We start from the raw sequence: 131851 nt of genomic DNA, 5'->3' as shown, positions 1-131851 counted from the left end.
AGCATCCATTTAGATATCTAAAAATCCATTTTACTGCATTCCAATGTTCCTTATTTGGATTTGACATGAATCTACTCACAACACTAACACTATAAGCGATATCAGGTCTAGTGCCTATCATAGCATACATAAGACTTCCTATAGCATTAGAATATGGCACCTTATGCATGTAATCAGCTTCATCACCACTTAAAACACCATGTACTGGTCTTAATCTAAAATGTGCAGCTAATGAAGTGTTGACAGGTTTAGATTGGTGCATGGAAAACAAATTCAGCACCTTTTTCACATAATGAGATTGAGACAGTGAGATGACTCTTGCCTTTCTGTCTCTAAAAATGTCCATGCCTAGAATTCTTCTAGCAGGACCTAAAATTTTCATATCAAACTCACCCTTTAACATCTCCTTTAACCCATTGATTTTATCTATGTCATGAGAAATTATTAACATGTCATTAACATAGATAAGCAGATATACATAACTATTTTCACAAGTATTCATGAAATACACACAGTGATCATAGCTACATCTATTAAAACCATGAGATGTTACAAAGTCATCAAATCTCTTGTACCATTGCCTAGGTGATTGCTTTAGGCCATACAAGGATTTCTTTAAGAAACAGACTTTGTTTTCAGAGCCTTTCTTTATAAAACCCTCAGGTTGTTCCATAAAAATTTGCTCTTCTAAGTTTCCATGCAAAAAGGCTGTTTTTACATCCAATTATTCTAATTCAAGATTAAAAATTGCTACAGCAGATAAAAACAGTCTAATAGAAGTATGCTTGACTACAGGGGAGAAAATTTCATTATAATCCACCCCTTCCACTTGGGCATAGCCTTTGGCTACTACCCTAGCTTTATACCTTGGCCCTTCAACACCAGGGATAGAGGGTTTTCTCTTGAAAACCCACTTGCATCCTATTACCTTTTTATTTTGAGGTCTGTTCACTAGGACCCACGTCTGGTTCCTTTCAAGTGAACTCATTTCTTCCTCCATTGCTCCATGCCACTGTTTCCAAGTACTTGATTCCATTGCTGCCTTGTAGGTTACTGGTTCCTCTTGCTCCATAAATTCACCAACCTGTAAGGCAAAGGCAATTATATCAGCATGAGCAAATCTGCTAGGAGGTCTTATCACCCTCCTAGCTCTATCCCTAGTTAACAGATAATCAGTAGGAGGTTGCTCCTGTTGATTATCATTTCCCCTTTGTTCCCTAGGGGCATCCGATAAGTGATCATGATTTTCTTCATGATCTGAAGGGTCCTCATCCTCAAACGGATAAAAATTATTTGCAATCTGCCTAGAAGGTCCAGACTGTTCCACCTCCAGCTGGACTGTACTGGGGGAGTTTTCTTGTAGCTTATTCTGCAAAACATTCTTGTAGAAAGTTAGTTCATCAAAAATAACATCTCTACTGATTATACATTTTCTCTCACTAATCAACCACAACTTAAAGCCCTTTGTGCCAGAAGGATACCCTATAAAAACAGATTTGAGGGCCCTTACACCAAGCTTATCTTGCTTGACATGAACATAAGCTAGGCACCCAAAGGGTTTTAAGTAGTTTAGATTAGGAGGTTTGTTATTCCACAGTTCCATGGGAGTTTTAAAGGCTAATGCAGATGATGGAGACCTATTTATAACATGGCAAGCTGTTGAAACAGCCTCTGCCCAGAATGATTTACCCAAACCAGATTCAATTAACATGCATCTGACTTTATCCAGAATAGTTCTATTCATTCTTTCTGCAACACCATTCTGTTGAGGTGTTTCAACACATGTTCTATGTCTAGCTATGCCATGTTGTTTGCAAAAGTCAGAAAACTGACTATTACAAAACTCAAGACCATTATCAGTCCTAAGTACCTTAACCTTTTTACCTTTCTCAGTTTCAACAGCCACTTTCCATTCCTTGAAGCAATCAAAAGCTTGATCATTTTGCTTCAAGAAAAAGGCCCACACATTCCTTGAATAAGAGTCTATGATAGAGAGGAAGTAATGACAGCCTGAAAGAGAACTAGGGATATTGGGTGAACCCCAAAGATCAGAGTGTATGTATTCAAGTGATTCTTTAGCTTGATTTTTGGCTGCTGTGAAAGTTTGTCTATGGGATTTCCCTAAGACACAATTTTCACAGAAGTCAACTGGTAAAAGATTTTTAGATGGCAGAACCCCTTGTTTACATAACTCTTGCAACCCTTGGTTGCTTATGTGTCCCAATCTCTTATGCCAGAGAAGGGACAACTCAGAATTCTTCAAGGCTACACAGGATTCCGGTCCTACTGCCTCACCATTCAGAATGTACAAACCATTCACTAAATTTCCTTTCATAGCCACCATAGATCCTTTTACAACCTTAAGAGTTCCTTTCTCACTCTTAAAGATGTAACCATCCAAGTCCAACATCCCTAAGGATATTAGATTCCTCCTTAGTGTGGGGACCAGCCTTACATCCCTAAGGATCTTGACTGTCCCATCACCCATCTTGAAAGTGACCCTGCCAATTCCTGTTACTTGGCAAGTATTGTCATTTCCCATCAAAACCTTACCACCTTCAAGTGACTTAAAGTCACTCAACCACTCTCTCCTGGGTGTCATGTGGAATAAACACCCAGAGTCCATCACCCACTCTCTGTCATGGCTGTCCTTGGTCATAACCAAGAGTTCACCATTTTCATAGTCACTTAACAGATTTGCATAATCTGTTTTGTGGCTATTCGAGGATGCAGATTTGGATTTACCCTTCTCAGGACAATTTTTCTTTAAATGTCCTTCTTTATGACAGAGCCAGCAGGTTAGTTTTCCCTTATCCTGAGTTTTATATTTATTTTTGTCACTATCAAAATTCTTATCCTTCTTCCTTTTATTATTAAATTGGGATTTCTTTCCAGATTTCCCTTTGACACTCAGCCCCTCTACTGGGGCCTTTTTATTGGAGTTCATCTCCAATTCCTTAGACCTAAGAGCTGCCATCACATCCTCAAGGGACAAAGATTCCCTACCATATTTTATAGCTGATTTTACATCCTTGAAAGTTTCAGGTAAGGAATTTAGGAGTATTATGGCTTGATTTTCATCTGAGATCTTCTCATCTACATTAGCTAAGCTAATAGTTATTCTTTTAAATTCATCTAAATTTTCATCTAGAGTCCTATTAGAATCCATTCTAAACCCAAACAATTTTTCTTTCAGAAAGATCTTGTTTGACAGTGATTTAGTCATGAACAAGGACTCTAGCTTAAGCCAAACACTAGCAGCTGTAGACTCTTCATCTACTTGTCTAAGAACATTTTCAGTTAGATGTAAGATCAACATACTATAAGCTGTTTCTAACATCTCTTCTTTCTCGGCAGAAGACATAGTTAGTGGAAGATCCTTCACTCCACCTAAAGCCTTGGAACACTTTTGGTGAACCAAGATTGCTTTCATCTTCTTCCTCCACATGTTAAAATCCCCCTTGCCGTCATATTTCTCTACCTCCACGCGAGCAGACCCCATCTTGTACAACCGTAAGATCCAAGAAAAAGGGAAAAACAGAAGCGAGGAGAAAGCGGAATAATAGAGAAATATAATAGTGACAATTAATATGCACTTCAAGAAGCAGATATTAAGAGTGCTAGGCAAAACAGAGATGTAACGCAACATATGCTAATCAATTGAACAGAGATCAAGAAAGATATAATGAGAAATTATAGCATCCAAATCTCAGTAGCAAGAAGATTAGCAGGCAGAAGCATATAAAGAACACACGACAAGAATTCAAAGAACCTAAGCTCTAGATACCAATTGTTGTAAAATAACATGCAGAAACCAAAAAGATTGGGAAGAAAGAAAAGAGTGACACGCAAGATTTACTTGTTCAGAAACTTGTTTTACCAAGTTTCCTACATCAAGGATCAATTAGGGATTATACTCCCTGGCACTTGCACGTTAATAGAATGATAGTTCAAACAGAGTACACAATTAATCAAGACACAAGTACTTGCAGCTCAAACAAGAAAACCCCAAAGTAGAACCCTAACCCTCAGACTCAGTTCAAGATTGACAGATACAGGTAAAAATTACACAGCCACATTCAAAAGCAAACCACACCAGAAACACCACTGATTGATGGCCAAAACCTTGTGACAGCTCCAAGAGAAAGAGATCCCTTGTACAACCGCAATATCAAGCTATCACCGACCACCGCTCGCCTGGACGCAGCCTCCACCTGAAATCACAAGAAGAAATCCTTCCAAACAACCAGGAACCAAAGATCATGCAAGAACAAGGGTTAGAAAACATATGGGTTTCTTGAGAAGAAACCCTATCAGAGCACAAAGGGGACTTTCGTGAGAGCAAGGAGAAAACGATAATGAGAGAGTGATAATCTAATTGCTCAATCGATGAATATCAAATATATACCATTAACTTAAAACTCACCGTTTCATAAAACAAGCAATTACAAAAATACCCATACTGATAGGCTTTAAAAACGTGACATGTAATATGCTTATGGAAATATATTCAACACAATCCGTAAAATTGCAATTTGAGAGGTTTTACAATCACAGTTACGGTCAATGTTGTTAAAATCGAGATCTTATGTAAAATCGAAAGGGGATTAAAAAATCGTAAAACATCAAATCGTGATATAAAAAAATCGTAAAATAACGTAAAAGCGTTTGGAATATTAATAAAATCATTTTAATGAAAAAAAATCATAAAAACATAAAATCATAGTGATAAATCGAGATTTTAACAACAATAATTACAATCGCATTAGTTGTATTTGTATGTAATTTCGATATTCATAGTGCATCTGAGACGATGAAAAAGATGATTGATGAGTGCACACGGATGAACGATAATTGATGCTCTAGTGCAGTCCCATCTACTTAATATTGGTATAGTCGCAAATTGCAATAGTGCATCTGCAACGATGACGACAACCTAAACTTAAAATCATAATTTTGATTGCTTATTCGGTATTCCTTAATTTCAACACCTCCCTAATGTACGATTTTCTCTTTGTATATAAATCAAATTTTAATGATATTGAAGAATGATTAAAGAATTCACGGCCAACGTTACTTCTGTATTACGAAGCTTTCCATCTTTAGCTTAGATTATTCAATTAATCTAGATTCTATTATATAATATAGTAAAATTGTCTTGAGATAAATTCTAATAATATCATTAAGTATATTCTTGTTTTACAAGAAAAAAATAGAATAAAAAAAATGTGAATGTTAGGAAAGAAAAACATTAAGGGAAATAATTATCTCATGTTGCATGAGATAATTATCTCATGCAATAGAAATAAAATAGTGGAGTTCACTATTTTTTCGTTTTTTTCTTGTTTTTGAAAAAGTAATGGATTTCACAATTTTATCGTTGTTGCATGAGATAATTATATCATGCAACATAAGATTAATAGATCCCGAACATTAATTATGTTAAAATTTAACGTTCATGCCTTAATATAACTTTTATAATATTATTTAGTCAGGTATAGCTACGTTGTTAAAAAATGTGACTTTTAAGGTAGTTGTCATAAGCATAATATTTTTTTATGATGTCACAATAATTGATTAAAGAGTAGTACAAATATTCAACAAAAAGGAGTAGTATAAATACTGCAGTAAAATTAAATTTGTCATAGAATAGTGATAATTACCAAGGTAGTTAAAATTGAGTTTTTACTGTATCCAAAAAAAATTAAGTTTTTATCTAAAAATAAAAGGAGGATAAAAAATCGTAAAACGTAAAATCGTAATGAAAAAAATGATAAAAACATTTGAAATGTTGATAAAAATATTTTGATGAAAAAAAAAACCGTAAAAAAGTAAAAGCATAGTTTTAAAACTAGTTTTTAACTTCCTTGATAATAATCGATGCAGTATGACACAAAACACCAAAATTAATTTTTTTTTAATATATTAAGAAAAGGTAAACCGAATAAAGAAACAACAACGAATGTATTATGACACACATATATGGGAAACTCACACCCACAAAATCGGATTTTTCTTGGATACTCACGTGACACCCAATTCGGTGCATCTTCTTTTTATATAAAGAAAGTTTTATTCCATTTCAATCCAAATATTTTTTGCTATTCCCCATTAAGTCCTCACATTTTTTCCTTTTTTGGGACCGATGTATGTACATACAGAAGAAGATCTATGCAACATCATTATAAAGATGACTCCAACAATTAATTAGGGCTCTAAAAATTCTTGGATATCTTCTACATGATCTATAGCATGCTTAACTAGTCAATCCACAACATTATTGCTTTCCCTATACATATGGGATATCATGTCGGTCCTTCCCTGAGTTGACGAATATGATTCACCAGGTTAGACGAGATGTATGGGGTAACAATCCTATTCAATGAGTTGAGTTGCAAGTAAGGAATCCTCCTCAGCCAAACATTCTTTAATCTTATGGGATGTTTGGTAAAAAGAAAAAATTTAAGATTATGAGAAAATAAGATTGAGAATTCAATTTATCAACATTTGATATAAGGATAATAAAAATTTTCTCAGGAAAATCGAATTCCCGAAATTCATGTTTATGAAAAAAAATTATTTTAAAATACCACTAACCAGATGGTATTTTGAGAATTCTATGTGATAAAAATATGTGATAATTTTTTTGAGACATAATTAACTTCAATCCATATTTCTAATAATATTTTATAATCAATTAAACATAACATCAAAAAAATTAACTCAATATTTTTGTAAAAATTTTGACCTACCAAATAACTTTTTGATAACATTTTCAAAAAATTCATTTTTTCATCATATTTATAGAAATCATAATTTTCGGATATAATTTTTTTTTTCTCTACCAAACACTCCCTTAACGTCTAAGCAACCTCCAAACTTGATAGAAAGTGTCATAGCTCTGTTTTACGTGAATTATCCCAGCCAAAATTCTTGGAAAATCCATGAAACCAGTGACCGGTGTTATCTTTAAACACTCCACCACAACCAGAGCGTACGTTGCCCAACCTGGCCAACCATATTAATAGACTCATCCACATTGATCTTAATCCAGTCATTCGGTGAAGAAATTCAATTGATAAAACTTTGCAAGCAACACGATAAGCAGCCGAATGAGAGTTCTTAAAAACCATAGCAATCATGTCTTGCCAAAAACACCAACAAATAATACCAAAGAGGAAAAGACATGATATATCACACTTGTATTTACCAACCATATGAAGATTTGTTTGAATCCAATCCTGAAAATTAAGTTGAAAGAAACGCATCCACCTGCATGGACTCGGTTGTAAATCAACCAAGTTCTCCCCAAATTGAACACTTTACTACCTTTTGGGACTCGTATAGATTAAAAAGAGCAATTCATGCTTCTCTGAATGCTTCCAAGTAACCCTTGAGTGAATAAGTTAATGATGGATATGGAGTATTTGCATATGGACTTCTTGTGGTTACCACAAAAGCCAAATTCACCCTCCACCCCCCAAAAAAAAAAATCCCAATTATGTCCAGACCCAAAAATTCAAATGTGTCAAGGTGAAAATAGCTCGGTAAAATCATCTTTAATCATTACTAAAAATTCAAAACTTTTCAACATAATTCAAGGCATCGAATTTTTCTTCATTGATAACCTATTCTTCAACGAGATTAAAAATTTTGTCAAAAATCTTCGATGGAATTTGTTTCCATCGAAAATCTTTGATGAAATTTGTTTTTCTTTGAAAATTTTCGACGAAATTTATTTTTTGTAGCTAATTTTGATTTAATTTTTTTAAAATTTTGGTTAAATTTCACCAAAATATTTGAATTAATTTGTTTTAAATATTTCATATAAATTTTAATTCAATAAATAAATAAGAATTTAAAGCATACAATGCACAATTAAACTAAGATTAATGACCAAAAACTACAATATATTATGAAACTTGCAAGCCTTGTTCTCTTCACTAAGGGGTGTTTGGTTGAGGAAATTTTTTTGGAATAGTAGGAAAATGTAATAGATAGATAAATGATTGGAAAGATAGATAAAGTGAGATAGGTAGAAAAATGTAAAAAAAAGTTGTTTGGCGAAGAAATACTTTACTGGGAAAATTAAGTAACTTTATGAAATCAACCGTGCATTAAAAGCCAGATAACCGGTTTTCTGAAAAATCCCACCTTTAAATTGGGTTTCTAAACAGTGCGGATATCTATGTTTCTCATAGATCCAGACAAATTGGATAGATGAGTTTTTGGTGAAAATACGTTGAAACAAACATGGTGTATCTAAAAGCCATACTTCAGAAATATAGATATCCGCTGAAAAGCTCCCAACCAAACAGCACCTAAGTCTCTAAATTTATTTCCTCAACCTCATCACTTCATCATCATTTGAAACTACAAACTGGACTTCCTCCTCCTCTGTTCTGTCATCTATTTAATGTCAGCTTGCTCTCATCTTCCCGGTGAATTAGAGCATTTGGTAGAGGAAAAATTTATTTTTATCCAGGAATCACGATTCTAAAAATATAGTGGAAAAATGAATTTTTTGAGAATGTTAGCAAAAGGCTATTTGGTAGGCAAAATATTTCGAAAATGTTGGGTCAATTTTCTGATACTATGTTTGGTTGATTGTAAAATATTATGTGGGGTAATTTTACAAAAATAACCTCAATGAGTTTGAGAACCCGCGTTTAAACTTCCCAGCAATCACATGTTAATGGGTATCTGCAACACTACTTTCTCCAGCTACATTCCTTTATCATACATAACCCAAATCAATCACCTCAGACCACGAATTGAAGCCCTAATTTTCAGATAACATAACTGCATTGACCTCGAAAAATAAAATGTTAATGGCTATATGCAACAAAACAAAAAATTGAACCTTTCGAAAAAAAAATATATATCAGAAAGAACAAGAGGAGGAGATTGAGGAGCCTGTGTTGAAACCAAGTAGAAACAAAGAAATTCCACAAATTCAAAGTTTGACCTTTGGAGAGAGAGGGAGAGAATGAAAAGGGAAAAGCGGCATGGTCTACGAACTATTGAGGGAGGGTTAATTTTATCCAGAAAATAGTGCGAAGTTTTTCCACTTCATAGGAATCCAAGAATACCTCCTGGATGACATTTTGACATACAAATTGTTCACAAAATAAAATTTCTGAAAATTGAAGTTTTTGAAATTTTTTTTTCAAAAATCTTATACCAAATGTGGATAAATAGAATTATCACCCTCGTTTACCAAAAAAAAAAAAGAATTACCACCCTCATCTTCTCGGTAATCTTAAAAAAAATCCTCTACCAAATTATTGCAACCACTTGGACAAAAATCCTAGTTTACAATATATTATATAGAAGGAAATGATATGATTATTTTAAAGTAAGTGTGCTGTCAAAGTAAATAAGTAACAATGTATTTATGAATAATTCAATTTAACATGTATTATGATGTTAACTCAAAAAAAATTTAAAAGTGAATAAAACTCCGCGATAAAAAAAAAAATTCTCGTTAAAAAAATATGTAATTTTACATTTTCATTGCTCATCATTGCATTTTAAAAATATTCCTTTGAAGAAACCCTAAATTATTAAGCACTCATTCTCCGAGTCAAAAATACTGAATGGCTTATCATTGGTACGTTATGTTAAATTCAACGGACCAACCAGAAACTTTTAAAACCCTAATAGGCAGCATAGTCTGGTCAGTGCCACCAAATAAGCTTATTTTCTCCCCAAGACTCTGTCTGTGGTTGGAGACTTTGGATGGAAAGACGAGGGAAGAAAATGCTTTTAAGTATCCTCACCAATCACATCTTTAGAAGGTTTTTAAAATGAGAAAAGAAAAAATGAAAGATTATTATTGAACTCTTCTATCCGTGAATATTTTAAATTTTCTTCGATTAAAATGAGTCTTGCAGAAGAATTTTAAACACTCAAACACGGAAAATAAAATTTATTTATTATCCTCTATATTTTCCCTTTCTTTGATTCAATCTCCTCTTTTCCCTTCCAAATTTCCAAATGGACCATTTTTTCCGATCTTTCTTTTCTTTTTCTTTTTCACTCTTAAAGTTTGCAGTTTCAAACTGCCATATACAGCTGTTTTTTTGGCAAAGGTAACAGGTTTCCTGGATTCCATCAACAGTGCATGCAATCTTTCAGGAGGTAGGATATTTATACTACCAAAATTTTCTACTATCATATCACTACTATTTAGCTGGATGAAGAGAAAGAAAAAAAAAATAATTTTTAAATTCAATAATAATTAAAATAATAGTAGAGTAGTAATAGAAGAATTTGGTAACATGAATATCCTAAACTCGTCGTCGAGTTCGTTTTATTGTACTTCTCTATTTTCCCTTTTTATGTGGTTAAGTGAAGTACAACTTCAAAGTACAAAACTACAAAAGCAAGTACGAGAGTAAAGTTCCTGTGGATGACATCAACTACCCATGTGACCACAAAAAGTTTTGTAATGGGTCCATAGACATGAAAGGTGGACCACACATCAAAATCCGTTTCTTTTACTTGTATTTTGGACAATTAGTACTTTCTATGTTGTCTCCAACAAAGATAAATCATCGTGTTGTTCGTCACTTGGCAACACCTCAGCCCACAAACGCACCTGTTCCTCATAGCTAGCCAACCAAGATTCTTTTTTATTTTATTTATGGGTTTTGATTTTCTCATGCGTTGGGAGAAAATTTTCTCATGTTGTAGACACATCTTATGTAGGACTTATATCTATTAAAAAAATAAAAAGCAAAAGAAAATATTGTACGAAAATCGAAGGATCACTAATATAGAAGAAAACAACTCTCCTATAACATGACATGAAAAAATGTTTCCCCTTTATTTATTTATTTATGTATGTATTTTATTTTATTTTTTATTTTTGTTTTTATTCTTCGTTGAAATTTTCTGCTCCGATTCTTGAACCATGGATTCATCCTGCTCTAAGAATAACAAACATTGATAAATTGAAGAAAGAGCTAATGGCTAAATCACTTCAGCAGACTAAAAATTATTATGTGAGCAATAGAAAATAAAATCTGGAGATATAATGGTAATTAGCTTAAAAGAATGCGGATGCATTAGGGACTAACGTTTATACCTCCAAAAAAAAGGGACTAACGTTTACTACAGATATGGCTACCCCTTTATAACTATATTTCCACCATGGTGAGAAGAAAGACCAAACTACAGGAATCAAGAAAACCAATACCATTCTTTTCCTAGGCAGATAAATGAGATAATTCTACTTCCAAAATATATATATATATATATATATATGTATATATATATATAGGGATATATTTTTCTTATGTTGTAGGAAAAGAATTACCTCATGTTGTAGAAATAAAAGTATAAGTGGGACCCACATGTAAGAGGAGAGAGAGAAAAAAAAGTGGTGGGACCCAACCCTTTTTGTGTGTGTAGGAGAGATGTTTATCTCATGTAAAATGAGATAAACATAACCCATATATATATATATATATATGACTGTGAGCAGAAGAAACGTACATGCCATTCGTATGGAAACTGTTTCAGTCCCTGATAAAACAATTAATATACCCTCCGCCAAACTAGATATATCCCAAGTATTATGTTAAACAGAAACATAGAACCTCAGAAGATTGGTGGTGTCTAGTAGTTTCTAAAATTTTATCACAACCACTTAGGGGAGAATGGGGACAAGTGTCCACCCTTAAATATGATGTAAAAATAAAAAATAAAAAATCTTAAAATTTAAGTTTTTACAATTTAATTTTGGGGTAGGATATTATAACAATCAATTAGGTTACTACAAATGTTACTACCAATCAATTTTCAATTTTACCGTTAGAACGATTATGCTGATCCAAGAGTTATATTTATTTTCATCTTTGTATGGTTATGATTCTCATGTTTAATACTTTATATTTATTTTCACCTTTGTATTGTTATAATTTTCTATATTTAATGCTTTTACATTAAATATGTGGATCATAACCCTATAAAGATGAAAATAAATATAACCGTTGGATCAACTAATCGATCTAACGGTGAAATTGATTGGTAGTAACCCTAGTTGGTTGTTACAATATCCTACACCTTTAATTTTCCTCCTTTTAATTTATTTTCATGTGAGTTTTTTTTCTCCTCCACCTTCATTATCCAAACCTAATCTAGATCTAAACCAGATCGAGCCAGCCAGCAGCTGCTCGTAAATCACGTTTAAGATCAGACCTTATTGAGTGTCCACCCTTCGTTATTTTTTTGGATCCGCCACTAATCAGAAGTTGAGGCGCCCATTCAATAGATATATGGTGTCAACTTATTTGTTAATGCAGATCTTATTCTATATCTAGATGTTTATTATTATTTATTTATTATAAAAATAAATTAAAATAAAATAAAAAACCCTATACTTTGCTAGCAATGGTTGTTGACAGTAAATTTTTCTTAAAAGAATTAGCTCCTTTTATCTCCTCAAGCCTTCAGAGTTCAGACCTGTACAATAATACAAGTTCTAAAAACAAAATTGATAGATAACATAGAACAAAGCCGTATTCAATCTGATTTCATTCGAAAACAGCCTCCTTGTTCTGTCTCTAAATTTCAGAAGACTGTAATCCCTGGATGCTCACCTTACCATCCCTCATCTTGATAATTGATGTAAAAAATAGAAAATAAATGCTCAAATCTCCTATTCTCCAAATTAAATTCCTTCAAAGCAGAAAGGGTTATGATTAGATTAAAACAATATCCCATCCATATAAATGGAAATCACGCAATAAATTCCAATAAGAGATTATCAATGATAGGTAAGAAAGAAGGAAGCAAGATGCTGAGGGAATTTTTAAGGAAGGCTCAATAAAAGGAAACCAATGTCATCTAGTGCATATTTTAAGAAAACTAGTCACTGATACTGCATAACAAAGATATGGATGTTAATGCAGCCCCCGAATTAGAATGAGGATGATCAAATAAATAGAGCTGATTCAACATTTTGGAAATTAGATCATTATCACCAATTGAAAATGATGATAATAAGGCCTCACAAGCTTACTACCTGTCAATGTATCGACAAAGAGCAGTTTGGTGCTATAAAGCTCCAGCTATATGCAGGGTCCAGGGAAGAGTCTATAGGATCGTAGTCTTACCTTGCATTTGCAAGAAGTTGATTACTATATAAATCAAACCTATGATGTCCAAGACACATGACGACAACTTCAACCATTGTGATCAGGTTCCCTGTCAATGTAGAGACAAGAAGAAGAAAAAAAATGGTTTGGGAAGAAATCAGGCAGAATTATTTTACTGGAAGTAAGAAGATCCTTACATAATAATTCAAGCAAGAACAAAATGCCAATAGCTCAACCTAATCATAGTTCACCACCCACCAACAGTGAAAGGAGTTTTTGGGGGTGTAAGGGGAATTTGCAGGCACTTTATGATTAGACAAGCTTCAGCAATTAAATAAGAGAATAAGCTAACCATCATTTGTCATTTGACATAATATACTTCCATTGCTTCGTACTTGCCATATCTGCCCCGTTTCTTAATTAGGTTGACATCTTCCCTTCCAAGGAAACTGCATACACCTGATGCAATATGAATGTGGAAAAAATATAAATTATGTAATTCATCTCTGAGCGCACGCAAATACAACATTAAAAACGCACGCATGCATACACACAAGAGATGAGCACATATTCCCGCTTCAGATTTCCATTTGCCTTGTTGAATAAGAAAAAGGCATCCCTTCACATCAAGTTCATTGAATTACAAATGCTTTTACACCGAAAATGTTTGGCTCAGACTGGCAAAAGATAAAGACCCAACCCATAATTTCTTGGTCTTATATGGTTAATTAGATTGAAAACATTCTCATTGATTCGTATAGTTTTATAGAACAGAAGCAGAATGACCTTGATTATTGACAAACAGAATGATACAGCCTGGGTGATGCATTTAAACACTGACACAAACAAAAAAAAAGACATAATAAAATGAGAGAAAACGAGAAAAATGCTATTCCTACTTTCTTATGTTTTCTTTCCATGAGATTGGGAAGGGAGGATGCAGTGAGATATTGGCAATGTAAACAGGCTTTGGGAAGATCAGCAGATGATTAAATGTTGTTAGAGATATAATCAAGCCAATTCATGAGCATTCGCCGTTAACAACGTAAGCTTTTGGGAAGGTTATCCTTACATAGTATCAAAACCTATTAAATTTTGACACAATATAGCATTCGATTGTGCATTCTATGCGCTTCAAGCCTCAAAGAACTCTTGCATAAATGGGCAAGGCATGTTAGAGGTATAATAAAGTCATTTATTAGCCTTTCATAAATGGGCATGGCATATTAGAGATATAATAAAGCCATTTATTAGCCTTTATATAGTTAATTAAGCTTTTAGGAGAGTTAGTCCTTCACAATTGTCTATATAAAAAGGAAAAGTGAAAGTAAACAAAAAGAAACCCAGACCGATCATAATTATGCATTGCTTTAATTAAATTTATGAAAATGGACATCTTAACCCAATATATACCAGACCCAATTAAAAAAGGAAAAAGAAGAGAACATCAATCATTTGTAAACCTTCTAAAACTATATCAATAATTTTAAATTGGACCTGAAATTTCCCCCAAAAAGAGAGTGCAGACAGATATCACCCCATAAGCCAAAAACAATCACCTTAACATCCCATTACCGCACAGTTATATACAAAGGTTCCTGATTGCCTTCTGGCAAGCAGGTTCCACTGTACTGCACCTTCTCCTGGGACACAAGCATTAATATCAATCGTCCCTACACCATAACAAGTAGGACCACCAATAACAATTAGCCTATCTCCACATGCCCGAAAAGCTAATCCCCAGCCATTCATTGAACTTGCTCCCTCAGGAAGTCTTCCAATGATGACCCATGAGTTCCTGCCTTTATCATATCTCCTTACTTCCTGCCGTGCATAATCTGCCGCATACAATCTATTGTTCACCACAGCAACCAAAGGCGGTGCCTCAGTAGTACCGCGCCTCGCAGCCCCCTCAGCTCTTGGGAACATGTTGGGGATTTCGCGCCATTTTCTAGTCTTCAGATCAAACTCTTCACCACACGTTAGCAGCTCTAAGTGATCAACACCAATCCCACCAATGACATAGAATTTTCCATCCATGAACACACCGGAGCACATCTTCCTTGGTTTATTCATACTTGGAAGAGTCTCCCACGATCCAGTATCTGAGTTATAAAGCTCAGCCGTACTCAAGATAATGCCGCGAGGATCACAACCGCCGGCTAATATGGCTATGTGTCCAATACTGGCAGATGCGAACAAGCATCTGGGAAAATTCATCTGTGTACCAAATGTCCACACATTTGTCAAAATGCTGTATCTATAAATCACATGAGCCTTTATTTCCTTTCCAAATACAAGAAGCTCAGTACCAACTGCCAAAGACTCCTTGTCGGAGCACATGAAGCAGTGATTAGGTGGCATTGCAGGCAAATGCATCCATCGGCCACGATTGGGATCAAATGCCTCCCATTCTTGAACATTACAGGAAAAGTAAACCCAATGTTCTACAATTCCCATTTGTCGTCTGATCCTATACAGTTCTCCGCTGCGAATGAGATCTCGAAAACTCCTGTTCAATGCAGCAATTGAGCCATAATCAGACCTTGAGCATCTTAGGAGACAATTGATTGAGATATCCCGACCAAGCTGGTAAATAAGCAAACTTGAGTCTGGTATCTCGGCTCCATGATTTTGTTCACAATCGATATCCATCTGCATTTCCTCTTCCTCGGCATTATCAGAAAGTTTGCTTGACTTTCTCAACACAGCTTGCTGTTCGTCTGCTTCCAGTGGGCGCTTATTGTTGTACGGGACCTCCTCCAACATGTCAAAAGTCCTGCTTTCCTATCCATCAAAAATCAAAATTAAATATCAACTAATCAGTTCGATAACAGTGATTCTAACTCCACTAAACAAAAAAAAAAAATATATATATATATATATACACGGGGGCAGGATTTTTTGACATCTATTTAAACAAAAAAGTTTAACCTCAAATCTTAAGAGTTAGATTGCCGAAAATTCTAGAAGTTTCGGTGTCAAAGGTAGATATGGGATGAGATTTTTTGACACCGATATCAAACTATTTGACACCAAATCTTAACAGTTAGGTTAACATAAATCCTAAAAGTTTGACATAATGTGTCAAAGATATATACGTAGTAGGATCCTTTAATATCGTGTCAAACTAAAAAGTTTGACACCAAATCTTAACAGTTAAATTGGCAAAAATCTGACACCTGTGTTGAAGATATATACGGGGACACCAGTGTCAAACTAAAAAGTTTGATACCAAATCCACATTTAAATTGGCCGAAATCTTAAAAGTTTGACACTGGTGTCAAAGATATATATGGGACATATCCTTTGACAACGGTGTCAAACTAAAATGTTTGATACCAAATCCTAACAGGTAGATTGATGGAAATCCTAAAAGTTTGACACTGGTATAAAGTTTGACATAGGTGTCAAATAATCATCACCAATATATATATATATATATATATATATATATATATATATATATATATTTATTTGCCAATGCCAATGCCATATCAATTAGGAAAACAATTAACAAGACATTAGAACAATCTTCACCAATTACAGCTTTCTGCCGCAGATTGTGATGATGCATGCAGAATCGCACACAAATGCTTTCAGTGTTTAGCGCATTCACACAGATATCAGAGACACGGCTATGAGCATCAGAGTAGCAATACCAGTCTACAACGAACGATAGTCAAAATCGAAATATAATAAAATCACGACATGTGGCCCGAAAAAAAATGCAGAATTCCAGAATGGGAATTTAAGCACGAAAAAAATGGGGAAACTTTGAGAATTAATCAGAAAAAAAAAATCCAAACAAAATGACAACATGCATATCCAAATTCAAAGACAGCAGTATACCATCAACAAAAGAAATAAACTTTTTTTTTAACCCAAAAAAAAAAAGATCATTTATGATTTGCATTGGTTTCAATTCTACATACCCCGTTTCCCTCCATTTTTCAGTCCTGAAATCAGAAAATAAATAAATAAATCAATAAATGATAGCCATGCAGGAAAAAGTTGGAAAAGAAAAATAAAAATAAAAAGATCAACCAAACCAGAAAGAAAAAGAAAAAAAGCCTCGGAAGAAAAGCTTACGAATTTCGAAAAAAATGAACTGGGAAGTTGAACTTTCTGGAGCTTTTGATTCTTCTCCCCCCTCTGGGAGAGTAGATTCTCTCTGGTTAGAACTCGGGTGGTGTGGTGTGTGTGTTGTGCTATGCGAGCGCAGTGTGTAACTGTGTATGTTGCTGCTGTCAATAGTATCGTTTATTTATAGTACAAAAAAAAACAAATTAAATAATCGAACAATGTTTGTTTATTAATAATATAAAAAAGGAAAGTGGGGCCCGCTGTGGGCTCTGAGACTCGCGGTTCCTGTGTATCTCAAACTCACAAAACCGTTTCATGCACGTGTAGCAAACTCTGTTTACTCTCCTATCTGTTGTTTGTTTTTTACTTCTTTTTTCTCTCCTTCTCTCTTTCTCATTTTTTTATAATTTCTCTTCTTTTACACCTCAGATACTATTTCATCTTATTCAACGTTTTTTGTCTTCGCCTTGCCACACTTTTACTTTTTTATTCAAAATAATATTTTTTATTATGATTTCTTCTGCTATTTTCAACGATTAATAAATATGAGTAACTATGGAGTTTCAAAGGAGGAGTTACTTATGACAGTGGAGGGAACATTTATATTAAATAAATGTAAGTTTTTAATATCCCATTAAATTCAATATCACTTTAAGTCTACATTTATTCAGTCATCAAATCTTATCTTCCTGAGAATAAAATAATGATAAACCCTCTTAAAATAATAGTATTCAAATATTTTATTGATTATTTCAGCAGAAAATATTAATTGAAAGAGAGAAATCATTTAATGTCTTACAATTTAAAAATATTTTTTATTTATTATACTATTTAAGATGATATCATCAAACCGATTTATTATAATAATTTTAAAAAAATTTATTTGAATAAAATATTGGGCTCATTTATTGTAGAAGTTGACCATACAAGTAGGGGTGTAAATGGGTCACGCTAGCCCAGCCCGGCCTACATTGAGTCTAGTCCAGATTCGGCCTTTCAGAAAAATAGAGTAGACTTAGGCTTATAAAAAAGAAAATTTAACAAATAGACCATAGGCCAATTTTGTAAAGCCCGGTCTACAGCCTTGTAGGTTGGCCTATTTAATTTATTAAAATAAAATAATAAAATAATATTTATTTTATGTGGCAAAGTACCAAATACCAATACCAACCCTAATTTTTATGTGCACCGCCGCTTCTCACTCTAGATGCAAAGTACTAAATACCAATACCAACACCAAAGCATCCAGTAATTGTATTTTTCTCATTTTCCCCATTTCTTTGACTCTATTCCTTTATGATATACATTCTAGAGCTGGGGTATTATGTTGACTCTTTCTTGTTTGTCATTTTTTTCTTATGAGAAGTACTAGTGCGTGCATGAATGAAACTTTCTTTGTTTTATACAATTAATTTTTTTGCTTAGTATCTACAGTGGGAGGCCTACAAGGCCTGTAGGCCATGTCAGACTTTCTTATTTTTAAAAATGGGTTGGACTTGGCCTACAAATAAAACCTTTAATAGGCCAGTAGACTAGATAGACTGACTTTTTTTTTTATGTAGGCTTGAACCATGAAAGCCAAAGCCCGACCAAACCCAGCTCATTTACACCCCTAGCTGGAAAGCATGATAAAGAGGAAAAAGCGAGAATACTGCGCTTACAAAAAAAAATTAGCTTGTGATTGAATAAATTATTTTTCAAAGGTGTACTTATAGTTTATTTATTTTTTTAATAGAATATAAATTATTTTAAAAAATGTTCGTATAAGAAATTTTCTTTTAAATTTTTAAGAATATTAAATTTTTTTTTTTGTGCCTTTTTTAACAAAAAAAAATGCATCCAGTTATTTCAAAAGAATTTATGCTTTAGGGCTTCGCCCCTTAATGTTATCAAAAAAAAAAAATTGTGCATGTATTTAATTAAAAAACGTAAATACACAAAAGTAAATGAAACCTTAATGTTGATTCATTATTAATGTAAAATTTTATATTAAGTATTCAATTGGATATTAATGTATTATCATATCATTTAATGAGTTTGACTATGACAAGTTGAAAAGAATTAATTGGACATTCAAAAGATTTGAATCATGTTTTGATATTATTTCTTTTTTATACATGTGTTTTGATATTTATTAAGTTAATGATATTGAATAATATTTTACACTTATAATAAATTTAAATTAAATTCTAATAAAAATAAGGATAAAGTTTAAATACCTCACATGTGTTCCTTTTTTTACAATCAATTACCTCCCTTATCAAACAATAGTAAATGAAGTTCTATTTTTTTATCACTTACTTCCATAAAAACAAATAATGTTCTATTTTTTTATCAAATAAAGTTCTAACTGTTGAAGTTAATTTATTTTGATATGCAATCACAAGTAGTTAAACAATTGGTATTCAAAATTCAATTAATTTTATTATGTTTTAACAATAAAATAAAATAAAATGAATAACATGTGGTAAATACTTTATTATTACATGAAAATATTTGAATCATAATTATGTAATAAAACTTCCATACATTTACTTCCTAAGACTATTTTTAAAATACAATCATCTGATGTAGTTTCATTTTGAAGACTATATGGGATTGTTTTGGACGATCTTCTAATTTCAAACCTCTTGATATTAAAAGTCTACCCATTTGAAGCCAAATAAAATTAAAAATAATATTAATAACAAAAGCAGGGAAGATAAGTTATAAAAAAATAAAGAGGAGACGTATATGAATTTTATCGTAAAAATAACATACTTACTATTAAAAAAAATCACAGGAGAAAATGATAAAAAAAATCATATGAATAAACTAAAGGGTTTAATTGTTCTTATATTCAGTGGCGAAACCAAGAATTCACATTAGGGGGATGGGTGGACTCAAAAAATAATATTTATGTTCACATATTTAATGGTGGAGGTTCGGGAGCAGCGCTTCCAATTTTTTTTTAAAAGAAGTTTTAAATGTATTGAAAAACAAAAGATGTTACAGCAAACATATATACTCCATAAATTCTTTTGGATCATGCAGCCACTCTCTCAAGCTCATATTTGGCATGTATTCATAAAGCAACAAGTTTAAGGGCCACTTAACTTCAACATCAATTCAAAATGATTCCCTAGACAAAATAGTTATTATTCTCTATGAAAACTTTGTTGTACAGGTCAACTGAATAAATATTTTTATATTGATATAAGTTAAAAAGAGCAAATTTTCATGAAATTATTGCATCTTAAATGGTTAACAAATAACAATCCATATAAACTAAAGTTAACTCAAAATAGGAAGCAAGGGTCATCATTCTGCAACTAATTAAGACAAAAGAAGCAATATGGACACCATATATTTAACATAATCATAGAAAAAAATTTAGGAACCTTGCTTTACCACAAGTCCTAAATATTTTCCATTTTCTGACTAAAAGATAAAAAGACAGCTCAGATCATCTTAAAGTTCATTTCTTGGGGCATTATCAAATATATTATTACTCATTCAGTTTATAATATTTATCAAAATGTCATTTATATATAAATTTCTTTTTCTTCATTTTTTTTTTTGGGAGGGGGGAGCGCCCCTAAATCCGCCTTTGCTTATATTGTAGGCAGTGGCGGACCTACATATGTTTTAGTGTGTGCAAGTGCACACACAAATTTTTTGGAGAAAAAAATATATATATATATATTTTGAGTCATGAACAAAAGTCACAGAATCCAATTTAATCTCTTAAAAAAAAGTCGACCGGTGATCTCTTTAAAATTCAAAATAGATCCATGTTAGTCTTTTTGAGGGATTAATGTGAATCTTTTTGAATTTCAGAGGACCATAATTTTGATTATCCGGGTCTATTTTGAATTCTGAGGGATCACGAGTAGACTTTTTTTCCCTAAGAGATTAAATTGAGGCCCGTAATTTTTGTTGAGAACCCAAAATGTTCTATTGTAACAGTTTAGTTGACTCTTGATTACTTTTTTTTATATTAAGTTAAAGTTTTTTTAATATATATTCTTTTGTATTTTAATATATTTAAAATTTTCTTTAAATTTTTTTTACTTTATTCTTTTATTCTAATTGTGCTGACATTAAAAAAAATTTCTAGGTCCGCTATTGATTGTAGGAGCTAAATTTATGTCTTACACACACGTAAAAGTGTATAGAGCTCATATGAGGAGAAAAAGAAAATATGTGCCCCATATATTTTATGTGTGTGTAGGAGATAAATTTTACCACATAAGAAACAATAATCCCACTAATTAATCTTTTTAACTTACGAACTGTTTGTCAGAAGAAAATGATATTAAAGTAAGGGATTTTATTTCCTATTAGTCCAACATAATTGATAGATTTTACATATAGTGTAAAAGTTCAATGTCTTCAATATTCTTCAGATGCATGGCTATTGGGAATATTTGGGAATAAGAAGTCGTGTATCTAATTAAGATGCATGGTGGGTGACTGCTGTATCTAATTAAGATGTATGAGATACATTAGATGTGATATATCTTGGACCAGTTAACCAAAAAGAATAAATTTGGGGTGTGGTGTGTGGAGGTGTCCTAAGGGACAGCAGTGGTACCTGGATTGTGGGCTTCTCTCGTAATATTGGATATGGTAATGCTCTTTTAGCTGAATTATGGGGTCTTCTGGTTGGCCTTGAGGTGGCCTGGTCTAATGGCTGTAGGAGAATCTGCTTGGAGGGAGACTCCACCATGGCTTTGAAGCTTATTTCCCCTGGTTATGAGCCTCACCACCCTTACTTAAAATTTGGCTGGTAGGATAGTTGCCTTGCTAAATCGCCCTTGGGAAGTGATTATATCCCATACTTTTAGAGAGGGCAATTATGTTGCTGATGATAGGATGGCCAGCCTGGCTAATTTTAATGATTGGGACACCCACCTATTTGTTAACCCTCCCAGGAGGTTTTTGGTCTTGTTGAGAAGGACATAATGGGGGTCTCATACCCCCATAATGGTCCGTAGGTAGTCTCACGCCCCCTCACACGAGAGCTCTTTGGGCTTGAAGCGTGGACAATGCAACAGGCTCATCCTACCTGTGCTAAGAAACTCCACAAGAGCAAGTGGGGGGCGGCGAGGCTCTGATACCCTGAAAAGAACCTTGGGATACACCACCCCAAAAGCTAGCTCAAAAGATGGGAGTGCCCAAGACCTTATAAACTCCACATTAGTTACACATACAACCAATGTGGGACTATATATCTCAACAGTTTGTGACAAATATAGTTGCTTAATAACTACTTGTTGAGAAGGACATAATGGGGGTCTCATACCCCCATAACTACACCTTTGATTCTGGCTTTAAAGTACTTTTAATGTTAATTAGTACGCGTTCTCTGTCCTCATAAATCACTAACTAATTATAACATAAACTACCCTTAAGTAATAGAGAAAGCACCATCAATATCATCAAGTTGACACTGTTACAGTTGTTATTATTACTTTATTATTTTCAGAATTATTGAATTGTTTAAGTAATGGGTAGTTATTTTGTTTGTTTTGTCATTTGAATTTCAATTTTGCTAAATTATAGGTGATAGTTAAAAGTGGAGTCTAATTAATATTAATGAGTAGTTACTTTTATAGTTGACTTGTATTATCTATTTAAATCTTGAAATATTGAAATAAAGATAATCAGAGAAGAAGAAATATTTTGTGTACTTGTTTATGTGCTTGAGTTCCCTTAGTTGAACTCAAATCTCCTATTTTTTTTTTTTAAAATAGGTTTGATGCAGTTCAAGCACTCTCCATTCAATTGAAGATTTAACTCTCCAATCGACTAGATGCTCTAGTATCAATCACCAAACTCTTTCATTTCCATTTTTCTCATTTCATTAATGAGGCTTCCACACCCAAATATTTATCTCTTTCTCTATCCACCAAACGGGCAACCCCCTTAACATTACCATTGTTATTAAAAATTTGAATGCAGTCAAAGTGTCTCAATTAAATAAAACCCCTCAACCAAGACCCCAAATTTTTGTCCAATGAAAAATTCACTTCTACAATTCTTTGAGAAGAGAAAAGAAAGAGTTATGGTTAAAGGATATTTTTCGGTCAATAGCAATAGAGAAACATACATGAATATTGAAGATGATTCAATTGTTTGATGTTTTGATCTTACTCTAGACAACAAGAGTAATTTTTAAGGGAAGGAAATGTTACGGTTGTTATTATTATTTTATTATTTTCAGAATTATTAGGATGTTTAAGTAATGAGTAGTTATTTTGTTTATTTTGTTATTTGAATTTCAACTTTGCTAAATGATATGTGATAATTATTAGTGGAGCCTAATTTAATGTTAGTGGGTAGTTATTTTTATAGTTAGTTTGTATTATCTATTTAAACCTTGAAATATTGGAATAAAAATGATCGGAGAAAAAGAAATATTTTGTGCACTTGTTTATGTGCTTGAGACAGAGTTCTCTCATTTAAATTCAAATCTCCTATTTTATTCCGAAAAAGGTGTACATAACAAACACAAGCAAGTGAGAGTGGAATTCCAAGCAAATGGGGTTGCTCATTGGCTTGCTTCCAACCTTGTTGTTGATGATTGGAATACTAAGATTTGTTATATATATGTTCCCCCACACGGATGTGGACTTCAGTTAGGAAGCGAAAGTGGAATTCCAGGCAAATGGAGTTGCTGATTGGCTTGCTTCCAACCATGTTGTCGATGACTGGAATACTCAGATTTTTTATGTTTCCCCCACGGATGTAGACTTGTGTTAGGAAACGATAGAATGGGTCTTTGTACCCCAGGATGGTTAGTAGTTACTAGTTAGGCTGCTTTTGTTGTTTTGTCTTTCCTTATTTTATCCAAAAAGAAAAAAAGAAAGTGGAATTCCAAGACGAATATGGTGGCCGTCTTATCATTTTGATCCTAATTTAGTGCGTACTTTAGTTATTTATGATCATATAGTATAATTTTGATATAAGGTGCTTGTTTAAACCAAAGACGTATTTTAACAACTTAATATTATACTTGAAACCTTTCTCCCAACCCTACCTTTCCTTTTCCTTGGATAGCTCCAACTCGCACGTTTGACTTTAATTAACACTATTCAAAATTGCCTACGATGAATACCATTAACATAAAATATGTTCCCCCATTAAGATTCCTGAAGTTATGCGGTCAACTCGTCAAAAATATGTTTGACATTCTGTATCTAATATACTTTGAAGAGAACATGTATCGATCAACTCGTCAAAATGTCATATATAAAATTCAAATACAATAATTAGTTAATAATATGTATGGATTAGATTAATTTTTTTTTAAATATTATATTAATGAGATAGGAGAACTTGAATCGCTTACCTTAAACTCACAGTATTAGATTGATTTAGATTTTTATTTTTATTTTTATTAAAAAAATGCATCTCCACGACAAGCATCGAGCCCTGGCCCCAGAGTGAACAAAATTCTGCTCCACTTCCAAGTTTCACCAAGAAGGAAATAATATAGATTATCTCACAAAAAAAGCCTTATATGCTCCTAATGTTCTTGTAAGAGAATTGTGACTTCTAAAAATTATTTATTACGTGAAAGTCACACATTTTTTTATTTTTTTTTGGTAAACAGTCATTCACACTATTTATTAAAACATAGGGGATATTTTATAATATAAAATTATACTTTATTTAATTTTCAAAATAATATGAGCTCTTGAAAAAAATAATTTAAGAGATGGTATAAAACTCTAAAATTTTATTATTCATTAAACCTGCAGGTTGTAAAATTTTATTCATAACACAAAAAGAAAAAAAGTTCAATAGTTCTTACTCATTTATTTTTCTAATGCTATTACTTATAATACATTGCATAACACTACAAAAGATATTACGATAAATTTTACGTAATTTGACCTAATATTTATATATATTAAATGAAGAATATCGTAAATTTTTTATCCAGTTTCGCTATATTCTCTGAATATACGTCATCCATACATATCTAATAATAAATATTTTATTAAAGTATTTTTTTTCATCCCCTGAAAACGCAGCATAACTTCTCAGTTCTCATTCTCATCGTGTTTCAATAAAATAAGAATTTTATTAATCTCATGCAATAGAAGATAAGTTCTCTCATGCTATAGAGATAATTATGTGTGAGATTCACCCACTTGTAAAAAAATAAAAAAAAATACGAAAATTGATGTATGTGTAAGAAAAAAAACACTCTTCTGTAACATAAGAGCATATTTTCTCATAAAATAATAGTACTTTCCTTTCTATTTATGCACGAATAAAATTGCCACTTAATCACTCGGTACTTGACGACGTCTTGATTTTATAAACTAAATAAATACAACAATTATAATATAAAAAGCGAAAATTAAGTTTTATGTTGTAGAAAAATTTTAATTTCATATCATAGATACATCAAATGTGGAATCCATCTATTTATAAAAAAAATGACACATATTTTTATGGTGTGCGTAAAAAATGTTTATTTTCTTATGTAACATGAGAAAAACAAATCCCATGAAAAAATATAGCATACAAGTATTGAAATCTATTATAACCCGAGTAAAAGCATCATCAAATCCAAAGTCATGTTTCGGGTTGGAAAAGGGAGAATGAATAATTAAAATAGCCAAATAGCAACGTCATCCATTATTAATAGGGTTTGATATTTCTCTTTTTAAATAATGTAAAACTATGTCATTTTAAATTAGAGAAAAATATAAACAATAAAAATTATGAGGGGAAGAATAGGTATTTTTTAATTTAAATTTTAAATAAAAAAATTAATTTATATCTTTCTCTTACTTAAAATAACATAATTCTATGTCGTTTAAAATAATAAATATTTTTTCCTTGTGTTTTAAATTAAAATTAGACTCAATCCTCGTTTAAACCAAATAAATCATAAATTAATTATAAAAACGAGCGAGTGAGTGGTTTATCCATCCATGCTGTTGCTTTTTCTTTTCTTTTTTTAGTGAATACCATGCTGATGCTTTACTTTAATCAAGGTAGTACTTTTTCTTCTCTCTTTTTTTTGGTAATCAGTACTTTTTCTTTTTTATTACGGAAATGACATGCCTCGTACAAGTATTTTTTTTTGCGATCTTAAATTTTGTTAGTAAAACTCTTTTAATCCTTAAAGATACTATTGGTTTAATTTAATTAGTCTTTCAACATTTTCTATTAATTTAACCTTTTTTTCATTTCATTATAAGACCGTTAATAAAAAAAATGACATTATATCATAATATTTAAATATTAAAAATCAATATTCAAATATAAAATATTAATATTTTAATATAATTTATAATATTTTAAAGTTTTTATGTGAAACATTCACGTCAAATGTAATGATTTACAATTTCTTTAAGGGTGTTGTTGAGGTATGTTATTAGAATATGTTAAGGAAAAAAATATAAAAAATTAAATGAAAAGTAAAAGCTAGTATTGTATTAGAATTTATTTAAAAAATAACCTATTTTTACTTACAATCTCTTATAATCAAATCTTAACTGTTGATTTTCGTCAATCTGACGGTTATTGTAAAGAACCTTGGGATACACCACCTAAAAAATTAGCTCAAAGAATGAGAGTGTCCAAGGCTTATAAACTCCACATTAGTTGCTCATACAACCAATGTGCGACTGTATATCTCAACACGCCTCCTCATACAAGAGCTCATTGAGCTTGAAGAGTGGGCCCAACCTACCTGTGCTAAGAAATTCCACAAGAAAAAGTGGGAGGCGGCGAGATTTGAACCCGGGACACGATACGAGGCTCTGATACTATGTAAAGAACCTTGAGATACATCACCCCAAAAGTTAGCTCAAAGGATGGGAGTGCCCAAGGCCTTATAAACTCCACATTAGTTGCTTATACAACCAATGTGGAACTATATATCTCAACAGTTATAATTTATTAAAAACTAATAATTAATTAATAAATATGACCCGATAAATTATAACTATTTGATTGACGAAAATTAACGGTTAAGATTTAGTTGTAAGAGATTATAAGTAAAAAAAAGTTGTAAATATAATCTCCTTCTTAAAAAGCGTATAATATTGTTTTAGATAATTAGACTAATATAAAGAAAAAATATCATTTTAATTCTTTAACAATATTCTAATTTGAATTATAAGTAGATATATATTTATTTTTTGGTATGATGAAGTAGATATTTCATATGAGAAAAAAGAGATAGTTTTAAACTGGGATTAAAATTCTAAAAAAAAAAATAGTCACTCTGTGAAAGGGAAAAAAAAGAATTAGTACTTATTCTTTTAAAGAATATAGTATTGTATCATTTTAATCAAAATATTATATTTTATAATGAGAAAAATAATTACACAACAAAAATTATGATAAGGGTCTTTTTTAATTTAAATATGTTAGAGTACAATTGTAATAAGTGTAAAGTGAAGGAGAAGAGAGTAACACGATTAGATGATTACGTGGCATTAGTTAGTTAGATAATTACTTCGCATGTAAGTAGCTAGTAGAATGTTCTGGAGAGTGGTTATATTCATGTATAAAAGAGGAGCGGAGCAGAGGTGTAATAGAGTTTCATCAGAAGAATAATACAGATGAATAATACAACTAATAGTTCTCTTTTTTCTCTTTCTTGTTGTTTCTTTGCAACCCAGTGAGGACCTAACAAAATATTAAATAAAAGACAGTAATTTTAAGTAAAATGAGAGTCTTTTAAAAATATAAACATTTTTGAAAAAATGGGAAAAAATTTTAATATGGTCTAAGACCACCATAGTCCTTCTACTAAGAAATTGACATTTTTACCAACTTTATTTTTATCCCTTCTCTCTTCTCTCTTCTCTTTCTCCTCATTCTTTTCTCTCTTTCTTTTACCTTTGCCTTATCAAAAAAAAATTTCCGGGAGCACACATATATGAGTTTGATGTTTGTCATTTTAAATGACATAAGTTATGTCATTTTATGAGAGAGATAGACACAGAAAAATAAAAATTATAGGAGAGATAAAGTGGGTGATTTTTTTTAATTTAAAATTTAAACAATTTTTTTTCTGTGTCTATCTCTCTCTCTTTAAAGGACAGAGTATTATATCATTTAAAATGACAAACATTTTTCCTCACCTATATAACTCAAAAATGATAAATATAATACGAATGTATTTTCATGAAACGATCAAGGAACGAGAACAAGTAACAAAGAAATTTGTTGCATTTTGTCATTTATATTTTGGGAAATGATTTTTGCAGTTACGACAGAAATCATTTGTCTACCCAAGTTGAGAAAAGAAGAAATGGAACCCATCATATTTTTCTCTCTCATTCCTTTATATTTCTCTCTTTATCATTTTCTCTGTGCCATGGCAGACAGATAATTTCTGTCACAACGGAAAAAATCATTTTCCCTTTACATATTTACTTTTAAACCTTTTTTTTTTGTCCTAGAGTCATAATTGGTGAATAAACATACGTTCAAACTTTCATAAAACGTGACTGTGTATTCCTGTTTAGTTTTTTTGGTTTCCTTGGTATTCAAAAAAAAACTTTCATATAACGTTGCTGTCAAAGAAAACTCCAGAAGTACAGAAAGCGTTTGTAAAATTGTAAGGAACAAGAGAACTTGGTGAAGAATGTGAACACCAAACACGTGAATGTGTCAATAAGTTGGCAAATCTCCTGAACCAAAGCACTAGGAGGCAGCACAAAGGGGTGATGAGTTTTATGACTCACTATTTTGTATTTTCTTCCCCCGAAAAAAGGGTGCAGACATAAAAACTATGAAAATATTGGAAGAACATACAAAATACCCCCTTACTACCATGATTAGCTTTTATGGAACAACGGGGTGCAAGTGATGTGGGAAGAGAGACATGCATTTGCATGTATTTCTGTCTGTTTATTTCTTGTCTGTTGGTGATATATTTGTTCTTTGAAAAAAGTTAGCAATGTCTTTGTGGTTTACTCCAAAATCACTTATATTTTTGTGGATTTTTTTTATCACGTATGTTCATGTGATTTTTTATTTCAGAAAATACAAGAGTATATGTAATAAAAAAAATTACAGGAACATAAATGATTCTAAAACGAATCACAGGAGGTATTAATGAATTTTTCCCTTTTTCTTTTGCCAAATTAAGGAAATGTTACTCACTTCACATGTAATCGCAACTAGGATAATGATATATAGGACAACGAAAATAATAAATGAAAATAGAATCATAACTAAAGTTTTTTTTCCTAAGAAAATTGAAAAAAATTCTTTTATTCAGAAAAATTGATTTTTGAGAATAAGATTGAATTTCAGAATGGAAAATGAGCATATAAAAGAAATGTCAGCACCTATAACTTTTTTAATAATCGGTTATCAATCTGTAAATTTATAATAACCTTAAAATATTTATGGGCAATTCGATTGTCATGTTACAGTAAAATAGAATGAGTTTCCTGTAGAGACATCTCATGGGTGGGGCCCAGCAAAGTTTTTTCTCTCTCTCTTAAACTTTTGTGTCTAACGGAAAGTGTTCCTATTTCCTATAACAGTATAATTATATTACCCAATATTTATTTCACTCCCTTCCAATTGAAAGAATGAAAATTTAGATTTAAAATAAAATTAAACCAAAAAAAATGAAAATTTCTGAAAATTTAATTTTGACTTACCAGGACGCTTCTACTTTTATACATCTCTTGGTCACGTCGAGAATTCAAAGTCTCATGTTGGAAAATATTTTTGAGCTGGCTGATTTTACTTAGAAAAATAAATAATTGATTTAGAAAAAATTGAATCATCAAGCTGTTATTGTTCACATTATTTTAGATAAGTGTCCAAGGATCGAGTAACAAGTTCTCACAACTCACTTATCCTTTTAACTATTAAGGAGAGAAAAAAAATCAAAATCTTCTATTTATTTATTTCCAAAACTAGTGCATGACCAATATGAAAATTTTGAATTATCAAATTGTCATAACTGAAGTCATTTTTGCTAAATAGTGCATGATTATCAAGTTGTAGCAATTCAAATGACTTAAAAAAAGTTTAAAGATAAAGAAATTGTTACAACTTAACGAACCTTTGAATATTTTTGATAGCTAAGAATTTATTTTGATTATTAAAAAATATTAGATCGTCAAGTTAACGCAACTCAAATGATCTTTAAAAAATTATAAGATTAAAAAGTTTTAGCAACTCAATTGATCCCCTTAAGTAGTTTAATTTAATTATAAAAACATCTCAGATCATCAACATGTTGTAACTTAAATGATTTATAAAAATTATATGATTAACAAGCTACCCCAACTTAACCCATCTTAAGAAGAAATAATTTAATTGTTAATTACTTTTATTTTTTTAAAGTTGGCACAAGATTGACTATAAAAGGCAACATTAATATTATAATTAAAATAATAAAAAAGTTTATCAATGTCCTCGGGTTTCCTTTAAAATCATATATGCCCCTATGATTTTTTTATCACATATGCCCCTGTAATTTGTAAAAAGTAAAAAATCACAGGAGCATATGTGATAAAAATATATATATCATTTTTCAAATCACAAGAATATATGTGATAAAAAAAATCACATGAGTATAGTTGATTCTAGAGTAAACCACAAGGTTATTGGTGAACTTTTTCCTTAAAATAAATACACAAAATAAAAAAAAAAAATCATTAGTCAATACAATTAGATAAAAAAATAAAGTAGATTCTAATTAAAGCGAAACACAAAGTATTTAATTTTTTTTATATTTTTAATGTTTCAAAAACACCTTTTTTTTGGAGGTTACAAGGAATTGAACACAACACCCTACACTACACACACTCCTAACACACACACCCCACACCACTCGGCTAACCCCAGTGGTGCATGTTTCAAAAACACCTAAAAACTCAAACAAACTTATTTTCATTTTAACACCTAATATTTTTTAGATTTTGTACTTTATCTATTTCTTTGTATTTAATATTTTGTTAATTTGAATCTCTCTACTTCCTTCTTCTTTCTCCTTTTCAACCAAAAATTTTGTTTTTTGACATATAAAAAAGGGAGAGGTTATACTTACTACCTCTTTTTCTTACTATCTCTTAACTGTTAATTTCTGTTAATCTAACAGTTATAATTTATTAAAAATTAATAATTAATTAATAAATATGACCCAATATATTACAACCGATAGATTGACAAAAATCAATGATTAATATTTAGTAATAAGAGGTAATAAAAAAAAAAGTAATTATAACCTCTCCTAAAAAAAAGTTAACCTATCTAAAATAATTATCCCAACTTAAGTTTGAAATAAAACCAAATGACCCAACTTTGTTTAGCCATGCCCAAAGAAATTAAACATGAAATGGGTTAGAGATATCCATAACTATAAGCCCAAACAGACACTATGTGAGTTAAGACATCAGCATTGAAGCCTAACCCAAATGAACACTAAAAATAGATAAATAAAAACGGTTGCTACTTTGGTCTCTAATCTCTATCGTGGGATTCTGGAATAGGGAGGCTTGGGCTTGCTAGTTGCGGGCCGTAATTAATTTGAAGCCGTGGGTCTGTGCTGATGCACGTGGACTTGGCTCAGGTTCTGGCTATGGCCTATGGATAAGCGAAGAATTTGAAAAAAAATTTAAAAAAAGGTTAATAACACGTATTTTTTATGATTAGTGACGGAACTAGAAAATTTTATTTATGTTTTAGTGGTGGGTATTCAGTGCCCCCGAAAAAAAATTAAAGAAATTTTAAAATACAATAAAAAATAAAAGAATATAAACAAGAAGAGAAAACAAAATTATTCATATATATCAAACTTTGTCATTTCAAGCTATTTCACGCGTATCACATTTTTTGTAAATGTTATTTTGAGCTAGAGTAAAGTACTTTTTGAATCCTTCACAAATACCAAGGGACCCATCTTAATCCCTTAGAGAGAGAAAAGTCGGCTCTTGCTCCCTATGAAATTTAAAGTAAACCCATATTAGTCTTTTTGAGGGACTAAAGTGGTTCTTCTTTGAATTTTATAGGGACCACAATTTCGATTAATTGTGTTTATTTTGAATTTCAGAGTAACCACAAGTTGACTTTTTTTTTCTAAGGAATTAAAATGGGCCCCGTGATTTTTGTTGAAGACCTAAGATGTACTTTACTCTTCAAGCTATTAAAAAAAAAATTAAATGTTGTTTCAAGCTATTCACATGTAGAGATGGCTCACCAACTATTTACATATATCAAGCTTTCCTATTTCAAATGAAATTTTTATTTTTATTTTTTTGTGTCTGCACTTGCACACATTAGTAACCATGTAAGTCCGCAAATGTTTAGGGCTATTACAATAAAAAAAGTAAATCAATCTCTCATAAAAATACTTTAATTTAATAGATAAAAGTAAATAGATCTATTTTACTAAACAAAAAATTTCTTTATCACACTCAATAAAAATAAATAGATCTCATTGTAGATACAAGAGAGAAAAGATTTTTTTTTTTTTTTGGAGTTACCCAACCCTAATTACCTCTTTGAGGCGAGTTGGCTCCCTCCGGTATCCCCAAAAGATTGGTAAGACTCATTCACTCTTATGCGAGGGTGGCACATAAAACTTTTTTATAGTAAAAATAAAAATATTAAACCGATATATATATATATATATATATATATATATATATATATATATATATATATGTTTGATGTTTGTCATTTTAAATGATATAAGTTACATCATTTTAGGAGAGAGATAGACACAAAAAAATAGAAATCATGGGAGAGAGAAAGTGGGTGGTTTTTTTTAATTTAAAATTTAAATAAAAAAATTATGTGTCTGTCTCTCTCTTAAAATGATATAACTTTATGTCATTTAAAATGACAAACACTTTTATATATAGGGAAATAATACTCTCATGCTACATGAGAGTAACATCTTTTCCTACACAAATTCGTTTTCTGTGCCAATTAGTTTTTTTTTTCTTTTTTAATATAAAAGATGGGACCCACATTTAACTTCTCTCTACTTTTTTTCTCTCATACTATCCTACAACATAAGAAAACTTTAACCCTTATATATATGTATGTGTGTGTATTTTAAAATATAATGTCATACATGATATACTTTAAAGTAGAACAAAATAAAATAGGGTTTTATTACTATAATATTACATGATATAAGAACATTTTTCTACCCTCACAATAAAGAAGAGAGAAGGTGGAATGATGAAAGAGAAAAAAAAATATGTGGACCCCACATTTTAATTGTGTGTGTAGGAAAATTTTCTTGGGTTATGTAACATGATAGTAATAAAACCCAATAAAATAACGAACGCATATATGTATGTTTCTTAACTAACATTAAAAGATCTACACAAAATTTATACGCAATCCTAAATATCACAAAAAAAAATTTATTAACAGCGATAATTTAAAATTGATAATCAATGTAAAATAATCACATTGTAATGCACCTTTCCCTATTTATTAAAATTATAGTACATTTATTTGAGAGTATTTTAATTAATGATTTTATTTTTACTTAAAAAAACACATGCCTTTTTTTAATTTCACATATCAATTCTGCTTTAATATAATTATATATACAATTATTTTCAATTCTAAACATTTTTTAATTTTAATTAAAAAAATTGAATTCTACGTTTACTTAAAAAAAGTGCAATAGAAAACATTGAGCAAGTAATAAGCTATGTTGCATCGATATTGACATTCGATACGACCAGACACGAAACGATACGTCGACACATTAATTCTAAAATTTGGACACGTTAGAATACGTTTTGATATTAAATAATATTTTAACTATATATAATATGATTTATATTTAATACATATAGCAGCTCATAATAAGTCATATAATTAATCAAATATTAAAATTTCATAACATAAATATAAAGCGAAAATAATTTTTCATACTTTGATAATGTTTATATCAAATTCCATAAAAAACATATTTGATTTATAAATTAATTTTTCATGTTTAGTTAAAAAGATTAAATAAAATAAAATTTGGATTTTTTTAAAAAATAAATTGTCAGAAAATATTAACTGTGTCGGAACGTGTCGGTATCCGACACCGACACGTAATTTTTATTCAAAAAAACGTGCCGTCTTTGGCAATAAGTAAAGCCTAAAATTCAAAATTGTTCAATTCTCATTAAATATATCTCCATAGAGGGACAAATAATTTTAACTGTGATTAAGTCTTTACTCGAAATTATTCTGATAGTTGGTTCAAAGAATTGAAACATATTAGAATAGGAGAGCCAACTCATCTCAAAAATTAATTACTGTGGGTATAGCAAAAATAAATAAATAAATTCAAAATTGATGCACCATGGAGGAGCGTAAAAACTAAAAGCAACATAACTGTCTCACTATTTTTGTTCACATTCCACCATTTAACCTTTGCAATTGGTTCAAATTACCATGATATGAACGCTCAAAAGACTGGTAGTTACAAAAAAACATACGAGAGCATTTACGGAAGAAGAAAACTTCGATTATCGAGGATGTCGGTACACTTGGCAATCGCTTGTCGCAAATGAGATAATCGAAACATCCTTCTCAATAATAAAAAATGTGCATCCTTAACTGTATTTCCAAAAGTTCGTGGTTTAAATGCGTAAAAATAATACAACACTACAATCTGGTTCTCTGTTTTCGTGTTCTTCTCTGAGAGGGACAAGATGCAGGAGAACCACCGGACACAAAATGCATTTGGAGATCGATGTCAAGGTTACGTTGCATGCCGAGAATTGAGCTCAATTGAATTTTTTTATTGTTGAGTTTTCAAAAAAGGGTTGGTTCCTCTGATGGGAAATTGCTTTGGAACTCGTTCCCAGGTTGATAACACTTGGAGCTCCCAACCCAGTTTTGGTTCGTGTTTTTTTCACATCCTATGTTATTATTATTATTAATTTATTTTTTGGGCGTGTTTTTCTCTCCATGATTACGTGTGCAATAGATATGTTATGCTTTTATTGTATGCAATAAATATTTAATTGTCATTGTTCCCGGAGCGCAGAGTAATTTGTTTTTCTTTTGATTTTGTTGTTTTCTTTTACTAAAATGAAAACTATTTTTCAGATGTTACAAAAGTTCATCCTAAAAGCACCCATTTGTTAGCTCATTCAAGTGCAGCAGTGCATAGATACAGTGATGAAGGTAAACCTGAGATTCTCCCAACTCCAAGACCTGAAGGGGACATATTTTCGTCCCCACATTTAAAAGCCTTCACATTCAATGATCTTAAGAATGCCACCAGAAAATTTTGTCCTGATAATCTACTTGGACAAGGGGGATTTGGTCATGTCTATAAAGGGTGGATTTCTGGAATGGTTGTAGCTGTGAAGAAGCTTAAGCCTGAAGGTTTTCAAGGTCATAAGGAGTGGCTGGTAGGTTTGCTTCTTCCATCCATCAGCATTTAATCCTGTTAGTACTTTTGTTCTAAATGAATCAAAATCTATCATAGTTTTCTTTATTTACAGTCTGAACTCAATTATCTTGGCCAACTTCATCATCCAAATCTTGTTAAACTTATTGGATACTGTCTTGATGGGGATAACCGGCTTCTAGTGTACGAGTACTTGCCCAACGGAAGCTTGGAAAATCATCTATTTCGCAGTATGTTGATGCCTTTAATAGCTTAAGTCTCAGAGAATAAATACAGTTTGAACATGTCTGCACTATGATTTGACATTTTGCAAATCAAGCAATCAAATATTTTGGTTTCATCTAGTTATTTTTTCCAACCCTGCTACTGAATTGTGATTTAATCAACTCTGGAACTGTTAATTGCAGAGGGTGCAAAACCACTTCCTTGGGCAGCAAGAATCAAAGTTGCTATTGGTGCTGCTAGAGGTCTCACCTTCCTACATGACTCTAAACAACATGTTATCTACCGTGATTTCAAGACTTCTAATATTTTATTAGATTCGGTATGTTGGTTAAGCATTAGCATTATTGCCATGTTATTGTGGGCATTTGGGGGAAAATGCTTGCAAACTATATATGGGTTTTGTGTAACCTTAATTTAGCTATCTTCTTTATATCCTATCTAGTCTGTTCTATTATTTTCCTTTCTTCCTTTTTTCGGTCATTTTAAACAAAATATTTCCCTGAATTTAATGGATCAGTCCACTTTGAATTGCTGGTTGAAAGTTCATTTTAAAGTTGGTATCCAACTAGTCTGGCTTTTTAACATGATTTTATATAAATGCAGGATTTTAATGCAAAACTATCAGACTTTGGATTGGCCAAAGCAGGGCCTACTGGTGATCATTCTCATGTTTCCACGCAAGTCCTGGGAACTCACGGCTATGCTGCTCCTGAATATATCGCTACAGGTTGGATTTTTTCTTTTAACTTTTATTTTCAAGCTTTTTGGTTCATTAAAAATCTGTTTTTCTATCAGCTTCCTCATTTGTAATGCTTTTCGGTTCTTTCGTTAGGATTCTTAATAGATATTTCAAATCAAACTAGTGATTTCATGGATATCACTCAAAGTTGTGATTCTAGTAGGTGATGAATGAAATCTTCAAGGATCAAATGTTTTTGATAGGTCAACCAACTTAAAGTGTAACATCTGAATATTGATAATTTCCATGTACATATACAATTATATTCATACTCATTGAGAAAATGCCTTGATGTGTGGATCTTCCCGAGTAAAAATAAACCACCCTCTCTATATTGATGAGAAGAGTAATTTATTCCTTGGGTTATAGAGAAATAGAAGCCTCTTGTACATGTGGAACTTTTCAGGTTGTATTTTTTATTTTATTTTTAAATCTAGTTGCCCCAATTGTTTACTTTTGCTATTATCCTGGGGTCTGTCTTGCATATTAATTGTTTTTATTTTCACTCGGTTTAAAAATTAGTTCCCAGATAATTATCAAAACAATGCTATCTCTCTCTTTAGTCTGCATTTTATACATACATACACACACATGTATAAATATGTATATTAATCTGGTTGTCTGCTAACTACCCTTTATGAAGTAATTGCTTTATTTTTTCACATTACCATTATTAAGTGATTTCTGCCCTTTTCCCTGCCTTAAATGATCACATTATATAATTTACGAATTTGTTCATATGGAATGGCTAATTGTCCTCTTTTTGGGATGTCTTAGCAATGCTGTGATTTTTCTTGTACTGTGATAATAAAAAAAAATCTTTGATCAGGTCGGCTGACTGCAAAGTGTGATGTCTATAGCTTTGGGGTTGTGCTATTGGAACTACTATCAGGGCGCCATGCTTTTGATAAAACAAAATCTGGAGTGGAACATAATCTGGTAGATTGGGCAAAACCCTATTTGGGTGATAGGAGGAAGTTGTTCAGGATTATGGACACCAAGTTAGAAGGGCAATACCCACAGAGAGCAGCTTATACAACTGCAATCCTAGCATTACAATGTATTAGTGAGGCCAAGATTAGACCACAGATGTCTGAGGTTTTGGCTACCTTAGAACAGCTGCCAGTCATCAGACATTCAGCTAGTCCATCTAGACCAGAGGAAAAGTCATCTCAAGTCCTATGAGATAAGAGGGTCTGAAGTCCCATGCTAGGATTCCCTTTTGAGACATAATTATCATTCAGCAAAGGTTGAACTCTGTCTCCAGTCACATTAGTGTCAGCTCTGAGAGTTTCCTCCTCCTGCATCCTCAACAAAATCCCCAGTTATGAAATCCCAAAGAGAACAACATGAAATGTATTTTATCTTCAAGTGGATACCTCTTTAGATCCCCCTTCTTTTTCTGGTTCGTGTTACCTCCTTTAATTAAAAGTAGTTAAAAAATTTTGACAGCTCAAAATCCTTAAACTTAACAAAATGTATAGTAGTACAAATTTATCTCATTCTATATATGCATACAGCAGAAAATTTCGGATAGGAAGTCAATATACACTTTGTAATTAACCTATAGATAAAAGGATTCTCTGCATTTAAGTTAGAATTTTCTCTAATCCAAATTATACAAAAAAAATTATTTGTGGGAGAAGTAAAATTTAGGGTCTCCAATATTCTAGCATTCATTTCATATTTAAAAAAAAAAAAAAAAAAGTCAAACTGGATTGATGATAAATGACTTTTTAACATACAGTGTATTCCAATAAAGTATTATTATCTTCTTAGGATGTGGTAAAAAACACTATCGGTAGAATTTTTTTAAAATGCTTGACTATCCATGAATGGTTGCATAGGACCTAAAAACGAACAAAACACATATTTTTCAATAATTGAGATTCCCCTGAGGAAGAAAAGTTAAAAAGTCTTTTTGGAAAACTAATCTTAGCAACAGAAATGCATCAAAAGGAAAAAGCAAGAGCTAAGCAAGAGAGAAGAAGATTGAAAATCATTATTTGCCAAACTTCAAGTTATATTGCACTGCAGTTCTGATTAAATTCAGAAATCCATTTAGTTAGCTGTGAATCTGTAAACCATGTAGTGCTTGTATATCTCCCCAGGATGCACAATCTGGGATGGGAAATTTGGGTAATTCAAGGAATCTGGGAAACCCTGTGTCTCCAAGGTAATGCCAGCATACTTGTGGTATATGGCCCCATCCTTGCCCTTGGTATCCTTCAACATGCCGCTAGTATAGTACTGCACACCAAGTTGGTTTGACCAGAGTTCCATTTTCCTCCCAGAGACAGGATCTCTCACCACAGCCACTTTACTTAAGTGCTCTTGGCCACTTTTGTCCACCACATAGTTCATGTCATAGAGACCAGGAAGCTCATGAATTTGGCTTCCAACTTCTTTTGGTTCAAGGAAATCATATGGGGTGTCCTTTACAGACTCGAATTTTCCAGTGGGGATGAGATCCTTGTCCACTGGTGTAATCTGTGAGCCAAAGATCTGAACAATGTGAGAAAGAATGTCACCACTGTTGTGACCCCTCAGGTTCCAGTAAGTATGCTGCGCTAGATTCACTGGTGTGTCTTTGTCTACCGGCTTGGCAATCATTTTCACACCCAATTTGTTTGTTCCAATGAACATGTAAGTCACAGAGACATCAAGCTTTCCAGGAAAGCCTACAAAATTTTATTTTAGAAAGAAAAATATATCAGTGTTGTGTAACCAAAGAATTATAAGGCTGCAGAGGATAATAAATATTATATAGTAGAGGTGTTCAAGTGACATTGAAACGTTATAAGTTTTAAAATATTACCTGACATTGAAATGAGTTAGGTTAACTCAAGAGGTGGTGTGAACTCAATTCAAAAATTTACTAAATCCAACCCAATTAGTTTCAAGTCAAATCGAGTCATCAACACAATCAAATTATATCAGTAGTTGAAGTACGTACCTTCTTCATTATCAAAACTGTTGTAGGTAAATGTTATATGACTATCTTTCTTGTGAGATTTTACTGTCCATACAACATCACTAAACCCTCTGGTGCCACCTGATATTTCATATGAGCAATTTATTCAACCATTATTGGCAATTCCATCTCAATCAGAATATGAACATAATGCATCATTACGTCAAGGGGGGTGGGTGGGGGTGTGTGTATATCAGAAAATTCAATGTATTGATGTTAACATACCGTGGAGTGTGTTCCCGTGATCATTAGCAGGCAATTTGTAGGTTTTGCCATCCAAAGTGAATTGAGCTCCTCCAATCCTATTTGCCACACGTCCAATAAGGGCACCAAAGTAACTTGTATCATTCTACAGCAAATTTCAAGCCTTGAGTTTGAGAAATTTTTGGTGTATTACACTCACTGTACTTAATAATCTCTGCTGTTGATATTCCTTGTACACTACCGCATTTTAGATTTTGAGTGTACTACTTTCTAGAGAAAAATACAAGTGGATGAGTCATTCACTTTCTACATAAACCTTGCATATCTTTTTTTTTTTTTTTTTAAAGTACAAGTTTAATACAAAATGTACAACTTCTTTTCAAATGGCAGCAGATTAGTAGAACTACAATTTTTTTAGCACTTACAATATCAGAATTACACACATCTTTAAACTGCGGTGATCTAAAGGCAAGAACACAACTTTCGATCAAGTTTGACCAATGCATAGTTTTCTTTGTTAAATTAGAACTTAAATCGGTTAAAATTACTGGATTGATCTCGTGTGCAGAATAAATAAATAATTAAATAAATAATAGAGAATCAAAAGATAAAACCAAAGACAAAGAAGAGCAAGGGAAAGAAGGGACAAAATCATATCAAAGTAGCATTTCTTTTTTATTCCTTTTTTTTTTTTCAATTAGCTGATTTAACCATAAAAGAATTAATGGATCATACCTTGTACGAATCAATGGAATCGTAGCCAAGAACAACATCAGCTAAATTCCCTGTAAAGAAAGTCACAACAAAAAAGGTTGTCTGTGATTGCGAGAAAGGGTGATAATTAAGTTTGGGAAGAAGATAAAACAAACCGTGTTTGTCAGGGATTACGACAGAGATAATGGTGGCACCATAGTTTGTCAACCTCAGCTCGAAATTTCCTCGCTTCAGTTCATAAACTCCAATCTTCTCACCATTTTCATGTGCCTGAGAAAGGAGCAGAAGCCCCATGAGAAAACAAAACAACAAGAATACCTTAGACATCGTTGAAAGTAAAATTCAGCAGTAAGCAGATTTTTTTTTTTATTTTTTTTTTTCTTTCTCTCTATTTCTTCCGGAAATATGAACCCAAATCATGGAAATATATAGAGAGGGGAAATGAGACAAACATAGAATTTTGATCAAAGATAAAATCTTCATTCAAGGATATTAATAGCTTTCGCTTTTGATTGTAAAGTTACGTTGGATAATATTGTCTCCAACAAAAAATCATAATCCCCATTATGGATAAAATGCTCAACTTGAAACCGGCTGGATTTTTTTCACCACATTCAGTTCCAAAAAAAATATTATATACATGTCTATTCCACATCAACCACCCCATATCATAATTAATAAAGGAAAAAATTACTATCTCTTGTCGGAGAATAGCTTTTTTTCTATAAATTCATCAATTTTTGTATGGAAAAAATATTTGTCTTTTTAAATGACACAATTTATGTTATTTTACTCTCACAAAGAGATGGATTCACACATTTATATTTTTTTGTTCACTCTCTCTCCTCTTTTATCTATCTCTTTCTTTCACTTAATATGACACAATTTTATATCTTTTAAAATAATACATAATTTTCCCTTTTTGTATAGCTTAAATTTTATTTATTTTTTATAAGTTAGTGACTTCATCCATAATTGTGTCTAAAGTGGAAAATATATATTTTCCTATAACATAAAATTAATAAAGCCATATAATAAAAGGCATGGATGCAAATAAGTGATTGTATGCATATTCAATGATTACATGTTCATTTGTCCAAAAAAGAAAAATGATTACATGTTCATTTAGCACTTAATCTGAGTGAGCTAAATGGATAAACCCACATCGGCACTCATGTGAGGTTAATTGGATTATTATTTTTTTAAACAATGTTAATTGGATTATTGACACAACTCATGAAAGACCAGAGGGGAACTGTTTTATTTTTTTTTTGGCTTGAGTGCCGTTGATTTAGATATGATGTAATGATTAAAACGTAATAGTAAAAGTGGTAAGATTAAGGGGTAGTAACCGTACCTATTAAGATTATATATATTTTAATATAGTTTAGGGGATGATTATAATTACTATTAAAAAGCTTTACAATTTTTACTATTAAATTAATTATAGTTGATTTTCATCAATCTAACAGCTATAATTTATTAAAATTAGTAATTAATTAATAAGTGTACCCAATAAATTATAATTGTTAGATTAGCAAAAAATCAACGGTAATTAATTAAATAGTAAGAGTTATAAAACTTTTCAGTAATAAGTATAACCTCTCCCACAATTTAGAATATCCTAAATATTTATTGGGGAAGGATATTGTAACAACCAAGTTGTGTTACTACCATGTTACTACCAATTAATCTCACCGTTAGATCGCTTATGTTGATCCAACGGTTATATTTATTTTCATCTTTGTATGGTTATGATTCCCCATATTTAAAGTGAAAGCATTAAATATGGAAAATCATAACCATACAAAGGTGAAAATAAATATTAAATATTAAATTTGAGAAATCATGACCATACAAAGATGGAAATAAATATAACCGTCGGATCAACATAAGCAATCTAACGGTGAGATTGATTAGTAGTAACATGGTAGTAACACAACTTGGTTGTTACAATATCCTTCCACATATTTATTACTAATAATTTTCCCATTTCTTTTTGGATGCGGTTATACTTATACTTATCATCATTTTAGACTTATCACTCTTACAATCTATTTGGTTATTCTTGGATCAATTTGAAATCAACATCAATTATTTTATTTTTTTATTTTTCAACCGTTAATTTCAAATTAATTCAACGATAACTAAAAAAGTTGTAAGAGTGGTAAGCTTAAAATGGCGATAACTATAACTTTCTTCTCTTTTTTTATAATTCATAATGTTTTCTTTACATCAAAATATAACATTATTTAGTCATCTTTTTCATACATTTATGTTTACGGGCTCGTTTAGTACACAAGATAAGATAAGGACGGATAAGATAGGAAGGATGGATAAAAATAGGAAAGGATATAGGCCTAATAAGCTGATATCATATCCTATGTTTGATGTGCACAAGGCTTTTAAGCAATTGATTTCTATTTTCTATTTAAATTATGAAAAAAATATTTGTCATTTTAAAGATAGTCATTTTATTAACATTAAATTCTTTTATTTAAAATTTAAATTAAAAAAATCACTTACTTTTTCCCTCAATAATTTTCATTGCATATCTTTTTTTCCTCACTTGAAATGACACAATTCTATATGCTTTAAAAAGACAAATATCAAACCCGGCCTATTGAATTACTAAGTAGTTGAAACTCCATTGAAGCTTTGAACAATTTTTAGATTTCTTGTTGATTATAAAAGTTTCCACTCATTTTCTAAAATTTTCATTTACAAAATATAGTTTTTTGTAAGTTCTTATTGAAAGTTATAATTTGAAGATATAAATTGCTTTAGTAATATAAGTGTGCTAAAATATATTTATTTTTTTTTGGTAAATTGCTAAAATATATTTATTTATTAATTATTGGTTGCATCCATATCATTCCTTCTTTTTATTTAATTACTTTATGTACGAAAATGTATAAACCCACATCGGCATCAACAAGGCATAAAATATCAATTAACGACTGTTTAGTATATCCTACAGAATACTTTTAAATCCATTCTTTTAACAATATAACTTCATATCAATTGGTCATCCCTCATCCGCAGTGATATGATATCGAGGATTGATGTCATCATCAAAGCAAATCCTCAGTAGGAAAATCACTCAAACGCTTGTATTTGTAAAGACCAAGCGACTCTAGTGATCTCACATTAAGGGAGGGGCTAGGACATGGTATAAATAGAATATTTATACACTGCTGGAATGACTAGCAGTGTATTGTGTATGACAATTATGACAAGGTGTCAAATGCCTGAGCCTCACGTGCTACCTTAATGAAGACATCTTCCAATGTGGTGTCAACTAAACCCCATGCAGAAACAGTGAAGTTTCTCTTTGCTCTCTCAACAGCTCGGAATACATCTGCTATTCTTACTTGCTCTTTTGGCAGCTCAAACTTCAAGGTACCAGAGAGATGGTATATCTTGTTAGCATTTGGAGCCAGCTGCTGCACCATGTTCTCCACATCCTTCTCATGCTCCGAAGATGTTGTCATCGTGAACACATAAGTTCCTCCATATCTGGCTTTCAGCTATGAGAAACCAACACAAGTCCCAAGTGTTATATAACATGTCAAAGCCTACATGGTTTAAATTTGTATTTTCTACTTGGCAGTAAATGAAAAAAAAAAACTCTCTGTTTAATCCGATTAGCGAGTGTGGGGTGACCTTTGCATAATTATAAAGAGGTTGTTTCCTGGATTCGAACTCATGACCTTTCAGTCATGAAAGAACAGTTAGGCTGGGCTAAAAGCCATAAGCTACCCAAACCCATTTAACAGTTTTATTTTGCAATAGATTTTGATAAAGCATATATCACTTAAGCAATGTTACCTCCTTTGGATTTCCTACGCACTGCAAGCTACCATTTACAAATATTCCTAATCGATCACATAGGGCTTCTGCCTCTTCCATGGAATGTGCTGAAAGCATGAAACCAAGATTTATCAAAACTATATGTAGAGAGAGAGAGAGAACACCTTCATGTTGTTATGAAATCAAATATATAAACAAGCTGAATATATCTAAAGGGAAAAATATTTCTGCAGTTAATGCAGATAAGTTATCTGCTTTTATTCTCAAAACGACGTCGTTTTATGTTGAAATCTTAAAAAATTATAAATATAAAGACTATTATAACTCTGAAATAAATTAAAATTACAAAAACACTATGATTTCCGCCCCAAAACAACGTCGTATTGGGCTTACTGCAGATAACTTATCTGCAGTTGCAGAAAAAGCGAACCCATATCTAAAACATAGACAACAAGCAGAATCTTGTGCTTCAAAATCCATAAAAGTGAGAGAATACTGGTGAGAATGATTGCACGATCCTGTTTTGCGCGCCTAACAACATTCCATAAGCTTTTTCTTGAAGCAGGGTCTAGCCCGGTACTTGGCTCATCCATATAAACAACCTTAAAAAATTTTAGCACTTACAGAATAAGAAAATCTAACTTGGATCTTTCTTTAAAAAGAAAAGGAAAAAGAAAAATATGATCAGATCGGATTGAAAAGAAAACCATACTCTGGGATCCCCAATCAATGAAATTGCAACACTAAGCCTCCTCTTCATCCCTCCACTGTATTTTCCAGCTTGTTTATCAGCAACTCCCCCATGAAAAAGGTTCAAACTCTTCAAAGATTCTTCTACTGCCTGCAGCAATAGATTGGAAGCTAAATATTACTCAAGTTTACACTGCGATCGTCTTCTATAGATTCATGCCCTTAACAGAAAAATAAGCAATAAACAATAATTGAGAAACGTGTTGTAAAAGCACCTTAACTTTACTGTAATAATTAATTAAGAATCTCAATTTCAATGTCATAACCAATTAAGGACCTCAACTTCAATAAAAAGTATGTCGAATTTTTATGAATTGAAAAAAAAAAAAAAATTAGCTCATATATTTGTGTGTTTTGTTCATGCTATAAATTATTTTCATTTGTCAAATTGGATATTTTTGTCATTTCAACATTTTTTATTAATAAATTTTTTAATGAAATTGAGATGCTTAACTGGTAATAATAAAAACTTAGTTCCTTAATTGCTTTACCATAAGAAGTTTAGGTCGTCCTCAAATAAAACCCTACTCAATAATAGTTTGATGGGAAAAACTAGCACGATGACATGGACTGGCTGTTGCTTTGCCTTCATTGTTGACAAACTTATGGTCCCCCTAGAATGATGTTCCACACACTCTTGGCATCTTAACATATGGCAAAAGAATTATAAATTACTAATACCAAATTTTTAAGTATTTCAGAAACAAATAGGTGTAAGGACTGGATAATGATCCACTGATTTGAATCCTAAAACACCTATTTTTACCTAATATTTTGGGAAGTACAAGAGCAGTACAACTTAAGACTCCTAACACAATGATAATAATCTTAACATTCTAACAGTAACAATTTCTCTGAAATTAACTTACTTGTGTCAAGACCGAACCTTTAAGATTTTTAAGTCTTCCATAAAAAAGTAGGTGCTCTCTACCTGTCAAATTTTCCCAGAGCAAGCTACAATATCATGAGAGAAAAAAAGTTAATTTTTTTTTTTCAATTTTCCCAAATTTGATTTCAGAAAAAAACATAAAAATTGGAGGAAATTCCTGCTTACTCGTGCTGTGGGCATACACCCATGCTAGTATATATTCCATCCATATGAGTTCTTATGTCCAGGCCTTGAACAAATGCCGTACCAGAGGTTGGCTTTGTGAGACCAATCATCTATTAGCATACATAACCTGATTAGATTTACGAATTGAAGAGAAAAGCAGTCAATCAAAGAAACATGATTCATGGAATTCTAGTAGAATTTCGTTACATACTGAAGTGAGGCCATCAGAGGTCCATACCTCCTCCTTATATATGGACCAAACATCTCTTTAGTTCATTCACAAAAGATAACTTCTTAAGGTTTTTTAAAACTTATTCCTTTCTCTTATGTGAGCTCAAACAACCGAATGGAACCTTCTGACTGTTTTTTGGGGGAAGGGCAAAACGCGAGTAATTTTCCAAAAATATGTACATATTGTTTGAACAAAATCAATTTTAACTGACCATACTGATAAAAGAAGTCTTGCCAGCACCATTGGGACCAAGCATACCAAAACATTCCCCTTGAGGCACAACAAGGAACAACCCTCTTACTGCAAATTTCTCTGGATTTCCATCCCTCCCTGGATAGACTTTTTTTAGGCCATCGCATACAATTGCATGATTAATAGTTGATTCAAGTAGCAGCTGCTCTACCTTCTCTCTCTGAAGAGAAAAAGAAGAAAGAAAGCATTTAACATATAACGCATGTAAGTAAGCTGCACCATATTGAGTACAAACAAACTTGCAAAAAAACTTGCAACACATATATGAGATCTTAATATAAGGTTACTTTTATGTGACAGATATAAACTGAGGCCCCAACTAGTCAGGGATAAAAGTAATGTTGATGTTGATACAAACTAATGAAGTCAAACTCATACCCTCATGTTACATTTTTTTTTTCTTCAAACAAAAATGTGAAAAAAAGAAAATATCTGTGACTAAAAGGAACGTTATTTGGTTCTCTAATGGAATCCATGCCTAACTAAAGTTCCACCTAACTGTCCCAAGTTATTGAGGCATAGTGTATCACTCTACTACTCCTCACTGAGGTGGCATTATTACATGAATTTCTAAAAGCAATAGGTGAAATGCACCTCTTTACGGACATTAGTTTTCTTAATTTCTTAATCCACTAGGTGAACACATAATATGAGCACATTTATTCAATACAAGTAAAAATCACCTCTTGGATGACATCAGGTTTCTCCATCTGAACCAAAACTTTTGACCCCAGCCTTCGGACACTGGGCTTCTGGAAAGACGGAGGAGGCATTTTTTGAAATCTTTTCAAGAAGAAAAGAGGACTTTTTCCACTTCCTGACAACAATACTTGATCGATGTAATAGGCACCAAAAAACACTACTATCCACTCAGCAAACATGATAATTAAGACCTCTTTCATGCCATTGGTTCTATCACTTAGATCCTGCCACCGCATACCATCGGTCCCCAAAGTACTCCCATCTGAGGCAAATTGTGCAAACTCATATAACCCACGATATAAAGCAAACCCAGGATACAACTCCATTAAAATGATCCACCCTCCTGAAGAAATAGCACATGCAATCAACAGGCTAGAAGGTTAGGAACTGCAGACACAGGCATATGCTACATATAAAGATGAATGACGAGAAATCTAAGTAGATAAAACTTATAATCCCAGTGGTCATATCATTCCATTATTTTCAATTCATAGAGGATAAAATAATTTCTGAATTTGGTAGTGATACAGTAGATTTCCCTCCAATTCAGCTATGCAACCTCGACTGCCAACTGGTGTTGTTCATCCTTATATATCAATGCAGGGAAACATTTCATTGCTATTAAAGTAACAGTGTGGCTCTCCTCTTTCGACCAAAACCAACTTATTACTCCACTTCTTACTTTGGTTGCTTGTATTTTTGTTTACTGATTTAAATGGACCAGGGCTCAAAGAATCACAAATAACTTCATCTTCTGGGCAAATAGGCTACTAGGAGAGGGGTGGATGCACAGGGCAGCAAAGAAACTGTCAATCGTCAAAAAAAACCAACCAAGAATAGTTTATATCTCTAAACCCCATTCACGTAAAAGTTCTTTGAACTTGAAATTGGATAGCGCAAAGACCCATTTTACATAGTGCTGAAATTTAATTTAATTATGAAGAATGAGGTTGACAAAAATGAAACTCCTGACCTTCTGATCATAGAGCCTCAGATACCATGTCAAAAACTGTAAAGAACCAATTCAACCCAAAAGCTTAAGCTATTAGGTGAGAGCCTTTTTAATGGTTTATATTATACTCTAACACGCCCCCTCACACTAGAGCCCACTGGGCTTGAAGGGTGGATAATGCACAGCCCACCTACCTATGTTAAGAAAATTCCACAAGAGAAAGTGGGGGGTGGTGAGAATCGAACCCGGGACACGAGGCTCTAATACCATGTAAAGAACCAATTCAACCCAAAAGCTTAAGCTATTAGGTGAGGGCCCCTTTAATGGTTTATATTATACTCTTACAAAAACTAAATCAACCCAAAGCTTAAAATGTGTAAGAAGATATTAGGTTTATTAGTAGTGGGTGTGTGGTTGAACTAATACTACAAGTGCTTGACCTAATTAACAGCATAAATAGGTGAATTACATTATCGTTTTTGTGTATAACATCTTCCTATGAATATCATAATACTTTGTTAGCTGTCAATCTCTCCTTTTCCTAGTCTAAACCCTAAAATTTCAACAAGATGTTTAGTGGAGGTATTTCCTATCTCTTAACAGAAACTAACTTCCTTAACACACGTTTACTCCCAAGGAGATGTTATTAACATATTGGTGCTTTCAATATTACAGAAGTGGAGAAGAAGATTTATCTTATAAGGGGAATAGCTTACAGGCCCCTTCCCATTGAATTTGAACGTTTTCCATAACTAGTGGGACAATAACAGGTTGAGCAAAAGGGGGGAGAAAACTGGGGGAATGTGTTAAGAATAGAATTTGAATTTTAAACTTAGTTTGTAAAGTTGTTTTTTACTGTTGAGAAAATTAGGGAGTTTGTTCTTTATTTAGTTGTTTTGTATAGGATATTGATCTGATCCTGTTTCTGTTATTGGTGTATTTAAACACCTTCTTTACCTTGTGAACTATCAATGAAATACACAGTTATTTTGACATGGTATCAAGAGCTACATTCTGATCCTTGATTTTTTTCCTTGAAATACTTTTTCCGTTTTTTTTTCGAAACCCCACCTTATTTTTTCTTGAATTATTTTTCCGTTTCCTTTTTTCGAAACCCACCTCCCTCCCTTTAACTTTTTCACCCAACACACCCGAACCGTACCAGACCGGGTTCACTTAATTTTCCCCAATTCGTCTTCTCCTTCAAACCCTAGATGGAAAACATCAACACCACCGGAAACAATATGCCCTCCGTCGAACAAAACCCATTGTCCTCTACCATCCCAACGCCTCCACCAAACATCATAATCAACCAAGATCACTCCTCTCTTCCCATCACCGTTGTTCTTGACGAATCCAATTATCCCCTATGGTCCCAACTCATGGACATGCGAATTGGGGCCCGCAATAAATCCGGCTTTCTCACCGGTGCTAAACCCAAACCCACCCCTGATGATCCTTCCTATGAATCTTGGATCACCGACAACAAATGCGTGAAAAGCTGGTTGATTGAGTCCATGTCCCCTAGTCTCATGCAGAGGTTTATCCGTCTGGAGACAGCGTGCGAGATATGGGATGCTGCCTCTAAGACCTTCTATGATGGCTCTGACGAATCCTGCTTGTTCGATCTTAACCAACGATCGTTCAACACAAAGCAAAATGGTCGTCCTCTTGCCGTATACTACAACGAACTTTTGGCTATCTTCCAGGAAATTGACCACCGCACCTCCTCTTCCACGTCAGTTGCTGATCTTCTTCACCAGCATTCTGCCCTCTCTCGCTTACGGGTACATATTTTTTTGGCTGGCCTTGATTCTGCATTTGACCAAATCAGAGGGGACATTCTTCGTAAAGACCCTAAACCGGACCTTGAATCCGCCTATGCCTATGTCCGCCGTGACCATCAGCAACGTCACACGATGGACAACCCGAAACCCTCTAATGAAACCTCTACATATCTCAGTCATCCACCACGCACAGGACTCCCTCCACACCAGAAACCTCGCTGTGATACTGCTCCATCCCACAAACCTTCTTTTCTGTGCTCTCATTGTGGGGAATCCGGCCATTCCAAACAGAGGTGTTATGAATTGATTGGATACCCAGACTGGTGGGATCTCACGAAACGCCCACGGAAAAAGCTTCTCAGCAAGGCCCTCACTACTCAAGTTGATACTAATGAAAAGGCACCTCAAGCACTCATTGTTCAAGCTGGCATCCTCGGTAAGTCTTATGCTTTTTCTGCTCATTGTTGGAAATCTTCATGGATAATTGATACTGGGGCTTCCAATCATATGGTTTGGGACTCCTCTCTGTTGAGTAAAATTGAATCATGTCCTAAGACATATATTTCCACTACAAATGGAGGCTGTGCTCCTATCACAGGCCAAGGTTGTATCCAATTAACTCCTACTCTGCGTCTTACTTCTGTTCTGCTTGTACCCTCCTTAACTTGTAATCTGTTATCTGTAAATCAACTCACATCTGATTTAAATTGCAAAGTTACCTTTGGACCTACTTCTTGTACGTTTCAGGACATTCACCAAAACAGGACAATTGGTTATGGTGTTAAAAATGAAGCTCTTTACTTCCTAGACTGCACACCTGCATTCACTACAACGTCTTCTCATCTCCACCGCTCCTTCTCAGTCTCTGAAGCATCTACGAATATCTGGCTGTGGCACCGTAGATTAGGACATTTATCATTTGCGTATTTGAAAAAGCTGTTTCCTCATTTATTTAAGTCAGTGTCTCTTTCCAGTCTTCAATGTTCTGTTTGCAAATTGGCTAAAAGCCACTGTGTTCCTTATCTTCCAAGTATTAATAAAAGTGTCATTCCTTTTCAAGTAGTTCACTCGGATGTTTGGGGGCCTGCCAAGGTTCCCTCTATCTCCAAAGCATTTTACTATGTAACCTTTATTGATGAATGCACACGAATGATCTGGATTTCTCTTTTGAAACTAAAAGTGATGTATTTTCTGCATTCAAAAATTTTCAAATTATGATTCAAACTCAATTTCACTCTTCTGTTCAAATTCTTCAATCAGACAATGGTACGGAATATCTAAACTCAAATTTTTCCAACTTTCTTACCTCCCATGGCATTAAACACCAAACATCATGTACATATACCCCTCAGCAAAATGGACTTGCTAAGCGAAAAAATAGACAAATTTTAGAGGTTGTATGAGCCTCACTCTTTGACATGCATGTTCCCACACATTTTTGGGGAGAGGCAGTCATATCTGCCGCGTACTTAATCAATCGAACCCCATCAAGTACACTTAATTTCCAAACCCCTCTGCAAAAACTTGAATCTTATTTCTATACCTCACTCTTCAAATCTTGAACCACGAACATTTGGTTGTACCGTATATGTACATGTTCCTAAACCACTCCGGAATAAACTTGATCCCTGTGCCTCTAAATGTATTTTTGTTGGATATTCTGATGTGCAAAAAGGATACAAGTGTTATGATCCTACTACCCGCAAATTGCATGTATCTCTCAATGTTTCCTTTCATGAAGGAGAACCATTTTACTCAGGGGGAGATTCCCAGACTTCTTCTCAGGGGGAGTTCCACCATAAATTAGGAGAAGAAGTGTGGATAACACATTCACAAGAAGCTACAAATACTGGGCCTGAGGAGCATATATCTACCACTGATCCGAGTACTAATGGGACTGAATTGAATATATCTACAGCTGCTCTGAATGCACCTGAATCTGCAGAAAACCCGAATCTGAATGCACCTGAATCTGTAGAAAACCCGAATAGTATAGCTGTTGCAATGGACAGAGAAGCTACCAATAGTATAGCTGAAACACAAGATTTAACACCTACACCAAGTCCTGCTAAGGTGGCTGTCCCTGACTCTACTTCACTGAACCATAATGAGGTAATCTCTAATCCCCTCTCTTCATCTGTTAACAATATCTCACCCACAAATGAACCACAAATTCGAAAATCACAGAGAACAAACAAAGGTATTCCTCCTAAAGTTTATGAACCTGACCTCTCTGCCAAAATTAAATATCTGATTGGAAACTATGTCTTAACAGAAAAACTCTCAAAAAATCATATGCTTTTGCTACTAATCAGTTGTCTAGTGTAGCTATTCCAACAAATGTTCAGGAAGCATTTGAAAACCCAAGATGGAAGGAAGCTATGAATGTAGAAATGGAGGCTCTTCAAAGAAATTCAACCTGGGAATTGGTTCCACTACCGCAAGGAAAACAAACAATCGGGTGCAAATGGATATTCACATTAAAATTGAAGGCTGATGGAAGCTTAGATAGATACAAGGCCAGACTTGTAGCCAAAGGATATACCCAACGGTTTGGCATTGATTATCAAGAGACTTTCGCACCAGTTGCAAAACTAAATACAGTTAGAGTCATAATCTCCATTGCAGCCAATAGAAATTGGAGTATAAAACAATATGATGTGAAGAATGCCTTCCTCAACGGTAACCTAGAGGAAGAAGTTTATATAGAGATACCACCAGGAATTGAACAAAGACAAGGAAACCAAGTGTGCAAATTGAAAAAGGCTCTATATGGATTGAAACAATCCCCTAGAGCATGGTTTGGTAGAATCTCCTCGGCTATGAAAAGGTTCAATTATAAACAAAGTAATTCAGACCATACTTTGTTTATAAAGCATAAGGGAGGAAAGGTAACCATTTTAATGGTCTATGTAGATGATATGGTTGTTACAGGTGATGATGAATGTGAAATGAAAGTCTTAGAGCAATACCTAGCCACTGAATTCGACATGAAGAACCTAGGAGAATTAAAATATTTCCTAGGCATTGAAGTTGCCAGATCTGACCAAGGAATTGTATTGTCACAAAGAAAATATGTCCTAGACTTGCCTGCTGAAACTGGGATGTTGGCCTGCAAACCTGTGGAAACTCCAATTGAGATGAACCATACCTTAGGAATTTATCAGGATCAGATTCCAACCGAGACTGATAAATACCAAAGGTTAGTTGGAAAATTAATCTATTTGGCTCATACTAGGCCTGATATCTCATATGCAGTGAGTGTAGTTAGTAGATTTATGCATTCTCCAAGTAAGGATCACATGGATGCAGTACAAAGAATTCTTAGATACTTAAAAGGGACACCTGGAAAGGGGTTGCTGTTCTCAAAAAATGGAGAATCATCAATTGAAGGATATACTGTTTCAGATTGGGCTGGAGATAAGACTACAAGACAGTCAACATCAGGCTATTTCACATTTGTTGAAGGAAATCTAGTGACTTGGAAAAGCAAGAAACAAAAGGTAGTAGCCCGTTCAAGTGCAGAAGCAGAATTCAGAGGTATGTCTCAGGGTATCTGTGAATTACTTTGGATTAAAAATATCTTGAAGGATATTGGAATTGAATACAGTGAACCCATGAAGTTATACTATGACAATAAGGCTGCAATAGAAATAGCTCATAATCCGGTTCAGCATGACAGGACAAAACATGTGGAAGTTGATAGACATTTTATTAAGGAGAAACTTGATCATATGATTATTCAGTTACCTTTCATACGGTCAGAAAATCAAGTTGCTGACATTCTAATAAAAGTTGTCTCAGGGAAGGCGTTTGATAAAGCAATTAACAAGTTGGGCATGATAAATATACATGCACCAACTTGAGGGGGAGTGTTAAGAATAGAATTTGAATTTTAAACTTAGTTTGTAAAGTTGTTTTTTACTGTTGAGAAAATTAGGGAGTTTGTTCTTTATTTAGTTGTTTTGTATAGGATATTGATCTGATCCTGTTTCTGTTATTGGTGTATTTAAACACCTTCTTTACCTTGTAAACTATCAATGAAATACACAGTTATTTTGACAGAATGTTTATGTGTAAGATTCAGCATTTTTTCCCCTCTTTTCCCTGTTAAAGAAACTAATAAAATTTATTAATGAGAACAGAAAGAGTTACTTTGATGGATATTGTTATTATTATTAACATCATCGGCTATGTTAGCCAGTCATGCAGATAATTTTGCCATTATACCTGATGAGCTTTTAACTTGCTATGTATTAAGGGTCAAATTGAACATGTAATTGATATAATCAAAGATATAAGAATTGTAATTAAAGTGTTATTTCACTCTCAAGAGTATTTTCATAACAATTCTTGTGCTTTTGTAGGGATTTCAGCTCATTGAGAAAGATTAAGTTGGGGAGCTCAAGAGGCAAAAAAAGTAACTAGAGTTGGCACTAGGAGCGCCATTCCCACGCCTCAAGCGCCATGACTTCAAACTCTCGGCTTTCTCGCGCTATGAGCACCATAGTGGCGCTTTAGGCACCAACTTCACAAGCTTTCACACTCAAGTATGGCGCTAAAGGAATAAAGAGGGTTAGGGTTCTTAATAGAGATATTGGGATCTTAATCTAGACAAAGGTAAACACCAATTCTTGCATGTTCTAGACATAGACTTGCAGGATTTGGAAACTTGTGAAATTCATCGCGCATAAGGCTTAACCTAAAAGGGGTTTCTAAGACATTAGGATTCTAATTAGGTTAAAGGGTTAAATAACTAAGATATTAGGGATTTAACCAATTATCACTTAGATTATGAATTGTTTGGAACAATAGAGTTAGAGCTTCATTGAATTGAGTTAAATCACTTAAAGGGGATTGGAGGTGAAGTAAACCCTAAATGCGTTTTCCATTCTCGATTCCCAACTCATCTTTTAATTGTTTGAATCCTTTTCTTGCATTCAATTTTTGCTTGTCGTTTGTTCTTTTAATTGATTTCTTTAAATTGGCTTTCCATTAATTAGAAATTATTCTTCCCAAACCAACTTTGATTTGTCCAACTTAAGTAAAAATAATGAACTAGTGCTTGAAACACTAATCCTCGTGGGAACGATACTCTACTCATCATTTTATTACTTGTACGATTGGTATACTTGTCGTGAGCGCAACATTACCCTAAGGATCCGTTCAAAGATAGTTCCTTTAATGCAAGCACATGGAATTATATATGGAAACCATATGAACGGCCCATAATGGATTTCATTCCTCAGTCATTTTACTTACTTGGAAATGATGTATTTTGAACAAGAAATTGAAAAAGGAAGCCGGCTAATAGCCCTGTTCCAAAGACACCTATATATGCAGTTACTGCAATTATAAAAAACACAAGTCAGTGATCAGATTTGAGAAAATAAAATATTAATATAGTCATTATTATGAACAACGTGAAGTAGCTATCATCAAACCTGTAGCAGTCTTAACATTTGTAAACATGGAAGCCACCAGAAATGCCAGCGAAATTTGCAAGTTTATATAGATGAAATAAAACACAAATTGGATGCTGTAGTCATTCAATGTAAAGAATTTTAGTCCTGAAAATAAAGTCATCAGTATTAAAGAGAACGGGAAAAAGCCAAGAAGAGGAAACAGTTCAATGGGTATGTTTACCTAAAAGAGAGCCAAATATCACAAAACACAACATGTAGATAATGGATATGGCAAGAAAATAACCATACGAAATCATCCAATATGGCCCATCACCAAGACCATGCATTTTCATCATGATTCTTAATTTTTGTTGCTTCTCATATACCAGTGATGTCAGAACAACCTACATAAAAAGCATATAGAGCTTATGTTGAACAGATAAATATAATAGAAAATCTATTCTGTTGTGTTTACATAAGATGTGAGATATAATTGTTGACCTTGACTCTGAATCATGTATGTTTAGATGGTTACACACACATATAGATGATACAGGGATAAGTAAGAATGTGATGCCTATTTCAAAAATCAAAAGTAGCCAATAGCAACCCACTCTGCAATACAATGTTGTTCTGTCCTCTCATATCTATCTGCTAACTTCTCGTTACACGCAACTTAATTCATAGCTGATATATTTATTCAGATATTTCTGCACTTACAGGAAAAAGTTGCAGGATGACCCATGTAAAGAACAGACCGCCCAGAAGAGAAGCTATCTCAATCCTAATTGGGGTCTCAGATTTTGGCATTTCCTTTACAAACTCAAACAACATTTTGGTACCGGGTCCAAGCCGAAACTGCAGGTAGGCATTTGATATCTGCATGCATATGGATACTAGATGTCAGTCCCTATTATAATCTGCCAGGTGCAGATAAATAAAGACCCAAACATAAATAAACGAAAAGCGGGAAATGTATATAAAGGGGAATTACTATCATTACATTAGCTTAGTAAAATCTACTTACGCAAGTAGTTTTGAAATTTGTAATACAGCAATTGAATGATGCATGTGCAGCATGAACATAGTTCCACTCACTTCTTCCATTCAAATAATGGTAAGGGCCAAGTAAGTTTTTCTCCAGAAAGTATGTTCACCACTAATGATGCAAGTATGTGTTTTGACGTTAAAGTTAATATTATAATAAAATAAAAAATTTAATAGATTCATGGCACAGGATAGCAAGTAACATGTTCATATTTTATAAGCTGAGATTGAGTTTTCTGTTTCATTATGTTATATCCATTATTAGGATAACAGTAAGGAGGATGCAACAATTAAAACAAGTTTTACATAGCAATAGGAATTTCTTATTTTATAAGCTGAGATTGAGTTTTCAGTTTCATTATGTTATATCCATTATAATGATAACAGCAAGGATGGCACAATAATTAAAACAAATTTTGAATATACCAGATTTACAGAACGAGGAATCCGCAACAATGCAATAGAACGAAATCCAGTGTCACCCATGTTGTAGGTTGAGTTGTACCATATGCTGACATTAAATCTATTCTCATTTGAATTTAGAAAATCAAAAGCTGCCAAAATAATATAAAAATAAGTATTGTCTTCCAAATATTCATGTAAATTAAAACATAATGATAATAAGTACCTGAAACTATTTCATTGACCTGTCCTTCTGTGTTACCTCTTTGGTAACCTTTATATACCTCATTGTTGATCTCAGAAGAACTATTACGCCATAAATGTAAACCCTGAGCACAACTGACCTCTAGATCCAAGGGAAATATATTCAATTAGTAACAAAAATTCTATACATCAGATGCATGTCTTAGTCATATCTAAGAAACGAGATTTTATATAAAAACACTTGTGTACTCCACCCAAATATATGCAAATAATTTGTAAGAGCACTTATTGGTCACAACCGACCACAAGATTTCTATCATTGTGCAAATGTTTCAAATCCATCACATAGGTTGCACTTGTGGTTTTGTGACAAATGTTACACCTTCAATTTTTTTTATTCTCCCATTTGATGCCTCCCCAAGCTTTTTAAAACATGAATGAGACATTTAAATTCAAGTCAATCAAAAGTTTTGAAAAAGGCGCAATGAGCCTCCACCTAAATATTCTAACTGGCAGACTACATCATTTGCAACCAGTCAAGCATACACTAAGTTTGCACAGCCATAAGGTCTTACATATGCTCATGTGACCACATCCAGAATATCCTGTGTCTAAGCAGTAAGCGGGAACATCAAGAATGACACAAAGGATTGTCAATTTCCATAATAAAACAACTATATGTGTGCACGGCCATGCCAATTGATCCAATTTCTTGTTATCACATTTCATAAGCTACATTGCCAATACAAGGATGTTCCATACCTTGCTCCATGGTATCGCCAGCTATCTGGAAAGGAAAGGAGAATCCAGAGTTCAGCGTGCACTCAGTTTGTAGGTAATAAATTGGAAGACCCGAAGAGAAAGCAGATCCAATAAAATTGCTGCTCTCGGGCGTTGATTCAGATCCCTACATCATTTTTCATAGTTCCATCAACAACAAAAATAAAAATTAATAAACGAGTGAGAGAACATGTCAGCAAAGTGTAAAAAGTAACTCACCAGAACATTTGTGGCCAAACTAGCCATGATATCAGAGTCATTTATACTGAATTCACTTGGGAACATATTTCCAGACACAACTGTGAAAAGAAAAGAAAAGAAAAAACAAGTAAACGTGCCATAAAAGAACAAGGTGAAGCAAAGTAAACAAAATTGATAAAATGAAACAGAAAAACATGTTGTTATGTTATACTTTCTCCAAAAGAGTGATTATTGGCGGTGAAGAGCGTAGTTAGAGGACACGACCCGGTTCTCCTGCATGACGCATCTGGCAAATCTGAAAAGGGAAGAAGAGGGGTTCGTACGGCTCGGTTCGGAGGAGCCGGAAGTTGCAACAGAGGAGGCCATTCGGGTGGGTTGGGAATAGCACAGAGTGCAGCTTGACCCGAATCCGAATACTGGACCCCACAAAGCTTCTCTGAGTCGTGGCACTGAGCGCCTTTTGTTTTGTTGTTGGCACAAACGCAACCACATTTGTTCGCAGGCTTATCCAATTCAGCGTCGATTAAACCTTGCAGGACAACCAGCAAAACGCACAGGATCAACGGGAACAGTATTAACCGAACGTTTGTCTTCACGTTCCGTTTCTTTTTAAAACCAAAACAAACAAAAAAACATGTTAATGTATGATATGACATGGCACAATCCAATAATTAAATAGCAAATAATAATGGAACCTGGAAGGTTAGATTCTTCCTAAGAAGCGCGTTTGCCTGAGTCCAGAAGCTCGCAGGAGCAGGATTTATCATGTTTTTGTTGTTGCTTTAGAGTGACACTCACCGCCAAGTATTATTTTTATTAAAAAAAAATTAGTGTGGTTGTCTGTGTCTGTGTCTGTGTCTGTGTCTGTGATTGCAACCTTGTTATCTTCGTCTCTTTGTTTTCTCAGAGCCAACTCAAAGAACATTCCAATCCTACCGTTATATATGATTGATTGATCCCTCACCACCAAATAATATGCTTTGTCAGTAAATGACGATATTGCCTTCACCCACGTGGATATATCTCTTACTTTACTAAACGCGTATAAAGAGTAAGCATTAGTTATCAATCCGACCTTATGCATTGCACAATGCTTCTACACTAAGAAATTACTAATAATATTCCATATTTTAAAAAAAATAAAAAATAGAGCTTTGTTTTGCAGTGTGGTAGGTTTTAAGTCTTAAAATCACAAGATTTGAGAATTGGTTTAACTGCCTGTTTGGACGGGCTTTTATTCTTAAAAAATCTGTTTTTTTTTAAATAAAAGTTTTTTTAAGAATTTTTAAATATTTGAATAACAACTTTTTAAAAAAGTATAATTTAAAATAAAAGTTAAAATGCTATTTTTTTTTATAGTCAGTAGTTGGTTGCTTTTGAAAAAAGCAGAAATTTAAAAATAATATAATTTTTTTTTGGAAAAAAGATAATATAAATTTTTAAAATACAATTTTAACATTATCATATCATACCTATTTTATCTCTACTTATCCCACGATCATACTATATTATCTCTCCTTTATTGTAATTTTATATATAAAAAGTGCTTTTTTATTTTAACATCCAAACAATTTTTTTTATGTAAAAGTGATTTTCAAATCACACTTCCAAACGTAAAATAACTTTACCTTTTAAAAAAAGTTATTTTAAAAAAAGCAATGCATAAAAAGTTATTTTTTTAAAAGCTCATCTAAACGGGCCCTAATTATAAATAAATTACTTTGTTTGAAAACTTCTAAAATAAAATTTAAATAGATTTTAAGATTTTTTGTTTATTTCAAGGGTTTCGATTTTCTTTAACGTAGGAGAAAATTTTCTCATGTTGTAAACACATTTTATATGGGGCTCACATCTATTAAAAAATAATAAAGTAAAAGAAAATATTGCACGAAAATCAAAGGATCACTAGTAGGAGAAAACAACTCTCTTACAGGCTACGACATGAGAAAATATTTTCTCTTATTTTAATCACTCAAATAGTTAAATTTAAGTGAATTTGACTTGATTTTGATTTCATATTTAAGTTTTTCGTTAACATTTTAACATTTTAAATATTCTAAAGTTAAGAGTAATAAGTTAAAATCAGTATAGTGATCTGAAATTAGTTCATCTAAAATATATGGTTCGCCCAAGCAAATTAGTTATCTGCAGTAAGTCCAATACGACGTCGTTTTGGAGAGAAAATTATAGTATTTTTGTAATTTTAATTTATTTCAGAGTTATTATAGTTTTTATAATTATAATTTTTTAATTTTTCGATCTCAAAATGATGTTGTTTTGGAGTAAATGCAGATAACTTATCTGCAGTAACTACAGAAATATTTTTCTAAAAATATATTCCAAGAAATAGAAAATCTTTCACGTTTTGTGTAACTTATATGGAAACTAAAATGAGTTCCCATCAGGATACCAAAAAAAAAAGTTCCCATCGGGAATCAAATGACATTAATTTTCCACCAGAAAACATCAGAGTCTTCTAATTTTTTGACGAGGCGAGAAATTTCCTAGAAAGACATATTAATGTTCCCATCAATCGTACATACAATCTAGGGAAACCATTGAAATACAATTAAATGTAATATATTTTCAAACCAGCAATGAAAGAAGAAATTCATAAATCACACAAAAAGATAATGAATTGCAAATAATAAATTAATATTAAAATATTTATTACCACGAATAAAATATATTATTGCCTAAATTTATATTATTACATATTACACTTTTTTTTAATTGGAAGCTATAGAGATATAAATGATTCAGGCGGTCTAACAGGGCTTACAACCCAACTTACATTAAACTAGACTCGGCCTCTTACATATACACAAATAAAACATGCTCAGTTACATATAGGCAAATAAAACAGACTCCAACTTTTACAAAAAGCTATTTTGAAAACAAATCATAGACTTTGGACTTATATCATATTATTTATTTTAAATAAAATAAATAAAATTATTATTTTAATGATTTTAAATAATAAATAATAATATTTTAATTATTAATGTCTATTAGACTTAAACAAACTAACAAAATTAGATCAAGACTTTTATTTTCAAAATATAAATGAAACCAGACTTATAATTTAAGTAACCATGCTTGAAGAACTCACTGTAAAGCACAAAATGCAATTCTCCTTGGCAGAATATTTTTAACAGTGATTTCTAGTATTGAAGAGAGAGTGTCAATCCCCATTCTAACTTTTTTAATTGAGAAGGGACGAAATCATATACTGTCACATCACATTCATCTCTTCTCTTTTTCCGGTTTCCACGAAATCATTATTTTGAATATTATTCTAAAAAATGTTACTCTTTGAGAAATCTCGGCTTTGAAATCGAAACTCAAAATGAAACCGCCATTCCAATTGTCCTAGACTCCTAGTCCTATGAAATGTGTCCAGCAAAATGGTCATTCCTCAATGCCACGTTAGGTTAGTCCAACTATTTCGCTTTCCAAACTCAAAACACCAATCCACTATTTCATCCAGGCTAGCAAAGAGTGCTCCATCCTTGACAAAGGGCTTTTACACACACACATATTCGTGAAGAAATCTCGCATGAGCATATCCATGTCACCAGACCATACTTCAGGTCCAAACATAAAAGTTCTTTGTCAAACATGCGGAAGTACTTGTTAATGATAAAAAAACAAACATAATATGGACAGCCCAGATTTCATGTCGAAAACAAACAAAACATAAATTTGGGTACAGTAGCATCATGCAAAACTAAAAACCTATAATGTACAAATCACCATCAAACGCCCAAAACGCAGCAAAAAAAAAAAGAAAGACTGATCAAGCACACCTATATCAATTTAACAATTTTCATCAAAGATACATATACCCTGACGAGTTTCAACCTCCTCATGTTCAACTCTTGAAAACCTCAAATCACCTCCTCCACTCTGCTTGAATTACCTTTCCTGCAAGATGAACAGACTAGTTGATAATTATTAATCATTATAAACAAAAAGACATCCATCAGAATATAACTTATCCAAATTGGAATTCAAAAGTTCAACTCTACCTAGATGTTTAACCGTAAATAAAAGGAATTATTTCTACGATCAAGACTACTGAGAACCAGAAAGTTTCTCAAATATATTTTTGTTTAGCATGATTAGGCTAACATTTGTCCCACTACAGAAAGGAGAAGTAACTCTAAACTGACAATTCAGTTAATTCAGTAATATTTACTACGTGAAATCATCATGTGATGTGATATTTTAAACCCCTATATTTTTTTGGTAAAATCTTCAAATCACTAAGAGCTATAACATACCATTCCCATCTCTAGAAGATGATACAGTTCTGTCACTTCTGTTGCCCCCTTTGCCACCTGATTGAACTGGTCTCTGTGTCCTAGGTGAATGCGAACTAATTTTGCTGTTTGTTGAAGATGGCAGAGAATGTCGCCGACCAAGGTTGTTTCTCTCACTGCCCTCTTGTCCAAATCTTGGGGATCCTTGCGCCCTCAACTTTGCCTTTGCAGATTCAGTTGCTGCCATATAACTCGGTATAATTGGACTATTCTGTAAACCATTCTCTGCACGTTCCTGCTTTGATACAATTGAGGCTTTTCGGGTTGGTTTCTGGTTTTCACTGCCTGTTGGATCTTCCTTGGGACTCAAATCTCCATTTGTTAAGTGAGAATTTTCATCTTTATAAATAATCTCTGGTAAATCTTTGGGCTCATTTTTTACTTCATCATCAGAAATGTTTGTATCTTTACTTGTAATCTCAGTCAAGGGTTTTGATTCCACAGTCACTTGATGACTGCTTGGAGTGTCTGACAATTCCTTGCTAACTGAACGTGTAGGAGTAATTTCCACATCCGGCACACTGGAAATGTTTGATGTTGCTTCCTTCTTGATCTTCTCGTCAGAACTAATGACCACTTGTTCTGAAACACCAAGACCTGAGGTAACTGTTGCCTTTTCCAAATGCTGCTTTGGGGTCTCAGATTCAACTTCAGGCAGAACAGTATTCTCAACAACTGGGTTATGAACCTTTCTCAAGTTACGTTTAACCTTTTCAAGCTCATTTTGTGGATTTTCCAGCACAGGATCTGACGGTTGGCTTGGTATTTTCCTTACATTTCGTTTTGGTTTCTCAAATTCAGGATTCAGTTGTGCTGGGACAGTATCAAAATTTGCAGTAGGAAGCTTCCGGTTGGTCCGTTTTGACTTGCTCACTTGAGCATCTCCAATTGAAACATTACCCTGCTTTCTCTGAGACTTGGTTTCCCGAATTTTCTTGGGTTGGGGAACCGGTTTCCAAAAGTGAGATGCTGACCAGCGCTCCAGCCAACTTAGGACTGAATTTGGATCACCAGGAACATAATGCAAACGCAGGGCCATTATTGTAGTTGACGAAGCAAGAAGCTGAAATAACAAATCAACGTTTTCACATGTCCAATTTAACTGATAGATCAAAAGACAAATTGTAATAGAAGTACGTGCTCCTCTAAAGCGAGCAAGTAAAGGTCACCCCTTGAATTTTAGTGAGTTAAGATCACCATGCAGTTTAAATTAAATCAAGGTGGATACACTCTTACTTTCTCACTTAGAGACAAGCTCACTTTAAAGAAGCCTTTTCCAAGTGAAAAACCACTTTATTTTCAGATTTAACCAAAAACTAAAACATGGTAAGACACAACCAATATTGCACATAAACCCACTTGGAACAAATTCAAACATATTCTCGTCATTTTAAAACGTGTAATCATAATATCTGATATAAATTCCTGCAGCATTTAGACACCTATATCCTAGCTTTAATAACAACATTAGCAGATAACAAACAGCTGCCCATGAAATTATAATTGAGAACACGCACTCTTTAGTAACAATAACTAAATAATTTTATAATCGTGTCATCTGATTTAACTTAATTAATTTGGGCTTTCTCAAAATGTTGCAAGTTAAGAATATTTAAGTAAACCTGAGGTCTTGATGTTTGCATTTCCAATCTATAAAGAGATAAAATAAGCGATCTTTGAAATAATACTGTAGCATTTTTTTTTAAGTTGGCATACCTAACAACCACCAGGCTTCACAAACTTTTAACTTCAAACTATGAGCTCCATTTAGGCAGAAATTCCCGTTCCTCTTACAGGTATTATGCAATCATTTTATGATTGATTGCTGGTGAAGATTTAAATAAATAAAAGATACTGTTACCTGATGAAACTGATTGTCTTAGTATAGAAAAAATTTAAAATTTTCTTGGAATTTTTTCTCCATTGAGAGAAATTGGCAGGGGTGCTGTACTCTGTCTCTCTCTCTCTCAGTGCTGTTTTCTCAACTACGGGGATTCAAAATCTATCTTCTTACAAAAACTATAGAGATGTTCATTCTAGAATGAAACTTATCCAGATAAGCAGCCACACATGAAAAATAAACTTATCACGTACATGGTGTAATGAAAGTTACCTTACGGATGAAAGAATTTGCTGACAACTTCGTAATTCTTGAGGATATAGTAATTGGCTTGACAAGTTTGCCATCCTGAGGCACAATACATTGAGAAGGAAAAGAATTAACAGGAGCAGTAGTTTAAAAAATACTATACATACAATCTATCCCTCCCTCTCTCTTCAGTGATTTGTGATACACTTATAAACTTAAGATATCTAATTATAACAATACCTAATTGGTCAACGATCCAACAACCATAAGAAACTCGTTAGTAATTTTTCAAATTGTTTGACAAATAGAGATTGTCTTCTCATACCAATATTTCATCTTATAAAATAAGTGGTCCAAAAAAAAACATTGTTGAAGACAATCCCAAACAGCTTGAATGATGCACCAGCTTCTTTGGATTTAGATGAAAAAGTGTAGGATGACAAGAGACCACCTTAATTTTTGTAGTAGTAAAATGTTCAAAATAAACCCATTTATTTGCACAGTGAGTCCTCATTTTGAATGTGCTACCAGCTCAGCTAGAATTCCCATATTTAATATAACCATTTAGTTATATTTTGACCAAAATAATCAGGTAAAGTATAAACTCAATTGCATATTTTCACCCCAGGGAGGATTAATCAGAACAAAACCAAGAATAATATAAATAATATGACCAATTACTGATAATTTGAGAGAATTCAATTCTTGAAAAAATTACCAGAGGCTTCATTAGATTGCACTTTTCATGGATTTGAAATCCAACATCAGACTGTCGAACTCTTCCTCCGCGAACAAGTGCTTGTAACTTGACAATTCCATACATACAGCATAATGTAGCAGTAGCTTGTCTCCTAACCAAGTGCCCACGAATAAGTGCTTGCAACCTTATTATGCCTTTTAGAGCCCAAAATGCCCTCCGAGCCTTCATGAAAGATACTTCCATTAGTTGAGGCATAACACAAAATATTCAAATTTACAAGAACTCAAAACATTCAAAACTCCACAAAGATAGTTCAAAGAAGTTAAAAAATTGTCCATATGCCAACTCTTTCATAGACATATTTATGAATTATCAATTTATCAGAGACAGAAGCAGTGAAAACCTTAGGATAGCAACAAATTTATTGATCAAATATGGTTTTCTACCAAAAATGTCATAACAGTGGGAGCTGGCAGAGTTGATCTCCATAAAAAAATATATATGTTTGAGAATTAACTTCAACATGAAAGAAATAATTATCTTTCTTATTTTAGAGAACATGAAGGCAGTTGCTTCATTTACTTGACAACTCCTCGTGACAAATAAACATGTCAGAGTCTCCTTTGATTTCATAAAAGATGCATTTAAAAAAAAATGGGGAGGGGGGCAAGGGGAGGGGAGGAAGACAATATATAGAAGTTTATGGATTCTAACACTAACTAAATTCCGCACTAAGCTTCAAGGAATCAAGTTTGTGTTCAAATAAATTTAGATCTTCTAAACTTCTTCATTTCTTAATCCACCAAAGCCTTCAAGTCTGATCTTATCATAATTTGATTTATAATCAAAACAGAAAATCAATTCCACATACTTACTATCCTTTTGCAGCATACATCTAAATATCCTATGTCTTGCAATCTAATTAGTAAAGCTAGTCTATAAAACAGTAAGTCACATACCAAATAACCCCTGAAAGCAGCCTGTGCCTTTGTTGCTGCTTCCTCCTGCTTCATTTTCTCCAGATCAAGCGGTGCATCTTGATGAACAGATCCCACTGTGTCTGTTTGTTGATTTCCAGCTAAAACATTTTCTGCTTCTTTATTCTCCAGCTCTAGGTCTTCCTCATGTCTGGTAATAGTGTTGGAGGTTGGCTCTAAAGCCAAACCAGTTTCTGACACCTTGGAAGTAACTAATCCTTCTTTTTGATTAACAAGCTTCTATAAAAATTATAGTAAAACAAGTCAGAAGTTTCACTACAAGGGAAAGCTCATATCAAAAAACTTTCATTTTTTTAGAGAAAAATAGGTTTCACAGTGATACTTTCAGTAATATAACAGCACTTATAATCCCTAGCAACAATTCCTATGTATAATCATAGGTGGTTTGGAGTGCTGCTTAACAAGGTTAGTGCAATGCAAACAAAGTATGAAACAAAAGTTAAGACCCTTGACAACAGCACCAAAGCAGAATGCATTGAAGAACAGAATCTGTAATCTCTTTTTCCTATCCTTGACATTTCATTAACAGTTCTGATGATGCCATTTTTAGGTTAAAATTTAGAAGGGTAAATCTAGAGTTGACTATTTATGTCATGTAACCATTGATGTCATTCGAAAGAGTATTTTATGAATGCATTCATGTAATATGAATATAGCCTAACATTGAACAGAGTAGTGATGTTATGTTGCCTTAACTATCATAGTATTACCTCTCTTGCTTTCGAAATATTTGATTTGGATGACTTTTTCCCAAACAGTACAGTTTTGATCCATTTTCCTGGTGACTTCCCCATTGTGAGAGCAGGACCTGCAACAGAAAAAAGTGAACCTAATCTCTAAATTGATCCATTGATTATTGGTAATCAGGCAAGTAATTAAATCACACAAACAAAATAGAATACACTTAATCCTAAATCATGAAAGATTCCTACTTCACAAGATCACCAAATTCAGTTAGTACCTGATTTTAGGAATGCTAGAAAGCATATCTCATTAAATTTATAATATTTTAACAATACCTTACGAAACATTTCAAAGATAATATAGAACTTCAAACAAAAATAATATGTTATAGGATATATAAATTTGAGTTGTTTCCATTTAACAAAGTGCATCCGAAAATGGCATCTCATTAATTAATTATGCAAAGAAAATAACTTCTAAACTAATAAATTTTTTCCTTTTCAGCAAAATTTCCATAAGGATATAGTCACTCTCAGAAAATAAATAGTTTTCCTTCTCATAAAAAAATTTAAAAAAAAAAAACTTCAAGGAATAAGTAATTAACAATAAAAAATTATTATTTTCCTACTAAAAATCAACAACGTAGGGTGACATTCACCCCGATCCCATCAGCCAATTTTTATAGGAATAATGACTCATCAACTACAAACAGTAAATAGACATCATGCACAATTAATAGCATCTTTTCTTTTATGCAATAATACAGAACCAAAAAAAAAAAAATGGTATAATACATACTTTTTAATTAGATGGACCGTCACTCATTTGACTTTTTTGTAACCTCCTTCGTAAGTAAGACCTTCACCCAAAAAAAAAAAAAAAAGTTGCTATCCTTCACCGACAATAAAAGCGTACGGAAACGAACTGATGAAACAAACCACAAGGCAAAATACGTGTGATCTCTCGAGTTCCTTGAGAAACTTGCTGGGATTTTGCAAAAACAAATTACCGCTCAACAGTGATCAATCAAAAAGACAGAAGCACAAAACAAGGCCATTAAAATCTTTTACGAGGAATGCAGTAACACTTGAGGGTGTACTGTAATGTAACAGACAGCCAAAACACTTGGTTAAAAATGAAGCACATGATCACCGACAAAGAAACCCTAGAATCCACAAGATCTACTACAAGCAAAAGTAGCAGACAGAGGAACACTGCTTCATAAATGAATCAGTGTCTGAAATTAGAGCTAACCAGCTAGTGTGAGGCTAGATCTGAGAATTACCTGACCAATGTGGAACCTCTTTACCTCAAATCTACCATTCCTGTGAACCAGAACCATGAGATTACAAAATTAAAATAATCATTTTTTATTTTTTTTTGTTTATTTTTCAGAATAAGAATAGAGATATATACACTGAAGTGGACAAGAGCAGAGAGAGAACACTTGAGAAGGTTGTGTACCATGGAAGAGACACACAAGAGAGAGATTGATCTAAAGCTGCATAAATTTAGTGGTTGCTTTGTTTGTTGCTCTGTGAACTGTGCTAGCTGGAAGAGTGAATATTGAAAAAACAAAAAAACTATGTCCGAAACTGAAAAGATTGGATAATTGTTGGAGAAATCACGAAGTGTGGTTCACCGTTCATGCTCATGTGGCAACCGTCTCTCCTACCGTTTGATGCGATTACTTGATGGGATTTGAAACGTTGACCTTGGAAAATGGTTTGATCTAAGGGCAGGGACGAGAGCCTGCTCTATACTTGAGCACATGTTAGAGAAGCAAAAAGTAGAGGGGGTGATTGAAAGAGGGCTATTTTGGAAAGTCATGGTGCAGTTTCTTCAAAATTAAGTGTTCCAGTTTCTTTAATCTTTATTCTGAAGCATCGCAAAATGACTTTTGCACCCTCATGTCTTAACCTAGGAATCACGAGCGGAGGGGCGTTTAGGAGAATGCGAGCTGTTGATCGCATAAAGTGGACCACAGAGCCAAAGATGGAGCGCGTGGCGTTTGATAAAGTGGTTTTGCGTTTTAGAGCAGTTGCTCAGTCCCACGCTTGTCATTACTTCTCATAAGACATATAATATATTATAAAATAATATACTGTCTATAATAAAAAAAATAGGAGTAGGATTTGTTTACAAATATTTTTTACAAATTACATTAAGTATGATTAATTATACATTCTTAATTGAAGTATGACCGGTCATAGTTAGTATAGTTTGTAAACAAAAAATTTATAAATATAACCTTCCTCAAAAAGATAAAGGAAAATTTGAATGAAACTCTTTTTTTTTCTTAGCAGGTTTTATTTATTTATTGTTTTTGTTGTATGAGATAATTTATCTCATATAGTATGAAAAATATATTTTTTATTTTTAAATTATTAAATAAATTTTATTGCAAATATTAATTTTAAATATAATTTTGAAATATTTTTACACTGTTATTTTTTTGGTATAATTTTTACACTGTTATTTAATATTATTTTTTAAGATTATTGTACAATTTTACTATTATTTATGGCTTAATGATGTATTCATACTATTAAAAAAAAATTGCATTAATAATACATCAAATTTAAACTCAATGAAACAAACTTGCACAATTTTGACATAAAACAAACGGACAATATTTTTTTAAAAGTGATATCAAGATAGAATGTATCTATCATTTATTTAAGGGAAAAGTTCATAAATTCCTACATAATTTGCTTCAAAATCATTTAATTTTTTAAAAATTATTTTATCATTTATCTTTCTTGTATTTTTTATGGGAAATAATTATTTCATTTTGCATGAGATAATTATCTCATGCAACAGAGACAAAGTAGTAGGGTCTATATTCTTATTTTTTATTTTATTACAAATGGGGGATCTCACTATCTTGTCTCTGTTGTATGAGATAATTATCTCATGCAACATAAGATTAAAAGAATTTTTTTATCCAAGTTGACCCGTAGCATCGTTGTTTATGAGGCTAATTTGTCTATTTTGCATTCTTGCCTCATGCGAACAGTGAAAAAATATACAAGAAATAAATGATAAAATATTAAATCATAGAGAGGATTTTGAACTTTTCCCTTATCATTAATTAAAAAAAAAAACTTAGTGTGAAGAATAATATATAACTGAAGAAGCTAATAAGATATATACTGATCAGAACAGGTTTTTACAACTGGGCCGATAATGTGATCTTCCTCTACACAAATGGCCTGGAACCGCCTTGGGTCAAAGCACCTTGCAGCTGAGCAGCTTTAACCTATGAGTCTTCAATGGAATAAGATGAGGGGTGTACCTGCAAGACACTCTGACGCTCAAGTCACTTATGGTTCAAGCAGGTTTCATTATGTAGAAGAAGATGTGTACCTTAGTGTTGATACATAAGTATTTATAGTGAAGAGATGAACAGCTTGGGGGATGACCAGCTTTGCAAGTGGTGAGACATACTTGGAGATGAAGTATTCTGGGAGATAATGTTTTTAATGTTGAGAAGCTTGCTCTCATGTAGACTTAAGGTTGAGGAACTTGCTGTTATTGAGGAGTCTATGCTGTCATAAGCTTTTAATATTGTGCAGCTTGATGAGATGGGATTTACAGCCTTTGTGGACTAAAGTTTTGCTTCATTGTGAAGGCTTTCAATTTGGGCCTTGTGTTTAATATATATATATATATATATATATATATATATATATATATCCAGATCAAAAGGCCCCTAGCTCGTTGCTTATGCTGAGAGCATGAGTAATGAGATGTATGAATTTGCAAGATGACATATCTGTTTATCAACCTGGAAAATTCATTGTGCTCGTTCCTTTATCTGGAACTATGGTTTGTACTTTGTATGGGTGCTTGAGAGCTTCATAACTGTATTCTGCATTTTTATACAGTTCATAATTCACAATTCATATATTTCGCGTACCTTTCTATTTTGCATGCTCTGTGGTTTGATGTCGCTTAGTCTGTACTTGATGTTACCAGAAGTATCGCGCTTTGGAGGGAGTTTTAACCAGTTAAGGTTTTACCTTCATTTGTTCTTGATTGCGCGTTGGAGGAAGTTTTAACCAGTTAGGGTTTTACCTTCCTTTTTTCTTCATCGCGTTATAGCTTGGAGGAAGTTTCATTACCTTTCTTTCATTTGGAGGATCCTTTCATTTGGAGGGTCCTTTTGGAGGATCCTTTCATTTGGAGGGTTCTTTTGGAGGATCCTTTGGTTTGGAGGGCCATTTTGGAGGATCCTTTTATTTAGAGGGTCCTTTTGGAGGATCTTTTTAATTGGAGGAAGTTTTATTATCTTATTTATTGGAGGAAGTTTCATTATCTTCCTTGTTGGAGGAAGTTTTATCATCTTCCTTTCTTTCTTAATCGCGCTTGAGTATTTAACCCTGAGGCTTTACCCTCAAGTTAAGACTTGAGTTTTCAACCTTTGTCAGGCTTTACCCTCAAGCGTCTTCAAACCTAAGCTTAAGAGCTTTAGGCGTTTGTCAGCATAACGTAGACAAGGCTCGTATCTCTCTTATTTGATGAAACCTGTAATTTCCACATATCTCACAGAATAACAACATCATATCATTAAGATGATAATTGTAATCAAGATCAGGTGAAATTAGTTCAGAATAACTTTGCTGATACCACATATAACTTTTTGAGTTTATCTGTGTTTTATGCGAGATTGTTGTCTTTGCCTGTTATCAGTCTTGAGTTCCTGCAACCTTTTGGGAGTAAAATTTGACAAAATTTGAAAACAGAGTCATAACATTACTTTTTTAAGATTATGTTGGAGTGAGATGGGATTATGTTGGAGCGAGATGGGATCGTCACATCTAACAAATTTAATCTACTCCTCAAGCATAAATTACATTGCGCAAATTCACCTATAGGAGCGGACCTGAATATGATTCTCAATATTATCATATATATACTTTGCAAATTTCTCCTTTGCTTCATCATTCTTATCAAGCTCCCTAAGGGTCTACATAAAATCTTTGATGCTCTTGTGACCAAAGCAAGCCCTCAATCATGGATTTTTATGAGATATTATTAATCCATTCTTCTTCTTCAATCTTCGAAAGTTTATGTATATGTATATAGCATCTCGGTCCATATTCATATCTTCCCACAGACGGCGCCAATGATCAAAACAGATTTTTACAACTGGGTCGATCATGTGATCTTCCTCTACACAAATGGCCTGGAACCGCCTTGGGTCAGATCATCTTGCAGTTGAGCAGCTTTAACCCATGGGTCTTCAACAGAACGAGATGGGGGGTGTACCTGCAAGACACACGCTCAAGTCAGTTATGGTTCTAGCAGGTTTCATTATGTAGAAGAAGATGTGTACCTTAGTATTGATACATAAGTATTTATAGTGGAGAGATGAGCAGCTTAGGGGATGACCAGCTTTGCAAGTGGTGAGACATACTTGGAGATAAAGTATTCAGGGAGATAAGATTTTTAATGTTGAGAAGCTTGTTGTCATGTAGCCAGTTTCATACTTGGGAGATGACCAGTTTCATTCTCTGTATGGAAAAGCTATCTCATATAATAGCTTATGCAATTCAGATCAAAGAATGGAAGCCAATGACTGTGGGAAAAGGTGAACCAAAAATTTCTCACCTGTTTTTTGCGGGTGACTTACTGTTGTTTGCGGAGGCAACCACTGATAATATGTTATTGTGAAGGATTTTCTGAAAAAAACTTGCATCTATGTCACCAGAAAGTGAATGCAGCTAAAACTAGTATTTTTTTTCTCCAGGAATATCCCTTTGGAAGTAGCTGATAATATTGCCCTTATTAGTGGGTTCAAAAAATATCTAATATTGGTAGATGCTTAGGGACCATGATGAAGCATGAGATGGTTACTAAAAACCTATTTGTTGAAACACTGGAGAGAGTTCAATTGGCCTTATCAAATCATTCGGAAGATTGGACCTGTGGCCTATCAATTGGCCTTACCTCCCCAATTGTCCGGCCTACATGACGTATTTCATGTATCTCAATTGAGGAGGTATGTTCCAAACCCACTTCATATGATACGATAGAGATCAGAGAAAATCTAACAAGCCCTACACGACCTGCACGAAATTTAGACCGAATCGAAAAAAAGATCAGGAGCAAGACCATTCCCATAGTTAAGGTGCAGTGGGAAGGACGGGCACCCGAATAAGCAACTTGGGAATGAGAGAGTGAACTTCTGAACCAATATCCCGAGTTATTCGATAGGTATGCTTTTTAAATTTTGAGGTCAAATTTTAAAAAGTTGGGGTGAGTATAATACCCCTAATGATTGAAATTGCATTAATTATAGAAATAATATATATAATAGATAGGTTAATTTACATAGGAGCCCAATTATAAATTAAGACTGTGAAGTGATAGGGGATGACTATGTAATAAGGGAAAGGACCAAGGGGTAAAAGAGTAAGTTCACAATTAGATATAATTATATCATAAAAAGTTTTCTCTCTCTTCTCCATTCTTCTTCCCCATCGTGCTTCTCATCTCCCTCTCCCCTTTCATTTCATTTTTTTCTTGTTTGTCAAGACTCCACCATATGAGTCAAGGAGAAGCTTCCATTGCACTTGGTTCCCTCTCATAAACCCATTTCCCCACTCTTCCCCTCTTTAACCCCTAAGAAGCCAAGATTTGAGAGCAAGAGATCCACCATTCTTGTGCCATTTTCGTGGGTCTTGAGGAGGGTAGCCATTGATGGGAATTTTGAGCTTTTGGAATGTTAGAAATCAACTTGAGTGAAGCTTTGAGGTAAGCCATAAACCATTGTAGGTTGTTTTCTTGAGTTTTTAGTGGATTTCATGATTTTGTGGTTAGGGTTTGAAGCAAAATTGGGGATTTCAAGATTTATGAATTAATAATGGTGTTGATGCTTGAATCATTGTTGTTTGATGTAGGAATATTGATTCTATAGTTGAGTGCATGTGAAAATCACCATAGAAACCTATTGGGGGTTAATGTTTCACTCTTGGAATTGAAGACTTATAGGTTGGACAATTATAATTGGTAATATTGTGAGGATGGTGCCAAGAGGAAGATAAAAGATAAGCCTACAAAAGGTAAACTCTTGAATTTTGAGGACTTTACCCTTTGTTGTTCCACCATACCCTGTGTGGGTAGTTGTGGTTTGTATAACATGTGTGTACATTGGTGTAAAAAATTGGGTGTATATGTATGTTTTGTATTGTGGTTGGTCTTGTGCTTATGCTTAACTGGATTATGGTTGGTCTTGCGCTTATGCTTGACTGGATTGGATGGTCTTGCGCTTATGCTTGACTAGATGGTTCTCTGGCCAATAGAATCGCTATGTGTTGTATGCTATATGCTATTTTGATGCGTGTATAACATGTAAGTGAGCTCAGGGTTGGAGGGGTCTCCAAAGCCCTTTAGTTTACTGAGATTGTCTTTCACCCCTTGTGGGATTTATTTTCAGGATCCATAGATAGTGCAGGAAACGAACCTCAAGGCAGGAGGCCCGAGCAGTGATGCATACTTTCGTATACATTTTGAATATCTTGACATGCTTGCATACTTGTATCATTTGATGAAGGCTCTAGCCAATATTTTGATTATGCATGCACTTATATCAAGATGAATATATTTTGTGGAAAATCATGGTGAAACTTGAGTTGTAATTGAGTTATGTGGATATGTCATTGAGACTTTAACATATTGATGAATATGTAGTTATGTTTTCTTTTCATTTTGATTTGCATGATAAATTGGTAAAGTGTTTGTGGAATGTGGATGCCACATGGTGTGTGACCATGGTTGACCTTTCATTGTCTATTAGGTGTTATGACCCTTGAAGAATGAAAAGGGAACATAATTTCCCCAAGAAATTCACCAAAAACAGGGGAGACCAAGTCTGCCCCAGGTGTTGGGCGCTCAAGCGTGCTATATATGTGAAAATGAGTGAAATTCCCTGCCTCTTGGCGCTGAAGCGCTGATTTGGGAGCTCAAGCGCGGATTTGGGCGCTCCAGCGCACCGGTTCACGCCCAAGCGCGCTGAAAAACCTGACTATGACAAAATTCTTCGCCGTTGGGTGCTCGAGCGCCCATTTTAGCGCTTGGGCGCGCATCCTGAAACAACAACAACCTAGTTTACTAAAATGGTCATAACTTGAGCTACAGATCTCCGATTTGAGCGCGGTTTGAACCCACGTGAAGCTAACTGAGAGATCTATAACAGTGTGAGATGAGAACTATAAAGTAAGTATAGAAATTCCAATTTAATAAAAAGCGAAGAGAGTTTAGTATTGAACTTGAACAAAATAATAATATGATGTTAAATTTAGTTTTGATTATTCCGCAAGGTAATAAGGTTATGGTCACACAATTGGTTATTTTAACTCGGCGTTGCTAAAAAGGAAAAGCAAGTAAGTTTTACAAAGAAAACGAAAAATTTATCCGAGTTTTTAATTGAACCAATGTGATTGTAACTGCGCTTAATATCATAAAACAATATTAACAAACCGGTTCTAGAACGGGGTGTTACAATCTGGCTTTCTTAGAATCTGTGCGTGGACAAGACCTCTGGTGTTGTTTGGAAAAATCATTTTTGTATTACAATCCGGTGCCTCTGGACTTAGAGAAATAATACTATTAATGACCTAAACTTCCAAAGACAGAACCCAACTATTAACCACATTCTGGGTTTAGTTAATGAATTTTCTACAGCTTACCTTCCTTGATCGAATCCTGATTTACCTTCTGATTTCAGAGCTCTACAACTTGGGTGGAGCAAGCCTCCTCTGGGTTGGATGAAACTGAATGTGGACGGAGCTCTGCGAGCTAATTTGGCTGGTTGTGGTGGTCTTGTGAGAGATTGTGATGGTGATGGTAAGGGTTTTTTCCCCACTTTATTGGCATTTGTAATCCCCTACAAGCATAACTTTGGATTATTCTAAGAGAGCGTTTGGTACGCAGGATTCTTCAAGAATCCCGAAAAATTGAATTTTTTTAAATTTTAAATTTTTAGATATTATCATAAACTGAATATAAAAATCTTATTTTTAAAAATTGAGATTTGCGACTAAAAAAAATTTCTCCTCTATCAAACACTTCATAAAGGCACTCGAATATGTATTGGAACTTGGTTGGAGGAATATGGTAGTGGAGAGTGATTCAAAATAAGCTCTTGCCTTACTTACCCCGGGAGATAATGCTGCTCGTGAGCAAGCTTTGCTTGCTAAGATTCGAGTTCTCCTCAATTACAATTGATCAATTGGAGCCACAGACACCCCTCCTCCCTGCTGGCCGTGTTTGTTGATTTTTTTTTGCACTATTTGCTTTGTTTTTGTTTTTCTCTGTCTTTTTATTTCTCAAAAAAAAAAATTAAAGAAGGTTTTTTTTGGGTACAATCCGTAAAGAAGTTTTTGTCTAAACGGAACAAAGACCGAATAAATAACAGCTCATGTGTTTTGAAATTTGAAATTCGAATACACGACAGCGCAGCGCCCCCCACCCACTCTTCCTTTGAAAAGAAGTGCTTCCACGTCAGCGATCTCCCGTTGTAGTCGTAGCATCATTACATTTTGAGTTTTGCCTTTTCCCGCTTCCTAGGACACTTGTCGAAAGCAGACAACTCAAGCGCGTTTCTTGTTTTTTTGATTATTATTAAAACTCAAAACGTAGGAAGAGCAGTTACATAGTAACAGAACATCTCAATCTCAGAAATCAGTGTGTTGCTTTCAATTCAAGACCAGACAATGGAAGAAGAACCCATTAAGGAACAGCCCTCTGCTGGTGTTTCTGGTACTCTCTCTCTCTCACTCAATTGAATCTATTTATTTAAGCATGTCTACAAAGTTGTTGTAATAGTAACATACGATGAAGACAATATAATTAGGTGATTCTGTTTCAGGGAACTCTGCGAGACCCAAGCTTCTGAGATATGCACTCCGTTCTTCCACTAAATCCAAGGATCTCAAGCCAGATGCATCTGATCGCTCCAATTCTTCTGAATCTAAGAGGTACTTTCTTCCTTACATTTTGTTTCTATTATACAACTCTCGAATTTACGCATGTCTAAACAAATGAATCATGTGAATCTGAATTCTCAGAATTGCCAGAACTATGCGGTTTCTCGTAATTTAGAGGAACGTGATTTGTACGATAATTTTAGAGAGATTTAATTTTGATCTTACCAATTTGGGTTTTTATACGGATGGCATTCCCGGCACTGATAAGGAATATTGAGAACTCGAGATTCGTTGTTTTTTGCGGTAAAGTTGCAATCTTTGTATCCTCTGACAGTTCAAGTCTCAGCATTCTGATTGGGACCAAAATGTTATCGGACATTTTACATCTTGGAGTCACCACTTCCAACATTAATTACAGTACTTTTTAAAGGCAGTTTAAGGAGTTTTTTTCGTTAAATACTTGTTAATTTTTAATTCCTTTTTTTTTTTTTTTTGTAATAAATTTTTAATTCCTTAACCAGTACTCGTTTCCTGGACTCACTTTTTAATTGCTTTGCTGTTTGCCCTGTCTCTTAAGACAACATGAAATAAGTGGCCCCTTTTTGTTTTTCTTTGTGTGTGTGAAATCGAAGTAGAGTATATGTTTAAAAATTCTAATTTTCATTTTCAGTGGGAGAAGTACTCCCAGTGTAAGTAAAAGTGTGAGTGTTCTTGATTTCTCTGGCAAGGACAAGTCTACCAGTGCTAAACCACCAAGAAGGCTTTCCATTCCTACCAAAGCATCTGTCACTCCAAGCACAAAGCTTGTTGGCAACATTACCCCAATCTCAGAGGCCAGAACAAGGAGGTCTGGTAATGGCCAAGGGCCACAAAGCAGAACCCAAACACCCACTTCTGACATTTCCAGAACATCCAGCCGAATGAAGTTCAATCTCCTGTCTTCAGCTTCATATTGGTTAAACCAGATCAAACTCTCTGAATCTGCTGCCAAGCACTCAGTTTCACTTGGATTCTTCAAACTAGCTTTGGAGGCAGGATGTGAGGTAACACCACAAATCAATAGGCAATGCACAAACACACATCCATCAATTATTTTCTGCCTGTTTCAATTGTCTCTCCTTGTTAACTGTTTTTAGTTCCGATGGATCTATTTAACCACTATCCAGCCATATTTTCTTTATGGATTTGTGCAGTTACCATTCATTGAACCTCTTTCTTTTTTTCATGGTTTCTTTGTTTAAATATCAACCATAGCCTTTCCAGAAAATGCAAGATGAGCTAAAATCTTATGTGCGACGACATCAACTTGCTGAACTTGGAGAACAAGTGAAAGAACTGCTTGAAAGCTATAATATTGAAGAAAACATAGAGCAGTCGCAATTGTCTGAAACTATTTCACAGATGCCAGAGTTGGGAGCTCCATCCTCTGATGACGAAGTGCACTGCTACATTTCTTCTTCTACCATGGCTGCTGGAAAAGTAAAACCAAAGTGCTCAAACACTGATTCTACTCCAACTACTCCTGTTACATCAGACTCAACCAAGAAGGAAACTCGTCAAAAGAATACTCCTGGATCATCCAGGTTGAGAGAAAATCTCAGAATGAGCTCCGCAAATTCAAGACATGCCTTTGACAGTGGGAATCGTAGGTCAGTTAAAAAATCAGAGAAGCCAAGTAAGCACGAAACTAATAAGGAGAAGGGAAAGAAATCTAATGTTAAAGAAGGCAAGAGTACAACTCTCTTTTATCATATTTTATTTTTTATTTTTGGTAAATTACTTTTGATATATTTTAGTTCACTTAGTCTAACACCTTGGTATGATTTATTTGCTCTCACAGTTCCGCTCAACCCTACTACACTTGCTGAAGATAATGTACAGGGAAACAAAGAAAATATGGTAAGTGGCTTACTACTATGAAGTGTAGTTTTTACTTTTTACAATTTGTGTTGAAAAAGAAGATAAAGAGAATGGCTAATATATTGCTTCTCTCTCTCGTAGGACGTTCATACTACTGATGAGATCAGTTTGACAGAAGAAGTGTAAACAAGGCTTTTGAGCTTGCATTTCTGAATTTTTATTGCTCTCAAATTTCAAAGTTTGTCTATAGTGTTTGTTCTATGAGTGTGGAGCTTGCTTCTCTGTAGTACAGATTAAAATTGTTTTCTTACCGTCTGCTGTCGAAAGCTGCATTTCTTCTTGTTTGATCACTTAGAATGTTTTGTGCTTGTTTCCTAATATACAGTTGTTAATCAAACCAAGCTGTATTGAATATTATGGTTGGTTTATAGTTGATTTTAATTTATGAAGACTATAGATTTCTGACATAATTCTGTATCTTTCGTGTATTTATTATTTACTCTCCGATATTTATGCGAATCTCAATGCTTTCTGATCTTTTATATGATGAATGTGTATGTTAAAATGATCATATTAAAAGATATTGACTGTTTTCACACCCGATTGTCGTCAGTGTCCATTTGGGTTGCTCGGATTGAATATTCCATAAACATTATCATTGGATTGGATGTATATTATTAAGGGAAAAACGTCTCTTTTAAATAATGGTGATTTTAGTTAAAATTAGTATTTTTTATTTAAAATTTAAATTATAAAAAACCACCCATTTTTTCTTCATATTCTCATTATGTATTTTTTTTTTCTCACTTAAAATAATTTTCTTTTTCTTACTTAAATAACATAAATTTATGTTCATTTAAAGAACAAATACTACTCCCTATTAATAAAAAAACAAAAATAAAATGGGTGAGTGACAAATTGACAAATTAATTCACATCACAAATCCAATCGTGCAGTGTGTTCTATACTTATCTTCCCTTTATTGTTGTCTTGTTTTTACTTTACCTCAATCTATGTTGTTGTGTTTGAGTAAGGCATCAAAATTGGATTTCTTGTGAAGTGAATTTTTTTCCCCCTAAAACAAAAGTGAGGTTCAATGCGTCACAGAAGACTGGATTTGTATATTCATTTATTAACTCGCACTGATATTAACTCAAAGCGTCACAGAAAAAGAAAGAAAGAATTCTTTTTAACCCATATTTTTTTTTTATAATTTCTTTTAAGTCTCAAAAAATTTACCCTACTAGTATGGAGTAACTACAACAGATACACCAAAGGTTTTCTCCCAAATCTGAACTATGCTTTCTCCTCCTATAATTGCGTTAACACCTGTGCAAAGAAAATAAATAAATAAAAAAGCATAAAAAATAATGGTGTCCATTACCTTCACTTGCTCTAGATTGACCGTTCTTTTTATTTTGAAACTGTAGAAGCATCGAAGCAAAATAACGTTATCAAGCAAACTCTAAGCGTAAAATACCAATGAAAATTTTGAAGAAAAAAATAAGGAAGCTATAGAACATAATGAAAAAAGTAAAATAGAAACTTACATCAGATAAAGAACCAAAAACTTAACACACCAAAAATAAATTAAATCAAAATGAAAAATATAAAATATAAAATCAATAATTTAATGTTAGGTAAATACTAGAAAGAACTTATATAGTGCGTATCCTTTGTAATTTGAAAACATAAAAAATTGATTTAAGTCCATATGTTATTAAATGCAATGAATCTTTTCTATGTCAAACCAAAAATTATTAGATGAAATGAACTAATTAATGAAATAAAAGAAAAATTATTTTAAAATTTCAATCAACGGGCCCTAACAAAGCTCCTTTTCTTCTCTCATCTTTTAAGAGTTTTGTGACATCTCAATAAGATGAAAACGTAAAAGCAACAAATTAATACCAGTAAACAAACTCTAAATGCAAAATATCAGAAAAAAAATTTAAAAAAAGAAAAGCCACTCAAATAGTATAAAAATAGCTTACCTTAAAAAACTGAAAAAGTTAAAAAATGAAACTCTAAAATATAAAAATTTAAACAGAACCAAAATATAAAAGATAAAAATAATAAAATAACTTAGTGTGAAAAAATTTAAAATATTACGACAAATTAAAATATGAACATTTTATATTTTTTAATTCATCTATTATTAAACGAAATCAAACCTTTGTATGCCAAACATAACTAAATATAATCAAATAATTAATGATGACACATAACATGCATAAATCTTACTTTATATAATATATTAGATACAATGTCAGTATAGCCATGTTTACCAAGTATATTACAATCTATATATATAAAACAAAAGACTACTTCATAAATCATGCACGTATAGGACTTCGAAAGCAAAAGTTATTCAAACATAGACGGAAATTCTAGCAAGCATAGTGCACTGTGTCAGAGCATATCATAAAATGACCCACCCATACAATATAAACGAAATTGAACTGTGTTGACAACAATCTGATTCAAATTGACAGAGAATTCTATATTACAGGAACTGACATGGCCAACCCAAAAACTACTATGAATTAAAGATAAGATGATCGGAACATTCAAAACAGCAAGGAATAAGACTTGGAATTTTGTAAGTTTGCACAATGATTCTTATAGGTAGCAACGCAACCTAACACATGCCTTAAAAGGCCTACATGCATATAAAGATGAGCTTAATCGGCTGTCCAACTCTGCTCCACAATTTCCCTCACTCTTCGATTGTACTCACGCTTGTTCTCGCTAAACATTCGCGCTGCTTCTGAGTTTGCAGGAGAATTTGGGTTGGGGTCACAGAGCAATGACTGCCAAGATGGAATAATTACCATTCAGAAAATAATGATAACATGCTGACTACTACATAGCACGGATAAATCAAATAATTTTTTTTTAACAAGAGAGTATTCTATTTACATATGGAAAAAAGTGTTCCCCTGAAACTTCCAAATACAATATTGGGATAGAATCAGGAAGATAGCAATTCGATCATGCATAAAAAACTTCTCTACTTTCAATCACCCTAGAAGCTGATATATTGCAGGTCATATCAGAATGGCAAAAGGTAATGTTCTAGATTATCTCATCCGTAGCAAATGGTGTGCCACTGCGCCTCATACTCTTGCAACAAGGGTATACTGGCACCATGATGCCCAGTGCAGGGCAACATAGAAGCATGGCTAATCATATTAAAGATATTTAATATGCTAGATTTAAAATAATAATAGACAAGTAAAAAACTGATATACGTGCCAATGATGGCCTTGTTGCCCAGTAGCACACAATTTTCTAAGAAGCACCTCATACAAGGTTTAATTCCAGGTGTCCAGTGAGTTCCAATACTCACATCTAGCACAACCTTCACATCTCCTAACCAAGTCTTAGGGCCTCCTTTGTAAACAAAAAGGGGAATCAACACGCACAAACACACCTCATACTAGGTTCAATTCCCAGTTTCCATTGAGTTCCACTACCCACATCTAGCGCATCCTTCACATCCCCTCACCAAGTCTTAGGACCTCCCCCCTTGTAAACAAAAATGAGAACAAATACACACACATACACATATACACTTCATACCAGGTTCAATTCCCAGTTTCCAGAGTGTTCCAATACTCACATCTAGCCCACCCTACACATATATATGTGTGTGCGTGCAAAACAAATATAACAGGCTTCTCCTACAAGTTTGGTTCAGTGATCTTTTTTGGCAAAAGAATCTGTTAGGTATTCCTCTGCTTGACCATGTGGGAAGAATGAGTAAGGGGCAAAAGAGGGATTTGGATCGTAACAACCTTGCCTATAGTTGCAAGGTTGTTAATTCTTCTTTTCCTTTAAAGATTAGTCAAGAGATATCACCAACTCCAGGGCAACCAATTAAGGAACCCATGTTCATTCTGGTGGCAGTAGGCTTGCTTGATTCAACTGGCAATGATATTCCTCTTCGACTACTTAAGATGATTTTCGAGCAATGATAAAGCAGTCTACACTATAATCCTTCAAGTTACCAAGAAAGAAGAATGGTTCTCTGATATATTTGATATGCCGGTTCCATCTTTGTTGAGTGGGTACAGTACACCAATCCATCTTGAATGCAATCTAAGTGATGGTGACCTGTTTTTTCTACTGGCTAATGATTCTGATGAATTAAACAATTGGAAGGCTGATCAAATTTCAGCACAAAAGCTTATGCTCAACTTAGTGGATGATTTGCAACATGACAAACAGCTGGTTCTGAATCCCAAGTTTGAGGAAGGGTTCAAAAGTATACTAGGCGACTCAAGTCTGGACAAAGAATTTGTGGAAAAGGCAATCACTACACCTGGTGAGGGAGAAATGATGGAAGTTGCAGATCCTGATGCTGTACGTGCTGTTTGAACATTCATCAGGAAGAAGCTTGCAAGTGAACTTGATAGCAGAGTTCCTCACTAGGGGTGTAAATGGACTATGCGGTCTATTAGGAACCTACAGCTTGACCTATCTTAGGTCTGGCCTAGCTTGATCTATTTAGAAAATAGAGTATGTTTATGCTTTTAGAAAAAACCGTTTAAAAATTAGGCCATAAACCCACTCTGAAAAGCCTAGCCTAAAAGCCTGCAGGTTGACCTATTAAATTTTTTAATAAAATAATATATTTATGATAGGGGAAGGATATTGTAACAACCAATTAATGTTACTACCAATCAATTTCACCGTTAGATCAATTATATTGATCAAATGGTTATATTTATTTCCATCTTTGTATGGTTATGGTTTCCCATATTTAATACTTTATATTTATTTCCACCTTTGTATGATTATGATTTCTCATATTTAATGCTTTCATACTAAATATGGGGAATCATAACCATACAAAGATGAAAATAAATATAACCGTTGGATCAACATAATCAATCTAACGGTGAAATTGATTGGTAGTAACATTGGTAGTAACACTAATTGGTTGTTACAATATCGTACCCCTTTATGATATATATTGTTCACTTCTCCTAACCCTAATTTCTTTTCTCTTTTGCTTCACTTCACACTCTCACGCAGTCACGGTCTCACCCGTCTTTGCTCTTTCTTCCACTGCTTCACATCTAAATTCATTTTTCAGCTTGGGCAAAACAGTAGCTTTACATCACCAAGTGGCATTATTTTGTTTATTCTGATTTTATTGTATCCTTTTGTTTTAGATGTTTACTTTTCCTCCTCGCCACTCATGATCAAATAATGGGATTTCATCTTCTTTAACTTGTAGGTTTGAAAAGCATTGCCTCTGACTCTACTGAGTAGTTACTGGGCTTTAAACATCGGAACAATAACATCGCTACAAACTCCCAAGTACGCAAATTGTGGAGCATAGTAGAGTATATTGTTAAGGTTCGAACAATACCTGGATTTATTGGAGTAGTATTGCGATTGTACAACAGTGACACATTAACAAACCCATCATCATATTTAAACGAAGAGGATTCAAAGGTAATGTTGTTCTTGTAGTCACTTGAATTTTTCTTACTGGCTCTGAGTTCTGCCATGTTACTTTTTTTTAGTTAATTTAAGAAAATCATTTTGACCAAAAGACATTTCCTGAAATCATGATTTGTAACACTACTTTTCAAAGTAATGGGATTGATGTTGTTTTAGTAATTTATAAATATTTATTTAAATTTCAAAATATAATATTAATTTAAATTAATAAAGAAAGTCCAAATCATATATGTGTGTCTGCGTGCGTGCATGTGTGAGCGTGTGTCTATATATTTCAAAGTTTTTGAAATAGAACTCAACTGATAATAGGAGTCATGTATTAGGAATATAAAATTTATATAACATAGAAATGAAAATAACCATCTTAGGGCAAAAAAGCTGTTATTTGTTATATCTTATACAAATTTTTTCTATAACTTCCTATGTGCATTTGAAGTTTTATTTATTGGAACAGATGCTACTTCCCCTTAAACTACTTATCTTGTATGATTGGTCATTACTTCGTTTAAGATAAACTACTTCTGGATTTGATTATGGCATCCCCAAAAATTATTTTTCTTTCTTTTGATTGATTTTATTTTTCAGGAAGATAATGTTTGAGTGGCACAAAAAGTGAAAATGATCAATCAAAGGAGGAGGAAGATAATAAGAAGGCTAACTAAAAGATTGTGAAGACTGCCAAGAGCAAAGAAAAAGCTCCTACAAATAACTATTTCATGTGTTGTTATAAACATTATTTAAGGATATTTGTGATCTTGCTAAAAAATTGTTAGAATTTTTATAATTTGGACTCTTGCTGGAAACACTGTTTAAAGAATGAGAAATTTCATCTTTTTTATTTTAGTTTGGTTTGCAACTTGGTAGGCTTAATAGGCTATATTAGACTTTTCATTTTTTTCCACTAGGCCAAGTCAGGCCTATAAACCAAGCTTTTAACAGGCTAATAGGACGGAGTAGGCTCTAAATGTTTTACATAGGCATAGGCCATTAAGGCCAAAGCCTAACCTAACTTTATGCATTTACACCCCTATTCCTCAGCACAATGAAATATAATAGGAGCTCAGAAGAATATGTGTTCAATCACTCTAAGATGGCCAAGCATGCTCTGAAGAATATTTCTCTTGCTTACCTTGAGGATCAAGAGTTTACCAACCTGTGCTACATGAATATAAAACTGCTACATATATGACTGAGTAGTTTGCAGCTTTGGCGACCACAATGGAAGTTCAAGAAGGGAAATGGGACCCAGTGGAAATAATTATGTGTGAAGCCACCTGTTACTAGAGTTTATTCTAGACAGGTGTCCAAGGGAGCATCACACCAAGCAAGGGCCAACATACAAAAGTGTGACTGAACCCAGGGCGGGAAAATTAGTTAAGGCAGCTGTAACAACTTCAGGAGGGGAGGGGCAAAAGAATAGAGAAGAGAAAGGAGAGGGGTAAACTAGATCTGAGTGAGAAGCTGTAAAGGGGAGAGACCAGGCCTCTCGAAAGCCTGCTACTATCAAATTTCATTTCCATTTCTATACTGTAATCCCATCTCTCTATACTGTAATATCATTTTACATGACTCTGATATCAGTTAGATATCATTGACCTCAATAAAACTTCCACAGTCTCCATTTCAAGCCTTATTCTTACTCCTGGGTTTTAACATTATGCATCATAAGTAAATTGGTCCTTACAATTCATGCAGAAGGACCTTAGTGGAACGTCTTTCACTGGCTAACCTTCAGCTCGATGACAAGGTGAATCTTTTAGGGGGAAATACTGTTACACACTCCAATGCTAGACCACATGGGAATTATGAGTAAGGGGAAGAAGAGGGAATTTGATTGTAACAACCTTGCCTAAGCAGCAAGGTGGGAGGGAAGAAGAGGGAAACAGTGAGAAGCAAAAATAAATGGGGAGGAATAGGTAGGCGAGAAGTTCATCTAGCCACCGAGTGAGTTTTGGGGGCTATGGGCAGGCAGGTTTGCAGACCCTCTAAGTTTTGCAGCATTCTGTCTTTCTTTTTCTTATTTTTGAGTGATTTTGATCTTTGTAATTGGAGCTTATCCCAATTTCTATGTAACAAAACACCTGGATCTTATCAGAATCCATTAAGAGAATTCTACAAAACAGGAGGGTCTGAACGTCTCCTAAAGCAGTGAAAATACATCAGATCAGAACAGCAATGCGTCCCTTTGCATGTCGGACCTAAAAAAATTCTTACAAGCCCCACCAACAAGAAAGCTAAGAAAACAAGCTTGTCCTATAAAAGGCATTAAGGAATATTAAGGCTTAAAGGCTGGAATTACACCACACTCGTCTGATAGTCAATGATATCTGATTTTAAACTGGGATATAAAAGGACTCGCAAAGAATATAAGAATAATTAAAAACTGGGTTCTAGTAAAACAAAATAAAGTGCTTTGGGTTTGGCAAAGAGAACAAGACCATGATAGTCTTTTAAAAACTAAAGTCCAGAAATGCATATTCCAAACTTTGACAAAAAAAAAGGTAAAAGCAATGGAGACAAAGGGAAAAACCAAGTTAACATCACAGTGAATCAAGACATGAGTCAGCAAACAGAAAGGGACATGTTACAATGACGGGTAATGCCTTAAAGTAGATAATTCTTCAATAGACAAAAAGGTGTAACTAATGAGCAATGCAACTGGATTGTGCATGAAATTGAGCAAAGAAGTGTTGGTGTGGGCAGAGTGGCCTGCACACATCCAGAGGCAAAGAAAACCAAACCTCAAGTGTAGGGTTAATCATGTAAGTATATCTGCTTGCTTTCTTCTTTTGCTAAATATACAAAGATGAAAAGAAATGTAGATATTGTTGACTATACTTGACAAAATGATACCTGGATAGAAGTGAGTATAGCAGCTACATCATATATAGGACTCCACTGATTTTGTAATATATCCAAACAAATACTTCCATCCGCATAAACTGCACAGAGTAGAAAAATTACATTGATAGCTAGATAGCTAATTTATGGATAAAAAGGTTAATATTTACCACCTAAAACTTACTGTTTGGATGAAACATTCTAGACACAAACCGTACAGTTGGTGGCTTGTTTGGATAATCCTCAGAAAATTGGAGAGTCAACTTAAACGTGCCTGAATAACTCAAAATATGTAGACATGTAATTATGTAAATATATCTAATATCATGACAATGTCACGAGACAGAAAATATGACATCCAAATATGTAAAGACTATAGCACCATGATCACCCAATTTTGCAAGCTAAAGTACAACACAGCTCCATGGGGAAAAAAGAATTGAGAATATAAATCTCTCCTTCAAAGTGTAAATATAATCTCTAATAGGCACATTAAGTAGAGTATCAATAAGACAATAGACAAGAGTTAGAATGAAGATTGGAAACCAAAACAAAAGAGAGAAAGAAAACCATAAAATACCATCAAACCATAGAGAAGTATGATAACCTAGACACCTATTGAGGACATCCATGAAAGGGCCACAACATTCTTTGCAACATGATTCTAATACCATCTAGAAAGCAAACTCATCTAATACATCAGAATCATTAAAATTGCATGTAATACACAAGATGGCTAAATAACCTAGTCGACACGTGTGTCAAAATCGTTTTCAGATAGGAGCCGTGGTTAAAGGACAGACTCACCTCCATCCCATGGAGTATCATCTGGACTGCAATCCAAAGCAGACAAGAAAGCAGAAATTGCTTATCCATCCATACTTAAACAAAGTGAAAAAATAAAAAATAAAATAACATAATATAAAATGAGATGACTATATTATACAAGAAAGTGAACAATGCATCTTTACCCAATTTCAATTCAACTCACCCAAATATGACAGCATTCCACAGCATTATGTTGTTATCCTGGGGAGCACCACTGATTCCAGCAGGTGGATCTTGCTGCAGCCTCTTAAAATCTCTCATCAGCCTCTTCCTAGCAGGAGTCGACATTGCTAAAAATCCACAGCCACAAATAGAAAACGATATAAACTTCAATTTTCTATTTAACAAAATAAATAAATAAATGAAAATCCAACAAAACAAAACCTAGTTCACACTATATGCATAAAAGACACATCCAATAGGCCAATTCTGATTCCACTGGTAGAGAACCATAATTCATGTTTTGTCAACATAGACCATAGACGTCGAAAATGAAGGTAAGACTCGAAACACATTTTGAAACCCTGAACGTTAATCGTAAACCTATCATTCCATAATTTTACTCGGAAAATTTTCCACAATCATAATTCCTAGGGCAATAATTTCACGCCAAGAATAGAAAAAAAAAAAAAACGATTTAATTCCCCCACTAATCTCATATTGCAGGCTTGCAGCCTCATCGGCAACAGAGCACAAAACCCCAAAATCAACAAATAGTAGGAATTCATAATGAACAAAAAAAATGAAAAAGGGATTTGATGTAGATCCACCCTCTGCACCAATCATCACCACCGTCCAGTACAGAAAAATTGTAAACTCGAATAAACAAGAGAACAAAATTATTTTATTCTGTTTTAAAAAAATAATTCAATTTAAAAAGGAGGGAAAAAGAAGAAGAAGAAATTGACTCACCCGGAAGGTGTGAGTGTGAGTCCGATTGAGGTTGTGAAAGGGGAAAGCAAGATCATTCAAAGAAGGGAAGGTTGTGGGTGCGGCGGAGATGAAAGTTATTGGTTTATTCTTTTCATATTCATCTTAGAATTTAGAAGTGTCCTGTTATTGGATTGGGGTTGAGGTCTAATCACCATCTCCCCCCACCCTCACTTTAATTTATTTGCTTTTTCTTTTTCTTTTTCTTTTTTTAATAGGCTTATGTCAATCAACAATCATCGTTCATCAACTTGTACTAAAAATTATAATTAAATAATCAGTATATATTTTCTTTTAAAAATATACTTTTATATTGATGGAAAATATTTTCTTGTACATATATCGATTTTTTATTATTATTCTTTTATAGGTGGGTGAGTCTCATATATAATATCTCTATAACATAAGAAAATTTCTCTCTTATTACATGAGATTAACTTTTTCTATTAAAACAAGTATCCATTATATTTCTAATTACCAGACTTTAAGGGCTCGTTTGGTGGACAAGATAGGAGAAATGTAGGATATGATGATATAGGGTTGATAAGAATAAAATATGATATGGAGTTGATTAGCCTATACCATATCAGTTTGATGAGCACGCGATTAGCAATATGATAAGATTATGTAGAAGAAAAAATGAAAAACAAAAAACAAAATATAATGCAATAAATACAAATATATTGAGTAACGTGAGGATATATTGGGTAGAGTGAGAATATCCTGGGTATCCTATATTGTTATCCTATCGTATTAAATCCTAACCCAGCTCCCCGCGTAGGATAAGAAATCTGAAATTATGTATTGAATTGGATAAAATGAGACAATAGGATAAACTAATTATATCCTATTGACCCACCAAACAAGAGATAAAAGTAGAACATGATAAGTTATCCTATCCTATCTTCTTTATCAGGTGCTCCAAACAGACCCTAATAATCATACGTGTGAACCTGGGATTTGGTGCTCCCTCTCATAACACTAATTTTTGTTTCCCATTTTATCCCTGCTATTTTTCTTCTTTTCCAATTTTATCCTTCCGTTTATATTAAAGAACCACCTAAAAAATAATAGTCTCGGACCACAATCAATTCTCCGGTGAGCCTGAGTGCTCCCGTTATATTAAAATAAATAAATAAATTGGGTTCCTCGTATTTTTGGGCTACTTGGAGTTCGCTCGATAATATATTGCTAGTTAATCAGCAACTAGCTACTCGTACAATACTCAAAAATTTAATAAGAGAATTTAACTAAAAAGACTGTAAATGTTGTATTGTTATTATAAGATATTACACTATTTGATTTGATTTGATTTTTTTAAGATGTCATTTGATTTTGTTTAAGTATTTATGATGCGAATTTTTTTTTATTAGTCATGTCATGGTAATACTTTTTTAAAGTTTTTTTTTACAAAAAATACTTTTAAAAAAATAATTCTTAAACCAATGTTATGTTTAAATCCGGTTTCTCTCAACTTAAAATTTAAGCCATACGTTGTAAAAGAAATTTGGTCTGCTGTTTTTTTTTCTATATAGATTTTAGACCCTATTTATTATTATTTTTTAACAATTTATAACTATTTTTTAAGTTTTTATAATATTTATTTTATAATTCTAATAAAAACTGCTATTATTAAATTAAACTTTTACTCGTATATAGAGTTTGATATGGTCTAATATTTCGATCAGGTAATTTCTTTTATTTGCTCCCGTATTATTATGACTTAACTAGTTGAGATTGCGCCAAAATTTACACATGATACATGTTTAATTGAAATAATTTTACAAGAAAGAATAAATATTTTTGAAAATTATATTAATATCAGAATAATATTATAATATGCATAATATATAAATAATTTAAAACATTAAAATTCATTCTTAATTTTAAAAATTATACATTTCAAAATATTATATAATATCAAATGGGACCATGCTAACTTAAAGTGTGGTTCAAATTTCTTAAAAAACAGTCCGTGATAAAAATACAAAATGATATAAAGTCAGAATTATTAATAAAGAAAGAAGGTGTAACGAGATTTCGTAAGTAACAATTTCTTTTGTATAGATTTGATTCACAAAAATTACGTGAACTAATATATTAAAAATAGTATCACTTAGTGCTCACTTATATTTTATAAATTTAAGATCCACATAACTTATTACAAAGAATCACAAAGAAGAGATATGTACAAAGGAAAGGAAAGCATTGAACCAAGTCACAAATGTGGCCTGGTTTAACATTGAGCATCCTTGATGATAACTAACTTATGTTTTATGTGTTTTTAAAATATAAAATATTTTATTTAGTCATCTATATCTGATAATTTAGTCTTACGTTGCTTCGAAATTCTCAGAAAAGAGTTTTTTTTTCCAATTTCTTAACAAATAAAAATGTAGAATGATATAAAGTCAGAATTATTAATAAAGAAAGAAGGTGTAACGAGATTTCATAAGTAACAATTTCTTTTGTATAAATTTGATTCACATAACTTATGTGAACTAACATACTAAAAATAGTATCACTCAATGCTCACTTATGTTTTATAAATTTAAGGTCCACATATGCAGAAAAGAAAGGAAAGCTCGAACCAGGCCACAAACACAAAGTAGCAAATGTGTGAAAGTTCAAAATTAGCAATAAAATTTAAAAAATTGGAGATGCAGGGGATCGAACCCTGTACCTCCCGCATGCAAAGCGGGCGCTCTACCATTTGAGCTACATCCCCAATTCTTTAGTCAGAGTAACACATTATTAATAATATAATTTAGAATTAGTCATTACTATAGACATATGACCCAACGGTAGAAAGACAGTGAAAATGCCACGTTAATTTGTGTACAACAAGACCGATATATCATATATGTACGTATTTGCTCTACATGTATGTGCATATATATTAGTTTGGTCCACTAGGCCATGGTTGCCTCGTTTAATTTGGTTCTAAAGGAACTACAGAAAAATTATATTAGAGATATATAAAATTATTAATATAATTTTATCAAATAGTTTAAATTTTTGAGTTGAATTGGTTCTTTACAAAATGATATATGTGGCACTGGTTGAACTTCACATTTACATCTACCTATCCACCATCTAGAAAACATTCCCGGTCATATCTACGTTCACTGAACTACAAATTTGTATTAAATTGTTGTATTTCAAAATTAAATTTGACAGTTGCATGAAAAAAGGTCAATAATATCGCATATATTTAATGAGTTATTTTCTTGTGAGAGCTAGGGGTGTTCATCAACAGACTCAAACCGCGATGACCGACTTGAAAAAGCGAAAACCGAAAAAAAAAAACGTACATTTTAATCGGATTGGATCGGTTTTCGGATTGGTTGATGAAAACCAATACAATCCAAACCGATTCAATATATTAATTCACCTCTACCTGCTTGGGCCTTTCCTCAATTATAGTCCAAAAAATTCTAAACCCAAGACTCATTACCCATCAACTAAACCCAAGAAATAATCTAGTCATATCTCATGCATCAACAAAATTTTATCTGTGTAGAGCTTCATATCTCATTACCTAAAAAAACAACAAACTATATTATTGTTTACTGATGTTTTTATATTTAATTTTTTTTTACAAAACCAATATATACAAAAGATGTTATTTGCACAATAGTCATGAAACAAATCTTAGAATTTTCAAAAAACAGAAAACTGATCCAATCCAAACCGAAAAAAATTGGATTGGATCAGATCGGATTTAAAAAAAATACAAACCGAATTGATAATTACATGATCAAGCTGAAGGGATTGGATCAGATGAATTTTACTTTCGAAACCAATCCAATCCAAACAGCGAACACCCGTGCATGCATCAATTGTTTCAATGCACTAAGTCACTTTGACATTATTTGTTAGATATATCATCAATTAAATGTGATTATAACCCATGATTTTTAATTTAAAAAAAAATATTTTTCTTCTTTAAAATTTAAAAATAAAATCAGTAGTCCGAATTTTTGACAAAAAATTAATATACTTACTATAGAAATAGAATCTTAGATTAATGAGTGCTTCTCATCACTTTATCTTAATCAACGATCACCTTAAATTCAACAATCAAGATTAATTTTGACTATTTTTTCTCTATTGTATAATACTACTACCCATAATATTATTATAAGAATATTAAGGATAATTTGATTTCCGTAGTACTCGAGATTCCATGTGTATATATATATGGGAAAAATATTTCTGCAATTAATGCAGATAAGTTATCTGCATTTATTCTCAAAATGACGTCGTTTTGGTATTGAAATCTTAAAAAATTATAAATATAAAGACTATTATAATCCTGAAATAAATTAAAATTATAATCCTGAAAAATATATATATATATATATATATATATATATATATATATATATATAGGGTTCGCTTTTTCTGCAGTTACTGCAGATAACTTATCTGCAGTAAGTCAATACGACGTCGTTTTGGAATGGAAATCATGGTGTTTTTGTAATTTTAATTTATTTCAGGATTATAATAGTTTTTATATTTATAATTTTTTAAGATTTCAATACCAAAACGACGTCGTTTTGAGAATAAATGCAGATAATTTATCTGCATTAACTGCAGAAACATTTTTCATATATATATATATAAGATGGGTTTTATAATTTTTATTTAACATGTGAATTCAAATTTTTCTACACACCCTTCAATTTCCGTGCTGACATGGGTCCTACATATAATTTTTTCTAACACATGAGAATTGAATTCTCAATTAACACGAGAAAATCAAACCGCGTGTAAGATATTTCGATATGTACCACTCCTATCAATATTTCATCACTAAATCAAAGGGAAAACATATATGTTCAACAATGTTCAAATATGACTATATGCTAAAATTTTCTCAGCATCTCTCTCAATTACATCAATGCAATCTAAAAAGACAAATACAACCGATTATTTGGTGTTATCGCTATTATCACCAGGAGATGCAGATGCACTTTTGGAGGGAGAAGAAAATGGCAAAGACGGTGGTAGCAATGTTAAACTTCCCGTTTGTGTATTCGTGGATGTTTTGTTCAAGAAGCTCGATGCACAACCATTGACTTTCGAAGTTGAAGGCAAAGTATTAGACGCTGAAAACAGCTCTGCCCATTTCATTTTCTGACCCAAGTTTTCTCCAACACCTTGATTTCCTTGGATGCTTCCAATATCAGTTCCTGCTCCAATAAATGAAGTAAGTGCTGCTGCCAAAGCTGATTGAAAAGTAGGGTCTTCTGTGATTGCTTTCGTTGCTGCAGATATATTATCTGGTTGAGCATTTTGAGCACTTTGAGGAGGGATTGAGTTGTTGTTCTTTTGCATATAGGATTGGTAGATATTTTCCATTGGTTGTCTTCCAAAGTTTACATTGCTAAGAATGTTCCTATTATTGTTATATGGTCGAGTACCGTAGTTGAGGAACCCATTGCTCCAAGACATTGCATTGGAGGATTCTGAGGAAGCACTGAAGTTTAGGCTTGTGGATGAAGGGTATCTAGGTTGGTTGTAGTTTGAAGTAAATCTAACAAAGGGAGATGAGGAAGAGCTTGGGTTTGAAGTGAGGTCAAGAGTGATGGTTGGATGTGAAGGTGAAGATGATAGTGCAGGGTTAGACAGGAATAACTGCTTTGATTTGGAACCATCTGGTAAATAGAAATTCAGGCCATAGAGATTAGCAGCATTGTTGGTTGTGGTTGTTGAAGGCATTGTGCCAGAGTGAGAGCTTGATGAACCAGATAATAGCATGGAAGCAGCTGCAGAAGTTGTGGAAGCCATTGCAGTAGCTGAAAGAGAAAGAGGGTGGTTGTGGGTCCCTTCATAGGTAGTGATTAAAATTGACATGTCCTCAACACATCTTTGCACCTGAAATATTTCACACATAATATATATAATAGAATCTCAAATATGTAACAAATTGAAACTCAATCAAAATGTCTATGTAATGCTTATGTAAAACAATCATTTCTACTCAACAACTATAGCTCGTAAGCTAGAAGCATGAATATTACGCAAACTCGTTCATATAATTAATGGGTAATACTTCATATAATTATCTCATGCTCAAACAAAAGTTAGGAGAGAGAGAAAAGTTGGAAGTGAGAGAAAAAAAATCTTGCGGGACTCATTTGAAAAATGTGAATGTAGGAGATACAAAATGTTTATGTAACATAAGAAAAGTAATTCCCATAATTAATTTTACTAGAAAGTAGAAGTTACGAAAATCAAACTCATAAGTAGGCTATGATATCGTGTAAAACAACCATTTTTACCCGACAGTTCAAGCTGGCAAGCGAAGCCCGTCAATTATTTTTGTTAAAGAATAATATAAATCATTAAAAATACTTTCACCCAACACCTTAATATTTTGGGTTAAACTGATTCTTTACAATTTTTATATTTCTTTGATACATAGCTACATATAGGTACCTGTTTTCTTACTGGGCATGATGGTGCAACTGTGCAACGATAGTAAGCCCGAGGGCAAGGATTTCCCTTTGCAATCTTTTGTCCATATTTCCTCCATTGGCATCCATCATTCATCTGTTTTGAGAAACCAAAGCGAGAATTAATTAAATAGCTTTCTATATTCTACATATGTGTGTGTATCATGCATGTGTATCAAAGTTGAAAACAAAGGCCCACAAGAATGAGCTGAGAGGAGAGAGATTTACTGTTGGGGTGTCACATCTTGCTCTCACGCAAACTCTAGCTTTCTTTGAAGGATTTTGCTGAGAAACTTCATCCTCTGTATCTCTCAGAGTCTTGAGTGCCTTAGTATGTGACCAAGTTTCTCCAGCTTCTTCTTTTCGTACTTCAGAACTATTGGCTGGGCTTGGATTTGGCAAAGCTTCAGTTGTGCTTCCTGATTTTGATGTTTCAAATTTGAAGTCTAGTCCAAGAGTCAAGTTTTCATTAAACTCTTCATCCTTCCAAGGTTTAGAGACTTTAATAACTTTCTCATCATTTCTTGGATTACTCGGAGCTCTTCCAAGACTGAGGAAAACAAGATCTGATTCCTCTATAATTTCTTGATGGTTATCATTTCCTTTCTTAGCACTCTTTTTTGTTCCTTGCTTAACTATATCATGAAATTGCATTTCTAGTGTCCGGTATTCATTCATCATTTTGTTCAAACGTATCTTTAACCGTTGATTTTCTTCTCTCACTTCACCCATTTCGGCTTTAGTAGTCTCAAGCTGATCATCCACCTACAACCATCCATAGATATATATGATGTGAGTTTTAGTTTTTGACTCATAAACAATGACAATGAGAAAGAAAAAAACTAATTGTATATAATGAATTTAACCTCTTCCTTTTTGGCTGAGGATGTGCTTGGTCCAGCCTCCAGCATGGATCTTTCGGTATTAGCCTTGGGCGCCTCCTGTATCGCACCAACAATAATCATCAAATTAATATGAACATACAAAATGCAATTTCTCCTTATTTCCTTTGAACTCAATAGCTCAAAGAGTCAAACCCGTGGGATAGAGAGAGTTCGATTTATCTCAAACTGGTAATTATAATCTGTTACCAAAAATTTTTATATTTTAACCTAAAATTTTAAAATATTAAATTTATTGGTCATTTTACTTATGTTGCTTAACTAGCCCATTCTTAATTGACTTGTGACTTAATTACTTATTAACTGATCACACTTGCATTCATAATATTTCTACATAAAATATAAAAAATACAATACTTCTAAAAGGAAAATGAGAATTCAGGTAGTAGAGTCAATGATGGAACTGTACAGCTAGTGCATTCAATGAGGAAATATATATGAGAAATTGAAATCTTTCCCCATTTTTTTGGCCCAGTGAGAATCTATTGGTTTTCACTTGCATGTGCAGGGTGAATTAACATGTTTTAGATATCATTAGTTTCCTTTCGGGGCACATGCATGCTTCAACTCATATCGAAGGCGTAGATTAATAATTATTGAAACCCTTTTGTAGTATGTATGCCAAAAATAAAATGGTAGTATCTTCAATAGATTGCATATTACATGCATGAATGGACATGTTCATTACTTTCAACCGACGGGTTCTTTTGAATATAAATCTTATCTTCAGGAGTTGACTAATTCAATACTACTTTAATATATGTACTTGTCAGGTTGTAGCAAACTTTATTATGGTTAGAGATTTTAACTTATTTATGGAGGTATTTAGTATGGATTATATCAAACAAATTACGAAAGTTTACTGGTTATGATTTTAGGATAAACAATTTGTTAATGAACATCAGGGTCATGACAAGACAAAATTGAAAATCACATTCTGTTTTAAGAAGAAAAGCAAATTAAACCCCAAAGTCCCTATTAATTAATATACCCTAATTAACTAACTGAATTTCTTGTACGCGAAGCTAGATTGCCTTGTGTACATGGAAAGAATTCAAGGAAGATACGAATAGAAGAAATTTTTTTATATATGTTTAAATCTTTGAAAATAATGCACTCAGTGGATGAAAGGGGAGAAAGAGAAGGGATTAATTAAGGAGCTGATGTATATGATCCACATAAAAATGATCGAATTATCCGACGATATAACGTAATTATTGTCTTTGATATATGCAAATCTAAAAGGATATAACACGTATTTATATGATTTTATTACTTTTAGCTATATTGCATAAACAAAATCGAAATCTTCGCAATAAAAATTGTATATAAAGAAATATATATAGAAAAACAAAATCCATCAGAAAAGTTTGATTTTCTTTTCCCTTTTGAATACCAAAATCCAATATAAATCAACACGAACTAAGATTTATAGAAACAAAAAAATAAGAAGATGTTTTTGTTATTTAAAAGTTAAAACTGATGGCCCTTAAATAGATAGATGTTATGATAGAATTAATCTTCACCTCGACAATATTCTCTTGTTTATGACGACCTTCATCATCACCAATACTATGCTCATCACTTCTCTTCTCTTCCTTGAGTCCACCACCTCCAAGAACAGATCTCCCCGAAGCGAACTCCATATATGGAAAGATATTTTTTTCTTTCGCTTTTCTCCGCAAGCCTTTCTTCCTGATCGCTTTATTCGTTCTGGGTCTTCAAACAAAGCCTCTCCTTTTTATGTTAATATAGAGACTAGAGAGAGAAGACCTAGTATTTGACTCTTGAAAATAATTGACTAATTAAAATGGACAAAACAAAAAAAATAGTGATTGGTGCCATCTTTGAAGTTTCGTACATTTTTTGTAAAGTCACATGGGCCAAACAAAAAGAAGGATTTCCATGTCATACTTTTTGCCACCATAGGTGACCGCAGCCTTCCTGTTCCAATGAATATATATTTCTTGGTCTTCTCTTCGAGTCAAGCGATATAAACTTGGGACTTCCTTGCCTTTGGAGTATCATTATTATATTAATAATGTTATACTTACATCCAAGTCAATACATGTATCTCTTATATTTATCACTTTTTTTAATATATATATATATATATATATATATAAATCTTTTCCCCCCCATTTTCTCTCTCTTTTTTACCCAAAATAATACATATGTAAGAAAAAAATGTATGAATTTTTGGGTGTATATATATATCATTCTTATTGTATATCCGTCCCATTCACCTTCCCTTTGTTTGCAAAAAACCCAACTACATCTATCTAGATAGAAAGAGAAAATTAGGAATCGGGCGTTGGGAATGGTCAAGGTATAGGGCTGTGAGAATAACATTTCCACATTCGTTCTGATTGATAATGAACTCTTAACAATATCGGGTTTTAACTTTTACCTACATGTTTACGGATTTAAAACCGTTTAAAAATAATCTAGCTGTCTTTTTCGGTTCACTGTTGTAAGAACTATATAGATAGGAGAAGGGAGGATGAGATGAGTAGATGATATGATCACAAAGTTTTTATATAAATCAAAATTCATCCCTTATAATTTTTTTTATGGTGGAGGATATATATATAGTGTTAACGACCGGCCTTACAATCTCAATCCATTAGGCTGACTGGTAAAATTTATATAAGAAGTTATATCTATGTATTTCTAAAGTGAGATTTTTAGATCTTTACATGTGATGAGAGTATCTGTCTCATACCTAGTGGCCCCATTAGCGCAAAATGGTGGTTATATGACTTATTCTTTCACTAATTAATGAAAAATATTCTTCACCTATACATATCCTTCTTCATCAGTTAACGAGACACCTTCTGCATAGTAATAAGAGAACTTTAGCCTACTGAAATATCACCTCACATAGCCACCTTGCTCAACATCTTCCCTCTGATTTTCTATTTTTTTCTAAGACATTAAGGTGATTCTGCATTGAGCTTATGTTTATACTTTTCCTCATTAATTATTATTATATAAACATATTACACTCCTGCTTTGAGGGAAACAAATCCATTCCCATCACCCAAACAGTTAAGATATTATAACAAAATTTGTATTGATACAATACTTTTAAAGGGTAGGATTAGATTACATCGGTGTACGTCTGTATAAATTTTATAGTCATTATTAGTTTTGATCCTACCTATATATAATGGCTCATGTGATTAATAAATTAAAATTATTAAATATAAGTGAAATCAACAATTAATAACATGTGCAAGACTTATATGCACTTGATTAAGTTGATGTTTCTACTATTTATAATATCTAAAAAATTAGCCAATTTATAAGTGTTTTTCTACATTTTCTATAATATATGCGATTTTGATTTTAAAAATAACTCTTAATTAAATTAATGTAATATTTTGTAATTCTAAATAATAATAAACAAACTACCTTATAGTTCATAAAACACTACACAAATTTGTTACATTAATAAATAAATGAAATTTATAAAATATAATTCCACACTTTTTTAAATAAATGTATATTAATTGTTAACATCAAGGGAAAATAGATCATCTCATGTCAAAATTTAGTCATGTGAAATTTTTGATTGAAATTACTCGGCAAAACTACCAATCATTGGTTCAAGTTGTAAGGAACTTGTTCCCCTTAATCAAAGGTCTTGGTAGAGCCACAAAGATTTTTTTTTTTGAAGATATTTCAATTGGTTCATCGTTTCGAGACTAGTCCGATTTGGGGCGGGTCCTGTGATCAAGACTTTAAACCTCTCTCAAAGACGATACTGGGAAGGATCGAACACATAACCTGCTCAATTTTCTGGTGGGCGCCAACTGAGCTATCATCATTTGGTGCCACAAAAATTTTTCTTATATAACTATAGGTTTACCTTAATTTTTAATTTTAAGCCCTCATGATTTCACTTTAGTTTTAGACATTTTTACTTAATATATTCAAGAAAAATTTGCCTTGGCGCATGTTTTTTACAAATTAATTATATGGTTCTATGGGAGACTCAAGAGAGGGAATAAATCATAAATAGAGTTGTGGAAGGAAACCTTGGAATCACACGACTTTCGAGTTACGTTTAAGCATAAATGAAATGGAATATATGGAATTTAGGTTCAACAAGACGTGCACTAGCACTTGACCTGAAGGTGAAAGTAGATCATATCGTACTACATATCATATAGTTTAGGTATTTTGGATTTGTTGTTGAAAATGATGGAGAAATAGAAATAGAAATCATAAGATTCAAGTTATATAGGTGGAAAAAATGAAAGAATGTTAGGGATATTAATAGTGATAGAAAGATATATCTTAAGTGAAAACAGAATTTTATCACGTACGTAATCGAAAGACTAGCATTGATTTATGATACTGAATGTTGGTGATAAAATGCTAACTAAAGTATATTGATAAAAATAATTTTAGTTTATCATTTAATTATAAATAACATTTTTTTTTCATTTTGGAAGAGATTAGCTGAACAACGATATATAGTTTAATATTAACTCTGTTATTTTTCAAAGGTAGATGGTTTGTTAACTCATTGCCTTTTAATTTTTCCTTTATTTTTACAAAGTCCTAACAATGAAAATCATTTAAATTTTCATCTTGTATTAAATGTCAATTTTTTATTTTTAGTGGATTGATTGAGTTATGATTTCAATTATTTTTGAAAATTTCTAACAATGAAAACCATTTTTTTATTTTTGAAGGAAGTTAGTTGAGTTGTGACAGTTTTTTAACTTGTTAATTTTTGGGAGGTTAGTTGAGTTTGACAGCCTTTTAGCCTGATATTTTTTATTTTTTATTTTCATAAGTATTTTATTTAATATCTTTCTTATAAATAATGTTTAAATATAAATTGAAAAAAAATGGTTAAGGTAACCATTTTAAGGAAGTAGTTCCAGGAGGGTAGTGTGATTAATTTTTTTAAAATTGTTTTTGTATAATATAAATTAAACTCCCAATTTTCATCTTATTTACAAGTCATTCTTTTTCATATTTTTCTTAAATTAAATAAAATTAGTGATGATTCCGCTTCAAATGTTTTTGATTACTTAACTATCACATTTTTTTATCGTGACAGACACTTTATTATTTATTTAAAGCTAGCTTGTCCATGTATGTATGTCCATTTTTTTCTTTTTTATTCTGATAAGCCTCGCGCGCTACAAGGAAGACTCTTGAAATGCACTGTGTAGTGCTTCGCCATCTTTTGAAGGAAGATGATTGAAATGCTCATAAATGGGAAGAGTTGGGTCGAAGAGAGAGCTCTTTTACTCTCTAATTTTTTTTCCACAAAAAATAAAAAATAAAAAATTGTTAATAAAGGTTTAAATATTTTTTATTGGACATAAAAATTATTAAATTTTATTGTTGGTTTGTAAAATATAAGTTTCTACTATATTATGTTGTATTGAATGATATATAAAATTAATTAAATCGTTGGTTAAATTGCTAATATGATGACCAACCTTTCAACGCAGTGAATTTTCAATCAAGTTATACAATTATGAAATCAACAGATCCACGCGCTAATAAAATGGTCAATGAAAAGACCTAAAAGAGTATAATAATGTTAGTCATCCAATTATATCCATTAATTAAATAAACACCATATGGAAAAACCACAATTAATTAATAGATTAGATATTACGCGTTGAATATTGTGGCATGTATCGCATAATTTTTAATGACAACTCGTTAATATAGTATCATATACGTCATGCATCATCAGTTCATCACAGAGTTAGAAAATGAGGAAGACAAGTTAGGTTGGCAAATGAAAGATATATACTATTAAACGTTCTTGGCCATATACTTTGTGTATGTATATTGGTAATTAATTTAATATAAAAGATATCCACTATATGCTTAGTATTTCTAAAGGTAATCCTAGTTAATATAAGGAGACAACTTTTTCTCTTTTTGTTTAAATAGCACATAGAACAATCTAGGGATCAACTCCGTTGACGTCTAATAATTTCTTTTGTCCCCAGATACCGTCTGAGAGAGATGATTGAATATATATTTCATCTACCATTTCCTAGTCTTACTTCTTCTTCACTCTTCCGTAAATAGAAAAAGCTCCTTGGAAAAGCATTGAATATTTTTTTGTATGCGAATATTAAATTGATCAGGATCATACATACACGTTACACATTAGTTATCTTAAATGTTTGACTCTTCGATATATATATTTTTTTAGTGACACGACATATTCTCTTAATGAAAGATTATTTATATAATTTTACTCTATTAATCAATTTAATTTTACTCTACAAACATTTTTTTTTTTAGAAACCTTAAAGATTACATCTTCGTTGGAATAGCGGATGCATTGGGTTACACTTTTCGAGAAGGAGTCTTTTCCCTCTTGCTCCCCAAGGATTCCATAATTGGTTGGGAACGCTTAACTTTGCCGGTTGAGATACCCTTAGGGGTTATGTGTAAACATATTTTTATTACTATAATATGTATTCTTGCGTTATTAAATGAATTTTGATTATAATAATATCTGCATGAAAATGAACATCTTAATTGTTAAATAATTTGAGTAAATTTAAATTACTTTTTTGTTATGTGTATAATATATGAAATTAACTCTACATATATTAAAGTTAGCAATTTTTATATTTTATTTTGAACTAAAAAATAATTTTTGTAAAATAACAAGTCATAAGTAATATTATTTTATTCCATATACAAATTTATCTAATTTAATTATGTTATAATTGTCCTATGTGATAGAAGAGTATCCGAATGCTACAAAAGTAAAAGATATGATTAAATTAGAGTGTTCAGAATACAATAACATAATTACTCAAACCTTTTAAGTTGTTAATTTCAACTAAGAGGACTGTACGAAATCCCAATTTAATTTGCATACTTTTTTTCATGAATTTTGGGAAAAAGAAGAGTAGAATAATTAATATGTCAATGTTTGTTTACCAAAAAAAAAAAATATGTCAATGTTTTCATCCCCTCAGTTTAGGCCATAAATCAAATAAAACGGGTAGATATTAAGTAAATTATTCGATATTAATTACATTAAATGAGAATCTATTGATTTTGTTTTGGAAAGTATGAGAATCTATTGATAATAATATTTTATCACTTATATATATATATATATGTGTATATATAATATATAACATTGTTAATCAAAGAGAATAGACTAACAGTATTAATTGTTTTCTCCATTGATTAGCAGAAACATATTGCACTATCCATCAAGTCAATGATTAAGCTTGTGATATTTATGTCAACGATTAGTAATTAACTTGTGCATATATAGCTTGCCTGTTAAACGGTTTATAGCTTAGGTATGGTAATTTAACACAGTAAGAACGAATTGATTATAAATTTGCTCTATATTTTAAAATTTAAACGATAATCCAAGAAAGAAATTTTTGTTTAAAACGGTTTGAGTGGAGGACCAGTACTTGGTTTCTTGGCCTGTCTCTGTATAATATATAAAATAAAGTCAATGATTAAGCATGTGATATTTATGCCAGCGATTCGGAACTTGTGCATATACAGCTTGCCTGTCGGTTTATAGATTAATTAGGTAGCCTAACACAGCATAAATGAATTTATTAGAAATTGGCTATATATTATAAAGGATAAGATATTATCTCATTCTTTTTTTTATGCTTATTTTACCTACTCTTTTTTAATATTGTTAGATTAGAATCTTAATTAATCTTTATCATTTCTTTTTCTTGTTGAAATTCTAATTTAAAAATATTAAAAATAAATAAATAAAGTAAATATAAAAAAATAGAGCAACCAAGGATTTTCTATTTGAAAAGGTTTGAGCTGAGTATACATGGCTGCTCCAGCAGTCATATAAGTATGTATACATAAACCACTAAATTGAAACTACACGCTACACAGCATTAATGGGTTGGGTACTGAGGGAGAGGGGTTCATTTCGCTAATTGTTTTTTTTTATATATATACATAAAATATAATATTATATATTTTTAAAAAAGATACAAATTTAGTATTTTTTGTGAGTTTTTAGTTTTTAAATAAATTTTTTTAAACTTACTACCTTGTAACATAATTCTGTAACTTTTTTTTTTTGTATGTAAAGTGAATCATACATTTTGCCATTTTGGATTGTATGCAAGAAAGACAAAGGAAAATAAAATGAGCCACAAATACAGCCCGAAAAAAGGTGGAGAGAGAAAGAAAGAAAAAGTAACCGAAATTGAGATTACTTTATTTGCAATTTTAATATATGAATTCATTTAAAAGTTGTTATTACTTTATCACATGGCAGAAACTCTATTGCTTTATCCATGTTGGTGTTCTATATTGACATCTCTTTCATGAGGTTATAAACTTGTGGTAAATTAATTTCGTATTTGTTGTAAAACATGAATTTTATGACTATTGGAATTGGAGAAAGTTTAATTTATGATCTTTTACTTGTCAATGACTTTTGCTATGAAATGTAACCATCATACATAATCGTGTATTATGTGAAAAATAATAGAATAAGAGTTTGTGATGTGAGGTATCAGACTTGAGAGAAGAAGAAAAGGGAAAATTGTAATCTAATATTGAAAATGAAAGTTAACTTACATATAGGTGTGTAACTCTAGCATATATACTCTTAGCCTAGATAAATCACAGCCATACATTAATAACTGAATGATCTCAACCATTCAGTACTAACAGCCTAACTAACAGACTAACTAACTAACAGTACAAACAGACTAGCTGAGTGATGTTGGGCTGGGCCTCATGGCCTTTATAGCCTTCATTCCCCCGCAAGCTGAAGAGGGCTTGGACTTGGAGTCCAGCACGCGAAGCTTGGACTTAAACGTAAGGAAGGAGACTTGAGACACAGCCTTGGTAAGGCCATCAGCGATTTGGTCAACGGCTGGAACATGGTGCACTGACATAGCCTTGCTGAGCACCTTCTCCCTGACGAAGTGGAGATCCAGCTCGAAGTGCTTGGTCCGAGAGTGGAAAATGGGGTTCGCTGTGAGGAGAACAGCAGAGAGGTTATCACAGTAGATAACCGGAGATCTTGGGAGGCAGATGCGAAGTTCGGAGAGAAGGGACTGGATCCAAGTAAGCTCAGCGACGGTAGCAGCAAGACAACGATATTCCGCCTCAGTGCTCGAGCGGCTGACCACATGCTGCTTCTTAGAAGACCATGTGACAAGATTTGAACCCAAGAAGACACAGAACCCACTTGTGGAACGCCGGTCATCAAGATCCGAGCCCCAATCAGAGTCACAATAGGCAGCCAGATGAAAATTTGATAATGGGTTGATGGTTAACCCATGAGAAATCGTCCCACTCAGGTAACGTAGTATCCTTTTAACAGCCTTCCAATGAGTATCCAAAGGAACATGCATAAACTGACAGACTTTATTGACACTGAATGTGATTTCAGGACGAGTAATGGTGGCATATTGAAGAGCCCCAACAATAGATCGATACTGAGATGGGTCAGGATGTGGAGATCCATCACGAGAGGAGAGCTTGGCACTGGACATCATAGGAGTCGGCATAGACTTGCAGTTCTCCATGTTAGCTTTCTTAAGAAGGTCCAGGATGTACTTGGATTGGTGAAGATGCAGACCACCAGATGCAGACTTGGTGACTTCAATACCCAGAAAATAGTGAAGGTGACCAAGATCCTTGAGAGCAAAAGCATCATTGAGAGAGTGAATTAGCGACTGAATAGCAGAGGAGGATGAACCAGTGACAAGGATGTCATCAACATAGACTAGGACATATAGAGTAGCAGTAGGGGTAATGGAGATGAATAGGGAAGTGTCACATTTGGCAGTGACAAAACCCAGTCTGTGTAGGGTGCCACTGAGTTTGTCAAACCAGGCACGTGGTGCCTGTTTGAGGCCATATAGGGCCTTAGTTAACTTGCACACCAAGGTTTTATCTTTATGAATGAAACCTGGAGGTTGTTGCATGTATACTTCTTCCTGAAGATCACCATTCAGGAAGGCATTGTTCACATCCAGCTGGTGAACAGGCCATTTTCTAGAGAGAGCAGCAGTGAGGACAATCCGAATGGTAGCAGGTTTCACCACAGGACTAAAGGTTTCCTGATAATCAAAACCTTCTTGTTGGTGAAACCCCTTAGCCACTAGCCTGGCTTTATATTTTAGGATGCTGCCATCAGATGAAATTTGGTGCGAAATACCCATTTACAGCCTATTGGAGACCTATCTGAAGGCATAGGAACCAGTTTCCAGGTATTATTTTTGAGTAAGGCTGCATACTCCTCTTGCATTGCCTTATACCAGTGGGGTGCAGCTATAGCCTGAGATACAGAAGTAGGTTCCAAAGAGGCTAAGTATGCCTTTGGCTTAAAGATGCCAGCTTTGGCTCGAGTAAGCATAGGATGAGTTGGAGGTGCCACAGGAACTTGTAAAGGTGGAGCAGACCTGCAACTGTTGCCAGATAACATAGAGGATCTGCAAGTAGGATTAGATGTGCTAACAGAAAAATCATTAATACAATCACTCATTAAAGAATTAGGAGAGATAGAGGGGTGAGTAATAGGAGCTATGATTGGGACAGGACAAGGAACAGTTACATTGTGTGGACTGGTATTAGTAGGCAGGATAGGGATAGCAGGAGTAGAGAGAAAAGTGGGTGGCTCACTGTTTGAGAGTGTAGGAGAAACTGAGGATTGAAGAAAAGGGAATTGAGACTCATCAAAGAGAACATGTCGTGCAAAAATGACCTGACCAGTTGGTTTTAAACATTTGTAACCCTTTTGATTTATACAGTAGCCAATAAAGGTGCATTTTTCTGATCTAAAATCAATTTTGTGCCTATTATAGGGTCTGAGGTAGGGATAGCATGCACAACCATAGGTTTTAAGAAATGAGTAATCAGGTGTTTTGTGAAACAGGATTTCAAATGGAGACTTGTTATTTAGGTTGGGGTAGGTAAAAGGTTAATAACGTGTGCAGCAGAAAGAAAGGCATCAGCCCAGTATTTGGTTGGTAAGTGGGATTGAGCTAAGAGAGCTAGGCCAGTTTCTACAACATGTCTATGCTTTCTTTCGGGTTGGCCATTTTGTTGATGAGTGTAGGGACATGTAAGACGATGGATAATACCTTGTTGTTGTAGATAGGGAGTGAATTTAAGGAATTCTCTGCCATTATCACTTTGGAGAGATTTTATTTTAGTATTAAGATGTAATTCAACCATAGTTTTGAACTGAATGAAAATATTGTAAGCTTGGGATTTGTTTGTCATAGGGTAAAGCCAAGTATATTTGGAAAATGCATCTACAAACAGGATGTAGTAACGAGCACCTAAAGTGCTTTCAATAGGTGCTGGACCCCAAATGTCAGTAAGGACAAGTTCCAAGGGACTGGAGTAAACTGTGTTAGTGGTTGGTAAGTGAAGTTGGTGCATTTTGGCCATACAACAAGCACAACATAATTGGGAATCAGTTTTATTGACAAATGGTATGTTACAATGTTTAAGAACCAACTTGACAGTTTGAAAAGAGGCATGAGCTAATCTCGAATGCCATAGATCTAAAGTAGAAACTTTAGAGGTATTATTACAAGATAGGATAGGTTTAGCTACAGAAAATGTAGGAACACGAGGTGGAGGTGAACTTGAAGTAGCTGCAGTAGGAAACCTTGAAGGCTTATGTGCTCCATCAAAAGCATATAGACCATTCTTAAGGTTGCCTTGGAGAAGGATCTCCTTGGTAGCCTGAGATTTGACATAGCAGGTGTTAGAATGAAATTAAAAAAATACTTGATGTTCCTTTGCAAACTGTGAAACACTTAACATGTTTTTGGACATACCAGGAACATGTAGAAGATTTGACAGTGTAAAGGATTTTGAACTAAAAGGTGAGTATAGAATTGAGTGACCTATGTGTTTGATTTTTAGGTTAGATCCATTACCTACTTGAACAGCATCCTGACCAGTGTATGTGGTTCTCTGCAACAGGTTGGAGGATTCTGGTGTGAAGTGATTTGTGGCTCCAGAGTCTGGATACCAGCTAGAGTCAGTGAGGGAAAAATAATCAGAGGTGTCATCTTCTTGCTGCCTTGCAGCATTGTTGCTGTTAGTCACTGCCATATTGGCTTGCAGATTAGAGGAAGTATTCTGTTTCAGTGAGCTTTGGTAGCTTTGGTTGAACCTGTGATGACAATCAAGAGCTAAGTGGCCAAACCTGCCACAAACTTGGCATTGAGGTCTATTGTAGCCTCCACTGCCATTGTACCTTCCTCCTCTTCCTCTGTAAGGTTGGTAATTTCCTCTGTAAGGTTGGTAATTTCCTCCACTGCCATGGAATCTGCCTCTATTTGAATTGAATCCTCCTCTACTAAAATTGGAGTTGTTGTTCTGTCTTCTGACCTGTAGCTGAGCCATATTAGCTTGAAGATTTGTGGAAAGATTCCTTCTATGTTTTTCCAGTCATTGCTCTTGAGCCATCAACAAGGCTTCAATCTCACCAACAGTGTAAGGATCCGAACGTGAGATAACTGATGTTACAAAAGCATCATAATCTTCATTTAGTCCATCAAGTATCGCATCTATATGATCTTCACAATCAACAGGTGAACCACATGCTGCCAAAGAGTCCACTGTTTTCTTGATTGTGAGAAGGTACTTTGACACATCACCTTCCTTCTTTATGTTCTTTAACTGCACTTTCAGTTGCTTAATCTTTGCTCTTGTTTGAGACATGAAAAATTCTTCAAGTTTCTGCCAAACTTGGAAAGAGCTGGAACAACCAACAACACGCATGTAGATTGACTCAGACATGGACGATAGTAACCAAGAAAGGATCAACTGATCTTGTTGAGCAGTGACAGCAGCTGTCTGCGTATTTGTGACCTGTGTAGCATGAGGTGCACCATTGCCAACACTTTCTGCACCTTCTTCAGCAGAGGTTCTTGCAACAGGTACTGAATCTTGAACTTCTTGAGTTATGAACTTGATCAAATCATAACCTTTGATTGTAGCTAATGCTTGTTGTTTCCATGGCAGGAAATTGTCTTCATCTAGCTTAAAGGAGACTGGATTGGAGAATGTATGGACAGAGTTTTGCACAGCACGATTTGGCTCCATGGATCAGATCTAGCTCTGATACCATGTGAGGTATCAGACTTGAGAGAAGAAGAAAAGGGAAAATTGTAATCTAATATTGAAAATGAAATTTAACTTACATATAGGTGTGTAACTCTAGCATATATACTCTTAGCCTAGATAAATCACAGCCATACATTAATAACTGAATGATCTCAACCATTCAGTACTAACAGCCTAACTAACAGACTAACTAACTAACAGTACAAACAGACTAGCTGAGTGATGTTGGGCTGGGCCTCAGGGCCTCTATAGCCTTCATGTGATATTCTCCTACTTCTTAAGAGTTCATACTTCATTTATTTATATTATCTCCCTTTATTTCATACTTTTTCTATTTTTCTTTTAGTTTCACAACAATATTGAGAGTTTTTAATGTTACTTCTTTCACTTTGACCGCAATATCAATAACTTATATATTTTTATTTATTTGAGTTTTAATTTCTTATCCTTTAATATTTTTCCAAATTTTCTATCTTCTACATCCTTTTTTAATTTTAAACTTTTTAAACACAAATAATTTTTTGAATAAAAACTCAAAACGTTAATTTTTTTTTCATGACCATTATTATTAATTTAGTTTTCTTCATTATTTTTCTTATAACTCGTGCAACCAGTAATAAAAAAAATAGAAATAGATCCTCTCATGTTTTATTTAAGGGCAATTACATAAAACACCCTCTACTTAAGTGTTCTTTCAAAAAAATCACCTTACACTTTGAATTAAAGAAATTAACCCCCTTATACTCTTTTATTATAACAATTTAACATATTGATTAATTTTAAGACAAAATTACCCTCGTTTTAAACCTTTTAGATTCTTGGGGATTGCATATAATTTTTGATAATCACTCGCTGCTGCCGCCGTTGATGACAATACTGGCTAGTGGCCACGTCCGTCGTACCAAGGAAGTGGTGGCAAAGGACATGACCAAATTGCAAAGCTTGTCCCAATTTGTGAAGAACCTTGGGATACACATACATCACCCCAAAAGCTAGCTCAAAGGGTGAAAGTGCGCAATGCCTTATAAAGGCCACATTAGTTGCCCACACAATCAATGTGAGACTATATATCTCAACACGCCCCCTCACGCAAGAGCCCTTTGGGCGAGAAGCGTGGATTGCACAGGCCCATTTTTGGTTTACCTTTTTTGTGCTTTTTTTTTATTTTAATTCCACTTTTTTAAAACGGGGGACGGTGAGGCTCTGATACCATGTGAAAAACCTTGTCCCATTCGAGCACTCTGAGGTTGTCATGGTGAATGGAAGCTGCCATGATTCATCTATGTTTATGTCTATGTCTGAGGTTGAATTTGACTTCCGTGTTAATGATAATGAAGAAAGCAGAATGATTGTTGCAAAAGATAACATTTTTATGTAATGGGTCTTCCAAAAACGAGTTCTAAATATTAGGAAGAACTTCTACTTGTACCACAACAGACGTAGCTTCAAGGATATAAAACAGATGTTGTTGGTTACATGACCTGATTTTGTCACTCTATGTGTAACCTAAGAAAGTAATTGTGAAGAAAAAAATAAATAGTTTTTCACCCTTTTTTAAAAAATTCAACGAGCATGAATTTTTTAATAATAATGGTGTTTGGGTTGGTATGGAGGACGTGGCCAGTATTGTTATCAATGGCAGTAGCGAGTGATTGTCAGAAACTATGTGCAATCCCCAAGAATATAGAAGGTTGAAGACGAGGGTAATTTTGTTTTAAAATTAACAAATATGGTAAATTGTTATAATAAAATAGTATAAGGGGGTTAATTGCTTTAATTCAAAGTGTAAGGTGGTTTTTTTGAAAGACCACTTAAGTAGAGGGTGTCTTTATGAAATTTTCCTTTTATTTAACATGATATGGTCATGTGCGTGTAACATTATCTAGCTAACATAGAAAATATCACATTACTTCTTAAATCTCATTTCAAATAAAAGAATGAGAATTGTAAAATAATAAAGAATATGAGATTCCAAGGTAGCATGAATAAAAGATACACACTTAAAATTTAATTATACATTAAATAATAAGTCAAGTTTACTAGTACATCTGTAATAAACTAGATTACATTATCATCTAAACTGAAAGAAAATGTTCCTACTCTATCGGGATAGAAAAGTAAAGTCACTTTACAGGTACACAAAATCACTTTGAACTCCGTAAAGTCTTCAAAGTCTTTAATCATGGTGCTTCATCCTACTTCAAAGCTACACATACTGAGGTTTATAAACACAAGCGCACAAAATATTGGGATTTTCAAACTATAATTAGTCTAGTCGCTTTAGCGAAAAATATCATTCTCTCAAAATATGTTTATAATAAGAAAATAATAACTGTAATAATAAACATAGAACATGATATATAACTTTTAATTAAAACTACTTAAGTCATTCCTGCATACAAACATAGAAAAGAACGTGTAGTTTTTAACTAAAACTACTAAAGCCCAAACCTTTGTGGTTCTCTGCATGTGAAAGGTTCTATTTTGCAGAGTTCAAGCCAAGTAAGGTGTTCCTTGCCTTCTTACCGTCTGATCCCAAACCTTTGTGGGTCAGTTCACATCAAATCATTCAGTTAAAGATTACATGTTCTGTTAATATTCATTTGGTACCAAAGGAATTCCTTAGTTCTATAGTTTTGGTTCAAGATCATTCTCATAACTAATATGAATAAATTCATCAAATCCACAGAACCAAAGATAGAAAATAAACCAAAAGAGTAGAAGAAATTCATAAGAAAATAGTTTGTCAGAGTAATGACACCTTCACAACTTTTAAAAAAATAACTTTAGAAATACAAACTTTAAATATAAAATAGATGAACAAGAATGAAAATAGGAGAATGAGGTTCTCTCCCAATATTATATTCCTCTTTTATTTCCCCTACTGTCTTTTTCTTTCTCCATTCTTCCTTCCTTTTTTCCTTCTTCCTTCCTTTTTTCCTTCTTCCTCTCTTTTCTTCTTTCTTTAATTTTTTCTTGGTTTCTTTTCTTTCTCTCTCACTGCTTTCCTTTCTCTCTTCTCTGTTTCCTTTTTTTTCTCTCGTCACGGAGTATATATATATATATATTTTGACGCACACGACCCTACTATTTTTATCTTATAAATATGGCGCTACTGACGCTATTACGATGCTACTTGCGCCAACCAATTTTCATGGCGCTACATGCGCCCATTTTCCTATTATCATAGCGCTGCCACTGCCTATTATTATATATATATATATATATATATATATATATATATATATATATATATATTACGCAAGCCTTGTGATGCAAATCGGAGCTTTCAGCCTCGATTAAAATAATAATAATATTATTATTATTTTACAAGTATATGATGCCACTAGCGCCAGACATAATTTCTTTTACATTTAGATATTACATTAAGAAATTATAATTATATAAAAGTGAATCAATGATGATGATTTTATAACTGTTTATTTAATATTTTTTATTTTTCTTCACTTATCACCATTAATTTATTTTTATATAGTTATAATTCCTTTATATGACCATATCATGTTAAATAAGTTATTAGAGGATCTACTCAAAAATAAAATAAAATAGTTGGAACTTGGGCTCACTCCAAGTCTCCTCTTATTTTAGTTTATGGATGGTTCATGTGTTGGACAACATAGGCCTTTTCTTTTAGTAGAAATTGCAGAGTCCAAAATAGTAATGGGCTAATTCATAAGAGGAATTTGGCCCACGTAATTTAACACATGTTTGATCTGCTTTGTCGATATCGATACCGAGTATTTTACTTTTTGTGCCGATTACGACGCAAAGATCTTTACATTTTAATATTTATAATATGAACTTTATTAATATCATAAGTAATTTTCTTTTACTATAGACACAATTATGAGTAAGGTTCACTCATTTATAAAACATAAAAAAATAAAAATTGAGTTACACAAAATCTGATAGATGTATAAAAAGAGAGTTACTTTCCAATAACATAAGAGTAATTTTTTTTAATAAATTTTTTTTCCCTCATATTATATAATATAATATTATATAACATGAGAGTTACACATATGATACTTGAAAGATAAAGCAGTCACAAACAACACTATCCTTATCCTAATCCTTGAAAATCAGAATAAAGTTATCGCTCATCAGGCGAATGAGGTCCATCATGCTAGATAGACGTCCACCTACACAAACATCTCCAAAAAGTTGTAAAATATTATGAACGATATTGAATATATTTCATTATTTATATGATTCTTTATTTTCTGAACGATATTGAATATATTTCATTATTTATATGATTCTTTATTTTCTCATGATATATAATCACATATTTATTGTGTGTTGAAGTAGAATTATTTTTCTATTCATATTTAATAGTATTCTTATAATTTCCTTTATGTTTTCTCTCTACACTTTCATTAATTTCATTTTTATTTATAATTGATCTTATAACATATACAAATTTCTAGTGGATATTATTTATAAAATATAAACTTTTCTTTCTTTCATTGTTTTATCCCCAATATCATCTAATTAGAAGTAATATTTGTAAAAATATTTTAAATTATGAATTAATATTGGATTAACATCAAACTTGTAATGGATACTTTAAATTTTAAATTATAAAAATAATAATAATTGATAATTAATCCTTTTGTAAATAAGTAATTTATTTTATTTTACTTTGATGATTTCAAAAGTAAAGATATTTATATGAATTACATTATTTGTAAAAATAAATCTATTGAATATTTATGTAAAAAAGTACTAAATGTCAAAATGGAGTGATTTATAATTTTAAATAAATTATTTGAAACAAATTTTCATGTTACTTGCAAAATAAATTAAGTTTAGATTTGATTTATTATTTTGAATTTTTTTTTTAACTCCAATTAAGCTATCATGTATCATCCCTTTTCAGATAAATACATTTATGAATTTAAGTAGATTAATAATTAACAAAATTTATCCCTTAATTTCTCGCTATTTTAATAGAACACTCAAAACTTTAAGATTTGATAAACTTTGACTTGGTCTTACTCAAACAATATAACTGAGTCCACAAATTTTTAATTTTTTTTATGAGAACTTCAAAACTGTAATGTCAAATGCATTCTTATAGTTAATTATAATTATATTCTTTACTGAAAATGGTAAAAAATAATTTAAAATTAATTTAATAATAAATTTTTAAAACAATTTAAAATTGACTCTATAAAAGTATATAATAAATGAATATAAATCAATTTTTTAAATATCTATTTAAATTATAATATAATAAAAATATGCAAAATAATAATAATGCTCCAAGAGTTGGGATAATTTTATTTGTATAATTTTTACAACAAAATAAGTATATATAACATTTTTAAATAATTTTTCTTCAATATATTTTAATTCTATTATTAATTTTTTCAAATAATATTTTCATACAATACAAAATATCTATTTATTTGAAATTCATTATACTTTAATTATTAAAAAATCAATTATAAATCAATAGATCTAAACTTTAAAATAATTTTTGTCGTAATTAATTATTTAAAAAAAAAAATAAAGTATGTAGACACCAACAAAAACATGTTAAAAGACAAAGTATGGATCCACGTGTTGTTCTATCCTTAACGCAGTCAGTAATATTTTTCTGCGACTGACTCATTGATACGTGGAATCACGTGTATGTTTTATGAGATCTAGAAGATTAGGATGATCAGAAACTATCACAACTATTTGAAAGGGAAGCTTTTCATTATTTATAAATAGGAAAAGAGAGTGTCTACTCATCTTTGAAACCCAATTCAACAGAGTGAGTGTTCAACATCCTCATACAACTGAGATATCATGTTCAAGTTTGTTATCACCAGAGGAGTAGCGGCATCTCAGCGCAACCACAATGCTTTTGCTTCTTTCAATTTCTCTCGGTAATTTTCTTCTATTTTTTTTTTTTTTTTTTGGAATATGAATTGACAAGACGATTTTAATTTATATAAATTTTTTAATAATTGTGTCGCTTTGTATGCTGGTTCTTGTTGAATTAGTGACTGTTAAATAGTTTTGATGGTTGATCGATTCGAATACTCAACTTCTGTTATCTAGATGAAATAGCCGCCGGTTACCTGTGAAATGTGTGCTCGTCGGAACTTTGATTTGTTCGACGAGCAACTTAGGGTTTTTCATCATACAACATAAAAGAAAAAACAATAGTATTTTTGTATCTCTATAATTAGATCGATGATATTCTTAGGAGTTGATGATCATTGGGACAGACTTCAGAGCTTGTGTTTTCAAACTGTTTGTGAAAAAAACTCTTAAAAGATTAATTGCTAAAAGAAAAAGAAAAAAATCTCAAAGAGCCCCGGTAAAAAAAGTAACTTTTATTTCTTCCTTATTTTAGAAGTATTTTTTGCAAAAGTTAAAACTATTCATATTTTTATAGAAATATTTTGTTTTTGAGAAAAATATTTGACTTTTGACATGTTTTTTTTAGAAGCTAAACTTTTAGCTTCTAATTTTTTTTTTAAAACCTAAAAAAATAGGTTTTTGACTTTTTTTTTATGACTTCTGCTTTTTTTGAAACAGACATTCAAACAAACTTAAAGTGAATTTTTTTTTTTTTTTGTGAAAAAATAGTTCTCTGAGAAAAAAAAAGTCCACCCAAACGGGCGGGCCTAAGTAATTAAGGAATAAGCAATTTAGCAAATGATTGCCTTAGCTGAGTAGTGATTAATAACTAGCAAGTGTAGAACACTAAAGCAAAATATATGGTCTTTGATATTAGTATCATAATAAATCTTTTCTTGTACTAACAAAAGTTATAAATGTTTGTTTATGCCAGCAATTTAGTGGTTGTTGGGGGTTCATTTGGTTCGCCACTCTGGTATTTACTACATTTATGAAACTAACTGGGTTACTTCAATTTTCATAACTGAAAGGGCAGCCCGGGTGTTGTGTTAATTCACAGTTGTTTAATTAAACAACTCACAGGGATGCAAGAAAAGGCATTTGGTGATTTCCTCCAATTTACTTTTTTTCTTTTTTCAAAGATATATGTATTAGCTTCAACTGGTGATAACACATGTTTAAATCTTACAGATTTAAGAATGTATTTCATAATAATTTTTATGCCCTTTTCCTTGTCATATTCATTGTATATATTTCTTCAATAGTTTATTACTTTATTTCTTTACTACAATTTTTAATACAAGTCTTATTATGCTTTTTGAGCGCTGAATTCATTTTTACAATATCTTGCAGGTGTGTTCATTCATTACCCTTTGCCACAGTAGAAGCAGAAGAGATATCAGGTTCTAGGCCTGCTGAAGTTCTGAACTTGGGTAGGCCCCGCAACCTCGATCCTTTTGTTCTTCACATATAGGCATTAGTACTCTTATGAATTTCATAATATTTTGGTTAAATTTGATCAGTAAAGATTGAATAGGGTTACCATCTTTAAAATTTACTTCGTTCTTTTTCTATTTCTATTTCACCTTGATTTTGTCTGCAAGTTGTCAAAACTACTGTTCAAGTATTTATGTAATCCAACAGCAGTTTGTTAAATGTTTAAAAGTATTAATTTTATAAAATGAAATTGTGAACGTGATGGAAAAGGAGGGATTCTTAAACATATTTTCCATAATTTCATTTTTTATTTTATGCATCAAAATCTGAATGATACTGATTATTATTGTAAATTTCTGCACCACATGTTTGTCAATAAATTTGACTTTAATCAAATTTATTATGACATGATTCCATGACCATCACTATGAATGTATTGTCTTTATTTCAGTGCAGGGTAAATGGGTAGGATCTTCAAACTGGAGTACAGTTGTGGATCCCTTAAATGGAGACTCATTTATCAAAGTTGCGGAAGTTGATGAATCAGGCATTCAGGTGCATCACTATAATGAAATATTTATCTTGTTAACATAATATTTTATTTTGAAATATGTTCCTCTTGAAGGCTATAGATGAGTTTATTTGAATTCAACAGTAGGTTTGAGATGGAGACCTTGACTAAAATTTTCTCTGTTTGACTTATAAGCCCTTCGTGAAAAGCTTGTACGGCTGTCCAAAACATGGTGTGCACAATCCTTTTAAGGCACCAGAGAGGTATGTGCAGATTATCCTTCTTATCTCTTCTTCATTTCGTTTAACATATAAAAAGTTATTTTTCCTTGGATCAATTATTGCCATCTAGGTAAAAAAAATAAAATTGATGGGAAACTCATCCTGCAATATAAACCTCCATGTCTTATGTTGTCTATTGTATGAGACTGTTATCCACATGGGTTCTTTTGCTGAGCATGTAGACATACGTGGATTACCTAGACTATACCCCAAGGTTTTGGCCCTTTTTATTGGTTAATGATAAAGCATTTTTCCCCTAATTAGTTTGGGATAAAGGTGCTGTTGATGTTGAATGATAAAACATTTTTTTGGATAGAAAATAATACAACAATTTAGTTACTTTCCTTTTGAAATGAGTTGATCTTCATATGGTTGGTTTGCAAGGTGTGAGTGGGAGTGCTAATCCTTTTCAGGTGTGTTTCCCATATTTCTTGATTAAACAATGGTTGGATTACTGAATGAACTTCCAACCCAGTTGGTTTCATACTTCTGCTAAGAGGTGTAACTAAAATACATGGGACCCCGGTATTGTGAAGATGCCTAGGATAAGAATGAGAACAAATACTTTCTATTTTGTCGTACACCTTTCATTTTTACTTAAAGAATGCAACTGTGGCTCGGGCATTTTAGTTACAAGTATATGCTTTAGGGTATGATATCAATTCTTAAATTTTTATTGTGGCCATCTTTGTGAAGTCTAAAGTGGTGTTTTGTTCTAAATCTTTTGAAGATATCTTATGCTTGGAGATGTATCTACTAAGGCAGCTCACATGTTATCGCTTCCTAAGGTATTTCAAACTAAAGAAAGATTTTTATTTATTTATTTATTTTGCATATTGCTTTATTTTATATTGTCACCTGTTGCATTAAACTTTAAATAATTTATATTGCATGACTATTAGGTTTCAGATTTCTTTACAAGGCTAATTCAAAGAGTTTCTCCAAAGAGTTACCAGCAGGCTTTTGGGGAAGTTTATGTGACACAGAAGTTTCTAGAGAATTTCTGCGGAGACCAGGTACATGTTGGTGCCAAATGAATGAAATCCCAAGTAGGAGTATTTCTGATGCCGAAAGCGCATAGAAAAGTGGCTAAACAGAAAGTTAGGATTTCATAAGAGAGTGACCCTCCGGTTCTCAATTTCTATTTATCAAATAACAAAATTCAACTCTTAGAATAAGGGTCTAAGCACCCTTTTATAGACTAATTACAAATTGATTCAAAATTTTAAATCTAAAAGTCTAAAAATAATAAAACTTACTAAAATAAATATAACAATAATTAACATCTACAAATAAATAAAAAATTACAAATAAATAATTCAAAATACATCCCAATCTTTAATCTCAAATCACGCCAAATGTGTTGCTTTCCTTTTCTTTCCAAACAAATCACAATCACATCTGCTGCTTTATTGGGACTTGGATTCGATTGTAATTTGTTATATTTCAAATTATTGCCTTTTTCAACAATTGGGTCATTCTTATTGAGCCACAACTCTAGTCGACTACGAGCTTCTTGAATCAATGGTTGGACCATGTACAATGGGCCAACTGTAAGTGCATCAATTTCATTCTCTGATATGGAATGATGGAAGAATGTAAATTGATATTTATTTAATTGGTAGTTACCCCTTAATTCCTTCTGAATTCTATCATTGAAGCCTGGTTTCTTCTCTAGTGGAAGAATTTAACCCTGATACATACACATGGACGCACAAACTGAACCTCACCAACATTATCTTATATGGTTTCCCTAGGAAGTTACACAGTTCATATCATTCCTTTAGTGATTTATTATTTGTGCTTGCTTCATTTCAAAACCTCGGCAGGTTCGATTCCTGGCAAGGTCTTTTGCAGTGCCCGGTAATCATCTTGGACAGCAAAGTCATGGTTTTCGTTGGCCATATGGCCCGGTAAGGATTTTTCTTTGTTTTTTTTTTTAATTGGTATACCCTGTTCTAAAGGGCAAATAAGAGAGTCTATGCCATTGTCTCAGCCACAGATGACTTTGTTGATTGTGTCAAAATTATCAATTGCCTTGAGGTTAAGCTAGTTGATTTAACTATTTTAATTGTATTCTAAGAGATTGCAAAAATGAAAAGTAAAAGCAAGTTTTGTAAATTAAAGTTCAGTAATATATCATAATTTTGTGGCTTTGATTTAGCTTTGATTTAGTATTAAGAAGGTGGAACATGATAAAACTGTTTAATATGTCAATTCAGAAGTCAATAATATGATAAAACTGATTTAGTATTCTAAGAGATTGCAAAAATGAAAAATAAAAGCAAGTTTTGTAAATTAAAATTCAGTAATATATCATAATTTTGTGGCTTTGATTTAGCTTTGATTTAGTATTAAGAAGGTGGAACATGATAAAACTGTTTAATATGTCAATTCAGAAGTCAATATACATTGATAACCTTGGTTGGAATAACTTTGTGGTTATTAAGTAAAATAAAGATTATCTTTTATTTCAAAAAAGTAAAAGGAATACTGTCTGAGGTTTCAATTAACTACGTATTGGGAAGGCAAGACCCGATAGTATTCTTGCTTTCAAGAGCTCAGTCTTTATAAGCTTAATGCTTTCTTCTATCCTTGCACAAAAAAGTAGGCTGAAAAAGACGATTTCTACTCAAGAAATGAGGGAAAAAAAAGATGTTTCTCATTTGGAACAGAATTTTGTTTAGATTAGTGATGTCATGTGGAGATAACATGCAGTTTTTCCTCAATTGTTTGGTTTAGTAACTGAATATTTAGATTTTTTCCCACACCATAAACATTCATCTTCCCATCTTGGTGTAATCTCAAAATTGAAATTGTGTTCTTCAGGTGGCAATTATTACTCCCTTTAATTTTCCGTTAGAGATTCCAGTACTTCAACTGATGGGTGCACTTTATATGGGCAACAAACCAACCCTTAAAGTCGATAGCAAGGTGAATTTTTAGCTCTGATTTTGGCAGACTTTTAGGACATTACATCTTAATACAAAATTGATACAAGAAAGCTAGCTTCTGCACTGCATGAAATATTGCTGGCAATTAGTTGTGGTGAAAATAATTGCAGTGCATTGGTTTTTCTTCACCATTTTGCATTTTTCTTGTCGTGTTATTTTCTGATTTGGTTGATATTTCCTTTCTGTGGTACAAACCATTGTATCTACTGCTCTTGGCATTCTTATTTTGAATTTTTTCTGTTGGATTTTGGAAATATTAATTTTTTTGCTTTTAAAATTTAAATCTTTCTGCAGTGTAAATTCTAATCATGGACTCAAATTGTTGTAGGTGAGCATTGTTATGGAGCAAATGTTGCGCCTGCTTCATACATGTGGTCTACCTGTAGAAGATGTAGACTTCATAAATTCTGATGGAATGACAATGAACAAGCTGTTGCAAGAGGTTGGTTGTTTGTCACCTCTTTTTGCATTCAGATGTGGATTCTGCATAGCATAATATTATTCCTGAAAGATGTATTCAAGTCATATTGACCTTGTTGTCTTTTAAGCTCCTGTATTTTGTGAGAATAATATATCTATATCTATATGTTGCTACATATTCCTTTTATAATATGATAGTGGATCATCAAGGAGTATTATATTTACAGGCAAATCCACGAATGACACTTTTTACTGGTAGTTCAAGAGTGGCAGAGAAGTTGGCAGTTGATTTGAGTGGCCGTGTTAAATTGGAAGATGCTGGATTTGACTGGAAAATACTGGGTCCTGATGTCCATCAGGTTTCGTACAATTTTTTTTGTGGATTTCAGTATGGCACAGAATTATTTTGAGTTTTATAATAGTTTCTCTATTGTTTCTTGGTTGCAGGAAGATTACGTTGCATGGGTATGTGACCAGGATGCATACGCATGCAGTGGTCAGAAGTGCTCAGCACAGTCATTGGTATTTATGCATGAGGTCGGTCACTCTTGTTATTTTGAGGACTTTGTTCATGGTTGAATGTTCTCAAGAACTAGGGTGAAGTTGTAACTTTGATTTACCTTATGTCTTGTGTCTTTTAACTCAGTTTCAACTTCTCTTGTTCAGAACTGGTCTAATACTTCCTTGATATCTAAGTTGAAAGATCTTGCTGACAGAAGAAAGCTAGAGGACTTGACAGTTGGCCCAGTACTCACTGTAAGTATTGTATTAATTGTCTGTTTTCCCCCTTTTAGTCTATTGAACTAGGTTTTAATATTTGAAACTGTTTTGATGGCCCCCTTGAAGTTTGTGGCATTCTTCTCCATAAGGTGATGAAAGTCAAAACTACTTGATTGTCTTTTTTAAAGATATGACTGGATTGTAGTGTTAATTGCGATTAAGTTATACGCAATAGTATTAATAATCATCCCTTTTATGGTTGACAAGGTATCCATGCTTTGTGTAATAGATAAAGAAGGGGGTCATCCCTTTTACTGTTGACAAGGTATCCATACTTTGTGTAATAGATAATGAAGGGGGGTTTTTGGAGTGCGGGAGACAAGTCACTGCTTTCAAGATAAATACCAAATGTAGTCCACTATCACAATTGATTAGATCAATCCGTTGTAAATTGATTAACAGACCTGTAGAAGTTTGGACATTGATTTCTGTTAATTTATTTATATTATTTAATTATTGATAATGCTGGGACGATGGGTCAAATTTCAAGTTTGTGCCTTAGCATATAGGTTGTGCACTATTTCTTTGACGTTTTTGGGTGGAATGTGAACTCTTATATATTCAAAAAATAGAGTGATTTTTTGATAAACCATTTGTTCCTGAACCAATCAGAATGTTACATTATTTTATTTAGTGCTTAATTTGGTGGTGTATCTTCAACATAATAATTATTTACTTTTTGTATATAATGGAGTTTGGTTCTATGAGATTTTTTTTCCCTTTCATATGTTGCAGTTTACCACCGATTCAATGCTAGAACACATGAATAAATTACTTGAGATACCTGGATCAAAGCTGCTCTTTGGCGGTCAGCCTCTGGAGGACCATTCAATTCCATCGATTTATGGTGCTATTAAACCCACTGCCATTTATGTTCCTCTTGAGGAAATTATGAAGGATAAGAATTTTGAACTTGTGACTAAAGAAATTTTCGGACCTTTTCAGGTATGGAAATGGAGACTTGGAACATGGAAATAAAACTTATAAATAATTTTTTTTTAATATAATTTCAGTATGCTCTTTTTATAAGATACATAATTTGTATTTATGTGTATTTCCAGGTTATTACTGACTACAAAAGCAGTCAACTATCAATTGTGTTGGATGCTTTGGAAAGATTGCATGCGCATTTAACTGCTGCTGTAGTTTCAAATGATCCTCTCTTTTTACAGGCAAGATTTTTATGACTCAAACTTTACTGGATATGGGTGCATGTGGTATGGTGCAGTTTATCAATTTTTAACTCTCAATGTTAGTATGACTATTATCAGTTTTTCTTGTTGTACACTTTGGTCTTAATTATTAATGAATCATATTGTGTTTTCATATTTCATCCATGGAACAAAATTATAGCTGTTTAAGGAGTTAGAATCTAGATTAATATTGCGCGTCTACAGGTTTATTTTACGTATAAGATCAAAGATCAATTGCCTGCAAGATTTTTGTGGTAGTTGAATTCAACTCCTCCAAAATTTAGATATCTGAAATTTCTCTTGTATCCAACATGCTAATGGTTTGTGTATCATATAAATAGATGAGTTATATTCTGAAATATTTATTATAATTCTGCTTTAAGTTTTGTGGTGGTTCTCAATATGTCGTGGTTATTTATGGTCAAACATAAATTTGCAGGAAGTCATTGGCAACACAGTTAATGGTACTACTTATGCTGGTCTAAGAGCAAGGACAACTGGAGCTCCACAGAATCATTGGTAAATTGATTTTTTTTAGTATGTTTTATCTATATGTAACCAGAAATTGAGGTTTTTAATTGTCAAAAACAATAATGTGCAGGTTTGGACCTGCTGGGGACCCTAGGGGTGCAGGAATTGGAACACCAGAGGCAATAAAACTTGTATGGTCTTGCCACAGAGAAATTATCTATGATGTTGGGCCTGTGCCAAAGCATTGGGAAATTCCTCCATCAACTTAAAAAGTCTAGTCAACGACAATGAGTTTAGAGATGTAGATGGTGAGACAGTATGTATTACTGAGGCAGTAAAAGAGGTCATGTCACAACACCTCCCAAGACATGTTTTTAGATTTTAGAATAAATTCAGGGAAATTATGAATGTTGATTAGCTTTTTTTTTTACTAATATATATGGTGTAGTCAATTTTCCCTGGATGTTATTTTCAAGTGATAAAAGGAACAAAATTTATTAATGCTAGACCAACAAAAGATTGCTAATGTATATCTAACTAATTTAGAAAATTAAATTAGTTCTCCTTTTGTACAGTTTCAATTTGAAGTTTATGGATGATTATGACTTAAGTCTAAAAGGATGATTACTACCCAAAAAAAAATATAAAAGGATGATGCATGAGTTTAAGGAATTTAACATGAAATTTAGACCAAATATGTTTTCTTTTTATTACTATCATGATATTACTGATGAGGAATTTAACATGAAATTTAGACCAAATATGTTTTCTTTTTATTACTATCATGATATTACTGATGAGTTTATTTTTAAATAAGCATTGGGTATATCATCTTTAAAAATATGTAGTTTAAATTATCTTTTCACTTGCCAGATTTAATATTAATTAGAGTTGTTTCATTTACTCTGTTATTTATTTATAGTGGGGAAGCTGTTTTATTTTGTATTATATGCATATAATCTATTATATCATTCACTTTTAGTGGGAAAGTTGATTTATATTGTATTGATATTATATCACTAAAGAGATATTTACTAATTCTCATACCTGAATTTTGCCTTCTTGAACTCTAAATTAAGATATCACATCTCCAGGTCTGTTAACTCATTTTTAACAGAGGTTATTTACAAGATATTCAACTCGCAGTAATTTCATGAGGACTCTCCATTTTATTCTTATGATGGACTTGGAATATTCCCGAGGAAGAGATCATGCATAATGTATTGAAATTCTTCTATTCAATTAAAATAACATATTCACCGGTCAGGTGCAACATAACAAACACAGTTGGCTCAATTCTCATGCCCATTGGTGGAAAAAGTTGTGGAATCCCCATGTCCCGAAGCCAAGGTGTTTTGTGGTATACGGTGAACATTTGACCCCTTTGCCAAATGTGCATGCATTAAAGCATCAGTTGGTGTATGGATCAGTTGCTAGATAGGGGGCAACGGGTGGGGAGTGGACGGAGCAGAAGAGGTGCAATATGATATATGGTTTGACTGTGACATATTAAAAGAGAAAAAGTCTTCCACGGCTGTTAAGAATTTTGGGATACACCACTCCAAAAGCTAGCTCAAAGGGTGAGAGTGTCCAAGGCCTTATAAAGGTCATATTAGTTGCTCATCCAATCAATGTGGGACTATATATCTCAACACGCCCCCTTACGCAAGAGCCCTTTAGGCAAGAAGCGTGGAAATTGCACAGGCCCATTTTTGGTTTACCTTTTGTGCTTTTATTTTTATTTTTAATTCCACTCTAAAGCGGGGGTCGTGAGAATCGAACTTGTGACCTTATAGTCAACTCAAGCTCTGATACCATGTAAATAATCTTGGGATACACCACCTCAAAAGCTAGCTCAAAGGGTGGGAGTGCCCAAGGCCTTATAAAAACCATATTAGTTGTCCATCTAATCAATGTGAGACTATATATCTCAACAACGGCTGGGTATAGGAGGATACCATTGCGTCACAATGGATAACTTCTAGTACAAATATGAAACTGCAAAATTTCAGCGAGGCTAAGAAGCTATCTATTGGCCATGTTAATAGCATGCAAGTTTGCTGAACGGTGGACAACACCATTTGAGAATTTTCTTAAAATAAAATTTGATGCTTCCGTTTTGCTAAGAATTTCTCATGTGAAGGTGATATGGTGACCAGGAACATACTTGGTAGATTTTGTGTTGCAAGGAGCAAGCATATTGTGGTTTCAGACCCTCTAAAGCTAAACTCCTTGTGCACCAGAAATGCTGTTTGCATGAGAGTTAAGCGCGTGCAAGTGTAAATTGTAGGAGGGAATGCCGATGTGTACATTTGTTTCATTCAATGTTATCAAACCTCGAACCAATTGGTTTGACCCAAAATTCGGTGAACCAGTGATATAATCGGTTCGAGTCATGTAATAGATTAATTCAATAAAAATCGGTTTGACTCAACCAGTTTTTAGCAAAACCGGTGCATCAAGACACTTGCTGGTTCCAATGTGGTTACGCAACTGCATACATGTCGTTGCAGCTGGTCTCGCAGGTTGTTGCTGCCGGTTTAGTCATTGGTTCCGTTGGGTGTTATCGCTTGATGCTTCTAGTTAGTTGATGCAGAGTATTGCTTACTTGAGATTGGGTTAGATGCTATGTCTAGTACCATTGGAAATTGAGAGTTGCTCTGACTGCAGAGTACTGCATACTTGAGATTCACTTGACTGTTCGTTCTTTTTTTCTAGGAAAATATGTTCACTTGCGATTAATTTTGGAGCAAAAACACGTTAATGGGTCTTGGCCTCTTGGATTAGGACAATTTTTTATCTTCTAATCACTAGTACCAAAACCTTCATCTGTTCTAAATAAGGTAAAAAAGAAACACACTCCTGCTATGAGTTAATGGGATAATGTTATTCAGTTGTTTGGTTTGAAGCCTTCTTGATATTTGCTTTATGTGTTTTCCATAAATTGAATTTGTCTTGGTTAGTTGCTTTGCTCTATTATAATGGACTACATGTGAGTCCAATTCTAAATGCCTCCCTGTAGTTGTATTATATCTGGTCTAAATTTAATTACTGGATGTTATTATATGCCAAAAATATGCGTGTACAACTTTATTGCATCTCAGAAATATTTATATTATTATTAATGGATGCTATCATTTTAGAAAACAATACATGTACATAACAAAGGAGCACAGTAACCTCACAAGAGTTAAAAGGAATGGTTGGAATTAAATTTCTATCGGTTGATTACAAACGTTTCTACACAGTTGGGTTGAAACATTTAGCTAGCTCATACTTACAGGGAAGGGAAGTATTGTCTGGACTGGCTCTTAAATTTCGTGCTGGATCATATGAAGTTGGAAAACCTTTGTCATTTTGATTCCCCCCCTACTAGATTAGTTTTCTATTTAACGCAGACCTAGCATTTATCAACAGGCCGCACCGAGTCACTGTTTTTTAGTATGTTTTTGTTTGTGTGGGGGCTTACCCCTTATTTTTACAAAAAAAATAAATTGGGTTATTAAAAATGTTTTTCTTTCAAAAGTTATTCCTAAATAAATAAATAAAATATTACTTTCCAGTAGAGCTGGCAAAATGGACCGAGCCCGCCCCGCCCGCCAAACGGGGCGGGGCGGCTGAGTTTTCTAAACCCGCCAAGCTCGCCCTGCCAGCCCGCCCGGGCTGATTTTTTTTTTTTTTTTAATTTTTAGTGTAAAATGTGACGGGCTAGGCGGACAGAGATATCTAGCCCACCTTCAATGGCGGGGCGGGGCGGGTCAGCCCGCTTTTTGACGGGCTTTTAGCGGGCAGGTGCGGGGCGGGCAGGCCGCTTTGCCACCTCTACTTTCCACGGACATTCATGTAATTATATAACTTGAAGTATCATTTGAAATTACCAGTCAAGAAATAATTTTGAAAAGCTTACTTTAATATATTCAATGAATGAATACTAAATTATGTCGTACTCCCGTGTTTTTTTTTTTGGGTAGAATATTGACTCTGTCTTATTTGGATACTTTTTTTTTTTTCTTTTTTTTATAACATTTTTTTTTTCACTAACAATAAAAAATTATATTATTAAAATTTCCTTATGTTGATTATCCTTACATTTTCCCCCTCAAATCTAAAAAAGTATTATTAACTTGTAAATGAACTCTAACTTTTTTTTTGTAATCAGTATCTTTTTTTTAAAGAATTATTAAAAAAATAAAATAAAAAATAAAAAAAGATATTTTTTTTCTCTCTTTTCCACGTAATATTCCGCGTGAATTTATTTTTCTGCAATTAATAGTTAATGTAATTAAGTTATTTATAATGTAAATAAATTATTTATATTAACTTCAAAATAACGTCATTTTAGAGCAAAATTCAAGATATTTTATAATTATAATTTATTTTTAAATTATTGTAATTTTTTTAACTTTTCAATCTAATTATTATAAACATTAAATCCCCCATTTATATACTCTCCTTTTTTATTTTTTAAGCATTTATATACTCTTCAATCCCTGGCTCGATGAGAGGAACCATAAACCCCACCGCCACTTATACATGCAGAGGTGTAAAATAGTTTCTATCACCCCCACTTTCGTTCTTTATTTCTCACAAACCAAACCCTAGCCGCCGGCGACACCATCGCGGCTATCACTTTCGGTTTCGCTTCTTATTTCTCACCCACCTAGCCTTAGCCGCCGCTGCCGACGACACCATCACGCTGCATCCACTACAGGTACAACTGATGATTTTCTTATTGTTGTATTCTCTAAGTATTTTCTATAATTGGTTTTAAGTTGTGTTTTTTTTTTGTTATGAGCTCGTCACTTATATTAGTTCAATGAGAAACTGTTCTTATTTGAGGTTTATAATAATCTTGGTTCGCAGATAATTTGAGGTTCTGATATATTCTCTTTCACGTGAGTGTTTTTGTTAATTTGAGGTTTATTTTTCTGCTTGCGTTGCAGATTTCTTTCTTGAAATTTCAATCATGACTTTACTTGAACTCATCAAGGATGCTTCTGTCAATTCAAAATCACTTGATTTGCCTTCAGACTATCCTATTGTTCTGAATTCAGATAGTATCATACCTAATTTGGAGTCCGAACTTAAGGAGGAATCTTCCTCGTCTCTCATAAAGCCCCTTATTGGATGGCAAATTTCACAAACTGATACTGAAATCATTGACATTAGCAAAAAGTTCTTTACACTGCTAAAGTTGAAGCTCTACAACATTAAAGATTTGGGAAAGGGTGAATTTATTGATGATTTGAATACCTATCTAGAAAACATCAGTGATAAAGTTGGGGTTTTAATTGGGATTGATTCATCTAGTAGTGGTTACAGCAGGTTCTTGATTGACAAACTTGGATCTTTCATGGGTAAAGATGTTGCTGGCCTGGTTTTGGATGGGTGTGTTTCTTTGGAGATTTGGGAAGTTGTTGAGGCTTTGATTGTTAATGGTATTATTGGGCATTCTTGTTATTCAAACCTGGTTACCAGGTTAGTGGAAAAGAAGCGGTCTGATTTGCTCTGTTTATGTATTAAGCATGCTTTTGATCTTGGTTCATCTGAAATACTCAGCATTTTGAGGTGTTTTCTTTCTCCATCCAAAGATGCTTATAGCAGTATGGTAACTGTGAAGGAGGAGTGGGAGAACCAAGCAATGTTAGCCATTGAGAAAGTAAGTGATAGCAACCTCAAGTGGAAGAATTTGCTTCTGGCAAAGGAGGCTTCCATTTTGCTTATGATAGCGTATGATGGTTTCTCTGCATCTGAGCTTTGTTTGCATTATCTGATTGCATCGTCAAACATCAATGATGTGATGTTATCCTCTTCATTCACTAAGTTGAGCGGCCAAGAGTTGATAAATTTGATTCGCTATTTATCAAAGTGGTTGAAGAAATATGAGAGGTTTCCTCAAGCGGTTCCGTGTCCAAAAGCCAAATCAGTTTTGGGTTTGAAGGCTTGCGATTGGGTTCCTAAATTTGAAGATGTTGTAAAATGTCTTGGTTTGGTGCTTGATGAGAATTTTTCTTCATTGGTGTTACATTCACAGTTTCATGAGGAACTGAGATTAATCGAAGGGGTGGTTAGTTCTTTAACTGCTGAAGCCAAACTTTGTTACTTGATGGCTGATGTAGTGGACAAACTAAAAATCGAAGTCAGAGGTGGAAATTAGTGAGCCCCTTGCGAAGATTCATTATTGTTTTTGATGTGTTAGGCATTTTTGTTAATGATGTACTCCTGAATGAACTGATGATCAATGACCATATCCGTCTCTATGATCTGTATCCTCTTCTCACATCCCCGACCTAATATCCAGTATCTATGTGTATTATGTTGTTAAGGATCGTGACTGCAATTCATCCAGAGGTTCATTTCTTCTCATAATATATTTTGATATCCCGGAAAGAAATTTGAGAAGTACCTTTTCTACCGCTTGTTTAATTTATTATTTTTGGATTCTATATAGTATATATTGCTACTCGACAAGGGTTATATTTATCTCATTTTACACGAAAGAAACAATTTTCTTACACACATAAAAGAGGGGTGGGTTCCACCACTTTTTTTTTCTCTTCTTTTATACGTGGGTTTCACTTATAATTTTATTTTTATAACATTGAGGTAATTATTTTTCTACAACCTAAGAAAAGTTTTTTCCACTCGATAATAAACTTGAGAAATGAGAACCACCGTTAGTGTCATGTTCTCAACGAGCCTTCAGATAACAAAAAATTTTGGGTCATAAGTTGGGTCCTTGTATGCCTTTTCTTTATTCTTTAATACAATTTTTGTGCTGCTTAATAAACTTCTTGGGTTCCATAATTTTTGTTTGATGCCACTTTATTCACTTTTGTCAGTTTTGGTATCTTACATGATCATTTTGCAATATGATCCTAATTTACGTGCCAAAACTCTTATTAAGAATTTTGTGCCTCCCAAAAGCATGGGATCAATGGGCACAAAGGTCATTCTTGCACCGATGTTTTTCAGTGTGGGCACTTCTCGTGAGTTTGGATCCATCAATTCTTTTACGTTTTCTTCCAACTATGGTGCCTCTACCTTTGTTGCAGTGCAATGTTGTTCCCTGTTCAATTTGGGGAAATCACAATAGGTTTGGAGAAGGATTTCTCACGTAGACAGCACATGAGATAATCCTTTAATCCCACATTTCAAGTTTTAATTAAACTGTCTATGATATTAAATCCGAACCGATCATCGATTTGGTCGGAATATCGGATCAGTGAGTCACTGATTGAACCACATGATAGATGTATATAAATTTATATTTTATATTTAATTTTTTTTTATAGTAACTTCTATGTTGTCTAATAAAATGCATAATTATGTCTATCCAGAATTATCCTAAAATTATGTCAAACAACAAATTCAATGATTGGTTTGTGAAACAAGATCTTGGCATTGAAGATGATAATATCATCTTCAACTAGCCTCCTCATCAAATGATCGGATTACTGGATGAAGATTTATTTGCTTTTCATAACTATAGATTTTTTGTATCTTTATATTTCATTTTTTTGAGCTTAGGCCCTCCCTAATTGTGGAAAAAAAAAAAAAAGAATTCTCCATTGGGTCAATATTAAAAATAAAAAAAAATTATATCACTTGTCAATTTTCTAGCTCTCCCCCTTGTCTTTTATGTTTTCAAATTTCAATCCAACTTACTTAGGGTTTTTATTTTCATTTCAATTTTATTATTCTTAACTTTAATGTTTAATTGTGTTTTGTATTTTGTGTGATTCTTATGTGTATTTGTCAATTTAAAATAGTGTATTATAACTTAAAGATTTTGGATTTGTTCTTGCTTAAAAAACAACGTTGTTTCACTTTAATTTTTTTAAAAAAAAATATGCATGATCTGACCGGGTTAAAGACATGCATGCTATATCAGCTTCTATATTTATTAGTTGGATGTTGGAAGGACTTGATTTGTTTAATAAAAAAATTGGAGGAATTAATTGAAAAAAATAAATAAAGGGATTAAAATTCAACATACATTAATTTTGGGATAAAAGTGCAACAAAACTTATTTTTTTAAAAAAATAAAATAATGAACTTCATAGCATATAAAAAAGATAACGAACAAAAATAATTGGAACTCCGAAGTCCGAAGAACTTGTGTAACAAAAATCAGGGCGTTTGATATATGGGGAAATTTTATTTTCCCAGAAAAGTTACTCTAGAAATATTATTTTCCCATATTTGATACAAGGAGAAATGAAAAAATTTCTAGGAAAATTATATTGCCAGGATTGTGATTTACACACAAAATTTCCAAAACAGAATACCATCCAACATATGGTATTTTAGAAATACAAGACGGTGGGAAAATGAACAAGACAAAAATACCCTGTCCTAGCTTTGCTTTCTCAGACAAATCGATTTGCTCTGTAAAAATAGCAGAGAATTCAAATCCAGATTTATCAGGTTCGTCACCATAAAGGCAGAAAGAAGGCGAAGGAAATTCAGCCAGTGCACTAGAAGATCGATGTTGGACTAAGAAGGTGGAAATGCCCATTTTCGATGGTGAAGATCCAATTTGATTACCAAAGCAGAGAAGATCAAATGGGTTTTTCGATATGTGGTGTTTGTCTATACTGAAGAAACGAATGATTCATGATATTGAACTTTGCTCATGTTCTGCCTGAGGCAGATGTGTCCAATTGAGATTGGAGGATTGATCTTGGATTAGAGTGTTTCTCTCTAGATACCTATGAATTAGGTACCTTGGAGACAACAAATCATTGCACACTATTTGACGGCCTCAGCCTA

The 131851-nt window shown here is 32.9% G+C and overlaps 10 protein-coding genes and 1 non-coding gene across 15 annotated transcripts; 4 read left to right on the top strand and 7 right to left on the bottom strand.

Annotated features, from left to right (window-relative positions):
* Positions 1-14666: 14666 nt before the first annotated feature.
* On the bottom strand, positions 14667-15875 carry LOC133292254 (F-box/kelch-repeat protein SKIP11-like). Its single transcript, XM_061490650.1, has one exon. It carries the CDS (start codon positions 15873-15875, stop codon positions 14667-14669), a length of 1209 nt encoding a protein of 402 aa, XP_061346634.1.
* Positions 15876-34897: 19022 nt separating this feature from the next.
* Positions 34898-37910, top strand: LOC133292209 (probable serine/threonine-protein kinase PBL3). The gene is made up of 6 exons (XM_061490588.1): positions 34898-35045; positions 35256-35563; positions 35657-35792; positions 35970-36106; positions 36391-36514; positions 37356-37910. Exons 1-6 carry the CDS (start codon positions 34982-34984, stop codon positions 37709-37711), a joined length of 1125 nt encoding a protein of 374 aa, XP_061346572.1. The 5' UTR covers positions 34898-34981; the 3' UTR covers positions 37712-37910.
* Positions 37911-38276: 366 nt separating this feature from the next.
* Positions 38277-40921, bottom strand: LOC133292252 (uncharacterized). Its single transcript, XM_061490648.1, has 5 exons — positions 40574-40921; positions 40440-40489; positions 39726-39849; positions 39483-39581; positions 38277-39207 (listed from the first exon to the last, which is right to left on the bottom strand). The coding sequence occupies exons 1-5, from the start codon at positions 40743-40745 to the stop codon at positions 38588-38590; spliced, it is 1065 nt and encodes a 354-aa protein (XP_061346632.1). The 5' UTR covers positions 40746-40921; the 3' UTR covers positions 38277-38587.
* A 2451-nt stretch (positions 40922-43372) lies between these two features.
* LOC133292290 (ABC transporter A family member 7-like) lies at positions 43373-58882 on the bottom strand. Its single transcript, XM_061490691.1, has 18 exons — positions 58695-58882; positions 58211-58604; positions 58018-58097; positions 57781-57925; positions 57041-57160; positions 56839-56966; positions 56086-56244; positions 55607-55769; positions 55405-55530; positions 55223-55306; positions 47203-47564; positions 46479-46679; positions 46036-46145; positions 45851-45935; positions 44944-45072; positions 44728-44833; positions 44250-44338; positions 43373-43948 (listed from the first exon to the last, which is right to left on the bottom strand). The coding sequence occupies exons 1-18, from the start codon at positions 58764-58766 to the stop codon at positions 43649-43651; spliced, it is 2853 nt and encodes a 950-aa protein (XP_061346675.1). The 5' UTR covers positions 58767-58882; the 3' UTR covers positions 43373-43648.
* Positions 58883-61621: 2739 nt separating this feature from the next.
* LOC133292217 (protein IQ-DOMAIN 31) lies at positions 61622-68344 on the bottom strand. Of its 5 annotated transcripts, XM_061490599.1 has the most exons (9): positions 68212-68333; positions 68081-68120; positions 67594-67654; positions 66822-66919; positions 66073-66330; positions 65132-65335; positions 64438-64512; positions 62286-63387; positions 61622-61926 (listed from the first exon to the last, which is right to left on the bottom strand). In XM_061490599.1, exons 4-9 carry the CDS (start codon positions 66903-66905, stop codon positions 61895-61897), a joined length of 1755 nt encoding a protein of 584 aa, XP_061346583.1. In that variant the 5' UTR covers positions 66906-66919; positions 67594-67654; positions 68081-68120; positions 68212-68333; the 3' UTR covers positions 61622-61894. The 5 variants fall into 5 exon arrangements, with proteins under 5 accessions (XP_061346583.1, XP_061346582.1, XP_061346581.1 ...); XM_061490598.1 differs by lacking the exon at positions 67594-67654 and having other exon boundaries at positions 68260-68344; XM_061490597.1 differs by lacking the exon at positions 67594-67654.
* Positions 68345-76517: 8173 nt separating this feature from the next.
* Positions 76518-78776, top strand: LOC133292253 (uncharacterized). The gene is made up of 6 exons (XM_061490649.1): positions 76518-76554; positions 76673-76781; positions 77401-77773; positions 77985-78456; positions 78571-78629; positions 78732-78776. Exons 1-6 carry the CDS (start codon positions 76518-76520, stop codon positions 78774-78776), a joined length of 1095 nt encoding a protein of 364 aa, XP_061346633.1.
* A 2220-nt stretch (positions 78777-80996) lies between these two features.
* On the bottom strand, positions 80997-88830 carry LOC133292232 (ubiquitin-conjugating enzyme E2 2). Its single transcript, XM_061490622.1, has 6 exons — positions 88650-88830; positions 87901-88027; positions 87717-87742; positions 87094-87183; positions 86922-87010; positions 80997-81403 (listed from the first exon to the last, which is right to left on the bottom strand). The coding sequence occupies exons 2-6, from the start codon at positions 88023-88025 to the stop codon at positions 81275-81277; spliced, it is 459 nt and encodes a 152-aa protein (XP_061346606.1). The 5' UTR covers positions 88026-88027; positions 88650-88830; the 3' UTR covers positions 80997-81274.
* A 2492-nt stretch (positions 88831-91322) lies between these two features.
* Positions 91323-91395, bottom strand: TRNAA-UGC (transfer RNA alanine (anticodon UGC)). Its single transcript has one exon. It is a non-coding gene; the product is annotated as a tRNA-Ala (tRNA).
* A 2107-nt stretch (positions 91396-93502) lies between these two features.
* LOC133292259 (WRKY transcription factor 72A-like) lies at positions 93503-97679 on the bottom strand. Its single transcript, XM_061490654.1, has 5 exons — positions 97560-97679; positions 95998-96072; positions 95360-95896; positions 95115-95228; positions 93503-94550 (listed from the first exon to the last, which is right to left on the bottom strand). Exons 1-5 carry the CDS (start codon positions 97677-97679, stop codon positions 93603-93605), a joined length of 1794 nt encoding a protein of 597 aa, XP_061346638.1. The 3' UTR covers positions 93503-93602.
* A 17169-nt stretch (positions 97680-114848) lies between these two features.
* Positions 114849-123600, top strand: LOC133292229 (probable aldehyde dehydrogenase). Its single transcript, XM_061490620.1, has 16 exons — positions 114849-115049; positions 116383-116462; positions 116918-117021; positions 117173-117240; positions 117989-118046; positions 118161-118274; positions 119088-119171; positions 120088-120192; positions 120541-120654; positions 120860-120991; positions 121080-121169; positions 121299-121388; positions 122148-122357; positions 122474-122584; positions 123045-123124; positions 123207-123600. Exons 1-16 carry the CDS (start codon positions 114970-114972, stop codon positions 123343-123345), a joined length of 1659 nt encoding a protein of 552 aa, XP_061346604.1. The 5' UTR covers positions 114849-114969; the 3' UTR covers positions 123346-123600.
* A 3978-nt stretch (positions 123601-127578) lies between these two features.
* Positions 127579-129458, top strand: LOC133292267 (uncharacterized). The gene is made up of 2 exons (XM_061490662.1): positions 127579-127787; positions 128020-129458. The coding sequence occupies exon 2, from the start codon at positions 128043-128045 to the stop codon at positions 129231-129233; it is 1191 nt and encodes a 396-aa protein (XP_061346646.1). The 5' UTR covers positions 127579-127787; positions 128020-128042; the 3' UTR covers positions 129234-129458.
* The last annotated feature ends 2393 nt before the right edge of the window (positions 129459-131851 follow it).

Source organism: Gastrolobium bilobum, unplaced genomic scaffold, assembly GCF_033153095.1.
Source record: "Gastrolobium bilobum isolate Gb01-03AN ecotype WA unplaced genomic scaffold, APGP_CSIRO_Gbil_v1 utg2182, whole genome shotgun sequence".
NCBI lineage: Eukaryota > Viridiplantae > Streptophyta > Magnoliopsida > Fabales > Fabaceae > Gastrolobium > Gastrolobium bilobum.
This window is presented reverse-complemented; position numbering and strand designations above follow the sequence as displayed.

Excerpts from the sequence above, each read along its gene's own strand:
- LOC133292254 (XM_061490650.1), bottom strand. The coding sequence starts at position 15,875 with ATGTTGGAGGAGGTCCCGTACAACAATAAGCGCCCACTGGAAGCAGAC.
- LOC133292209 (XM_061490588.1), top strand. The coding sequence starts at position 34,982 with ATGGGAAATTGCTTTGGAACTCGTTCCCAGGTTGATAACACTTGGAGC. Across the intron at positions 36,107-36,390 it reads CTAATATTTTATTAGATTCG|GATTTTAATGCAAAACTATC; the intron begins GTATGTTGGTTA and ends ATATAAATGCAG. Across the intron at positions 36,515-37,355 it reads TCCTGAATATATCGCTACAG|GTCGGCTGACTGCAAAGTGT; the intron begins GTTGGATTTTTT and ends ATCTTTGATCAG.
- LOC133292252 (XM_061490648.1), bottom strand. The coding sequence starts at position 40,745 with ATGTCTAAGGTATTCTTGTTGTTTTGTTTTCTCATGGGGCTTCTGCTC. Across the intron at positions 39,582-39,725 it reads TCACGGGAACACACTCCACG|GTGGCACCAGAGGGTTTAGT; the intron begins GTATGTTAACAT and ends ATGAAATATCAG. Across the intron at positions 39,208-39,482 it reads CAGTTTTGATAATGAAGAAG|GCTTTCCTGGAAAGCTTGAT; the intron begins GTACGTACTTCA and ends AAAATTTTGTAG.
- LOC133292290 (XM_061490691.1), bottom strand. The coding sequence starts at position 58,766 with ATGATAAATCCTGCTCCTGCGAGCTTCTGGACTCAGGCAAACGCGCTT. Across the intron at positions 46,146-46,478 it reads AGACTTCTTTTATCAGTATG|ATGATTGGTCTCACAAAGCC; the intron begins GTCAGTTAAAAT and ends GTATGCTAATAG. Across the intron at positions 45,073-45,850 it reads AAGGTTCGGTCTTGACACAA|GCAGTAGAAGAATCTTTGAA; the intron begins GTAAGTTAATTT and ends CTATTGCTGCAG.
- LOC133292217 (XM_061490598.1), bottom strand. The coding sequence starts at position 66,905 with ATGGGGAAGTCACCAGGAAAATGGATCAAAACTGTACTGTTTGGGAAA. Across the intron at positions 65,336-66,072 it reads CTGCTTTCAGGGGTTATTTG|GCTCGGAGGGCATTTTGGGC; the intron begins GTATGTGACTTA and ends TCTTTCATGAAG. Across the intron at positions 64,513-65,131 it reads GCAATCTAATGAAGCCTCTG|GATGGCAAACTTGTCAAGCC; the intron begins GTAATTTTTTCA and ends ATTGTGCCTCAG.
- LOC133292253 (XM_061490649.1), top strand. The coding sequence starts at position 76,518 with ATGGAAGAAGAACCCATTAAGGAACAGCCCTCTGCTG. Across the intron at positions 76,782-77,400 it reads AATTCTTCTGAATCTAAGAG|TGGGAGAAGTACTCCCAGTG; the intron begins GTACTTTCTTCC and ends TTTCATTTTCAG. Across the intron at positions 77,774-77,984 it reads CTTTGGAGGCAGGATGTGAG|CCTTTCCAGAAAATGCAAGA; the intron begins GTAACACCACAA and ends TATCAACCATAG.
- LOC133292232 (XM_061490622.1), bottom strand. The coding sequence starts at position 88,025 with ATGTCGACTCCTGCTAGGAAGAGGCTGATGAGAGATTTTAAGAGGCTG. Across the intron at positions 87,743-87,900 it reads TGGAATGCTGTCATATTTGG|TCCAGATGATACTCCATGGG; the intron begins GTGAGTTGAATT and ends TTTGGATTGCAG. Across the intron at positions 87,011-87,093 it reads TAGAATGTTTCATCCAAACA|TTTATGCGGATGGAAGTATT; the intron begins GTAAGTTTTAGG and ends TACTCTGTGCAG.
- LOC133292259 (XM_061490654.1), bottom strand. The coding sequence starts at position 97,679 with ATGGAGTTCGCTTCGGGGAGATCTGTTCTTGGAGGTGGTGGACTCAAG. Across the intron at positions 95,897-95,997 it reads CCTCAGCCAAAAAGGAAGAG|GTGGATGATCAGCTTGAGAC; the intron begins GTTAAATTCATT and ends GGATGGTTGTAG. Across the intron at positions 94,551-95,114 it reads CATGCCCAGTAAGAAAACAG|GTGCAAAGATGTGTTGAGGA; the intron begins GTACCTATATGT and ends GAAATATTTCAG.
- LOC133292229 (XM_061490620.1), top strand. The coding sequence starts at position 114,970 with ATGTTCAAGTTTGTTATCACCAGAGGAGTAGCGGCATCTCAGCGCAAC. Across the intron at positions 115,050-116,382 it reads GCTTCTTTCAATTTCTCTCG|GTGTGTTCATTCATTACCCT; the intron begins GTAATTTTCTTC and ends AATATCTTGCAG. Across the intron at positions 121,389-122,147 it reads CAGTTGGCCCAGTACTCACT|TTTACCACCGATTCAATGCT; the intron begins GTAAGTATTGTA and ends CATATGTTGCAG.
- LOC133292267 (XM_061490662.1), top strand. The coding sequence starts at position 128,043 with ATGACTTTACTTGAACTCATCAAGGATGCTTCTGTCAATTCAAAATCA.